The sequence below is a fragment of the Dromiciops gliroides genome, chromosome 2, assembly GCF_019393635.1.
Source record: "Dromiciops gliroides isolate mDroGli1 chromosome 2, mDroGli1.pri, whole genome shotgun sequence".
Classification (NCBI taxonomy): Eukaryota; Metazoa; Chordata; class Mammalia; order Microbiotheria; family Microbiotheriidae; genus Dromiciops; species Dromiciops gliroides.
The window spans coordinates 674,545,591-674,671,313 of NC_057862.1; the positions used below are offsets into that span (position 1 = coordinate 674,545,591).

At 47.0% G+C, this 125,723-nt stretch overlaps 1 protein-coding gene across 4 annotated transcripts; it reads right to left on the reverse strand.

The window, feature by feature from the left end:
* Window positions 1-14,541: 14,541 nt before the first annotated feature.
* SMOX (spermine oxidase) lies at window positions 14,542-75,201 on the reverse strand. 4 transcript variants are annotated; one of them, XM_043986709.1, is made up of 7 exons: window positions 75,045-75,195; window positions 32,250-32,484; window positions 25,424-25,650; window positions 21,270-21,443; window positions 19,391-20,150; window positions 16,398-16,558; window positions 14,542-15,040 (listed from the first exon to the last, which is right to left on the reverse strand). In XM_043986709.1, exons 2-7 carry the CDS (start codon window positions 32,455-32,457, stop codon window positions 14,903-14,905), a joined length of 1,668 nt encoding a protein of 555 aa, XP_043842644.1. In that variant the 5' UTR covers window positions 32,458-32,484; window positions 75,045-75,195; the 3' UTR covers window positions 14,542-14,902. The 4 variants fall into 4 exon arrangements, with proteins under 4 accessions (XP_043842644.1, XP_043842645.1, XP_043842646.1 ...); XM_043986710.1 differs by lacking the exon at window positions 75,045-75,195 and adding an exon at window positions 64,801-64,986; XM_043986711.1 differs by lacking the exon at window positions 21,270-21,443 and having other exon boundaries at window positions 75,045-75,197.
* Between the last annotated feature and the right edge of the window lie 50,522 nt (window positions 75,202-125,723).

A 125,723-nucleotide genomic window follows, 5' to 3' on the forward strand; every position in this document is an offset into this window, starting at 1 on the left:
ATGTGACACTGGGCAAGTCACTTAACCCTCATTGCCCCGCAAAAAAAAAAAAGAAAAAAAGAAAAAAAGAAAAGTTCAACTGAAAGGGCCTCTGGGGGCGGCTAGGTGGTACAGTGGATAAAGCACTGGCCCTGGATTCAGGAGGACCTGAGTTCAAATCTGGCCTCAGACACTTGACACTTACTAGCTGTGTGACCCTGGGCAAGTCACTTAACCTTCATTGCCCTACAAAAAAAAAAAAAAGAGTTACAACTGAAAGGGCCTCTAGAGATCACCTAATCTAAGCCTCATTTGTGGGTGGGGAAACTGAGTCCCAGAGAAGGGACTTCCCAAGACCACAGTGCTAGCTCATGGTAGAACTGATTTATTTACACACATCTCCCTGCCTGGAATCAATACATCAGAGTGGCTTCCCTGCTTTAGGCAAAATAATCCAGGGCCATTGACTCTGGAAGGCCCCTGGGAAATTGTCCATGTATTACTTAGGAATGGGAGGAAGAGCTTGGGGTATCTCTTACAGCTTTCTCCTGTTAGCAACTAGAACAGACAGGGCTAGTTTATCTGATGAGCTTATGGTCTGTGACCTTAAAGGAAAGAGGGGCAGCTAGGTGGCGCAGTGGATAGAGCACCAGCCCTGGATTCAGGAGGACCTGAGTTCAAATCTGACCTCAGATCTGTGACACTTACTAGCTGTGTGTCCCTGGGCAAGTCACTTAACCCCAATTGCCTCACCCAAAAAAAAGAAAGCAAAGGGAAAGGTTTTGAGATAAAGAGTGGGGTGGAAAGTATAGTCATTTAACTAGAGTGGGGGAGGGAGGAGAGGATGCAGAACAGAACTAGAGGCAAATTTCACCAACTTCGCCCTTCAGAAAAGTTTTCCTTGGAAGGCAGCACTATGACACCCATCTAGTGGCCAGTTTCTGAATTACACATGGTGAGAATCTGACTACAGAGAGCATCAGCCCGAAGAGGAAGACAAGTAATGACAATGATGATGATAGCCAGTATTATATTTATTTATATAGCACTTTAAAGGTTTCCAAAGTGCTTTGTATATGTTAATTCATTTGATTAAACTAAAGGAGAATCCTGGGAAGGGAATGATGAGCTCACAGCTTTGAAACTGGAAGAGACCTTAAAAATAATCTAGGGAGGCAGCTAGGTGGCGCAGTGGATAAAGCACTGGCCTTGGATTCAGGAAGACCTGAGTTCAAATCCAGCCTCAGACACTTGACACTTCACTAGCTGTGTGACCCTGGACAAGTCACTTAACCCTCATTGCCCTGCAAAAACAAAAACAAAAACAAACAAACAAACAAAAAAAAAGATAATCTAGCACTTTCCAGTTGAAGAAACTGTCAAGAGTTTCTTGACCTTAAAGAGAGAGACCTAAGATTGTGTCACGTGCTCAGCTATTGAACGCTGTTTCCAGGGACTCGGGCTACCCCTGCCCTGCTGCCCCCACCCCCCAAACCTAGGGTAGGTGCTAGACCAGCAGTGAAAGAGCACCCCTCAGTTCAGAGTCAGAGAACCTGACTAAATCCTAGCTCAACTAAATGGTGCAATGGATAGGTCACTGGACCTGGAGTCAAGAAGACCTAACATCTAATCCTGCCTCAAACACTCACTAGCTGTGTAACCCTGGGCTATCACTTTAACATTATCTGCCTCAGTTTCCTCATGTGTAAAATGGACATAATAATAACATCTACCTCCCAGGACAGGAAGAGTAAAATTAGATAATATTTATAAAGAGCTTTGAAATTTTTAAAGTGATATATAAATAAAACTAGGAGGTTGTAATAGTAATAACTGTTGTTCAGTCATTTTCAGTTGTCTCCAACTCTTTGTGATCCTTTTTTGGGGTGTTCTTAGCAAAGATACCAAAGTAGTTTGCCATTTCCTTTTCCAGCTCATTTTACAGATGAAGAAACAGACAAATAGGGTTAAAGTGACTTGCCCAGGGTTGCACATCTGGTGTCTGAGACTAGATTTGAATTCAGATCTTCCCAACTCCAGATCTTGTGCTCTACTGTACTACCTAGATACCCCCAGTATTAAAAGTATCTCTATAACTATGAACAAGTCATTTAATTTCTTTGGGCCAGTTTCATGTAAAATGATATGACTGAACTAAATGGTCTTTAACAAAGGTCCCTCTCCAAATATTAAAGTAGATTATTAAAATTCAAGCCCCTCAGCATTAAATCCTTGCCAAGGTCTCGCTGTCACATGGACCTTAAGTGACAGGAGGAAGAAGCTATGGTCAGTTTTGAATATCATAGGATGAGAGAAAGGGAGAGAGGCAGGGGAGAGAGACAGAGACAAAGATACAGAGAGAGTGAGAGGAGAGAAGAAAGGATGAAAGAGAAGGAGAGAAAAAGGGATAGACAGAAAAAAAGAAAAAGAGTAAGAGAGGAGAGAGGGAGAGATGGAGAGGAGAGACAGGAGAGAGAGGTGGAAGAAGAGGAGGAGAGATAAAGGAGACAGAGACAAAGAGAGGAGACAGACAGAGAGGCAGAGACACAGAGAGACAGACACAGAGAGAGACAGAGAGGTGGAAAGAATTCCAAAGGCAATCTAGGAGATCCCAACACCCACCTCACAAATCAGTAGTGGACTCCAATTGCCCACCTTAGTGAGATACTCATATTTGTGTAATGTTATTCAGTCAGCCAAGAATTTACTAAATGCCTAATAACATATTAAGCAGTGTGAGTGGGAAGAAAAATGACTGAATAAGCATTTCTTAAGTACCTACAATGTGCAAAGCACTAGGCTAAATGCTGGGGACACAAATAGCTGGTCCCTGTTCTCAAGGGGCTCATATTCTAACAGAGGAACCAACACATGTGGAAGCTTTCAGCTGCTAGTCAGAGGGAAAGGTCTCATGGACCTCAGGGTGCAAGAGGAAAAAAGATGTTAACGTTCCTTAAACATAGGAGTTTGTGATGTTGAACCATTTGGCCGTGCCAAGGACATTAGTGCAAGAATTTTCCTTTCTGGGTGTTCATTCAGGACTGTGACTGTAGCACCCGAAGGAGCAGTTGTCAGGCTCCGTCTCCACCAAGGTGATGACTGAGGTGACCGGGCTAGAATTAATGCTAATCCCAGAGCTCTTTCTTCAGGGTCCTGGGCTTTCTCCCTCAGGGTCTGAGGAGAAATAGTGGTCAAGATGGTGAGAGTCTGACTTGCCTGCCACAGGCTGCCTCCTGTCTCTCCCTCAGGGTCCCCCACTGCTTCCACATAGCTGCAAAGTACTAAAAACATAAGACAGAAATGAAATAGTCCCTCCCCTCTAAAGCTGCTACTCTCTCGGGAGAGATGATGTGGACACATAGAAAATGCAGGGCAGCTAGGTGGTGCAGTGGATAAAGCACTGGCCTTGGATTCAGAAGGACCTGAGTTCAAATCCAGCCTCAGACACTTGACACTTACTAGCTGTGTGACCCTGGGCAAGTCACTTAATCCTCTTTGCCCAAGAAAGAAAGAAAGAAAGAAAGAAAGAAAGAAAGAAAGAAAGAAAGAAAGAAAGAAAGAAAGAAAGAAAGAAAGAAAGAAAGAAAGAAAGAAAGAAAGAAAGAAAGAAAGAAAGAAAGAAAGAAAGAAAGAAAGAAAGAAAGAAAGAAAGAAAGAAAATGCATATAAGTGATTTGGGAAAGTGCTAGCCAGGGAACTAAGAAAGGCTTCAAGTATATGAGCTGAGCTCTGTAGGAACCACAACCACAGAAGATAGGCAGTGAAAGCATTTAATTAGTTAGTTAGTTAGTTAGTTAGTTAGTTAGTTAGTTAGTTAGTTAGTTAGTTATCTGCCTATCTATTTATTTGTTCACTCATCCATCTTTTTATTTTTGTTTATTTGTTCATTCATTCATTTAGTTACTCATTCATTTAGTTAGTTATTCATTAGTTGTTTATTCATTCATTCATTTACTGTCACTACTATTAGTACTACTACAGATGAGGAAACTGAGGCGTGACTAAGTCATTTGACTGGGGTCACACAGCTAGGGAGTGTCTGAGGTAGGATTTGAACACAGCTCTTCCAGCTACAAGTCTAGCACTCTTTCCACTACACCTTGGAGACCAGACTACCCTTTATGACTCATTAGGGATCTGGCCACCAGCAATTTCTCCAAACTCTTCCTGACCCTGTTCTGTTCCCAGCCTGTATGACCCCCTAAGGAGTTAGTTATATATGTCCTCCCCTCCTTGGAAGGAATGTCTGGGTTTGGGGTCCACCCCCCTTTATGTGGCTCCTGTGAATCTTAAAACCAGATGTTGGGCAGAGAACTGAATGGCCCCTTTGGCCCTCTCTGTTTGGAATCTCTCCTGTGAAACACAAAGTAAGTACTGCCCAATGATGGAACCAAGTGGTATTTGGGGCTCTAGATGTTCAGGAGACAAATACAGTGTGGGGGTGGGGAGGCTTCTCTTTTCTTCTTACGGATGTGAAGATATTGTCATTCCCTAACAACTGGTGGTGGGAACCCCAGGTGTTTGCTGCAATATGATGCAGTCGAGCAGGGCTTCTTAAACTTTTTCCACTGAGACCCCTTTTTGCCTGAGAAATTTTTACTCGACCCTGGGTCCATAGTAATGTAAAATGGGTATACATAACGTTTTACTGGTGCCACATTTTCTCGACCCCCACATTCAGTTACTTGACCCCATATGGGGTCAGATCCACAGTTTAAGGAGTCAGGCTATAGAGAATCCAGATGCGTTCTGAATCACAGGGGAGGGTGGAGAGAAGGGGGAGACAGGCCAGGGATTAGAAACAGTCCCAGGGGAGGGAAAGGGGCACTGAAAGGTAGTGTTTGTGTTAGAAGAAGAGCACACACCAAATAACAAAATGGGCCAGGTTGGTACTAGCCCTCCACACAGTGCCGAGATCCCATGGACTTGGAGATAATCAGGGAAACTGCTGGACACCAAATTTGGGATCAGGGCATCACTACATCCAATGTGCAACAAGTGGCTGTTTGTCTTCCAAGATCTGATTCCCCAAAGCTTGCCCTTTTTTTAAGGTCACTACTTACCTTCCTTGCCCACATGAGGACAAGTCTGCAAGGCTTTTCTTCTCTTGATTCAACTACCCTCAGTAGGCCACGAATTATTGCGTTATTCAGTATTCAATTAAAAAATTATTAAGTACCTACAACTAGGTGGCACAATGGATAGAGGATCAAGCTTGGAGTCAGGAAGACCTGAGTTCAAATCCTGCCTCCGACATTTATTAGCTGTGTGAACTTGGGCAAGTATCTTAACTCTGCTTGCCTCAGTTTCCTCATCTGTAAATGAGCTAGAGAAAGTAATGGCAAACTACTCCAGTATCTCTGTCAGAAAACCCCAACTGGGGTCAAGAAGGGTTGAAGCCTACTGAAACAACTCAACAACAACAACAACAAAACACTGAACCATGAGAGTAAGATAAAAAGACAAAGAGAAAACTATCCCTGTCCTCTACTGGACGGAGGCAGGGCGGGGGGGGGGGGGGGGGGGCGGGGGGGGCGGGATACAGTATGTGTAAGGGCAAGTGAATAAAGAATGTATACGGGGCGATACAAAGTAACTTCAAGGGGAACCTAGTGCTATGGACTGAGAGGAGTGAAAAAGGCTTCATCCAGCAGGTGGAGCCCAAGCTGTGCTTGGAAGAAATCTAGGATTCTAAAGGAATTAATAGCTCTAGGGAATCTAAGACAGAGGGGAGAAGGAAAGGTGCACGACAGGGGTGCCAAGTTGGGAGCAGCTAAAAATCTACTGCAACCAGTCCAGAGAGTACATGAAGGGGAGTGATCTGAAATCAGACCAGAAAGGAAAGTGGGAGGCAGATTTATTTCCCCGGTGAAGGGAAGGTGCCCAATGAGAGGTGAGCCAGGTAAGTCACTATGAAGGGGGGCAGCTAGGTGGCGCAGTGGATAGAGCACTGGCCCTGGATTCAGGAGTACCTGAGTTCAAATCCGGCCTCAGACACTTGATACTTACTAGCTGTGTGACCCTGGGCAAGTCACTTAACCCCAATTGCCTTACCAAAAAAAAAAAAAAAAGTCACTATGAAGGGAGTGGATGAGGCCAGAGACAAGTGCAGCTCACTTTGGGGTATCACAAACACGACTAGACTCTTGAAAAAAGGCCTGGAGGGCAACAGGAACAGCAGAGACCAACGTAGTTACTGTCCCTGTTATTGCAGTGGCTCTCAGACCAGGATAGTGACATGGACCTGGGACTCTGAGGTCCATGTGAGTCTGTCCTGAGATGCCATTAAGTCCTCCCAGCGCTGAAGCTCAAAGATTTGGGGGAAGGAAGGCCAACACCAGGAGGTGTAAGTCAGTGAAGGAACACAGGTGACCCACATCAAGACCAAATGGCGCCAACCATTCCCCGCAAAGCACATCATGGGGAAGAGCCTAACATAAAGACTCAATTCAGCAACTAAGACCAGAGGCATTAGTAAACCAAAGAAGACACTGACCACTATAAAGAATTATTGTAGGGGGCAGCTAGGTGGTACAGTGGATAAAGCACTGGCCCTGGATTCAGGAGGACCTGAGTTCAAATCTGACCTCAGACACTTGACACTTACTAGCTGTGTGACCCTGAGCAAGTCATTTAACCCCCATTGCCCTGAAAAAACAAAAAGCAAAACAAAGAATTATTGTAGATTCAAAGATACCCAAAAAGAAAGAACCGCCCTAGCAACTTCTAGCAGAGACTGTAAAGAAAAAATGGACTTTCCCAAGGACTAAATAAATATCTAGAAGAAATTAAACAAAGGATTTTTTTTAATGAAACAAAAAAGCTTTGGAGGAAAGAATTAGAAAGCAAACAAATAATTTAGAACAGAAAATGGGAAACCTTACCCAAGAAATGGAGTTCTTGAAAATTAGAATAGACCAAAGAGAAATCAATGATGCCATGAGACAGCAGGGAATATTAGAATAAAATCAAAATGTTGACAAAGTGGAAAGAAATATAAGGTATTGAATTGGACTGGATAGGACAGGATTGGATTAGAGTGAATTGGAGGAGAATGACTGGGAGTGAGGATGGAGGGATATGTAATATGTGCCCTTAATTTATGTGTACATAGTCTGATGTATGTATATACATGTGTATATTACCTGTGTGTGGTAGCACCAAAGTGAAGACCCTAGAAGAAGTCTTCATTCCCATCCTGCTGAATAAATGCAATGACTTCATGACAGGTCATTCAAAATTGACTCCCTTCAACCACACCAAAACAGCCTAAATTCCATATTCAGAAGCACTATTGTAGCCTGTTAGTTAGATCACATCACCCCTCTGATAAGGTCTCTCTTAATCCTTGTTGGAGAGATGTAATAATACAAGGGGACAGATTCAGAACTGATTAGATGATGAGACAGACATAACAATCCCCAATGGACTAATGTATGACTTGGAGAAAAATCTCTAATGAAGTGCCCTAGGGATCTGACTTTGGCCTTGCTATGTGCAAAATTATTTTCAATGACTTGAATGAAAGCAAAGATGCCACAAAGCTGGGAGAGGTGTCTAATATGCTAGGTGACCATCAGGATCCCAAAAATCTCTCAACAGGGTAGAGCAACGAGCCAATGTTAATTACGTGAAATGTAATAAAGTCTTAGGTTCAAAAAGCCAACTTCACAAAAAGATGGTCCTGCTGTAACTCCATATCAGTTTGTCCGATAAGTAAATGCTTGTTGGCTTATCTGAAAAAGATCTTGAGGTTTTAGTGGACCACGAGCTCAACACCTGTTCAGCTCAATACTATGCTCTACACACCCTTGTCTTACCACCATCATTCCCTACCAGACCCCGAGTCTGGATTGCTCCAATCATCCACTAAATGGTCCCATTAGAGTGCTACTTAAGAGAACTGGAAAACATCCTGAGGGTGTGCTGATTACAGATTGATGTCACATGATCTCAACTAAATTTTCACTCCTGCAAAGCAGTCCTTCTGCACCTCCCAAGTGATTTGCTATCCCACCTTCACACTGGCTTTTTCCGACCGTTTCATCCTTCCTTAAGCCTCCCGTGGCATCCTTCCCCTGCCCCTCTCAACTGAGAACCTCTCCTCATTTCACTGGAAAAGTTAAGACAATCTGCTGAGAGCTCCCTCTTCCCTCCTCTTCATGTTACCCAGATGTCTTCCAGCACTCTCTCCTCTTCCCCTCCTGTATTGTAGGAAGAGATGGCCAGTCCCTTTGCCAATACAAACACAAGTACATGTGGTTCCATTTATCCCATCTTTGCCAGTAGGTTATTCTCTCTACCATCTCCTCTTTCTCATTAATTTTCCATCTCTGCCTGGCTCCTGGCTGCTGGCTACATACATGTCCATGCCCTATAAACATCCTTCATCTTTCTCTCTCAATCTCTGTGTGTGTGTCTCTCTCTGTCTCTGTCTCTGTGTATGTGTCTCTCTCACACATACATACATACATACACACACACACACACACACGCACGCACACACACACACACACACACACACACACACACACACACGACCACTCAATCTAATCATACCCTTTGGGTCTCCTCCTATCTACCTCTCTTCCTCTTCATGCTAACCTCCTTAAGGAAGCTGTCCCTAACTGGTGCCTTCACTTCCATTCAGCTCATTCACTTCTAAACCCATTGCATTCTAGCTTCTGAACTTATCATTCAATTATAATTGCTATCTCCAAAGTTCACCAGAATCGATTCATTGCTGCATCTAATGGACTTTTCTCAGTCTTAGCCCCTTTGTAGCTCTTGACAGTGCCAATCCCCATCTACATTCTCTCTTCTCTCCAGGTTTTTTTGACTGCTATCTCCTCGTTCACCTCACCTTTCTGACCATTCCTCAGTTTCCTTTGTCCAGATCACAACCCCTAACCATGAGTGTCTACCAAGGGTCTATCCTGTGCTCTCTCGTCTTCTCTCTAGCTCTCTTAGTGATGCTATCAGCTCCCACAGATTCCATTATCATCAGTCTATGCAGATAATTCCCAAACCTATATTTTTGTTCCTGTTGTTCAGTCGTTTTTCAGTCATGTCTAACTCTTCACAACCCCATTTGGGGTTTTCTTGGCAGATACTGGAGCAGTTTGCCATTTCCTTCTCCTGCTCGTTTGACAGATGAGGAAACTGAGGCAAACAGGATTAAGTGACTTGCTCAGGGTCACACAGCTAGTTGGTGTCTGAGGCCAGATTTGAACTCAGGAAGATGAGTCTTCCTGACTGCAGATCTGGCACTATCCACTGTGCCACCTAGCTAAATATATACATATATACACAGCCCTAATCTCTCTCTTGTATCTCCCATCACCAATGGCCCTGTGGACATTTCCAGTTCAACATGTACATGAACCCAATTGTGCTACCGATAGTGACACAGGCCTCCTTGTTGTTCCTCAAACAGGCCACTCCGTCTCCTAACTCCAGATATTTTCAGTAGCTGTTCCCCATTCTTGGATCTCCTCATTTCCCACCTCCTAACTCCCCTTCAAGTCTCATTTAATGTTCCACCTTCTAGAAAATGCTTTCCCCAGTCCTCTTGAATCTTAGTGCCTTCTTCTGAGATTACATTTACACTGTATATCCCATGTCCCAAAAGTCTCATTGCAGTTTTATACTTGAATAACTTCAGAAGTACAGAAAGTGACATTTGAAAGGTGAATTATTTAACTTTTTTTTTTTTGGTGAGGCAATTGGGGTTAAGTGACTTGCCTAGGGTCACACAGCTAGTAAGTGTTAAGTGTCTGAGGTTGGATTTGAACTCAGGTCCTCCTGAATCCAGGGCCAGTGCTCTATCCACTGTGCCACCTAGCTGCCCCCAATTATTTAAATTTTTAAAAGATTAATGAGTTTCTTATGAAAAATTCAACAGAACCACTGCATCACTCTAGTAGATTTTCAAATTTTGTAAAAACTTTAATCAGCTGATGCTCAGTGACTGAAAGGATTGCATTTGTAATCCAGGCCTTAAGATCTTCTCAAGAATGAGGGCTTTTTTGATGCCTACATGACAGTTTCAACATGATCCCAACAAGAAAAAGTCTAACAGAGGTAGATCAGGTGAGTAAAGTAGCTGAACAAAAGTACCTTTTCTACTGATTCAAAGATCTGAGAAAGCCACATCCAGAAACTCTCATTTGTGCAAGGCACAATGCAGAACTTACACTTCTGAAGTTATTAAAGCTTAAAACTGTACTAAGACATTTGGGACACTGCACATCATATATGTTCATAATTATTTCCAATTGTCTCCCCCATTAGATTGTGAGCTCCTTGAGGGCAGGGACCATGTTTTTACCTTTCTTTGCCTTGACACATAACAAAGGCCCCCTAAATGCTTGTCAACTGACTGCCTTGACAGGAATCAACTGCATTATGTAGTAATGAAAAGAGATCATGAAATCAGGTTGCACTGAGACCTGTGGCATCCGAAATCATCACAGATTTGAAAGATCATAGATTTAAAGCTGAAAGGGACCTCTAGGATCATCTAGTCCAATGTCCTTATTTTACAGATGGGGGTGGGGAGCAGCTTGAGGCTCAGAGATGGGAATTATTTGCCAAGGTCACACACAGGTGTTAAGTGACAGAGCAGGATGTGATCATTTCATTGTATTCAGTCCTCATCAAATCCTATCTTCGCTGTTGTGTTCTGTTCTGGGTATCATAATTTAGGAAGGACAGTGATAAAAATGGAGAGTGTTCGAAGGATGGCAGCCTAGATGGTGAAGGACTTCGAGTCAGTACCATACAAGGATCAGCTGTAAGAACTGGGGGTTCTGGAGAAACCTAGAGAAGGGACAACATAAAGGAAAACCATAGCCAGGGTTAAGTCTGGAAGAGTTGTACTGGGGATTATTATTGTTATCATCGTCATCATCGTCATTATCATTATTATTTCAAATCCATCCTCAGAGACTAGCTATGTGGCAAGTCACTCAACTTCTGTTTGCCTCAGTTTCTTCATCTGTAAAATGGAAATAATAATAACACCTATCTCTTAGGGTTGCCATAAGGATCACATGAGTTAATACTTGTAAAGTGCTTATCACAGTGCCCTGGCACATAGTAAGTGCTATATAAATGCTAGCTGTTATTATTAATAATATTATATTTATAATACTAATTATTATTGAGTGTTGGTCATATCATTATTAACTATTAGTAATACAATATTAATACAATAGGTAATATAATAATTACTAAAACTATTAATGATTAGCATTATAGTTTTAATATTAGTAATAATTTGTCATTACAATCTTACTAATTAGTAGTAGTAATCAGTAATTGTATTATTACTCATTATTAGTGATACAATACTAATACAATATCTAATATGACATGATATGATAATAATGGGATTGCTAACATTAATTATTTGCATTATAGTTTTAATATTAGTAGTAATAATTAGTCGTTGCAATCTTACTAAGTATTAGTAATCTGTAATTGTATTATTACTCATTATTAGTAATAACCAATACATCCTTATTATTAATCATTTTTATTAATGTCATATTACCAATACATGTATTATTACTGATTATTAGTCATTAGTGGGAGTGCCCTGGTCCCTTACTACTATCATCATGATAATTAATATTAACAACAATAGCTAGCAATTCTACAGGGCTTTAAGGTTTGCAAAGTGCTTTCTTGATTCTCTCATTTGATCTTTGAAGCAAGCCTAGGATGTAGGAGTAGATGAACTCGGGTCTTCCTGACTGCAGGTGCAGAGCTCTGCCTACTGCGCCCCCTTGTGGCCTCTGTAGAGGAGCCGTGTTCTGTTGGCTCCAGGAGCAAAGGGTCTGAGTTCCAAAGAGACAGCTTTAGATAGAATGTCAGAGGGGAAATCCCCAGCGATCAGAGCCACCCAGAGGTGAAATGCGCTTCCTCTGGAGGCAGCAGGGATTGGCAGGCGTGCTGTCAAGCCGATTCTTGCTCACTTATTGCTGGTGCCTGAGGCCCCTTCCGATTCAGGTGATCTGTATTTCAGCGTCTCCTCTGATGTCCCATGAAAATTATAACTACCGGGGACAGCTAGATGGCGCAGTGGATAAAGCACCGGCCCTGGATTCAGGAGGACCTGAGTTCAAATTCGGCCTCAGACACTGGACACGTACTAGCTGTGTGACCCTGGGCAAGTCACTTAACCCCCATTGCCCCGCAAAAAAAAAAAAAATTTATAACGACATCTAGATTATGTCGTGTTTTAAGGGCTGCACAGCACTTTGTCCATTATTTCATCTGATCCTCGCAACAGTCCTGTAAAATAGATACCAGCGTTATCTTCGTTTTGCAGATGAGGAAATCGAGGCAAACCTGGGTGATGTGACTTGCCCAGGGTCACACGATTTGTGAGGCAGGGTTTGAACTGACGTCGTCTTCCTGACCCCAAGGCCATTGCTCTATCCCTACACCACCTAAGTGACAGAGAGGTTTGGGGCGCTGGCCCAGTAATGGACTATATGCTCATCATTCCACAGCCTGCCTGGCTAGATCAGAAAAGCCCGTCATCAGGTGAGCCACACCTGGGGTACCAGTCATCAGTCACCACCACACTCAAAGAGCCCCTCCCAAGTCAGAGAGAGGTTGGGCTCCACCTTGTGAGGAGGGGGCGGAGAGGGCTCAAGTGACATGCAAACGGATTAAATAGCTGGCAAATGGTCCGGCCGTCTGAGAGGGTGAGATCCTGAGAACGCCCCGAATGGCCTGTCTTCTTAAGGATGGTGCAGTGATGGGTGGTTACGGATAACGGCCAGCAGATGGCGCCCAGAGCCTTCATTCTGATTTAGAGCCACCTACAATGCGAGCACGAGGTTCCCTGGGACCAAGACTATCTATCTCCTTCTAAAGAATGTTTTCTTTTTTTGAAAGGCGGGGTCTGTCTCTTCCCACCCCCACCCCCAAAACCAGGGGCTCCCTGAAGGTCACGACTGTTTTTCCCTTTAAAATAATAGGTCATTTTTCTATAATGCTTCATAAAACCGGGGGAGGCAAGTAGTTCTTATTATTATTATTATTATTATTATTATTATTATTATTATTGAAATAATAACGATATCTAGCCTTTCTGTAGCATTTTAAGGTCTGCAAAGCACTTTACATATGTTCTCTCATTGATCCTCACAACCCTGGGAGGTAGGTGAGAATTTTGCAGATGAAGAACCGGAGGCTAGGAGACTTGCCCAGGGTCACACAGCTATAGATGTGAATCAGGATCTGAACTCAGTTCCTCCAAACACCGAATCCACCACCCTATGCCCCTCTCCACCTAGCTGCCCATTATGATGCCCGTTTTGCAGATGACGAAGCTAAAGTTCGGAGAGCTAAGCAAGTTGTCCAAGGGCATGCAGCTTCTGTTTTATCTTTCCTATGAGACTAGGGGTTCCCTAAGGGCAGGGTAGTGTCTTCTCCTTCAGGTCCCCCCAATCCTGGCCTCTGGCCCCCAGTACCCAGTCCAGAATTCTGCCTACCGCATTCTTAGGACAGAGAGAGTTGTTTGTCCTCACTCTCTCTGGTGTTTTGAAAACCCACGGCATCTTCCATAGAGGGAGAATTGAGGGAAGGGAACCATGCCTTTTGCTACAAGTCATCAGATCCTGCCCTGCTGTGGCTCTGCAAAGTGACCGCTCCCTCAGGGAGCTCCCCTCCAGAATCTCCGGTTCCCACGTACCCCGGGGTAGCCCAGCACGGTCCAGTGGGAAAGGCTGAAGGCTCCTCATTTGAGGGTGGGATGATGTCAGCCCTGCCTCTGGAAGTGGAATCCCATCACTTGACCCTGCACCACTGGGGAGGCTAAGTGACCCGTTTCACTTTCATCCAGTGATGATGGGGCCCCTGCTGCTCCAGAGTGTGATCCTATCAGCCAATTCGTGGAGGTGGAGCCTGGCCTTTCCTCACTGTGGATAGCGTCTGAGGAGCCAGAAGGTACTACCGACTAGGACAAGGACACATCAAATCTGGATCTAAGTCTCAGGCTCTACTTCACCCTAAGAAGACTGACCCCTAATCCAACCACTGGCTCATCTCCAAACAAGGTCACAGACTGGCCTCTAACCCCAGCAAGAGGCTGAGTTTTAACCTGACAAGTCTTTTATCTCTAATCTTGGTCACCCACTGGCCCCTACCCCCAACCACCAACTGCCCTCAGCCACAGGCTGACCCCTGACCCAGGGTCTCCTTAGATTATCAGCACTTTGGGGTCACCCAGGCCCTGCCTCCCACCCCAGGGAGCTAAACATGATTTTTTTTTTGGGTGAGGCAATTGGGGTTAAGTGACTTGCCCAGGGTCACACAGCTAGTAAGTGTCAAGTGTTTGAGGTAGGATTTGAACTCAGGTCCTCCTGACTCCAGGGTCAGTGCTCTATCCACTTTGCCACCTAGCTGCCCCTTAAACATGATTTTTTAAAAAAGGAGAACCTGATGACCAAAAAGAACAAGGTATAGACAAAAAGATGTAAGAATTTAATTAACTGTGGCTTTAGGGATGAGTGAATTAAGGAATGAATGAATGGACGGACTGAGAAAGGGTCAGACACCTTTTATTCCAAAAGTATCGAAGGCACTTACAATACAGAGCAGGGAGAAAGGAGGGGAAAACTGAGAGGCACCGAGAAGTCCAATCAGAAGGGTGCACAAAGAGCAAGTGCAAGGGGTTAGAAGTGGATCCCTACCCCGGCCCTGTTAGAAGGTACAGTACAGTATGTAAGGAAGCTACAGGGGAGGCCCTGGGTAAAATCAGCTGAGGCTTCTGCATGTTAAAAAAAAAAAAAGATAAAAAATTAATTCTTCTCAGGATCAGGATAAACAACCCCATGGGCCTTGCAGAATGAGAGGCCCCGGGGAAAGGGTCCTGAGGCTCCGGCTCTCTGGGCCCAGACGCCTCTCAGGTCTCACGCTGGAAAAGGTCTTGGTACATCTCGATGAGGCGGGCTGCCTCACGCTGGCCGGAGAGCAGGGCGCCATGGGTGGTGGAATAGTATTTTCGGTGAGTGGCCTCCCCTGAAAACAGGACCTGCATGGGCTGGAATCAGAGAGAAACAAAGGTGAGACAGCTGAAAGCCTTCCAGGAGGGGGGAGCAAGGTAGGTGGCGCAGTGGATAAAGCACTGGCCCTGGATTCAGGAGGACCTGAGTTCAAATCCGACCTCAGACACTTGACACTTACTAGCTGTGTGACCCTGGGCAAGTCACTTAACCCTCACTGAGAAAGAGAGAGGGAGAAGGAAGGAAGGAAGGAAGGAAGGAAGGAAGGAAGGAAGGAAGGAAGGAAGGAAGGAAGGAAGGAAGGAAGGAAGGAAGGAAGGAAGGAAGGAAGGAAGGAAGGAAGGAAGAAAGGAAGAAAGGAAGAAAGAAAGAAAGAAAGAAAGAAAGAAAGAAAGAAAGAAAGAAAGAAAGAAAGAAAGAAAGAAAGAAAGAAAGAAAGAAAGAAAGAAAGAAAGAAAGAAAGAAAGAAAGAAAGAAAGAAAGAAAGAAAGAAAGAAAGAAAGCAGGCCTTCTGGGGTAATATGGGGGGGTGAGGTCTGCCTACCCAGGACCCCCCTCTGGTCTCAAATTGCTACTAAGCTGGTACTGAGGCCTTAGGCACCACCTCCCCTCCCCAACTCCTATCCCATAAGCCCATGCCTCCCCAAAAGGCCAGATTCTCAGCACTGGAAAGGGCGTCAACAGCCATCACGTCCAGCCTGGGCGGGACAAGAACCCTCACTATGACATAAGCGATAAGAAGCCATCCATCTTGTGCTGGACACTCATGATTTCCCAAGGCAGCCCAAAATGCAGAACGAGACTCATCTTTCATGCAAACATCAGCCCTTCAAGGAGGAAGCGCGTCTCCTGCCAAGGGCCTTCTCTTATCTGGGCCAAACAACCCCAGGCTTTGGAAAGGATCCTCAAATGTCGCGCGTGACCTCCTTGGTACCCTCCGCCATTCCAGTCGGCCTTCCCCGCACACCGTCCAGCTCTCCCCCACTTCCCAAGATCCTTCCCAACCTTTGGAGCTAGAAGTGAACACCACGTTCCCACTGATCCCCTCCTTATTCCCAGACACCCAGCCTCTTTCCTCCTGTGCTCTGGCTTCAGGGCTTGACCCTATGGACATACACATCGTCTCCTCATTAGAAGGGAAGCTCCCTGGGGGCAGGAACTGTCTTTGCCTTTCTCTGTGTCCCCAGAGTCTAGCCCTGTGCCATGCTTCTTGATTGATCGATAGTCCTGGGTTCTTCCCCGGGGGGGTTGCCCATGAATACTGAGGGAGCTTAGCTGAGTCTCCAGCTGGATGGGGACTGATCTCACGCTTTTCCCCACAGCATGGCTGAGTCCAGGGCCGGTCCTGGGTGTCCCCCTTCCTCCCTCCCACACCCAGGAGGGTCCCCCACTCACTGCTGTCTTAGAGCTCTCTGTGTAAGGCAGCGGCTTGGCCAGTCTCTCCACGTCAGCCCCACTCGAGCCCACTTGGGTGTAGGAGTAGGAGCCCCGGAAGTGAGGGTTGCTGCCCCAGGAGGAGCGGAGGATCCGGCGAGGCTTCGGAATGTCCGGGTTCCCTGTTAGGGATCCACACAAGAGGAGGGGGTGAGAAGGAGACCGGGGAGGATGCAGAGCCCCCTAAGGGCCTGAAAGCTGAGGAAATTCCCTGACCCACAGGTGAGACAGAGCCAGCGGCCACCTCAGGGATGGGGAGGAAAGAGGCAAGGGGGAGGGAGGGTTGGGAAGAAAGTCACACCGGATGAGAGGCAGTGTGGTGCAGTGGGAAGGGAGCTGGCGAGTCAGGAAGGCCTACGTTGTAATCTCAGCTCTACCACTTACTTCCTGGCGACTGTGGGCATCGGCATCTCTGAGACTTGGCTTCTCATCTCCAAAAAACCCAGAAATTTGTATTCGATGACCCCCAACGACCCCTGCAGCCCCAAATCTAAGCTTGGCCAAAGAGACGCCGAGTCTTCGAGTCAGAAGGACCTGGCTTCAACTCCGGACTCAGCCATCTGTTACCCACGTGACTTTGGGCAAGTCCTTTAACTGCTCTTGGCCAGTCACAGCTCCAAAATGGGGGGAGGGAGTCGAGAAAAGTCCATCTTCTTTCCTTCAAGACTCAGGTGAAGGGAGGGCCACCTTCTACGGGAGGCCTCTTCTGACCCACCCTGCCCTCACCAACACACCCTTGCCCACCCTCGGCCCTCGGGTATAATTCTGTGTCTGTTCTGTATGCCAAGATCCGGATCTGACTAGACTGTCAGCTCCTTGAGGGCAGGAACTCGCTCTCACTTTCTATCTTGGTAGCCCCAACATCTAGCACGGTGCCCAGCACACAGGAGATGCTTAATAAATGCCAACTGATTGATTTACTCTCGAGAACCTTCTGGCTCTAAATCTAAGATCCTAGGGCAGCTAGGTGGCGCAGTGGATAGAGCACCAGCCCTGGATTCAGGAGGACCTGAGTTCAAATCCGACCTCAGACACTTAACACTTACTAGCTGTGTGACCCTGGGCAAGTCACTTGACCCCAAATGCCTCATAAAAAAAAAAAAAAGATCCTATCGGCCTATCACTACTCCTAAGTCACTGAGATTCTGTGGGCTTCTTTTTCCTCATCTGGGAAATAGGGGCCAATAACATACCTCCTGGGGGCAGCTAGGTGGCGCAGTGGATAAAGCACCGGCCCTAGATTCAGGAGGAACTGAGTTCAAATCCAGCCTCAGACACTTGACACTTACTAGCTGTGTGACCCTGGGCAAGTCACTTAACCCTCATTGCCCCACAAAAACCAACAAAATTTTAAAAAATAAATAAATAACATACGTACTCCCTGATCCCCAGAGGTGAAGCCCTACTGGGATAATAGACTGGATATATAAACACAAGTGGTGGGATCCAAGAAAGAGCTCAGCCCTGATTGGGCTAAGCATGCTCTTTGTGATAGACACAGAAGGAAATGGAGTGGCAAGCACGGGCTCCGGTACTCGACAGGAGAAGGCTTGTGTCCTCTTCTCTTTCTGAACCAATTCAGCTCTCCTACAACCTTCTCTAGTCTCACCCTGGTCTGTCTGGGTCCTTGCAGGCCACGCCATCCTAAACCACGCTCTGCCCTGGCCTCCCTATCTGGAAAGTCTCTACGGATGGGCCCAAATGGGCCACGACTCCGCCATCCAATGACCGGGCTAGCTAAGTTTGGAGAAGCTCGGCCCCAGGTTGGCCAGAAACCCTCAAGGACCAGCTGTTAAGTTTCAGGGGAGCTGTAACTACAGTGATGAAGGGAAGACTCACCCGGGGAAATCGCAGCTGCTAAAAGCATTTTTTCACTCAACCTCATTTTTAAAATGGAAAAAAAAGGAGGCCCAGCAAGGAAGAACGTGTACTCATTTAAACCAAGAGCCTTGGAAATGAAAGGATAAGCACAAACATCTAGAGCTAAAACACCTGGATTTCAGCACCAGCTCTCCTGAGTACTAGCCCGGAGTCATCGGACCTCTGTGATTTGGCTTCCCCAAGTGCGCAATGGGGACAAAAATAGCCTGTGCCAGCCGGAGTTCTTTTCAGCATTTGTAAGAGCCTGGCACAACGTAGGAGTTACTGTTATGATGATGACAGCCATTATCAGTATCAGGAGGAATGCACTGGCCTGGCTCCTGTGATCAGGTAACTAACTGTTCATCCCTGGTCATCTCAGTTCTATAGCTTAGTCATATACACGGTGTCTCCTCATTAGAGTGAGAACTTCTTGGGGCAGCTAGGTGGCGCAGTGGATAGAGCACCAGCCCTGGAGTCAGGAGGACCTGAGTTCAAATCCGACCTCAGACGCTTAACACTTACTAGCTGTGTGACACTGGGCAAGTCACTTAACCCCAATTGCCTCACTTAAAAAAAAAAAAAAGAGTGAGAACTTCTTGAGGTTAGGGACAATTTCTCCCTAACTTTCTCTGTATCCCCAGCACTTGGTACAGCGCCGGCATGGGGTCAATACATGCTTATTGACCACTAGCGGCTGATTATTACGGTGAGGAGCATCGGGTGGGGCTCGCGGAGCCCCCCGGCCGCTAGAGAGCAGCCCCGAGAGAAGGTGCTACAGGGGGATCACAGCATCATAGATTAGGAGCTGAAAGGGGCTTTCAAAGCCAACTAATGTTATAAGGGAAGGAGCTGCCACCCAGGGAGGTGAGGTGATTTTCTCCCCAGTCACCGACGGTAAGCATGAGAGGCGCTATTTGCACTCGGGCCCTTCGACTCTAAGGCCGGTGATCTTTCCATTAGCATCTGCCTCTCAGGCCCGTTTCCCTGCCCCTCCTGTCTTAGCCCATCTGCTCCTCAAATGACAGATGACAAGGCACAGGTGACCGCTGGGGGAGGCTGCGGGAGGACAGATGCCCCCACCCGCCGCCCACCTGTGAACTTCCGGAGCATGTCGGTGCAGATCTCAGCCACGGCCTCGTCGTCACACTTCTCCATGACCAGGGCCTCCTCCCCGCAGATCCAGCCACTGAGCACATGGCCGTAGCGCTCCGGGGGGTAGAGCACGTCGAAGCCGCAGATCTTGCGGTACCAGAGCTCCTCGGGGTAGGTGAGGCTCCGGCTCTCGGCCTCGTCCTCCCACACGAACTGGAGGCTGTTGCATTCGGCCCCCCAGAAGGGCTCTTCGAACTCCAGGAAGATCTTGTCCGTGGTGCCGATGCCCAGGCGGCGGATGGCTCCCGCCTTCTCGGAGGGAAGCCCGGGCCGGAAGAGGGTGGGATGGTGCTTCTTCAGGACGCCCAGGGACACGGTCACGATCACGTGGTCGGCCGGGATCACCTCGCAGTCCTCGCACTCCACGGCCACCGGCCACTGGCTCCCTTCCTCTTCCCCCACTTCGCTCCTGTCGTCGCCGGGGTCCTCCCCGCCTTCGTCAGAGGTGTCGTTGTTGTGGTCGGCCAACTGCTCGATCTCGGGGCCGCCCCGTCGGGCCGCTGCCCGGTCCCAGTGCACGCAGCGGACCGCCTTGCCCAGCTGGATGACGCGGTCTGGGATGTCCTGGGCCAGCAGCTCCACGATGCGCATGAAGCCACAGGGGATGACGTGGTGGGCTCCGGGAATCTCCGTCCACTCTCCGAAGGCACTGAGGGACACCTCGTCCATGCTATGGGAGCTGCTCTCACAGCTCTCCACCTGATGAAGGGAGCAGAAACAAAGGGGGACAGAGAATGAGGAAGAGATAGCGAGGGCTTCTAAGTGACGAGAGTCAGAGGCCCCCCCAAAAAAAGAACAGAACCTCCCACACAGTCACCCTTCTGTGTCTTCCATAAGAGTGGGGGGCACCCAAAGTCCGGGATGAGGGGGGCAGCTAGGTGGCACAGTGGTTAGAGCACGGGCCCTAGATTCAGGAGGACCTGAGTTCAAATCCAGCCTCAGACACTTGACACTTACTAGCTGTGTGACCCTGGGCAAGTCACTTGACCCTCATTGCCCCACAAAAAAAAAAAAAGTCCGGGATGGTTTCCAACATGAACCCAGGAGCTCCCAAGGTCAGCCCCGTGTCTTTTATTGGTAAATGGTCCCAGTGCCTCCCATAGGGTCCTGCATACAGAGCAGAGACTTGAGAGCCGTTCCTTCGATCAATCAGTGAACAGATGAATGAGGGTCAGCCAACGTCCGAGACTCAATGTAACGTTACTCCCAGGCCTTGCAAGCAGCTGAGATGTGATAAATGTTTGCTCAGTTCATTCATGAATGAGTTAATGGTGGGATCCATGGGTGGGGGGCAGCTTGAGGCAGCGGAAAGAACACTCCACTGGCCAAGGACCCTGATTCCCATCTCAGCCCACCTGCTTACTGCGTGTACTAGCTACTGGGCGTGCCAGCAGTTCCCCTCTTTGGGCCTCAGTTTCCTTCTCCATAAAATCAGGGTGTCAGACTCAGCGGCCTCTGGATCCCTCCAGTTCTCAGCCTGTCTGACTGGGAGATACCCTCTCGCCCCATTAGACCAAAGGGCCTCTTAGGGCTTGGGAGGACCACGTCTTTCCCCCAAATCAGGCAGAAGACTCCCTGAGAACAGGAACTGTCTCCCCCATTAGGTCAGGGGCCCCACGGCGCAAGGGATGTGTCCCCTTCCTCTACTTCTCCCCTCACTGTCCAGCCCCCAGAGACCAGGGAATCATGGATCCCCAGAGATAATCTAGATCACCCCCCTTCATCTGCCAGGGAGGAAAGAGGCCCCCCAAGGGTCAGAGCCTCGGCCCGGGCTCCGCCCCACCCCAGGCCTGCCCCGCCCCGAGGCTGCCGCCCCACCTTCAGATACTGCTGGATCATGGCAAGCTTCAGGCATTTGGTGGCGTCGGAGTCATCCGGGTCGGCTTTGATGCGGTTTCGCACCTCTTCTCGGGTGAAGACACCCACGCTGTTCTGACTCTCAGCATTGACTGGTTTACCTCGCTGGAAGAACTCCTGGGTCAGGTTATAGACCTGGGGGGAGGAAGAGACCGGCTGAAAGGCTTTCCCGAGGCCATCCAGTGAGTGCTACAGCGAGAAGGCCCTCTCCTCTTCCAAAGGAGGAAACTGAGTCAGCTAAGACGGACCGAGTGACTTAGCCACGGAAATAGGAAGCAGGGTCACAGAAGCACCGATCTTGAGTGGGAAAGAACCAAGAGGCCGACCACTTCCACGGCCTCATTTTACAGATGAGGAAACAGAATAAGCAAGCTGCCCACGGCCACACAAGGAGCAAGGCACAGGAATCTAACCAGGACTTCTGGCTCTACGTCTAGTACCCCACCCACTACCTCAATTGTAACCCACATTCCAACTCCAGCCTCCCTCCAGGTACCAACTCCAAGTCACCTCCTCCAGGGAGCCATCCTTGATTAGTCTCCCTAGACACTGTGCCCGTTCTTTTATGCCCCTTAGCACTTGCCTACTTCATTCCACTAGACCAACTTTTCTTAGTTTGTTTTTTTAATGCTCTTTTCTTAATGATCTCATGTGTGTGTTGTCTCCTCCATAAAACCAGGAGGTCCCTGACAGATGCAAGATCCGACAGAAGTCTCCTTAAGGGGTCCCCCGCCCCCAGACCAGAGGCTTACTGAAGACAGAAAGACGTCAGCCTGATGACTCCAGGAGGTTGGGGTGGGGGTACCACATCCCATAATCACAGGAGTGGCGAGGACATCGCTGGCCAGCCAGACCAACCAGTGCCTCAGAAGGAAGGCCCTCGTGAAATACCTGGCAAGGGGTCACCCAGCGCCTGTTTGAAGGCCTCCTGGGAGGCAAAGCCGGCCCCTCTCCCCAGGGCAGCCCATCTCACTGACACCAGAGAGCCCTCACTGCTTCTTGATATCCTGGTCCCTGATGAACCCCAAGAGGAAGGAGAATTTTCCTGGGTCCTAACCGGGCTCGGTTTCTAATGGAAATTCCCTGCGTGACCTTGAAGCTATGAATGAACCTCGATGACCCCGTTTCCTCCGTCAAATGAACAGGCCCCTCCAGCTCTAACAGGGTGTCTCCAAGACTTTAGTGAGAAAAAGAAATCCCCCTCCCTGGTGGCTTGGCACTCCAGGGCTGCGTGACTGACACTGGAGGGGACCGGGCCAGGCCCCACATGTGTCTGTGCACGTCTCTCTCTCCCACAGTCTGCTGTTCCCCACTGAGATCTCTGGTTCTATTGCAAGGATGTGTGTTAGAGCCCTGGAGGACAGGCTGTCAGAGAAGGGGAGGCGAGGGGGAAAGAGTTCCTTAAAGAGACCTCACCCTTCCCTTAGCTATCAAGCAATGCCACGGAGACCCAGCTGGTCTGGTTTAATGAAACAACCACCACCACCTCAGGGCCACGTCGGAAAGGGCAGTGCCACTGTACTGTGGATCGAGCACTGGAAGAGTCAGGAAGACCTGGATTCAAACTACCTCAACTCCTTACCAGCTGTATGACTCCAGGCAAATTCCTTAACCTCTCAAGGACTGTTTCTTCATGTGTAGAGTTAGGGGGCAGAACTCAGTGGCTGCTCTAGATCGATGAACCTAAGTCATTTAACCTCTCTGGGCCTCAGTTTCCCCATCTTCTAAAGTCCCTTCTAGCTCTAAAGATACGGGGCAAGGGGGTGAGGATGGGGCAGGTGACAGAGAAGGCTCACATAAGGAACCCCCAGGTGGGGGCCTCTGAGAAACACAGTGTGGATACCCAAGCCTTTCCAATTCCCCACGTCTGAGGTCCGCCACACGACGTTTTCCTGTCTCTGGATGAGGACCTGCTTCTGGAGTCAATCTCACAGCTTTCTAATCAGGAGCTCCTGTGACCCCCCCCCCGCCCCCCAAGAATCCCCTCACCAGGCTCCCTGACTTCTTTGCCAGACTCGGTGCCAACTCAGGGCTCCGGCCTCCGAGGCCACTTCTTAGAGTCTTCCCACCCGAGCCTCCGTCTCTAACCAGCTCGAGTCCAGGAGGTAGAAGCTGGTGCGCCACTCCTGGCTCTCTAATGCCTGGAATGCGTGAGTCATCTTTCTGGGGACCAGCATGGCCACCAGGTGACCTCCTGCGGTCTTCCTGAAGTACGATTTTCCTCCCTCCCCTTCCCCTCATGTGCTGTCTTCTACTAGAAGAGGAGGGGAAGGAGAGGGAGAGGGAAAGGGAGAGAAAGAAGGAAGGAAGAGAGGAAAGGAGAGAGGGAGGGAGAGGGAAAGGGAGAGGGGGAGGAGCATGCCTAGCATTTAGCACAGTGTTCCAGCACACAGTAAGCATTTAATAAATGCTTTATCTATCTGAGGATGAAGGTCTATGATCCTTTCATCTAAAGCTGGAAGAGATTAAGTGATTTATCCAAGGTCACACAGTTAATCAGCGGCAGAGGCAAGATTTTAACCCAGCCCCCCCTAAATCCAGGACCATTGCTCTTCTCCCCACTGGACCCTGAGATCTTCCACGTTTGAGGCCATTCAAAAGCAGCCCCATGGACCATAAAAACCAGCCCCCAAGGGGAGCCTGGGCATTGAGGCCGTTCTTTCAAGGACGGCCTTGGGCTGGCTCAGCTAGGCTCTCCTTAGGAACCACCACCACCCCCTGACTCCAGGGACAGGCAGGCCATGGGTCAGGGCTCTCTGGAGAGGGAAACGTGCACAGATACACATGAGCCCCTCTGGAGCAACCTAGTGGGTGTGAGGATAAGGACAATCCCACAGGGCCAGAGCTGGAGGTCACCTGGGAGGGGAATTTCTTTTCCCACAGAAGTCTCAGAGTCACAGTCTTAGGACTGATGCCCTAATTTGACAACAGAGGAAACAGTCCTAGAGCAGTTAAGTTACCCAAGGTCACACAGAGCTCAGTCCCAACTAAGAAGTCGATCAATTCCCCCTCCCCTTGAGATGAGTCTCATAGGGGATGGGTAACATCAAGAAAAACTTCCTATTCTGACTGGAGCAAGGCTGTCTTCTTAATAACTGATCCACACAAGGTATCAGAATACCAATTATAGCTCCTTTCCCAATCTGGTTACCTTTCTACAAGGCAAGTGAGAGATAAGAGAAACACAAAATAGGAGAGTAGGGTGGGACTTTGGGGGCCACCTAGCCAACCAGCAATCACCTCCGTAAAATCCCTGACAAAAAGTGACCTTGAAAGTGACCACCTTTCAAGGCTTCAATTATTTCCTTATAATAAACCGAAATCTGGAGCCAAGCAACACAAGCCTAATCCCCATTGCAGGTGATGATCCTTCCAGGATAAACATCCCCATTTCTTTCAACTAAATGGTAAGTTACAAAGAGTAACTCAGATATTAATGACTTGAGAAGTATTCATAAAAACCGTAAGGCAGAATGGCGGAAAGGATAGAGGATTGGCCTTGGAGTTGGGAAGCCTTGAGTTCAAATCCCCCCTCTGACACACACTAGCTCTGGAACCTACCCCAGTCCCTTCAGGTCTCAGTGGCCCCGGGGCCATTCTCAAAGACTCTAAGTTACCAAGGAGCAGTCAATTTTCCTCTTGGAGGGCCCCTCCCGGTCACTGAGCATTTCCCACACCAATAAGATCAAGACAACCAAGCGGTGGGGTGGACGGAGCAGTAGCTATGGAAAGGGAAAGATCCAAATTCAAATCTTGCTTAATAACTTCATGGCCCTCAACAAATCACTTAGCTTCTATTTCTCTCATCTGTGAAATGGGTTTGAAAATAGCAGCTCCTTCTTTCCAAGATTGTTGTGAGGATCCAATGAGATAACACTTGTACTGCTGTTGGTCAGCACTGTCCAACTCTCTGTCACCTGTTTTCCTGGTATGACCAATTCCTTCTCCAGCTCATTTGACGGACGAGGAAACCGAGGCAAACTAGGTCGAGTGGCTTGCCCAGGGTCACTGAGGCTGGATTTGAACTTAGGAATAGGAGTGTTCTCACACCACCTCCCAGCCTTGGGGAGCGCCTCTCCTCACCTCCCCCCACCCACGACGGCCCCGTCACCCACCTCGTTGTATAAATCGCTGAATTCCTCAACCACGTCCTTAGGGATTCTTTGGCCGCGATTGGTGAGGTAGTAGGCCACGCCATTCTTGGAGTAGAGGCTGATGCGGCCCACACTGCGCTCCCCATCAGTGGTCTCTTCCAGCAAGCCATTCTCTTCTGCTAGATGATAGACGGGGTTTCCATGGGAACCATGGATCCAGGTCGCTCCCAGTTCAAAGGTGGCGTGTTCTGATAAAGAAGACAGCCAGCGTCGTCAGCCCTCCCATTGGCACAAAGCTCCTTAGAGCCGCCAAGAACGAGAAGAGGCCCGGGCCCCCGAGTCAGACCTCCTGATCTCACGGAGGCCGTGACTCGGCCAGCCCCGCACCGTGGGGGTCCTATGGGCAGGGGTCAGAGCCAGAAGGCACCTCCGAGGCCATGGAAATTTAGAAATAGGAAGGAATTCCGAGGCCTTCAGCCCAGTCCTCTTCAATTTACAGAAGAGGAAACCGAGGCCCAGAAAGGAGAAGTGACTCGCCTGAGGCCACGCAGCTCCTCGCTTTCCCACCTTCACCCTGTGATTAGGCAGGGAGCAGAGGAAGGTAACCCACAGACAGCAATAACGGGCCTCCACTGGCTTGGAAGCCAAAGGGCCTGGGTTAAAATTCTGCCTTGGTCTTTTACTGTGTGACTTGGGGAAAGTCAAATCACCTCTCTGGGCCTTAGCTTCCTGAGCTGTAAAGTGAAGAGGACGGGGCGAGGTGGCCTCTGAATTCCTTCCTGTTTTTAAATTTCTCATCTTCAATGCAGCAGAGCCAAGCGGATCATGTCCACTGGACCTGGAGGCACAAAGTTTGAATCCAGCCTCAGACACTCACTAGCTGTGTGGTCCTGGGAAAGTCACTTAACCCATGTCAGCTTCAGTTTCCTTACCTGTAAGACGGGGATAATAATACCATACACCTCACAGGATTGTTGATAGAACCAAATGAGATAATATACATAAGGTGTTTTACAAACCTTGAAGCCCTATATATAAATCATCACCTCCACCACCACCACCACCACCACCACCATCATCCAATGACCAGCCTACTTTAAGGAAAATGCACTGAAAGACTTCAGAGCTCTGAGCAGCGCAGTGCCCAGACTGCCAGGAAGGCAGGACTCCTTCCTCTTGGCTGAGAGGTGGTGGTCTACCGGTGCTGAATGGCACATCTATGACACTGAGGCACTGTCATATTTTTTTGTTTGTTTTAAAAACATGTTGGAGTAACAGAAACATGATGCAATGATCAACTGTGATAGATTTAGCTCCTCTCAGCAATGCAACGATCCAAGACAATTCTAAAGGACTCATGATGGAAAAATGCTCTCCGCATCCAGATAAAAGAACTGTGGAATCTGAATGCAGATTGAACCATACTATTTCTATTATTTGGGGCTTTTTTTTCTTTCTTGAGGTTTTCCCTTTTGTTCTGATTCTTCTTTCACAACATGACTCATGCAGAAATAGGTTTAATGTGATTATACATATATATAACCTATATTAGATTGCTTTCTGTCTTGGGGAGAGGGAAGGGAGAAAAATTTGGAACTCAAAAGCTTATAAAAACAAATATTTAAAACTATCTTTACATGTAACTGGAAAAAATAAAACTATTAAGATTGAAAAAAATGTGTTGGGGATGGTGGGGTTTTTTGCTTAATTGTCTTTCAGCGTCTTTACCCCCTCCCCCTCCTCAATAAACGGCAATGGCTCCCTATTGTCTCTAGATGGAATTCAAAATGCCCCGTTGGACATCTGGCCCTTGCTTTCCACCCTGTAGCTCAATGTCTTGGATGCAGTCTCTCTTCCAGCTGGACTGTCAGCCCCATGACGGTCAGGACCTTCATTCAACAAGAGCTCCTGAGAACCATATTGGTCCATGGCTGGGACAGATCAATGTCAATGTCACGAAGGAAGGACACGTCCCCACTAATTGGGGCCAGTGCTCAGCCCTCATCCCAGGGTAACCCGGGTCTCTCAGACTGCGTCTATCCTTTAGTGAAATAAAAGGGATGGACCGGGACCCGGAGAACCACATGCTCCATTAGCTACTCACTCACTGTACCGACCCCCTTGGGCAGGTGATCTCCCCACCCCCAACCTCAGGTTCTGGAGTCTCCATCTATAAAAGAAGGACAAGAGCAGGGGAGGGGGGAGGAAGGAAGGATGAGAAGAAGACTGGATGAGAGGGTCGGCCCCTCCCACCCGCTCTGTCACTCTATGAGTCATTTCCTCTTGCTCCATCCTGGGCAGACAGAGGTCAACCAGGATCCTGCTTTGGGAATTCCCCTTCCTCCCGACAGTGTTTCAAGCCATATCAAGGACCATAACTCCCATTTCCAGAGCCCTGTAAGGTCACAGAGGGCTCACTTTGCAACAACCTGGTAATGCATAGGTCATCATCCCCACCCTACAGGTGAGGTCACTGACATCTAAGGAGGCCAAGTGACTCACCCAAGGTGATTCAGGTGGTCGGAGTCAGCTCCAGGTTTTTCTGACTCCGGGGTCAACCCTCTTTCCACTACAACAATATGTTCATCCCTCTTTCCCAGAGAATAGAGCCTGAGACTGTACCTGTGACTTCCTTGGTATCAAGAAACACCCTCCGGGGAAGCTAGGTGGCGCAGTGGATAGAGCACCGGCCCTGGAGTCAGGAGCACCTGAGTTCAAATCCGGCCTCAGACACTTAACACTTACTAGCTGTGTGACCCTGGGCAAGTCACTTAACCCCAATTGCCCCACAAAAAAAAAAAAAAAAAACACAGACACACAAAAAAAGAAACACCCTTCACCAGTACAGGTTGGCACCTCTCTCTGTAAATAACTTATAGTCCCAGAGGTTTCCTAGGCCACCCATGGGAAGGGAAGTGACCTGCCTAGGGCCTGGCAGCCAGGATGTATCAGAGGCAGGATTTGAACCCAGGTCATCCCGTCTCTGAGGCCAGGCTTCTGTCTACCACAGTCTGAATACCTCCCTTCCCCGAGCACGTCCTATGAGGCACCAGGCAGCCTGTGAAGGGACCTTACAAACTGGTGGGGGACCATTGAGGGTCTCTAGGACCAGAGCTCCAAAGCCTAGAGGAACCTCAGAGGCCATCAGAGACCCCCCCCCTTCATTTTACAGATGAGACACTGAGGCCCAGGGTGGGGAAACTGAGGCCCAAGGTCACATGTTTAGAGACAGGCCTAAAGTCTGGTCTGACAAGAGGAGGAGGAAGAGAGGAAGAGAGGAGGAAGAGGAAGAGAGGAGGAAGAGGAAGAGAGGAGGAAGAGGAAGAGGGGAGGAAGAGGAAGAGGGGAAAAGGAGGAGAGGAGAAGGAGGAGGACGCATTTATATAGCACTTTGGTGCTTACAAATCACCCTTCTCCGTGGCCTCCTCTCTCCAGACCTCAGTCTCATCCTCTGTTCACTCATTCGTTCTGCTCCTTCTGATTCCATCAATACTGAGAACTCCCAGTATGCAAATGCTTCCACCAATGCAGATCAGAGAATCCTTGAGTTTAGGAGCTGGATGGGCCCTCAGCAGTGACTCAGCCCAAAGAGTCTGTAGCTCATCCATCCCTGAGAATCTTAGACTTGCCCACAGCACCCAGAGGCTTCATAATAATAATAATAATCCCCATGACCATTGGGGGTTTGCAGCCAGGTCTAGGGGGTGGCAAGAACCCAGCCCCACGGGGAGGGGCAGCTTCTCCTGCAGGGAGGTGGGGCAGGCTGGGAGAAAGAAGAAAGAAGCAAGCTGTTTCCTCTCCTCCCCAGGCAGCATCTCATTATTGGAGCTGCAGCTAAAAATAGGAGGCCGGCTCCCCAGAATGTGTCTGAGCTCACAGCAGAGCGTGCCGTTATTTCCAGGTGTTGCTGAAGTGAGCAAGCAGACAGGTCCAGGAAGCGGGGAGGACGGCTCGGGGCCCTGGCTGTGAATGCTAGGTATCCAAGACCACTGGCCAGATAAATAATACTAATTAATCTGACAACTTTCTATTTTTTCAAGCACGTTACTATCTGTTGGGCCTCCACAATAGCCCCTTGGCTATAAAAAAAGGGAGCTGGGCTGGAAGGGGCATGCTTACCCTTGTTTGGGGGATAGACCCCTTGGGCAGCCAATCTGGCAATGCCCACCAGCCCTTTCTCAGAATCCTGGTTTTAAATCCATCAAGGAGATTACAGAAGGAACCAATTCTATTGAAATATAATGGTCAAAATTATATATATATTTTAAGTTCATGGATCCCAGGTTAAAAACTCCAAGCATTAACATTCTGTGAGTCTTTGATTCTTTGAGTCACATCTCTCTGGGCCTCAATTTCTTCATCTATAAATAAAATGAGAAGCTTTCTGGCGAAGAGCTTCCCCAAACGAATGCAGGTTATTACAATGTAATCCTAGTTCTAGAACCTAGAACCCATGAGAACCTCCCTAGTTCTAGAACCTAGACCAAATGAGGACCTCCTCATTCTAGAACCTATAGTCTATGAGTGCTTTGTTTGTTCTAGAACCTAAAGCCTATGAGAACCTTCTTTATTCTGGAACCTATGAGAAGCTTCCTAGTTCTAGAACCTAAACCCATGAGAACCTCCTTAGTTCTAGAACCTAGACCCTATGCAGACCTCCTCATTCTAGAACCTCCCTCATTTCTAGACCCTAGAATCTATGACTGCTTCCCTTGTTCTAGAGCCTAAAACCTATGGGAACTTTCTTCATTCTAGAACCTATGAGAAGCTTCCTAGTTCTAGAACCTATGAGAACCTTCCTAGTTCTAACTATTTATAAGTAGGCAGGGCAGTTGGCATTAGATAGATCGAGGTAGGTAGAGAGCTGGGCCTGGAGTTGTTAGAGCTGAGTTCAAATCCAGTCCCAGACACTTAACTAGCTCTGTAACCTTGGCCAAGTCACACTCAACCTCTGTTTGTTCCAGTTTCCTCATCTGTAAAATTGAGATAATAATATCACCTGCCTCCTCGGGTGGTTGTGAGGCTCAAATGAGCCAATAATTGCAAAGTACTCGGCAGTACTTGTAAAGCACTAGATAAATGTTAGTCGTCGTTGTTGTTGTTGTTGTTATTAATTATTGTTATTATGTGGTATAATGGACTAAGTTCCAGTGAGTCAGGAAGACTTGAGTTCAGATCCCAGCTCCCATGCTTACTTTATCTATAATCCTGGACAAGTCACTTCATCACAGCCTCAGTTTGACCTCTGTAACATGGGAATAATAATAGCGCCAACCTCACAGGGTTGTTGTGAAAATCAAAAGAGATCACACACCTGAAATGTTTATATGAACTTAGCTACTTCTTCATTTTGACAGATGAATGAAGGGAGGGAAGGAAAATTAAAGGGGTTTGTCCAAGAACACAGCGAGTTAGTGATTAGATTAGATCAGGTTAGATCAGATTAGTGACCAGGATTAGAACCCAGGCTTCATGGTTCATGGAATCACCAAATGGAGAACATCGCCTCCAAGGTCCCTCCCAATTCTCCAATCTGGTGAATATTCAAGCTGGAAGGGGTCTTAGGTGGCATCCTCTCAAGTCTCCTCAGAGGGGCACCTGGAGGATCATCCGGTCCAGTCCAAAGAGAAGGACAACGCCACCGAAGAGAACTAAGTCCCACACAGGAAAAGCCGGGCTTGCCGCCTCCCTCCTGATCCCTGGCGCTGTGTGACCCTGGGGGAGTGACTTTCCTATTGAGTGAACTGGAGCAAATCCACTGGCTCGGCTCATAGAAAACAGTCGATGGAAACAGCTTGACCTAAGGGGCAGCCATTATCCTTCCTTCACTTCACAAATCACTGACCCTCAGAACTTCAGAGTTGGCAGGGACCTCAGAGGTCATCGAAGCCAAGCTCTGCCCAAAAGGAAGCCCTGATAAACCAACCCTGACTAATGGTTATCAAGCCTCCAAGGAGGGGAACCCACCACCCCTCCAGGCAGCCCATCGATTTTGGGGTGGGCTCTAATTCTGAGCCATTTTTTGCTGACTTCTAGGCAGGAAAGTGGCTCAGTGGATAGTGTGCTAGAGTCAGAAATACCTGAACTCGTTTTTTTTTTTTTTTTTTAGTGAGGCAATTGGGGTTAAGTGACTTGCCCAGGGTCACACAGCTAGTAAGTGTCAAGTGTCTGAGGCCGGATTTGAACTCAGGTCCTCCTGACTCCAGGGCTGGTGCTCTATCCACTGTGCCACCTAGCTGCCCAGAACAGCAACATTTCTATAGCACCTATGTGGCAGGCATAGTGCAAAGCACTTTATGAGTATCTATGAGTGTCCACTGGGCACAGGGGATAGAGCACCAGGCCTGGAGTCAGGAAGACCTGAGTTCAAATCCAGCCTCAGATATTTACTAACTGTATGACGCTGGGCAAGTTGTTTAACCCTGTTTGCCTCAGTGTCCTCATCTGTAATATGAGCTGGAGAAGGAAAGGGCAAACCCCTCCAGTTCCTTTGAGTTGCTATTGCCCGAGATCATACGGTCAGTTACTGTCACGGCTGGGACTAGAACCTGGGCCTCCACTGAGCCCAGAACTCTCGCTGATAGACCATCGTGCCTTGCACAAATTAACCATAAGAAAGAGATAATAATCCCTGGCCCTGCCTCACAGGGTTACCATCAGGATACAAGGAGATAGTATTATCTGAAACATCCTTATTACTTTCAAAGAAGAGAATGCTACTCCAAAGGAATGAGCACCTAGTGGTGGGATGCCAAGGAACATGAGTCTAGTGAGACAGACTTCTGTCCAGGGGGGGAGAGGAGAAGGAGGAGGAGGGGGGAGAACAGGGCAGGGCAGGGCTCCTCACCGAGTTTCACGCTCTGCACTCGGCCTCCGATGCGGTCTGACGCCTCGAGCACTTTGACATCCGTGAAGCCGTGCTCCAGGAGAGCTTTGGCGGCGGCCAGACCGGCCAGGCCAGCGCCAATCACGACCACTCGAGGTTGTCTCCTTCTCCGCAAGCCGCGACTGAGAGGGTCATCCGCACTGTCACCAGAGGTTTCACAACTTTGCATACCGTCCGAGCTGGCTTTCTAAGGAACCTGCAGGCAGGGAAGGGGGTGCAAAGGAGGAAGACAAGGCTGAGCCCGCGAAGCCCGTCATCCTTCCCATCTATCCATCCTTCCATCTTTCCATCCTTCCATCCCTCCACCCATCCCTCCATCCATCCCTCCATCCATCCTTCTATCCATCCCTCCATCCATCCATCCCTCCCTCTCTTGCTCCATATTTCCTTCCATGCCTCTTTTCTTCCCTCCATCCACCCACCCCTCCCTTCCAAGGGTGAAATCCAAACACTGATCTTCCCCACCCAGGCCTCCCAGACACTCCCTGCCCTTCTCCCCATCCACCCCCACCCTCAGGAAAGATCCCAACACTAGTCCTTCTCTGCCCCCCCACCAAGGTCAGTGTACGACCCAGGCTCAGAGAGTCACAGCTGGAAGGAACCTCAGAGTTCATCTAGTGGGGCCCCTCATTTTACGGATGAGGAAACGATGACCCACGGGGGTACAATGACTTGGTCAGGGTCACGTAGGTAAGCAGTGATGGGAAGAGCTAAGATTCCAATCCAGTTCCTCCCCCTCCAAGGCGGGCCTTCTCCCTCAGCACACTTCTCCACAATCCACGTTCAGGGCCTCCTCCTAGGAGGGTCAGGAGGGTCACCTGTGCCTCTGTTCCTCATTCGTCACACCAGGGCTGGGCTAAACAACCCCTGAAGCCCCTTCCAATTCCAAATCCACAAGCCTGTGACTTTCCCTTTCCCAAAGGGGATTAGAACCAATGGGTTTTCATCCTCAAGGAAGGAAGGAATTAGGGAACAGGGGTCCCCCATTATGGCCCTGGAACCCCAGCAGGACAGCCAGCTCTGATCCCACCCCCAACCACTCCCTCATTAGCTAGTGAGGACCCAGTCTTTGCTCAGCCGGGGTCTCCCATGACCACTGACCCCGAGGCAGAAAAGGGAGGGAAAGAGAGGGCAGCAGAGGAGAGAAGGGGGCCCTGCTGGGGAGGGTGGCAGAGACCGCGGCAGGGCGGTGCTCTCAAAGAGGGTTCCCTGGCCTCCCCCATAAACAGCAACCCCTAGGCTTTCCAGCCAGCCCCTGCCCATTCACCTCCTTACGCCAGAAAGAGGCAGCTCAGAAGCAAAGGGAAGAAACCTCAGGAGCCCAAGATCAAGGCTGGGCCTGCTGACCCCTCAACCCAAGTGTCCCAATCAAGTTCAAAGAGAGCTCTTGAGGACAGCTGGGGACTGCCTCTTCTGGGTGCCGGCTTTTCTCCGGCTTACTCTCCTTTTCCTTCTCCCCCTCTCCAGTTCTCTGTCTCTGTCTTTCTCTCCCCCTCTCCCTCTCTCTCTCCCCCTTCCTCCCTCTCTCTTTCTCTCTCCCTTTCTCTCTCCTTCCTTCCCTCTCCCTCTCCCTCTCTCTCTCCTTTCCTCCTTCTCCCTCTCTCTCCCTCTCCCTTCTTCTCTCCCTTCCCCCCTCTCTCTCTCCTTCTCCCTCTCTCTCCTTCTCCCTTATTCTCTCTCTCTCTCTCTCTCTCTCTCTCTCTCTCTCTCTCTCTCTCTCTCCCTCCCTCCCTCCCCTTCCCTCTCTCTCTCTCCTTCTCTCTCTCTCCCCTTCTCTCTCTCCTTCTCTCTCTCTCTCTCTCTCTCTCTCTCTCTCTCTCTCTCTCTCTCTCTCTCTCTCTCTCTCTCTCACACACACACACATACACACACACACACACACAAGACCCAAGGCTGGTAATTTGGTGGGAAGAAGCCTGGTTCCCGCCCTTCCCCTGGAGAGTGCCACGAAGGCCTGAGCCTCTGATTGCAGGCCGTTCTGGGGCTGCTTTTCCCCTGCCTGTCTTCTCCAGTCACCGCAAAGCCTGCACTTTAGGCCTGGGAAATAGAGGGCTAGGTGCAATGAGCAGGGTGGTTGGAGGAGACGAGACAGCCAATTAAGTGTTAACCCAAGGCATGCTGGCCAGTCCCCTGCTCCTCCTCCTTCTCAGGGGTCACCCATGGGGTCAGAGTAAGCTGCCCTGTGGAGAGAGGGCACCTTCTGCTGAGGGGCAGCTCCTTGGACCCCCCAGACCCCACTGGGCCTCTCTGGGCTGAGCCTGCTGCAGACACGATTCAATCTCCAGTCTCCAGTCCCCAGTCCCCCAAATCTGGAACGCCCTCCCTTTTCATCTCCCCTTCCCGGATCCCCCCCAACCTATCTTTCCAACCTTACTCCTTGTTAGTGTTCTTTCCCTCCTCTCTGGCTGTTTCTCCACTACATTTCCCATCTCCACCCCCTTGCCTGCACCTTCTTAGAATCCCTTATTTCCCCTCAAAACTCAGCTCAAGAGCCACTGTCCACCTGAAGTTCCCCTGGTTTCCACCATCCTCCACCACAGCTGCTTATCTGGTCACTCTTGTATATATTTGGCCTTTGCCCCATAGAACCTCTGCTTCCCAGAGAGGCAGGACCATGTTCTGTTTTCAATACTGTATTCTCAGGGGCCTCTAGGTGGCGCAGTGGATAGAGCACCGGCCCTGGATTCAGGAGGACCTGAGTTCAAATCCAGCCTCAGACACTTGACACTTCCTAGCTGTGTGACCCTGGGCAAGTCATTTAGCTCTATTTGCCTCAGTTTCCTCATCTGTAAAGAAGTTGGAGAAGGAAATGAAAACCACTCCAGTATCTTTGCCAAGAAAACCCCAAATGGGGTCACAGAGATTCGGACGCAACTGAAACAACAACAAAAACTCTCAACATCTAGGGCAGTGCCTGGCGCACAGTAGGTGATTAATAAATGTTGTTGCTTAGTGGCTCAGTTCAAGCGCTTCTTCCAGCAGGAGGCCTTTCCAGATGCCTCTGGGATGTTAGCCCTCTGCCTCCTGAAATGACTTGGTAATCATTTTGTAATCCATCAACAAGCCTTTACCCAGCGACCACCGTTTGCCAGGTCTTTGGCCAAGCACACACGGTATTTCTAGAATGGAAGCAAAGTGGTTTCTCTGAGGAGGACCCAGCATCCAGAAGGTTTGGAGACCACTCCCCCCAAGTACTGATTCCCATGGGGCCATTCACCGTCTCAGGGGAGTCTGGGGATTTGGGATTTGGAACACGCCCCTGCCCTACCAGAGCAGTGTGAGGGAGGCTAACACTACCCCTTGGGATCTTATCAGACTTAGGATGGCAGAGCTTGGGGCTGAGCAGACCTGAAGGGGTTAAGAATGACCCTCTGGGCAGAGGAATGAATGCCTTCCACCTGAGAGTGCTCACCTGCCCAGCTCCTTCCTGCTGTCCCTAAGGCGAGGGAAGCCACATTTGAGCCTCCTGTGCCCCCGGGTAACAGCCGGGCCCTGGAGCCTCCTGGCCCAGTGACTCCCCAAGGCAAAGGCTTCGCTCCCTCAGTCAGACTGACGCCTCAGCAGACTGCCCCAAAGCTCAACACAGCAGGGTCTTAGCACTACCCAAGCAGAGGCCCGAGGCTTGGGGCCCAGCCCCGTCTGCAGAGGTCCCCACACTTCCACCCCAGTAACTCTGGCCTCTTGGAGCTGGGCTTAATCCTCAGGTGTCCCTGCTCCCAGGGCCTCCAAGCCCCCCAGAGAGTACGGTGCCTGACCCTGTACCTCTGACCCCATCTCTCTCTTCTCCCTCTCCCTTCTTCCTTTCCCACTCTTCTTTCTATCCCTCTGTCCCTCCCTCCCGATTCCATCTCCTTTCCTCCCCACAGTTTCCCTCTGTCTCCTTCCCTCCCTCCTCCTCCTCCTCCTTCTCTCCCCCCACTCTCCCCTTCTCTCTCTCCCATTATATCATACTCTCCCTCCCCCTCTCTCATTCCCCCTTCTATCTCTCCCTCCTTCTCTCCCTCATTGTCCTCTTTCTTCCCCCCTCCCCTTCTCTATCACTTCTCTCTCTCTCTTAGCCCCCTCCTTGCCCCCCAACAAAACACCCCCTGCTCCCCCCTCCTCCGGCATGCTATTCTTCTGTGACCAAGGCTTTTCTTCCTGCCTCCCAGGTACTAAATTTAGAGGAGAGGAGAGGATGTGGCCGGGAGGAGGAGATGACGAGGGGAGGGAGGGGGGTCAGGGAACAGTGCTGCCGCCCGGATATTTTGATGACTTGGGGAGGGAAAGGCCCTCATCCCAACACTTTCAAACCCCCCGGCTCCCGGCTCCCTGCCCCTCTGATGCAGCTGCCGGATGTAGCCCTGTCAGGTTTATAAACACTCACAGCGTGCCCAGGCAGGCACCATGCCAGCTGCTGAGCAGTCTGCTGACGTAACCAGGGCCACCGGAGCAGCAGAGGCGTCCGGCAACGTGGCGCTCACTTCCTGCCCCAACCCCAAACACATACACGTGGCCTGTCAGGAAACTACCCACCTCACCAGCTGCCAGCCTTCAGGAGAACCTCACAGGGACACTGGGGCAGCTAGGTGGCGCAGTGGATAGAGCACTGGCCCTGAAGCTGGGAGGACCCAAGTTCAAATCTCACCTCAGACACTAGCTATGTGACCCTGGGCAAGTCACATAACCCCAATTGCCTTAAAAAACACCCAGGGCCATCTCCAGTCATCCTGATCTATATCTTGCCACTGGACAGGAGGAAAGAGTGACCTTTCACAGTCCTCCTTCTCTTAATTCCAATTCACTGCAAGTTATGCCAAGTTATGTCAAGAACAAAGGACAAACAACAACAACAACAACACAGGGACACCGTTGGGCCTCCTACTACCTGCCCCAGAGCCCGCTCGGCTTGGGGTGACACGCACCATCTCGCCCTGGTTTGTACATGAGGGTCTTTCCCTTCTCCCCAGACAGGAGCAGAGACCAAAGCATTGACTCTGAAATCAGGGGGCCACGCTGCAAGTCACAAGACCTCCGTGAGCCTCAGTTTCCTCCTTTGTAAAATAAGGAAGTTAGAGCAGATGGCCTCCGGGGGGCCCTTCCAGACTCATGATCCCATGAAAACCTTCCTCCTCTACTGTTCCTGGCTAGCTTCCCTCCTCCCGGCCTCCACTCCCCACCTCTGCCCACAGAGCTGTTAATCGATCGATAAACACCTCTGAAGTGCCAACTATGTGCCAGGCACTGGGCCAAGTGCCGGAAATACGAAAAGACGCAGAAGACAGTCCCTGCCCTTAAGAAACTTACAGTCTAATTGGGGAGGGGGGGACAACATGCCAAAAAATGTATACAAAGAAGCTAAATACAGGATAAATAGGAGATCGCTAACAGAAGGAAGTCACTAGAATGAAGAGGGATTGGAAGAGACCTCCTGGGGAAGATGGAATTGTAGTTGGGACTTAAAAGGGAGCCAGAGAGAGAGAGCTCTGCAGGGGACAGGCTGAGCACGTGTCTGGAGCTGACAGATGGACCCATCTTGTTAGCCACTGGATGGAAGCGCAGACGTCAGGGAAGAAGGTGTTGCCGTCTGTCCTTCCTACTCGAAGAGGACCAATGACATCACTACGTTGGGGTCAAGATTCGTGTGTCTGACGCATCAGACCAACAGGAGCTCAGAAGGCTCTACCACAGGCCGGGCACGATAGCCCATGTGAATACTGGGAGCGGAGGTGGTCCTAAATTTGTGCATCTCACATTTCCTTTGAGCTCCTGGAATTCCGCTTCTTTGATGGGGGGCGGGGGGGGGGGGGGTGTTGGCGCCATGCTGGGCCGTCCTGCGCCAGCGTCTCCCATTTCTCACAACCAATCACAGAGTTCTCCAGGAGACCTTCAGCACGTCCCAGTATCGCTTCTTCTGACCGCCATGTTAGCCCTTGCCTCGTTCGAGCTCCATAACAGTCTTGGAGACAAACATAAGTTTGGCATCTGAATGGTGCGGCCGGCCCATCAGAGTTGGCTCCGTGCTGCCCAGTGAGATGCTTGGCTGTTCAGTGCCCGGTACCTTATGCTGCTAGCTGATCTCCAGAATCCTCCCAAGACAATTCCAATGGAAGCAGGTCAGTTTCCTGGCATGGCGCTGGTTAGACTGTCCAGGTCTCCCAGGCAAACAGCAATGAGGTCAGCACAATGGCTCTGCAGACCTTCAGTCTGGTAGGCAGTCTAATACCTCCTCTCTCCTCCATTTTTCTTTGGAGCCTCCGGGATGCCGAGCTAGCTCTGGCCACGCATGCACCGACCTCATCATCAACGTGGACATCCCTGGAAAGTAAGCTGCCGAGGTAAGTGAACTTAGCCACAGTATTCAGAACTTCTCCGCTGGCTGTAACCGGTGGTTCCCTACGTGGATGGTACGGTTCCGGCTGGCAGAAAACCCCTCTTTTCTTGGGCCAAAATTAGCACAAGCAGCAGATACTTGACCCAGACCCTGTTACATCTCGGCCTCAGAGGCTGCATGAAGGGCACACAGGGAGATAGCATTTGAACCCATGGCCTCTGACTCTACGCCACACAACAGAAAGCCTCACTTGGATTCCAGCTCTGGATGGTGAGTGCCAACGGGCCGCCTCTCCCCACCCCCAACCCCTAGCTTGGGGACACAAATAAATCAATCAATCCAAAGGAACATCCGCCCGGCCCTCTGATCTGTATGCATGCCCAAGACAGAACACTCTGTGCTGGCTTAGCAGATAAAAGAGAGGAGGAGGGAGGGGAGAGTGTGACGGCCCCCAGGGAAGGAGGAGTGGGGGCAGATGGGGGCCTCTCCTCCCCCTCACCTCCACCCGGACTGGGAGGGGTCACGCAGAGGCCATCACCTCATCTAGCCGCTGCCTCAACACCCACAGGAGATCAGGCTCCCCCTTCTCGTGCCTGTCCCCCCCTCCCCCCAGAGGACGGTCCCAGGACCCGGGGATTCAGACCCCTGGTGTTCCCTGCCCCCACCCCAGGAAATGCTCCACGAGGCTAGGGCCTCCCCAAGCAAGATTCAGGCGGGAGAACACACTCACATAGCACCCTCCTGACAATACACGAGTCCTCTGACCTAGAGCAACCAGAGCATGATTAGTCCTGCTTTCCAGATGGAGGAAAATGAGGCACAGAGAGGTTAGGTGACTTGCCCAGGGTCACAGCTCCTAAGGCAGAGCTGAGTGTCTCAGACTCAAGGAGAATTTCTCTGCCCCCCCACCCCCAAACCGAGGCACAGAAAGAGGGACCCTCTCTGGCTCAGCCAGGCTGGGAAAGCTGCGGCCAAGAGCCCGAGAGGGAGAAGGGAGGAAGGTGAGCTCAGGTGAGCCCGGGCAAGGTCTGCAAGCCTCCATCCCAGCCCTCCCCAAACACAGTTTCAACATCTTATCCTGTGAGATGACTCAGCCCTCCATCACATGAGGCTGCGGTTTCTAAGATGACCCAGTGACTTGCTGACATGGATGGGAACTGGGCTACGTGAACATCAGGGCTGGGCCCACTCAAGGCCAGCTTCCTCGCATGGACGGGGTACCCCACTGCTTGCGGTGACTCAGCTCAGGGAACAGGCCGCCCGCATCTATTCACACCCTCCTGCCTGCCCTGCTCCCATGCTTGGGAGACGGATAGCCAGTGGGCTTAGGGGTCAGCCTAGGGCCAGAGTTAGGGCCTAAGAGTCGGTCTACAGAAAAGGTTATGGTCAGAAGTCAGTCTGTGGCTATGGGTAAGGGTAAGGTGAGTAGCTCAGCAGTTAGTCTGTGACCAAGGTTAGGGGTCCCTCTTTAGCGAGTTAAGGTCAAAGGACAGTCTATAGCCAGGGTTAGGATAAGTGGTCCGTCTGTGGCCATGGGCAAGGTTAAGTGTGTGGCCAAGGCTAAGGCGTAATGGTCCATCTGTGGCCAAGATTAGGGGACAGCCTTTAATGAGTTAGGGTCAGGGGTCAGTCTGTGGCCATGGCCAAGGTTAAGCAACCAGGGCTAGGGTACCACCCATAGTCAAGGTTAAGGATCAATCTAAAACCAAAGTTATGGGTCAGTCTCATCTGAGTCCTGGCCTCCATTCAGCTCTGGCCAGAGTTAGGGCCAGGAGTCGATCCCACCTATGGGGCTGACAGGGAGTCAGGGTTAAGAATCGCTATGTTGTATACAGAGCGAGGAATCCATCTGAGGCCAAGGCAAGGGCTAAATGTTTGGCCAGTATTAGGGGTCTGGGCTGTGGCCAGGGACCTGGACAAGATGCTAATAGCCCAGTGAGGCTCACCCCTCTATCAGAGAGGCCACTCGGGGTTATCCTGCTGAAAGGGCCAGAGCACTCTATTTATTTCATGAAGGAGGCACATGCACAGTGATCTAAACATGATGGAATCTGGGGACCAGCCCATTCCCTACGCACAGACCTTGTCTCACACCTCTGGGGACCTTAGCATAGTCAATGATTCATAGGAGACAGTTAATAAATGGCCTGCAAACCCAGTCTGCATGGTAGACCAGCTGGCTCCATCTCTCCTCCTCCATGCAGGCACAACCCAACCTAAAGACAATGGCTCCACTTTCCAGATGGGAAGAATGAGGGACCAATGAATGACCTAAAGGTCAGGACTGACTCTAGTATACCTAGCTACCCATCTCCCCCTATGGGATTCAATTAATTAGTCAATCAACAAGCCTTTGGGAAGCACCTAATTTGTGACCAGCACCATGTTAGACACTGAAGATACAAGTACACGGAACGAGACAATTTCCACTGGCAATGAGCTTACATATTAGTGAGGGAGACAATGAGTACGAGTAAAATATATATACATCAAACTGTAACATTAATACAAGCCCATACACACATGTGTACACGTGCTCTGCCAACCCCCAAATGCTAGCAGATGTTCGCTCTTGTTGTGATTTCCTTTCTCGAGCATCCAGGAGAATGATGAAGTTCCTCCGCTCAGAGGATGAGGCTCCGTCTCCCATCTCTAGGGTTTTCCAGAGGATGCCACACCTCGGAGGCTTGGAAGGCTGAGACTCAGGCTTGGGGTTAAACGTCCCGGTGCCCCAAGAGGCAGCCAGAGAGCGCCGCTGCGTGCCCGACCCCAGCTGGGCCCTTGTGGGGAAGGGTTTGGTGTCCGTGTGACTCCAAGCACAATGTCATTATTCTTCAGATTTTCAAAACAGCCAGAAATCCTAGCCTGCCTGCCTCCTGCATTGGCCAGAGGGGTCCAGAGGCAGCAGACAATGGGCCCGCTGTGTTTGGAGGAACAAGGAGCCCTCCCCAGGGAGGCGCTGAGTCAGCAATGAACTCTGGGGTCCCACTGGCCCTGCCTGACACCCACGGCCAAAATCAGCCTCCTGACTGGTAGAATGAGGCAAGGCCTGGGGGGAGAGGAGGAATGGAGATGAAGAGGGGGGAGAGGACAGAAGGGGAGGGGACAGAGAGGAAGAGAAACGCATTAAAAAATGAAAGGAGGGCAGCTAGATGGCACAGTGGATAGAGCACCGGTCCCGGATTCAGGAGGACCTGAGTTCAAATCCAGTCTCAAGACACTTGACACTTACTAGCTGTGTGACCCTGGGCAAGTCACTTAACCCCAATTGCCTCACCAAAAAAAAAGAAAGAAAGAAAGAAAAGAAAAGAAAAGAAAAGAAGACAAAAAAATGAAATGGGGGCAGCTAGGTGGCACAGTAGATAAAGCACTGGCCTTAGATTCAGGAGGACCTGAGTTCAAATCCAGCCTTAGATACTTGACACTTAACTAGCTGTGTGACCCTGGACAAGTCACTTAACCCTCACTGCCCTGAAAAAAAATGAAAGGGAGAGAAAGGGAAAGGAGGGGAAGAAGGGGGGAAGGAAGAAAGAACGGCATAGTGGGAAGAATACTGTCTCAAGTCCAAAGGTCTAGGTTCAAATCCTACTTCTGAAGCTTAGCACCATGTGACCTTGAATGAAGCGTTTAATGACCCTGGGCCTTAGTTTCCACCGTTAGAAAACGAGGGGTCAGAGGTCTCCCGGGTCTCGGCCGGTTCTTGAGCTGTGATCCAATGAGGAAGAGAGACACAGAGAGAGGGAGAACATGCAGGAGAGGGTTGGTTGGTTGGATGGTTGGTGTCATCACGAGTCAGGGTCAAGGTACAACGTGTCTGATTGTGGATAATCAGACCCACCTGAGCTCAGAAGGCTCAGTGTCCCCTTCCGTAAAATGGGAGGATGGAACTATCAGTCTGGAAGGTTCATTTCAGCTCTAAGGGCCTCTCGCACCGTCCCAGCACCCCGTCCACACTTGCTGTCATTAGCTCATCCATCCCCTGTACTCAATGCTCAGCTGGTAATCAGTCAAAAGCTGACCCCCAAACCAGGTCAGCAGGATGGTGAGATAGAGACTCGAGAAGATGCCCACCTGGGGCTCCGTCTGCTCCCTGGCTGGGTGACTCTGGACTGTGGTTCTCCCTCTCTGGTCTCCCCAAGTAGAAAAGGAGGGGCTTGGGGTGGGTGATCTCTAAGATTCCTTCCAAGTTCTTTATCTATGATCCTCTGGCTCTCTTTAAACCAGGAGTGTTTAACCTGGGGTCCATGGACACACACCTTCCCCATGCCCCCTGGATAGATTCCAAGGGATTCCTGAACTACGATGGGGGAGGGGGACGCAGAATGACATCGTTATTTCAATATTTCCTTTGCATTCTCCATTTAAAAACACAATTCTAAGAAGAGGTCCCTAGGCTGCAGCAGACTGATGGTTAATGGTTAAGAGCTCCTGCTCTAGACGGAGCGTCAGAGAGGGAAGTGACTTGTCCAAGGTGATACAACCAATCAGGGGATCCCTAACTCAGTGTGTGGCCTGCTCGCTCTCCTCTGACTCCCTTCCTTTCCTCTTACATTCCTCCTTTCACTTCTTTTTCCTCCCTGCCTCAGCACCATCAACCCACCCCTTGCCCTCCTGCCCCCAGTACCCTCTGACACCAGCCCACTCCTCCTCTTCTCCACTGACCTCAGGGTTGGAGGCCGGGAGGCAAGTCCTATGAAACTCAACATCCCCCCCATTGAAATCCAGAGACTCCCCAGGGAGCCCAAGCAGCTCCAGGGTGGCCTGGAGCCTCTAGCTCTGCCCATCTGGGGAGACTGAGTCTGCTCATTCTTTGCCTTCCTCGCGCCATGCCCGGCCCTGGCATTTCTTTTTTTTTTATGTATAAGGTATTTTATTTTTTCCGTTACATGTAAAGATAGTTCTCAACTTTTGTTTATACAAGCTTTACAATTTCAGATTTTTCTCCCTCCCTCCCCTCCCTCCCCCCTCCCCTAGACAGCAGGTAATCTGATATAGGTTATATCTATATATCTATATACATATACATATAGATGTATATATATATATATACACACACACACATATATATATACACATAATAACATTAATCCTGTTACAAGAGAAAAAATCAGAGCAGTGATGCAAAACCTCAAAATAGAAAAAAAAAACAACAGCACCAAAACCAAAGGAAATAGTATGGTTCAATCAGCATCTATACTCCACAGTTCTTTCTTTCTTTTTCTTGGATTTGGAGAGCCTCTTCTATCATGAGTTCCCTGGAACTCTTCTGTACATTGCATTGGTGAGAAGAAATATAGTCCATCACAGTAGGTCAACACTCAATGTTGATGATACTGTGTACAATGTTCTCCTGGTTCTGCTCATCTCACTCATCATCAGCTCACGTAAGACCCTCCAGGTTTCTCTGAACTCCTCCTGCTCATTGTTTCTTACAGCACAATAGTATTCCATTGTATTCATATACCACAACTTGTCCAGCCGTTCACCAATTGATGCGGCCCTGGCATTTCTAAAGTGATTCTAAGTCTGCCAAGTGCCTTACATACCCTGGCTCACAGGGGCCTCACTACTTCCTTGGAGGGTTGGCAGGTGACTTGCCCACCATCAAACAGCTTGTAAAAGGTAAGCCTCCTGACTCTCAGCCCAGTGCTAGACCCAGGGCACAACCCAGGGGAAGTCTCACATCCGAGGACTGAAAGTCAGAGGGTCAGAGGACCAGAGCCTGGGGCCTAGCCCCCGCTGACCCTGCTGACCTAGAACAAGACAGGCCCTCTCTGGGCCTTAGCTTCCTTCTCTGTAAGAGGGATGAAAATGCCAGTTGGGCCTGAGGTGATTTCCATCCCTGGGAGCCTTCAACAACCCCCAATACCTGCCTGCCCACGGGCTGTCGACCCCCGGACCAGCTGGCCCTGCCTCGGCCTCCCAGATGGACCAGAGGGCCTCCACTCCCCAAACCAGACAGGACCCAGCTCAGTCTCCGGCTCACCTTCCCCTGGGGACAGACAGGCAGCCACCCCACACTCAGGTCTCCCTGCCTGGGCACCTGCCCTCCCTCCCCCACCCACCCCTGCATGGAATGACCTCCCCAGACGCAACCAAGTCTGACCCTACCCAACCTGCAGGCCCCTCTAAGGCACCGATGGCCGTGGAGGGGAGGTGGAGCCTCAGCCCTCCTTGCCGAGGGAAAAGCTCCAACCAGGTTTGGGGAAGGGCACGACAAGAGGAAAAGGAGAGTCAGTGCGAGACCATCTCCCAAGGAAAGGGGCTGGTCCCCAATAGCCCCTGGAAAACCAAGAGCAACAAAACCACCATTACTGCCGGTCCATGACAGGCCTCCACAAACATGCCAAGTGACACTCTCAGACGCTGCTCTAGGGCCATCTCTGCCCTCATCAAAACTCTTCTTCTATGGTTCCCTACAGCCTGAAGGAAGGGGCAGCCAGGTGGAGAAGTAGATGGGGTGTTGGAGCCAGGAGGATCAGAGTTCTTTTTTTTTTGGCTGGGGCAATGAAGGTTAAGTGACTTACCCAGGGTCACACAGCTAGTAAGTGTCAAGTGTCTGAGGCTGGATTTGAACTCAGGACCTCCTAAATCCAGGGCCAGTGCTTTATCTAATCCTGCCTCTGACACTTCCTGGTGGTGTGACCTTGGGCAGGTCACTTAACCACCCTCAGCCTCGGTTTCCTCATCTACAAAATGAGGCTAAGAGTAGCGCCTGCCTCTCAGGAGGTCACTGAGAGAGGTATTTGCCAAGCACTTTGCACCCTTTAATACCAAATGCTAGCTGTCATTATTGATCCCATAGAACAAAATGCCGACTCGTTAGGTGCGTGAAGCCCTTCCCGTCTGACTCCAGTCTCTCTTCCCAGACTGTTTTCATCTTACTCCCCCTTACTCCATTCCAGCCAGACTGGGCCGACCTGCTGTTCTCTATCTGCGAGTGACGTTCCGCTGCCCACCTCCATCTTTGCACCGCCAGGCGGGCCCTCCCCCAGGGCCTGAAATGCCCACGCTTCTACATTAAGGCCCAGCTCAAGGGACACCCTCTCCATCAGGCCTTACTCTCCCCAGTGGTTAGCGCTCACCCTCCCCAAAAAATGATGGTGGATACGTTTGGCGGTTACTTATCTGCACTTGTGTTCTATCCACCCTTGGCAGACTGGCAGCTCCTATGATCTATGACCTTAAAGGAAAGGGGCTGCTTGCCAGGTTGTCCTTGTATGCCCTGGCACAGCATCTGACGTACAGGCTGGCACCGGACCATCAGAATAAAGGAGCGTCCAATGAGGAAACGCTCTCTGCCAACATAGCCCTACCTCGCCTCTTTCCCCCAAGGGCTCTGCAATTCGTGGTCTTAGAAAACTGCCTGAGGGGAGCTCACTAGCCCAGAGTCACACAGTCAGACTGTTTCTGAGCTTAGGCATGACCTAGGCATTCCCCACGCCAAGGCAGGCTCTCTACCCATCAAAGCTACAATGCCTCCCGGCTGGCAAGGAATTAAGTGTTTCAGGCTTGTTGATCTCCATGCCACCATCGCATTTCATTCTCCCCGTGGGCAAGGCAGGAAAGGGATCAGACCCATTGTACAGATGGGGAAACTGAGGTTCAGAAAGGTTATAGTAAACCACAAAAGTTATACTAATACAATGTTATCATAAAACCACAACTCACTCATTTCAGACAAGTTTGTACACATCCACAGCCTGATGAGAATCTACTAGAAGCAGCTCAGTATGGTAGATGGGGTGCTGGACATGGAGTCGGGAGGACCTCGTTCAAGCTACCCAGACCTGCCTGAGAACCTGAGCAAGTCACTTAACTTCTGTTTACCTCAGTTTTCTCAACTGTTGGGTTAATAAGAGTTCCTATTAGGGGCAGCTAGGTGGCGCAGTGGATAGAGCACTGGCCTTGGATTCAGGAGAACCTGAGTTCAAATCCAGCCTCAGACACTTAACACTTACTAACTGTGTGACCCTGGGTAAGTCACTTAACCCCCATTGCCTCACCAATAATAATAATAATAATAATAATAGTTCCTATTTCATAGGGTAGTCATAGGGATCAAATGAAATTTTGGGGAGGGGAAGGGAAGACCTTAGTCACACATAACTTCATGTTATCCTTTTAAACTGAGTTTTTGAAGACCTCAAGCCTGAAGGAGCTCTCATTTCTTCTCCCTATCACTACTCCTCCTCCCCAATCTGAATCCTTCCTGTCTCTCTGTTTTTCCTGATGTCTAACCTGAATCCCTGGGAGTAGACAGTTCAAGTGCCAATATTTTCTTTGTTCTGTCTGCAGAGCCACCTCCTGCGGCTGGAAGATTGTTATTCAAAGGCCTTCCCAGCCTTCCCCTCCCCATCTTCCAGAGATCCCAGGCCAATGGCTCCGGGCTAGCTTCGAAAGGGTCAGGAAAAACAAGCCACTCAGCATTTTCCACCAAACCTTTCATAATCACTTAACAAGAATTTTTGCTTATGAAAAAACACAGTCAGAGTATCCAGTTCCCTTTTTGTCTGCCCCCTTCCCTCCTGACTCCAGCAGAAAGCGTCTACTCTGGTGGAAAAGCCACCAGCCAGAAAGGATGGATCCCCCAAACCATCCTCATGATGGTAGCATTGATGGTCCCCGGTTCATCTAGACAAGTCCTACCCACCCAACTACTTCCTGTCGTGATTCTGGACCAGAGGCCTCAGCTCCATGGGCCTTGGTCTTTTCATTTATAAAATGGGGAGTTGGGACTAGATGGTCTGTGGATCCATGATCCCATAATCATGGCTCTTGGGGGCAGCTAGGTGGCGCAGTGGATAAAACAGCGGCCCTGGATTCAGGAGGAACTAGGTTCAAATCCAGCCTCAGACACTTGACACTTACTAGCTGTGTGACCCTGGGCAAATCACTTAACCCTCACTGCCCCACCACCACCCCCCAAAAAAATCATGGCTCTTTCCAGCCCCAATTCTCTGGAAGTCTAAACTCCCGAGACCCAGAATCACAGACCTGGAAACTATCTCAGAAGCTTCTAGTCCGGTCTTTAATTGACCAAGAATCCCTTTCCAACGTTCCTATTTTATTTTTTTATTTTATTTTATTTTATTTTATTTTATTTTTAGGTAATCAGGGTTAAGTGACTTGCCCAGGATCATTCAGCTAGTAAGTATCTGAGTTTAGATTTGGACTCAGGTTCTCAGTTTTCACGACTTTCTTGTCTGCCAAGGCGCCCAGACAGGTAGACCAAGGGGACGGACTTTGTAGATATTGATTCCCTCTGTTTTTAGCAAAGCATTTGACAAAGGAGGGGTCTCAAAAGCCCTCTGACCCCCTCAGAAGGCTGTGATCTTACCAAGCAGTATTAATAACATGAGAGACAGCTCAGCTAAAAAGTAGTTTGGGTTTGACTCAGAAATGAAGTCTGACTAATGCAGAAATATGTTTGATGTGAATGTACACATATGTACAATGTATATATAACCGACATCAGATTGCTTGCCATCTTGGGGAGGGAGGAGGGAGAAAAATTTGGAACTAGAAATCTTATAAAAACAAATGTTGAAAACTATCTCTCCATGTAACTAGAAAATAATAAAATACTTTTATGATAAAGAAATGAAGTCTGAAACCAGAGGCCCCTAGACGCAGCCACCATCTTCTCTCCTCACCCAGTCCCTGGCCCCCTCTCCTGCCTGGCTAAAGAGTAGAGTTGTGCTACCTTCCTCTGCTCTCCCAACAATCAAGAATCAGCTTTTTGGGGCAGCTAGGTGGCGCAGTGGATAAAGCACCGTCCCTGGATTCAGGAGGACCTGAGTTCAAATTCGCCCTCAGACACTTAACACTTACTAGCTGTGTGACCCTGGGCAAGTCACTTAACCTCAATTGCTTCACCAAATAAATAAATAAATAAACTTCATGCAAGATACATCACTTTTCTTTAAAAAAAAAAAAAAAGAATCAGCTTTTGGGGAGAGGAGAGGGACAAGCACCAGAGGCCTTCAAGAATAGCCTTTCCAACAGCCCTGAGCTACTTCGCTGGGATTGAGGATTGAGACCATAAGAGATATCTGTCCCCCTGCCTTGTGCCCGCTCCATCAAAGCTGTGCTGGGGGCAACCCAATGCATATCATGACTTCTCTGTTCCTCAGTTTCCCTATTTATAAAATAGCCACAAAGAGAAAGGAGGAAAAATTTGGCTATGAAGTCAACACAAAAGATACCCAGATGGACATTGAAATAAAAAATTAATTCAATGGCTTCCCGTTGACTCTAGGATAAAATGTAAACTTCTGGTTTACAGTGAATTACACTTAAGCCTTTCAATATCCTGGCTCCCACCTACCCTTCCAGCCTTCATCTTACTGCTCTTCACACCTTCTCCATTTTGGCCGAGCTGACCCACTGGCTCTTTCCAATACTCAACATCTCACCTCTCCCCACCAAGCACAAGTCTTGGATGTTTACAGACCACCTTGTCGACCTGTCTAACTCTCAGAATTGTCTCTCCATCTGTCAGTTTCTCGGTCTCAATCCATCCCTCTCATTCTTGCAATCTCTCTGTCTCTCAAACTCTTGTCTTTCTCGTTCTCTGACTCAATCTTTCTCGTTCTCTCCATCAGTCTCTATCACTTAATCTGTCTCTCTCAATCTCTCTTATTTTCTCTGTCTCAGACTGTCTCCCAATCTATCTTTCATTCTCTCTTTCAATCTGTTTTGTATTCTTTCAATCTCTCTCAATCTCTGATTCTTATTTTTTCTCTCAATTTCTCTGCCTCTCTCAATCTTTGATTTAGCCTCAGTCTCTCTCAGTCTCATTTTCTCAATCTCTCTGCCAATCTCTCAGTCTCTCAATTTCTTTCTCTCAATCTTTGATTCAGCCTGTCTCATTTTCTCAATCTCTCTGTCAATCTCTGTCTCTCATTTCTCTCTTTCAATCTGTTTATCAATATGTATCAAATTCTTACTCTCTCGTATTTTCTTTCAATTTCCTTCTGAATCTCTCTGTCTCTCACTCTCTTAATCTGTCTCTCACTCTTTCTCCCAATCTCTGATCCTCATTCTCTCAATTTTTCTGTCTCTCTCATTCTATCGATCTTTGTCCCATTGAAAATCTCACGCACAATTATTCACTTTTTTTCCCTCTTGAAATAACCTTTTTTACACTTATGCTGTTAATACCCACTTGTGTACATGGCTACTCCTTATAAAAGGAAACTGTAAGCCTATGGAGGGCAGGATGACTTTTGTCTTTCTGTGCCTCCCCAGCACCTAGCAGAGTGTACATAAGAAGTAGGAGCTTAGTTGTTCCACTGAATTGACGCACTAAAGTCTTGACCTTTCCTGGCAGAACTCCTCCCCTTCCCCCCCCCACGGGTTCCTCACGAGGGTGGTTATTAGTTTTAACCACCTTCTCTCCAGTCTCTTTCCCAACAAACACTCTCACCTGCTCCTGAATAAAAAGCAAGCGCCCCAAGGCAGAGACCCACCTGGACTGAGGTTTTGAAAGATTATCAAGAAAGTAGGAGCCATTCACACCTCTCACACACTTACCCCCTAGTTCAAAGAGAACTGAAAAAAGCAAACGCCGAGTTAAGAAAGAACAATAGACTTCACCGAAGCCAGTTGCCAAGGAGTTCAAAAGTTAATAACTCACCAGGTGGGAGAGGAACAAAAGGTCCTTCGTGAATTGAATTCCATTTCCTTCTCTTAGCTTAGCTACCTAACTCTGGAGCAAGTCACAATTTACCTAAACCTCCATTTTTTCGTCTGTAAAATAGAGATAATCACTTCCACAGGGGTGAGGTTAACCTCTGGCACAAGGCTGTGGCGAGGGTTGGAGGAAATAAGTGGAAGCAAAGCACTTTGCAAAGCTTTGTTAAAAAAATAAATAAATAAAATTTTTTTAATTTTAAAAAAGCTTTATTAAAGCCAGAGATAAACAGCCGTTCTCACCATTATTGCCTTTGTTCTGCCCTGGACTGAGCTGTTTTACTGAGCAAATTAATTCATTTATATATTGATCCATGTTTGCTCATTTAATAACAGTCCCTTGATGCAGCAGGTGGCACAGTGGAGACAGCTGGGTTGGAACTCAGCTTGGCCACTGTCAAAAGTGACTGGACAAGTCCACTAACCTAGCTAGGCCTCAGTACCCTCATCCATATAATAGGGTTCCTGAACCAAATTACTCCACAGTTGTTTCCAGCCCTAATGCTCTTCTCTGAGGATCACTTTTATATATATATATATTTTTTTTTTTTGCTTTTATATATATATATATACACACACATACACATGTGTATGTATATCTATATATGTATGTGTATATGTGTATGTGTGTGCGTATATTATATATAATATATAATCACATTATATATTCTATATGTTTATATGTGTATGTATGTATATATTTTAAATTCGGAGGGTTAATTTCAACATAAGGCAGAAAACAAGATTGTTTACTGGCTAAAAGACAGAATGAGAAGTTTTGCCGGTTGTAGCCATATGCTTGGTGAAGTCAGGACTGTGACTAAGTGGATAGAGAGCAAAGACTTGCTCTCTTAACTCACCTTTTGATTGCACTCAGCTTTATTTGCGTAATAGCCAAAGAGGATCTTGGGAATGTCTACACCCAAACCAAATGTTCTCTCCCCCCCCTCCCCCCACAACATAGTGATGGAAAAGAAATGACTTGATCTTCACCTGGAAGCACTCTGCTGGGCTTCCTTTAACCAATGCCTAATATGCGATTATCCTACCCTCATGAGGAAGGGGTTCTAGCCCCTCTATCCAAGCAGGCTTGGAGCAGATGGCCTTGAAGAGAAGAGACCAGAAGCTGACAAGGAGTCATGCCTAGCAGAGATAACTACACCCGGCAGTCATTGAGGACTGATACAGTATGTTAGTGAGGCACCTGCTCCAATATCTGGAATTCTTCCTCATTCTAGCTAACTCTATTTGTTGTTGCTGTTGTTTCAGTGATGTCAACTCTTCATGACCCCATTTGGTGTTTTCTTGGCAGAGATACTGAAGACACGAGAGGTAAGTCATCCCTCCATAAATGAGTCCTGGCCAATACATGTTCCTTACATCTGTGCCTGCTGTTCCCACTGTATGTATTTATGAGAAAGTGTGCCCCAGGTTTATATGGAGAATGTTCTATGGCATTTTTTTTCTTCCTAAACTATTTCTTTAAATGCTTTTTGCTTTGAGCTAACTATAGCCTCTGGCTAACTAGAGAAAATGTAAACACATCAGTGGGGGCCCAAGAATTATGTCTTTCTGTGGATGTGAATCTACAGAGCATAGTAAACCTAAGACAGCTATTCCGGGGACTCCACACGAGAAAGGTCCTATAACATCGTTTAAACTTAGTATTAATCCAATAATCTCAAAAACATACCAAGTATGTATTAACTCAACATGAGTATGATGGTTTGTCTTTCTAAATTTATGTCCACATTTGTGAGCCTTTTCTGTGCTTGACCTGTGTGAGGTTTTGAACATCTATCCATTCCTTTTCTGTTGCCCGTATTTCACAAGATTTTCTCAAAATGGATGGTGTGCTGTCTCTGGGCCTTGGGGAGCTGAAATGCTAATAGATGACATTTCTAAAACACTTTAATATTTGCAAAATATTTTACATACATTACTTCATTTGATCCTCACAATAACCCAGTGAGGTAACTGCTAAGATAAGCTCTATTTCACAAATGAGGAAAGTGGGAACCACACAACATCTTCTCAAGACTAGGGAGAAGCGTCTTGAGCAGAATGGACAAAATGGTGGAAGGCCCCAAGTCCATGTTATATGAAGACCAGCTGAAGACTTTCCCCAAGGCCGACACTTGTCTAGTCTCAAAAGGTAGTGTCCATGGTGCTGATTTTTTTAACTTCCCATTTAACTATTTTCCTGATACAAAGGTATAGATTGTACTGAAACATGAGATTGGCTTCTACAACATACAAATCATACTTTAAGCTCTAGCACAAGACCATTATGGTCCCGAATCCGGAAGGTATCAGTCTGGTTCACATAGAATAATTCAGGGATTTTTTTTTCCTTTGTTTAAAGGGAGTGAGCAGTCTTCTTTCCCTGAGAAAAGATACTCAGAAGGGGAAAGTGGTCCTACTAAGTGGCTGGGCATGGGGGAATAGAATTTCCGTTGTTGTTGTTGTTGTTGTTGTTGTTCAGTGAGGTCCAACTCTTCCTGACCCCATGGAGCATAGTACACCAGGCCCTTCTGTTCTCTACAACCTCCCAAATCCATCCAAGCCCATCTTCATTGCTTCCATGACACTAGACAGAATTCTCTACATAACAACAATTCGTCTAGACCTGGGCTTGGATCGGCTTAGACTGGCTCTGAACTAGATCAGTTCTTTAACCTCTCTGGGTAGAAGTTGAAAAGGGGCCAATTTACAGACGTCAAGAAAAAGGCCCTAACAATCAGAACTAGCCACAAGAGGAAAGAGCACAGACGCAATGGTTTCTCTTTCCTTGGAAGTCTTGAGGCAGAGTGGCTAACTACTTTTAGGTGGAGGGATTTCTTTCATGATAGATCAGAGGGCTGCCAAGGCCCCATCCAATTCTCAAATTTTCTGAAGCTCTGAATGGTCAAATGAATGGCCCAGGGTCATATAGCCATCGCCAATTAAGTATATATCTCAATCAATCAATCAATCAATCAAAAGACCTTAGACTAAATGTGAAGTCTTTGAAAGCCAAGGCAGTAAGCGAAATGTGTTTAGGCAAAAAGTCTATATTGGCTAAATGATTCTTAATGCTCTCTAAATCTTGTATCTAAGCATAGAGTTTGCTAACATAGATAGGGTGGTACAGGGGATAGCACACCAGGCCTGGAGTCAGGTAGATTCATCTTCCTGAGTTCAAATCTAGCTTGAGGAGACACTTACTAGCTATGTGACCCTGAGCAAGTCACTTCACCCTGTTTGACTCAGTTTCCTCATCTGTTAAATGAGGTGGAGAAGAAAATAGAAAAACACTTCAGTATCTCTGCCAAGAAAACACCAAATGGGGTCATGAAGAGTTGACATCACTGAAACAACAGCAACAACAAATAGAGTTAGCTAGAATGAGGAAGAATTCCAGATATTGGAGCAGGTGCCTCACTAACATATCTCTGAGGAGCAAAGGGCAGACTGATCTAGGGCAGAGATATGGAGGAGGTATTTCTTAGTAGAAGACCCAGGGTGGGGGCATCCCAAGGAAAGGTCTGTTCTTTCTCCATCTTCCCCTCCCAATGCCCATCTGTCCACAGACAATAAAACATCATCTATTGCTTCATTACCCACACGTTTCCAGTAAAATGAATTTGGCCTCCAACCCAAAGAGGGCAGGAGTTAACTAGAGATAGACAGAAATATAAAGGGAGACAGAGAAGACAATCTTTGCTAAATGTCAGGAATTTTCCTAACTGGGAGCTACGAGAGGGTTTGACTGAACTAATAACTCCTTGTCTAAAATAAACTCCCTACAGCAAAGAGGAGGGGACCACCCAGATCTTAGGTGCCGATACATTTCTCCCTAGGTTTAAGATGAGCTGGCAATTGCAAACAAATATTACTGGTATCAAGGACAGCTAGATGGCCCAGTGGAGAGAGCACCAGGCCTGGAGCCAGGAAGATGTGAGTTCAAATCCAGCCCTGGTCACTTACTATGTGACCCTAGGTAAGTCACTTAACCCTGTTTGCCCCAGTTTCCTCATCTGTCAAATGAGCTGGAGAAGAAAATAAACAACCCCTCTAGTATCTTTGCCAAATTCAAACCAAAGTCTCTCCTGATAACAAATCTGCTGCTTCTACTCTTCCATGCTGGCTAGCCCATTGAGCCGAGGATTGTACAAAGAATTCTAGCCTCCTAAATTGGGCATCAAGGACAACTGCTGAGGACCCAGATCTCCTGTCTCCTCCCGCCGCCCCCCCCCCCAGGGAGAACCTTCAGTACACAGGCTAAACCCTATTCCCATAAGAAGACTATGACTCCCTAACTCTTCACCTTTTTCTCTCAACACATTCCATCTGTCTTATAGTTAAAGAAGGTGATTTATTTACAAAAGCAAAGCAGAAATTCAGAAATAATCCCCAGGATTACCAAGAATTTGATGCAATAAGAGTAACAGAACCAGAGATGATCTGACCAACTCAAAGGTTTGTCAAATCCATAAACGAGATTTGCAAAAACACTTTCCCTAGGAGACATAAGTGCAAGGCATGCTGGGTGTGGTATCACAACAAACTAATTTTGACCTAACAACAACAATAATGATAATGACAACAACAACAATCAATAACATTTATGGAGTGCTTTAAGGTATACAAAGCCAAAGTGTTTTATAAATGTTATCTCAAGAACCCTGGGAAAGATAGGTTGCTATATTATCGCCATTTTATAGAACAAGTGACTTGACCAGGGTCACACCGCTAGTCTGTCTGAGGCTGTAGTTGAACTCAGGTCTCCCTGTCTCCAGGCCCAGCACTCTATCCGCTAACCACCTAGCTGGAAGGTGCTATTATTATCTCCATATTATAGATCAAGTGACTTGATCAGGGTGAATGCCTCCAGTAAACATGTGAGGCAGGATTTGAACTCAAGTCTAGCACTCTCACCATTGGACCACCTGGGACTTAACCGTGAGCCATGAGGTCAAAGGCAAATACCAGCCTCTCTCGCCCTGCGTTTTCTCTTCTGTAAAAAACAGACAATATCCATCAAAATCATTCCTTGCTAAACTGCAATTAGAAAGTCTAAGTAGTATTAAGTGAGGGAGGGCTGTGCAAGGTCACCAACCTCACTCTCTCCTCCAGAGCCATCTGGGTCCGGTGACGAGATATACAGGTTTTAAGTATACGGTTCACAAACTTTGAAGAAACAAATAAATGTTAGCTGTAGGAGTAGTTATCATAGCAGCAGCAACAACAGGCACTAGCATGTGTGTGGATATCTGCCTGAGGCTTTACAAAGCGCTTTACAAAGATTATCTCACTGGATTCCCACAACAACCCTGGGAGGTGGGTGCTATTACTACCCCCATTACAGATGGGTAAACTGAGGCAGAGGCTAAGCAGCCAGGAAGTGACTACGGTCAGATCTGAATTCAGCTCTCCAAGCCCAGGGCTCTAGCCACTGAACCACCCATCAACTCGTCCTGAGCACTAGAAGGTATTTGTGATAGCAGGACTGGAAAGCACAAACCCTTCCAAAGTCTACCTGTGCTACTTTGTGGTTGTATAAATTACCCTCTCTGGGCTTCAGCTGGCTCCCTAGGACTCATCTACTACCTCCAAGGGATCTGGGGGAGGGAGTTCCCAGGACTGTTGAAATGGCTGATCTTTATCTTCTTCTGGTATTACCAGTGCCCAGAACCAGGGTAGGGAAGAAAGCACATAGCTCAGCAACTCTGAGTCTCAGTGGCTGGCCCAGGGAGGCAGCACTCAAACCCAGGTCTCGTGGGCCATCTCTGCCTAAAATACTATCCACAACATCCCTTTGAAGAAGGAACTGTTGTCGTTGGGTTGTGTCCAACTTTTCATGACCCCATTTGGGGTGGTTTGCCATTTCCTCATCCAGATCATTTGACAGATGAGAAAACTGAATCAAACAAGGTTAAGTGACTTGCCCAGGGTCACACAGCCAAGAGGTGTCAAGCCTCTGAGGCTTTAAATCTCTCTCTACTAAGGCAATGCTTAGCACACAGTAGGTGCTTAATGAATGTTTTATTGACACTGCCTCTAGACCAAAGGATCATAACCATTCCCATACTGTGAGCCCCTCGAGCAGTCTGGTGATGTTTTTAAATGCATAAAAAAAAATACATGAGATGACAAAGGAAATCAATTATATTGAAACAAAGATTTAAGTTTGTGGGGTTTTATCCAACCTAATTCACGAACCCCTCTTCAGTTGATCTGTGGATGCCCAGGTTGAGAATCCCCTATTCTACACCAATAACTAACCCACTAAGTTACTAAGCCCCTTGGCTTGACCTGGTAGTCTACACTGCAGTCTACACTGCCAAACTCAATTGTGTGTCAGCAACACTAACTCCTAGAACCAATTTGGTTCTAGGAATGGGCCAGTGAGGAAGGGGTTTCTTCCCAAACTGTTTCCACATCTCTAGCTCTGAATCCTACCCCAGAACTCCTATCATCACCCCCACCCACTCAATAGATCTCAGCCAGGGTGTAGCCAGAGGGTAGAAAGCATCTGAAAAGAGTCAGTGGGAGGATCTCCTGTCCCTGGCAGAATTCCCCTTTCCTTTCTCTTCTTCAGGTTCGAAAGGCTCCTGGGCTTCCTGCCCATTTGGGGGGACAGATGGGGGGAAAGAAGGCAGAGAAAGTTAACAGAGCCTGAACACAATGGGTTGTGCCAGGAAACTTGGGGAAGAGAGGAGGAGAAATGTCTGGGATTTTTGGGTTGTTTCGTTTGTTTGTCTTTAGAGTCCCAATTAATGTCCTTCATTCACATTACCCTCCCAGGGGAGGAAGGGAGGAAGGAACCCTTGTGAAGAGCTAACGTCCAAGGCAGGCCAAAGTAGGTAGTAACTTACCAGGTATGATTTGAGGTTAATATATCTGAGGTAACTAGATGGCACAGTGGATAGAGCACTGGGCCTGGAGTCAGGAAGGTCTGAGTTCAGATCTATCCTCAGATACTTCCTAGCTGTGTGACCCTGGGTAAGTCATTTCACCCTGTTTGCCTCAGTTTCCTCACCTGTCAAATGATATGGAAAAGGGAATGGCAAAGCAGTCCAGTATCTCTGCCAAGAAAACCCCAGGTGGAATCAGGAAGAGTCAGTCGGACAAGACTGAGTAACAACCAAGATAGAAGAGCTCATGCCTCTTACAACCTTTAGCAAGTTACTTGCCCTCGCTGGGCAGCTTCACTTTGCTCATCTCTAAAATGGGGATGTTGCACTAGATCAATTCTGAGATCCGATGGTCCTATCAGAGATGCCAAAGTCGGTCCCACCTCCCTGACCAATCCCAACAAAGTGTCGTCTCCCACAGGCCCGAAATTCCAACCTCAGCACATCAATCCCTTGGCTGATTCCATTGGTTCTAAGCAATTCCCTAAGACACAAGTGGACAAGAGAAGGCCTTGATGGAGGCAGGACCCTCACCCCCTTACGATGGCCCAGCCCTGACATTTGGGGTGAGGGAGATTGTTGCCCACTCTCTAGAGGAGGAGGGGGAAGCGCTGGTGGCCAGTGAGAGAAGGGGGTTCAGGAAACTGGGAAAAGGGCAGCGGAAATAGACGTTGGTGGGGGAGAATGAGGAGGGCTGTGAGACCCAGCAGGTGAGAGCCCATGGGGAAAAACTGTGTCCTTCCTCCTCTCCAAGGGGACACCGCCTCCAGGAAGGCAATCAGGATTCCTGACCAGAGGATTCTAGGAGCCTGGCTCCAAGGCACCAAGAGAGCCTGGCCCCCATCCCCAGAGTGGTAGCTGCCCCGGGAGGAAACGCAAAGCAGTGACTTTGGGCAAACCATCGACCCCCCCTGGCCTGAACCTCCTCATCTGAAGAATGACAAGGATGCGCTGAGCGGCCCCCGAGGTCCCCCCAGCTCATCGTCCACAATCCTGGGGCCTCTTCTCTCTTCCCAAGCCCTCACCCTTGTCAGCCGATGCCTGCCTCCACTCTCCCCCTTCTAACCTACCCTGCACAAGCTGCCAGAGTAATCAGCCTAGAACCCTGATCATGCCCTCCCCTGCTCGAGAACCCTGACTGTTATCTTTTATCATCCTTTTCTTCTGTTATACTCCCCCTCGTACTCCCCACTCTGGCTAGAACGGATGCTCCTATGATCTATGATCCTCAAGGAAAGGGGCTGCATTCAAGGTCACCCTTGTAGAACAGCATCCCACATATGGGTTGGCACCCAACGTACTGGGTTGTGCAGGGAAACTTGGAGGGGAGAACAGTGCCTGCCTTCAAGGAGTTTAATGGAAGACAACCCATGTATGTATAACACACATACACACACACACACAGCCCTATGATCTGATTCTATATGCTCTCTTTAACATAAATTAAAGGTTCCCCATGATCTGATTGCCGCCCAACCTCCCCCACCACATGAACTTTCCATCAATCATACGTTCCGCACTGCCCCGCCATGCCATGCTGAGTCCCACCTCCAAGCCTTTGCTCACACTGTTCCCACCACCAGAATTGCCTCTACCTTCCCTCTGCTTATTCCAATTCTATTCATCCTTTGACTATTTAGTGTTCCTACTCAAAGGTACTTCCTGTTTCTTGTTCCCCTCCATGATCCGGTGGCATTAACCTCCTGTCTGTTCTTGGCAAATGACACATCTCCCAGTTCTGCCCATTTTCATGGGCAGAAGGCAGCACTTCAGCTGGGTTTGGGGGGAAACCAGGGAGTCGAAGGTAAAAGAGAAGAGGGAATGCACACCAGCCTGGGCAAAGGCATGGAGACAGGGATGAGGAATAGTAAGAAGGGGAGTCTGACCATGTCACTTACCTGCTCAAAACTATTCAATGGCTCCCTATTGACTGTAGGATAAATCAATCAATCAATCAACGTTAACTAAGCACTTCCTTTGTGTGAGGCACTGTGCTAAGACATAAACACCTTTGGGTGTCTTCTCCCATAAGAATGTAAACTCTTTGAGGGCAGGGACCATCTTTTTATCTCCATATATTTCTCTTTTTTGTTTGTTTTTGGGTTTTTTTTCATTTATTTTTTTTTGCAGGGCAATGAGGGTTAAGTAACTTGCTCAGGGTCACACAGCTAGTAATGTCAAGTGTCTGAGGCTGGATTTAAACTCAGGTCCTCCTAAATCCAGGGCCAGTGCTTTATCCACTGTGCCACCTAGATGCCCGTTCTCCATATATTTCTATTCCCTGTGTTTACTTAGCACAGTGCTTGACTCCTACCGTGTACCTAATAAATTCTGGTGACCCTAACTTGGCACCAGCTTCCCAGCTTTACGGCACATCATTTGCTGGTGGGCCAGCCAAACTGGACCATGTTGGCGGTTCCCCCAACATAACATCCTCTCTCCCCATTGCAGGCACCCTCCCAGGCTCCCAACCTCTCAGGTCTGACCAGGCTTGGAATGTGCTCCCTTCTGGCCCCTTACTCCCAACTTCTCAGAACGCAGAGGTCTTCGCTCCAGGGTTAGCACTAACGCCCCCTCTTCTCCAAGCCGGACCTCACAGAGTTTGGCTCTCTTCTTCCCCACTTAGATAGTTACGTCAGGTTCTAGGACTCTAGATCTGGAGGTGGAAGGGCCCTGACAGGTCATCTCGTCCAGTCCCCTCATTTTACAGAAAAGAGGAGGATAACTAGCCAGGGGTTACACAGATAGCACCCAGACAAATCTCTTCTCCCCCCGCAGAATGTAAACTCCTTAAGAAAGGGGACTCTCAGGGCAGCTAGATGGCGCAGTGGACAGAGCACCGGCCCTGGAGTCAGGAGGACCTGAGTTCAAATCCTGCCTCGGACACTTAACACTTACTAGCTGTGTGACCCTGGGCAAGTCACTTAACCCCCATTGCCTCACTAAAAAAGAAAAGGGGGGGGGACTCTCTGTTGTTCCTGTTCAGTCACGTCCTACTCTTCATGATCCCGTTTGGGGTTTTCTTGGCAGAGACACTGGGAGCAGTCTGACATCTCCTTCTCCAGCTCATTTTGCAGAGGAGGAAACTGAGTCCAACAGGGTGAAGTGACTTGTCCAGGGTCACACAGCTAGGCCAGATTGGAACTCAGGAAGGTAAGTCTTCCTTACTCTAGGCCCAGGGCTCTATCCACTGCAGCACCACCTAGCGATCCCTAACCCTAACCCTGCCTAATGGTATTAGCTAGTAGGGACTTAATGAATGCTTGTCAAATTGAATTGAAATTAATTGCACGTGCCCTTTCTCCAGGGGCTCTCTAGAGCCAAAGTCTATGACCGTCACCCAAGCCAGGACAGTACTGGTGCTGGCAAGAGAGACAAGCACTTGTGTAGTTCCTGGGAAGGCATGTGGGGCCGGGAGCCAGCCCGCTCACCCCTCACACAACTAGGAAAGACAAACCAGCCTCCGGACTCCCCTCCCCCATCTCTGGCAGGAGCTAGGAATTCCTGCCACTTCCTGATCGTCCCCACCCCTCCTGCCACTGTCTGTGAAACTTCCACCTGAAGCCGTCCCAGCCCAGTGAGCTCACAGCTGTTGCCAAAGACACCAAGAAGCCTGAAGAACAGGAGGCATGTGAGTGTAGGGAGCTACGTGGCAAGGACCATAAGTCAGCCGAGGACAGGCAGGCCCCAGGGATCGTGGGAGAAGGGAGACAGAAGGATGGAGACAGAGGCAGAAAGGGACAGACAGAGAGAAGAGGGGAGGGAGAAGGGGGAAGAGAGCCAAAAAGGGCAGCCCCACGGAAAGGGACAAGGATGTTGGGGAGAGGGGGGTGGTCTGAGGTCTGGGGAAAAAGCCAAGCTCTGTGGCTAAAAGAGGCCCCCAGCTCTTTCTAACCCTGCCTCCCCCATTTCACAGGCGAGGAAACCGAAGTAAATAGAAGTGTCTGAGGCTGGATTTGAATTCCAGTCTTCCTGATATATAGAGAAAGAGAGAGACTATACGGGGCAGCTAGGTGGCAAAACAGATAGAGCACCGGGCTTGGAATCAGGAAGACAATCTGCCTGAGTTCAAATCCAGCCTCAGACGCTTCCTAGCTGTGCGACCCTGGGCAAGTCACTTCACCCAGCTGGACTCAGTTTCCTCATGAGCAAAATGAGGTGGAGAAGGAAATGGCAAACCACTCTAGGATCTCCGCCAAGAAAACCCAGAGTTAGGAAGAGTCAGACACAATTCAACAACAACAAAAATAAACGTGTGTGGGGCGGCTAGGTGGTGCAGCGGATAGAGAACCGGCCATGGAGTCAGGAGGACCTGAGTTCAAATCCGGCCTCAGACACTTAACACTTACTAGCTGTGTGACCCTGGGCAAGTCACTTAACCCCAATTGCCTCACCAAAAAAACCCCCAAAAAAACAAAACGTGTGTGTATGTATATATACAAGTTATAGATAGAAAGGTGTAGACACAAGTCACATGTATGTGTGTGTGTCATATACACATACATATCTGCATATATGTGTGACTTTTATCTACCTATTTACAAGTCCCCCCCCCCATTAGTCTGGACTGTAAGCTCCCTGAAGGCAGGACTGTTTTCTGGCCTTCCTCTGTATCCCCAACAATTAATTCCTTACTCAATTCCTGCTGATTTGGTTTAACTGAAGCCTAAGCTCACACAAAGAACCAGAGACAAAGAGCTGCCTTCAGAGACCATCAGTTTTATAGGCAAAGAAGCCAAAGCTGAGAAAGATGAAAATTTCTTGAGGTCATACAACCATCAGAGGCCGGGTCTCCAGAGCCAGTGCAGGACGGGGATAGAAGCAGATAAACCGAAGGGGAGAAGCTGAGAAAAGACCAGTAGGAATGGAAAGGGGAGGGGGGAGGGGGAGGCAGGAAATAGAAAAGGCAGGATGGGGAGAGTGGGAGAGAAGGGAGAAGTGGAGAGAAAGAGGGCGATGGAGAGAGAGAAGGAAAGAGGGAAAGAAGAAGAGAGAGAGTTTGAAAACAGCACAGGGACTGCAAAATTATTTTTACATGAACTGATGGGGAGGAAAGGAAGGGGGTGGAGGGAAAGAGAGAGAGAGAGGAAGAAAGAGAGGATGAAAATAAGAGGAAGAGTTAAGAGTGGGGAGAAAGAGACTGGGAGACTGAAACGATAAGAGACAGCAAAAGAAATGGAGAGAAAGGGAGAAAGAATTAATGAACGAGTGAATGAATGACTATGTCAGGGACAAAACAGGAAAGAATAAAAGGGAGAAACTAAGAACAACCAAGGCAGACAGGCTGATGGGCAACTGGAAGTTTATGAGAAAGAATGTGCCCATGGCTTCCTGGGCTGGGATGACGTGCTGGGACTTGTAATTCACTCGGGCTTGGCCAGGGAACCAGCCACTCTAGGGTCATTCTGACAACGTCCAGCCCCAGGGGGTGTGGGGGGCCTGCCCCTCTCCCTCTCCCTCCTTCTCTCCCTCCCTTCCTCCCCCCCCCCTCTCTCTCTCTCACACACACACACACACACACACACACACCCCCTCTACTCTCCAGGCTTCTCACTGGCCAGGACATATTCAGGGGACTCCTGCAGGGGGGCTCCTGGAACCAACCTCAGTTTGCCTCCATTTTCCAGGTTTCTGGGATTTTTCATCATTTCTCTTGGACATTAATCACAAGGAATGTAGCCAGACTTCCCCTGGACAGGAGTCACCCAGGCCAAGGGGGATTTCCCTCTGGGGAAATAGGGCCCCATGGAAAGTAAACTGGAAGGGAGGGAAGGAATCCTGCCAGGGTTAAGATTCTTATAACACAACTAGGATAGGGTCACTCCTCCACTCCAGAACCCCAAGTGGTTCCCTGTTGTCTACTAGCAAGAAAAGAAGAATAGATCACATTGATATAGGCTTCACAGTCTGCCACACAGCTACAGAGGTACATATTTTTATATGTGTATATGCATGTATATATGTAAATGTGCATACACACACATATATACATACAGATACAGATATTACTTGATTATATTAAATCTCATTTGATTCCCCACAATAACCCTTTGGTTTGGTGTGGATCCTATCCCCATTTCACAAATGAGGAAACTGAGGCTGAGAGGTTACATGATCTGCCTGTGGTCAGACACAGAACAGGCAATGGAGCCCAAGGCCTCTGGCCCCCAATCCACTGCCTCCCACTGACTCTCTCCGACTTTCTGGACCGGACTCACTCCCGCAAACATTTCTTAAGCACCTACGGTTGACGTAAGCCAGGACCCGGAAGAAGGAAAGCCCGGGTCAGGCTCCTGCCTCCGAAGCCCACCAGCCCTCTGTGGTTAGATGGGAGTCAGAGACCCAGAGATAGAGACAGAGCCGGAAGAGGCCTCGGGGGCCGACACCTCACGTTAAGGGGGTCAGGGAAGGACCTAGAGCCCTAGCAATCAAAGGGCACATGGCAGGTTTCTTGGAGACTTGAGTCTAAGTCTTGCTTCTGTGAAGCCTCCGCTCTGTGGTCTCCATTTCTGCCAGGAATTTGGGGGAGCATGATAAATGTGCCTAGAATCTGGGGAAACCCGGTACCTTCCAGTGGCCCTGACATATGGCCAACTCTTAATTATCCATAATAGTATCGCCCACTGCCTCTTTCGAAGGTAAGCTCCCTGAGGCCAGGATTGTCCTTGCCGGGGCTTAATGCGGAGCCTGGGTATGCGACAGACGCTCAATTCAAGCTCAGTGACTGAGTGACTAATAGCAGTGGGGAGCTGAGCAATGTGTTAACCTCTCTAACTATGGATAAGCCAAGGAGAAAAAAAACACTGAAAAGATTTCCAGAAGCTTTGGAACAGTAACGAACGTGGGGTTCCCCTTCCCCTGCTGCAGATGAGCATTTCTGTTTCTGTCTGCTTCAGGAAATGATGCGTTGGACTTTCCCTCCAAAGTCGGGCCGGGTGACTGTACGGCCGGTGCCCAGCAAGCAGCCCACAGTCACTGCACATGCCTGTGGCCTTCTCTGACCACAGGCTCTCGTTCTCCATCCCCTGCCGACAGCCTGCTGACCAGAGATGGTGTCCCTGGGAGCCCCGAAGACACAAGCTCAGCCCAGGAGATGATGGCTGGTGAGCCTCCTTGCATCCCTAGTAGGGCGGAGGGGCCATACCCCACCGACCTTGTCTCCTAGAAGCTTCTTGGAACCCTGGAGCTGAAAGGAGTCATCTTCTCCATCCCCCTGCCTCCACACCAGGCAAAAGCAAACTGGAGAGTTTCAATAACTTCTCCACATCCCAGGCCATATGTATAGTTCTTAGAGCCAGAAGGAAGATCTAGGCCAACCCTCACATTTTATAGATGATGAACTGAGGCCTGAAGGCAGACTACAGCCCTCTTGTGCCTCTGGTGTGGACACTGGGGGAGTCTGGGGGCAATCAACTCAAGGGTCCCCACCTGCTTCTATCCCTTTGTGATCTTTCCCTGATAGAGCGGTAACATTCGAACCCAGCTCCTCTGCCTCTGGATCCACTGATCTTTCTGCTTCAGTCATAAAGGAAAATGCTAACTAAGTACCTACTGCTTAGATGGGACTAAGCCGAGAGAACAAGAGCTAACATTTATACGATACCTTCGAGTCTTCAAAGCACTTTCCAAATATCACCTCATCCGGTCCTCACAACCCTAGGAAGTGACTTGCCCAGGGTCACACAGCTAGTAGGTGTCCGAAGCTAGATTTGAATTCGGGTCCTCCTGATTCCAGGCCTGGTGCTCTATCCCCTGCCCCATCCAGCTTCCCCCAGTCCTTCTTGACCAAAACAAAACAACCAAACAAATCAGCATTTAATTTTGGGATGCTGTCTCACAGTTGTTAGCAGTCTCATCCCACCTCCAAGTCTTTGCTTATCTCCTCCACCACAAACTACCAGAGAAATGCTTTATCAGTTCCTTGACTAACTCAGGCTCTTCCTTCAGCGGGCGGAGACCGGCATCTGATCCCCAGGAAGTCCAACTTGTTATCTGGCCCTCACTGCTGGCTGGGGTGGCCTCACTATAAAAGAAATAAAGAGGGAAGCAGACCAGCGGCAGCCCAGAATAAAGGAAAAGCTCACCACGCTAAGATCCAGAAGGGAGTGTGGTGTAATGGGAAACTGGAAGTCGGACTTGCCTCTTCCTAGCTGTATGACCCTGGGCAAGTCATTGGCCAGGGCTTCAGTTTCCTCATCTGTAAAATGAAGGGGTTAGATCTGGTTAGGCTGTGAGTCCCTTAGGAACAAGCACTCTCTCGTGTGTGTGTGTGTGTGTGTGTGTGTGTGTGTGTGTGTGTGTGTGTGTGTGTGTGTGTGTGTGTGTGTGTGTGTGTGTGTGTCTCCCCAGTGCTTTAGCACAGTGCCCGGCACACAGCAAGTGCTTAATAAATGTTTCTGTCTTTTTTATGAGGCAGTTGAGGTTGACTTGCCCAGGGTCACACTTAATAAATGTTTTTGGACTATTAACTGACATGATTCCTGAGATCCTTCCACACCCTGATTTCTCTCTCTCTTTTTCTTCTTCTTCTTCTTCTTCTTCTTCTTCTTCTTCTTTTTTTTTTTTTTTTGCGGAGCAATGGGGGTTAAGTGACTTGCCCAGGGTCATACAGCTAGTAAGTGTCAAGTGTCTGAGGCCGCATTTGAACTCAGGTCCTCCTGAATCCAGGGCCGATGCTTTATCCACTGAGCCACCTAGCTGCCCCCCCCCCCCGATTTCTCATAATAATCAGTATTGCTATACATAATGCCTTCCACATCAAGACTTTCCCCATCCCAGTTTCTATATATATCCGGAGCTGGCATAAGAAATTAAATGGGAATTTGAGGGGAGTTTTGCGGAAACGGCAGATGACCCACAAAGGCCAGCGGATGACACAAAGCCTGTGACTGAATGCCTGACCCACATTTTACAGCGAGGTGCTGTAAACACCCCATGGAAGAAAAAGAAAACTTAGAAGCATCTTCTCTGGTACGAAGGGACAGCCAAAATCTTTTACAGGGATTTTCCAGATCTCGGGAGCGCTGTAGCCTTAACACCCTCCACTCTCCCACATCCTGGAATGTGGGAGGAATAATTGTACTTCAAAAGACATTTTCCCCAACCACGCTATGAAAAATGACTAGGTCCATTTTACAGGTGATGGATGACCTGCCCAAGGTCACACAGCTGGGGTCAGAACTGGAGTCTAGCCTCCTGTCTCCATTCTCCTACCTCCTGTTGCCTCTAGATCACTCAGCCTCCAGACCTGCATCTCTTCCTGACTTGCTGTGTGTTCTTGGACAAGTCTGCTACCTTCTCTGGGCCTGCATGGCCTCACCTTCCAAATGGTAGCTGCTGTGCCGGCTCCCTAGGGTATGCCAAGAAGCCAAGGAACTCTGTCTCCCAGTCTCAGACTGGGCGGCAAGGGACCTCACTGGCAGCCCCACCTCCCACTCCCAAGGCCTGCTAGAACAGGCCACCATCCAGCTGGAAGGCCTCTGGGCAGAGGGGACTCACTTCCTCCCAAGGCTGGCCCTTGTACTCCCAAAGGGCTGTTTGCACAGAAAACTGCAATTTCCACCCACTATTGTTCAGTTCTGAGCTCTAGGGCCAAGCAGAACAAAGCTAATCCCTCTTCCATAGAACCACCTGGGAAATTTTTGAAGATAGGTTATCATGGTGGATATGGAGAAGGGACCCATGGCCTTCTCTTCTCCAGAATAAACATCTCCAGATGCTTAAGAGAAGGAACTGTCTTTTACCTCTCTTGAATCTCTAGCACTTGGCACAATACCTGGCACATAGTAGGTATTTCATAAATGTTTGTTGACTGACTAACTAACCAAAGACCCTTTCCTCCCCCAAATCTTTGGCCTTTTTCAATTGTGGGCTTAGAATAATTTCTCAAACTTTAGGACTCTACCTTCGTAGCAAGCACAGTAGACTCCCACTGTGTGCTCGGACCTTCTCAAAGGCAGCGGTCCAGGTCTATCTCCGGGAAACCAGGCAATGAGGAGACTCCCCATTGGAGGCTGACTTCTGCAGCTCTTTCTCCCTAGGAATAACCCCACAGAACAGGAGGTCCACCCAAGGCAGGAGGAAGCATTTCCTTTGGCTGATTTATATTTTGTAGCCAACTCTCTCTATACCCTGAACTATAATCCAGGACACATCAAAAAGGAAGCCTGACACCCTGAGGAAAGTCGGGAGACCTAGGTTCTAATTCCAGCTCTGCATGACCTTGAACAAGTCACTTCATTTCTCTCCAGCTCCTCTGTCTCCTTTATAAAATAAGGCGGTTAAACTAGATGATTTGAGGTCCTCCCAGCTCTAAACACCGATTCTACCCATCCCTGTTGACAACAACTAGCTGTCTGATCTCGGCAAGTCTCTTTATGCTGAGTGTATATTTTCTCATCTGTAAAATACAAATAATATTTGTTCTGCCTAAGCCAGGGGCTTGTCATGATGACCAAACAAGATGCTGTATGTCAAAGGAAGGGAACTCTTCCAAGGCAGGGACTGTCTTTGTTTTTGTCTTTGAATCTAGAAAACAGTGGGCACTTAATGAGGGCTGAATAGTTAATAATAACATCCCCGGCCCCTCTTTCTCCCTTAACCCAGTGTCCCCAAGCTGCCCTGACCCTCTCCTGACAAGGTGGAAAACACCCTAAGTTTTCACACTGAGAAAAACAAGGGACTTACCCAAGGTCACACAGTAGTCAGGAGGCAGCTGAATTATACTGATAATTCCCGGGTGCAGCGAAGCGGTCTTAGCCTGAACCAGCCTCAGCCCCTCTCCTGCGCCCTTTCTCACTCTCTCTGCCGCACCCTCCGCACCTAGGCCCCTAACACTGACCCGGGTTCTTCTGCTCTAAAGGTGCAAAGTACCTGATGACCTATTCCTTCCTGCCTGGACTCCCTCCCTTCCACCTCATAGGATCATTAGCTCGATTCAGAGCCCTCACCAAGGACCTCCTCCCCCACCAGGCCCTGCTGATCTCCCCAGCTGGGGTGCTCTGCCTGCCCCCACCCCACCCCTCGCCCTCATCAGTTACTTTATTTTGGGTACATATTGGTTTTCCCCAGAATGCAATTTCTTTGAGGACAGGGATTGTTTCTTTCTCTCTTTTTTTGGTCACTGTACCCCGCCCCCATGTCTTTTACAGTGCCTAGCACACAGTAGGTATGTTTTTAAAATGCTTCTTGAATTTTACTGATATAAATAGGAAAGGGGAGAAAGAGGGAGGGAAAGAAGGAAGGAAAGGAAGGAGGGAGGGAGGAAGGAAGAAAACAAAGCATTAATTATGTGCCAAGCACTGTGCTAAGGGCTTAAGGAATATTCTCATTTGATCTTCTCAACTGTGGGAGGGAGGTGCTATTATCATTCCCATTTTACAGATAAGGAAACTGAGGCAGGCAGAGACTAAATGAATGACCCAGGATCATACAGCTAGTCTAAGTCAGAAGCAAGCCTTGAATGCAGGTCTTCCTGCCTGCTCTTCCTCCACCATGTCCCACGAACTTCCCCTAATAAAGACAGTAATTAATAAAATAAAGAACAAACTAGCTAGCTTTTATGGAGCACTTTAAAGTTGTAAAGTGCATTATAGTCACTCTACTCCTAATGACACTGAGGTAATCAGTACAGACAACTAAACACTGGAGACGCAGATATAAAGACAGAGACAGAGATGGGGGAGAGACAGAGAGACAGAATCCCTGCCTTCAAGAAATTTACAATCTAGGGGCAGCTAGGTGGCACAGTGGATAGAGCACGGGCCCTGGAGTCAGGAGTACCTGAGTTCAAATCCAGCCTCAGACACTTAACACTTAATAGCTGTGTGACCCTGGGCAAGTCACTTAGCCCCAATTACCTTACTAAAAAAAAAAAGAAAAGAAACTTACAATCTGAAGGGGGAAGACAATACCCAAAAGGCACCCCAGGAAGGGGCATGGGGGCAGGGGAGAAGTCAATCAGAGAAGTCCCAAGCTAGTTTACAACTCATTTCCTCAAGCGGGTTGCTTTGTTATTGGCCGTGCCAAGGACCCTCCAAAGCCTTGGACACTGGCATCTCCCCTGCCGTAATGGAAGGATGACCAGCCCTTACCATCTGCCCTGCAGTGGGACCCTCCTCTGTATGTTATTTCCCCCCAGTCTCCATTTCCTATTTTCAAGCACTTTGCAGAGTACAGAGTAAACCCTTAAGAAATGTTGTTTTAGCCACTGCTTGATGGTTCATGGACACACAGTTAGTTAGGACTCAGAGCTGAGATCTGAACCTGGGGTGTTCAGACTCAAAGTCCAGAGCTCTGACAACACTGGTACCATCGACCTTGTGGGATTGTTATAAGGGAGAGGCTTCATCAGACGGCAAGCACAAGAGAAGAGTTCTGGGGGTCGGTCATACCATGCTCAAAACACTTGGCCACAATATGACTCCTCTATCACCCTCGGCCCATTGAAGGCCAGCTGCAAAAATGGCCTCGCTTTTCAAGAGACACAGCCAATGAGTGTTGGCTGCATCTGCCATTCAAGGCTCCCCACAAATACTTTCCCCTTTCAGTCTTTCCAAATTACCCTCCCTTTCCCCAACACAATTGCTCTGTCCCCAGCAGGCTGGACTTCTCACTTTTCACAATCAGGAATATGTCCTGTCCTCCAAAGCCTTTGCAGACTGCATTAGAAGGAAAAAATCCACGCAATTAGGAGTCGGGGGAACTGCCTTGGCTATCTACTCGACACGCATCTAGTCAAGCAGCCTTCCCCTGGCCGGGCCTCTTTTCTCATCCGTAAAATGAGAGGATCCACTCGGAAGATTTCTAGACAGGCTTCTGGCTCGAAATCCGCTGCCTCTAAAGGATTCCTCCCTCCTTTCCCCTCATCCACGTCCCACAAAGATCCTCCAGCATCCCAGGAGGCCGAGCATTTGTAAACAGGTGACCTGGGCTCAGACGCTGCCTGTGTGACACTGAGCAAGTCACCACCATTCCGGGCCTCGGTTTCCTCGTCTGTTTGGATGAGGGGGATTGTATTGGAGGGCCCTTCTTCCTGTTCTAAATCTAGAATTCTCTGATCCCTCCTTCCTTCGTGAAGGATTCTGGGATTACTCCCTCTTTCTGTTCCCTGGCATCATCTGACCCTCACTTACTCCAACCCCACAGTTTTCCCTTTGTCGATACACTGCTGGACTCATAAATATCAGACATTATTCACAGGCAATGTCTTATCTCTCCCACTAGACTCTAAGCTCTGTGGGACAGTCCTCTTTCTTTCCCACCAGTCCTAGACAACACCTCACACAGTAGGCATTTTTCACTGAATTAAAGACTCATCATGTGTTGGGGCAGCTAGGTGGCACAGTGGATAAAGCACCGGCCCTGGATTCAGGAGTACCTGAGTTCAAATCTGGCCTCAGACACTTGACACTTACTAGCTGTGTGACCCTGGGCAAGTCACTTAACCCCCACTGCCCCCCCCAAAAAAAAAGAAAAAAAAAGACTCATCATGCGTTTACTGGAGTAAAGTCCCTTGAAGAGGGCCAGGGGCCTCTAACACAGGTGTATGCTCTAGGGAAAAGGATGTCTGACCATTCCACTCTGGCCTTCCAACCCTTCTCCATCCTTCAGTCCCATCCCTTCCCCTACTAATGGCGGGGGGGGGGGGCGCGGGAATTGTCCATCCTACAGTGAGAGAGACTGAGGCAGAGCTCCGAGCCAATGGCACCATTTCTAGCTGATGCATCCTTTTTTGGCCCTTGAAGCAGGACCTATCCACCAATGGGATTCTGTCCTTTGTATATGTTACCTCTTGAGAATGTTCAGGTATCAAAACTGGTATCGAACCTTAGAAAGCCAAGGCCCTGGAAGAAGGGGGTATCTCAGGTCATGAGGAAGACCTGGGGTCCATCTCATTAGACGGGACCATGGACCCTTTCATAAAGTGCCCTCGGCTCAGAGCTCTGCCTCAGTATCTCTTATTGTAGGATGGACCATTTTAATCCCCACACCAATGGAGTACCATGGAAAGGGAAATGGATTTGGAGTGAGGTCTGGAGTTCAAATCTCAGCTCTTCTACTTACCACCATTGTGGCCATGGACAAATCACCTTTGGCCTTTTCTGGACCTCAGTTCCCTCATCTCCAGAACAAGAGAGGTTAACCTAGAAGGCTTCTAAGGCCTTTCCACATTTTGGTTCCAGATCACCCACTATGATGCCTGCTGGCTGTGTGGTCACGAGCAAGCTGCTTACCCACTGCAGGCCTCAGTTTCCCCTTATGTAAAATGAGAAGAATAATCTGCCCTGTGTCCTACACAATCCTGGTGGAAGGAATGCCTTCCATAAACCTGAAAGCACTAGGGTTAGAAATGGGAGTTGTGTGGCTATTTTCCCCAAGCCTTACCTTTGTCCCTCTTCCAAAGCCTCAGCAAAGAGCATGGGTTGCTTGGAGTGGAAGAATGTTTAAAGACCAGTGACTCTCATGACCCCACTGGGCTTTCATTACGGAGAACAATGGAACTCCAAGGCCAACAGCCTCCCACAGCACTCCCCTCAGCCTTCAGACTTTCTGCTGGTCATCCAAATGGCCACTGGGAGCCCCAACTCCACTGTTTACAATTCTCCACCCATGCCCTTAAAACTGCTCAGCTCTTCACAATCTGTCATCATTCCTTTTCCCCTTTAAGAAAGCAGAAAACCAAAAAAAAAAAAAAAGAAGTAACCCCCAGCTTGCTGAGGGTCCCTTACAGGGTCCTTCAGTAAGGAGCCTGCTTCTGCTCAGCCCTCCAGCTAGTTCCCTTCTTTGGGGGACACCAAAGGTCAGACAAGTATTAGAGGAAGCGGTGTGGGAGCAGTGCTCTGTCCAAGGCTGCCTCCGACTCCAACACCCACCACGGCCCCCAGGAGAAGGGGACAGGGGACTCCTAAGGTGAAGCCTTCTGTCCAAAAACATCTAGTACCAAGCAAGTAGAATCTTAGCCCTCCAGCTAGAAGGGACCTTAGAGATCATCAAGAAAGTCAGAGGCGACCACTCATTGGGTGCATTATAATGAGGATTCCCTTGGCATGGCCTTAGGTAATAGCAAGGGTCCTCTCCCACTTTTTTTTTTTTGGTAGGACAATGAGGGTTAAGTGACTTGCCCAGGGTCACACAGCTAGTAAGTATCAAGTGTCTGAGGCCGGATTTGAACTCAGGTCCTCCTGAATCCAGGGCTGGTGCTTCATCCACTGTGTCACCTAGCTGCCCCCCCCCACTCTTAAATCCCATGATTCTGGGATTGGACAAGGAGACAATGAAATACAGTGGGGAAAGGACCTGGGTTCAAATCCTGCCTTTGATACTTACCATCTGTATGACTTTGGCCAAGATAATTAATCTCCCTGAGCCCCAATTTCCTCTTCTGTAAAAGAAGAGGGTACTAGATGACCTTCCAGTTCTCAGTCTATGATGGTCACTAGGGTCCCTTCCAGCTGGAAATCTATGACCCTCCACAGAGGCCCATAAGCTCACTGAGGGTAGAGATTCCTCTGGGTTTTGTGTTTATATTCCCTTGTACAGGTTCCAGACACTTCCATCCATAAAGGGAAGTTCCATTGTGTAAAATTCTCCCACTAATACAGGTCAGGAGTGGGATTTGTCCTTTGCCTTTGTATTCCCAGCTCTTAGCACAGTGACAATGACACAGTAGGTGCTTAATAATTGCTGATTACCCCCATGATTGCCCTGAGAGGTCAAGAGACTTGTTGGGGGCCAACCAGCCTGTATGTGTCAGGGGCAGCACAAGGACCCAGGTCTCCTTGACTCCAAAGGTGGCACTCTCTTCTCTACAATTTGTAAATAAGTGAACAGAATGGCTCACGCACAGAGACTTGCAGAAGTGGAAGAAACCCTAGAGAAAATCTAACCAGACCCCTTCATTTGGGAGAGGAGGAAACAGACTCGGGGAAGAAGAGTGACTGGCCCAAGGTCATACAGCTTAGGTAGCAGCCGAGGCAAGATTCAAACCCAAGTCATCTGATTCCATATTCAGGGTTCTTCCTACTGTATCTGGTAAGATGTTCTGTACCACCCACACATACCCACCTAGCAGAACCTGCACCTGTCCCCGCCCCCACTCATAGCATACTACACATATGCACACCCTGGAACATACACGTATTACAATGCATGCACACATGTATGTGTACACACACACACACAGACCACAACCTATGGACCCATCACCCAATGAGCTACAACAGAAAAATAGGACAACATAGGAAGGTGAATGAACGTGCCATATTTCCACTCAGGTCACTTAATATTTTATAATGCCTACTATGTGCCAGACCCTTTGGTTCTTCTGCCCCTCAGTGAGGAGACCCGATAATAGTAAGGAAAACTGGCTTGGGAGGCTCAAACCCCCAGGGAATCACTTCTGCCTTAGCCTCAGTTTCCTCAACTGTAAAGTTAGGAACTTGAACTGGAATGACTCCTGAGTTCCCTTCTATTTCTAAACCCTATGAGGCCATGACTTGTCCAACAGCTGATGACAACACACACGTCTGAACAAGTCCACCTGAGGCTACACCCTAACAAATACACACACCACACAGTCTGTGAATGTGCTACACGTAGGTTACGATCCCGGCCAACGCACACAAAAACACAGACACACACTAAGAGGCAGTGTGGACTTCCCACCTACATGGCCCCGAGCCAGTGACTAAACCTTTCTAGCCTCAGTTTCCCTAAAAGTGAAGTGAAGGGGTTTTTGACTTCTGGGGTCTTCCAAACTCCATCAAAATCTGTGATGATTTTACATGCGTGTTACAAAAGTCATTGTGCAGAAACAAGTCTCTCTGCACCCTTCATCCCCAAGAGCTTCACCTGAACCCCCTGGTGGAGGAAGAAATGGGAAGTTGAGGAGACACCAGGCTCCACCCACCCCCCTGGGACAAAGACGCCCACATATAAGCCGGGAATCCTAATCATCACATGCCCACACCGGGGCACACACACACACAGACACACACACACCATCCGTCTCTGTCTGTCACACACAGGCACGCACACACACCAGCTCTCTGTTTGGTTTGCTCACTGACTCGGGGCCTCTTCCTGCCTGTCTGCGTAAGGAGGGGGAGCCCCTTGTGGGGGTGTGAGTGAGACAGGTTGTGCTTTCAAAGCAAAGACAGAGCCCTGGGAAACTGGGAAATCCGTCTCTGCCCGGGGTTCCCTCGGGTGCCCCCCAGTGCCAGGGTCACACACACTGCCACTACAGCAGACAGACACACAGCCGCGGCAGCCACACAAAGAGCCTCCGACCACACAAAGGCACGAACACACTAGTGCACACAGGCAGAGATACACTTGCCCCCCCCCATCTCCCCATCCCCCCAGGCCCCCATCCCCAGGGCCAAGGCTAGCAGAGAAAGGCTCGGAGCCTTTCTGAGGGGGAGTGGGGGCAGAGGGGCCGGAGTGGGGGCAGGCTTTGTCCGGCCAGCCGAGCCCCGGACCCTTGTGTGTGTGCTCGCACATACACGCACACACACACACACACACACACACACACACACGTCTACACACGCGCGCGCACACGCACACACGCACGAGCGGTGTGGACACTCCCCCGCCCCCCCCACTCCCCCGCAGGATTCCCCCTTTCGGATCTCCGCAGCTGCAGCGAGGAGAGATCGCGTCGTGCCCGGAGCTGCGGGCAGGGGCATTGGGGGGCAGTCTCGGAAGGGGCTTCCCGCACCCCTGTTGTTAACAGGCACCCACGGGAAGGGGCTGCCTGGGGTCAGCGCTCCGCATGGCCCCCCGCGCTGGGGGATCCTCGCGGGGCCGGGCTGGGAAGGGGAGATGGGGAGCAGTCCGTGGTACCTTTCCCTGCCGAGCCCGGGGAAGTGAATCTCGGCTGTGCGGAGCTCCAGCCTCCTGCCCGGCAGCCGCCGCCTCCTCCTTCTCTCCTCCTCCTCCTCCTTCTCTCCTCCTCCTCCTCCTCTTCCTCCTGCTCCTCCTCCTCCTCCTCCTGCTCCTCCTCCTCCTCCTCCTGCAGCCGCCGCCGCCGCCGGGACTGTAGGGGCCGGCCCGGCCACCGCGGCCTGTTTATCCTCCGGGCTCCGCCTCGCTTTCCCCGTCTCGGGCCCCCTCCCCTCCACTCCCCGGCGGCCCCGCCTCCCCGGAGGCTGCCCCCGGCTCCGCGCCCCGCCCTCCTCCGCCCTGGGGCTCTTGTCCGCAACCCGCCGCTGGGAGGAGGGGGGCAATCCCGAAGAGTTGGGAGCCCCAGCCCTACCCCCACACACTGATCTGAACAGCCCCCTAACACCCCCCCCCCTCCACACACACACTTTAAGCCCAAATCCACCCCTCCGAGCCTTTAGCTTTGAAACTTCTCCCAAGTAGAGTCGGGTCTGTTAGCTTTAGCGAGTTATGTCCCGCTGTGGGCCTCAGTTTCCCCTTTGGCCGAGTGAGGGGATTGGACCAACCAGGCTCTCCCTGTGGGACAGGCAGGGCAGAGGTTTTTGAGTGGGCCCTTAGCCAGCGCCAGAGTGCAGGTCTCTGGGATTTCCAGCCCTCTCCCTCTAAGCCTTGCCCCAGTCTGGAAGGGAGAGATTCCTTGCCTTCACCCCTACTCCTCCTACTACTTCTCTATTCCCTAAATCACAGATTTCGAACTGGAAGGGATTTGAGAGGGCATCAAGTCCAGGCCTCGCTTTTTACAGGTGGAGAAACTGAGTCACGGAGACGTTAAGTGATTTGCCCAAGGTCACACAGCTAGTTAAGTATCTGAAACAAATTCATTCCCCTCCCTGCCATGCTAGTCTACCTCCTAAGAAACACCAAGAATAATATGGTCTGCAATATCATCTCTACTAAAAAAAAAATCCCTCTCCCAATTTCTGGCTCACCCTACACAGTAAGCCTTGTTCCCTCAAAGGACTATAAGACCCACCCCACAAACCCAAAGCACGCCATACCCCAGCCCTAAAATTCACCTCCGCCTCCATAAAGCAGAATGCATCCCCTGTGATATATTCAAGCTAAATCCAGGAATCTTAAATTGAGGGCGAGTCCCAGTGATTTTGTGGGCCTTAGTTTCCTCATCGGAAAGATGGGAAAATTAGGCTTAAACTCCCACCCTTGTTACTTCCTTCCTCCTGCAAGCCCACACAGTGGTGCAGATCGCAATCCATCCATACCTCCTCATACCGGAATATGCCTGTCCATGTGTCCCACAAATCCCCCACAGGGGCCTTCCTTCTTGACATGAGCACCATTGGCACACACAATCCAGCCATCAGTCATCCCTCTTTCTTTTTTCATCCTTCCTTTTCTCTATCTGACCACACCACCTCCTTTCCTTCTTGCATGTCTTTTGCATGCAACATGACTGTTGGACCCTCCTCCCATGTAGCCCCTAGGCCTGATCCTACGATAAATTTTCAGCCAATCATCCAAGGGTCAGAGGAGACCCAGCACTGTACCATCCTCTCCCCTCCCCCATCATGGGATTACAGATTTTAAACTGGAAGAAAGTTTAAAGCCCATGAAGGCCAAGAGGAAAAGAAAGCTAAATAAGTTAAGTGACTTGCCCAGGGTCACACAGCTAGTAAGTGTTAAGTGTCTGAGGCCGAATTTGAACTCAGGTCCTTCTGAATCCAGGGCCAGTGCTCTATCCACTGTGCCACCTAGCTGCCCCTAGGCTATATATTTTTGTAGCTTATGTATGGCAGTATTTTGTGGTTTTAAGTTAGAGTTGCTTTTTTGTTTGTTCATTTTCATCTTCTTAGGGGAAAGGATTTAAAAACTAGCTTCCCTCTTAACACCCAGCATGCGTCTGAGCAGTCATCCATCCATCAGTCGGTGTGTTTAGAAATGCCCTTAAGGACCTATTTGTACAAAAATATTTATAGCAGCTGTTTTTGTGGTGGCTAAGGATTGGAAATGGAGAAGATGCCCATCAATTGAGGAATGGTTAAACAAGCTGTGGTATATGATTGTGATGGAATATTATTGTGCTATCAGAAATGACAAGCAGAAAAACCTAGAAAAATTTACATGAACTGATGCAAAGTAAAATGAGCAGAATCAGAAGAACGTTGTACATAGTAATAGCAATATTGTACGATAAAAAACTGTGAATGACTTAGCTATTCTCAGCAATACAATGATACAAGACAATCCCAAAGGAATCATGAGAAAGCAAGCTATCCGCCTCCAGAGAAAGAACTGAAACTGTCTGAACACAGACTGAAGCACGCTATTTTTCACTTTCTTTATTTTATTCAAGTCTTCCTGTACAAAGTGACTAATGTGGAAGTGTTTTGCATGATTGCACATGTATAACCTATATCAGAGTGCTTGCTGTCTGAAGGGGCGAGGGAGGAAAGGAGGGATAGAATTTGAAACTCAAAATTTTTTTAATGTTAAAATTGTTTTTAACATGTAATTGAGGGAAATATTATATAAAAAGGAAAATGTCCTTCAAAATTTGTATTCTCCATCCAAAAAAATGTCATTTAGAGAGTTCTTCAATGCTCCAAAAGACCCAGGGTTTAATTAGTATAAAAGAACTCGTTACAGGGGTGGGGGGGTGGGGTTCAGGTTCATATGTCTATGCTCTATCAGACCAACAGCTTGTTAAAAACAAAGGTCGGGGCAGCTAGGTGGCGTTGGGGCAGCTAGGTGGCACAGTGGATAGAACACTGGCCCTGGAGTCAGGAGGACCTGAGTTCAAGTCCGGCCTCAGACGCTTGACACTTACTAGCTGTGTGACCTTGGGCAAGTCACTTGACCCCAATTGCCTCACTAAAAAAAAAAAAAAAACAAAGGTCAAAACAATCCCAAGTTAGAAGAAAGGATAAAGATGAAAAAACAATATGATTTGTAATCATAAGAGCTCAAACCTGACCTATTTGAGTGAATTCTTGGCCTTGAAAAATGGAAACAGAACAAAGAAAAGCCATCAAAAGGATCCATGTCCTATGAAAGTTTGACCTATGTAAAACAATCACCACAGCATTAAGGTCAAAGGAGCTCATAAACGGCCTCAGGCAACAAACACCTAATATTTTTGCCAAGCAGTGAACCAAGGCAATATTGGCTTAGAATTTAAACTCCTGAGCAAACCCTTGATAGAAGTCTAAAGCAGTATACAATGAAAAGTAATAGAGGGGATATTGAGTTCACAGGGAGCTTGGCAAGAGATCAAATTCAACCAAATCATCCCAAGGGCATTAAAGTTGAAGCTGGAAGAACAAATAGATTAAAAATGGAACAGATTTGTCATCATTATTTTCTTCATCAATGACAGTGGAACCAACACATTCGGAATTTCATCTCTCAGTCCCCAGTGAGGCACAAAATGAGACAAAAACAGGAAAGTGGTCGGACCAGACCAAATTTATACAAAGGAAATCTGTGCTGGATGCAGCAGTTTGGAGGGTGTTAAAAGGACTGGTTGTTAGGGTCAATTAAAGGAGGAAATACTAAACAATGGAGCGGGGGGGGGGGGATCTAGTCAGCTTCACAACAGGAAAAGAAAATGATCATGGAGATATCAGTCACTAATGATCAATACTTTCTAATACTTTCGATAAAAGCTTCATGAAAATGACGTGTACATGTATTGGGACTCAGCCCTTGATGAAGTTCTAAGGAGAGAACACACTGGCTTTCCTAAATGACTTTCTATCCCCAGACCACATAAGATCATAGCTTTAAGAACCATTAGGAAGCATAGAGGCTATGAGTCCAAAGTCTACCATTTTAGAGATGAGTCCAGGGCTTAGGTGACTTGCCTGAAGTCATCCAGGTGAGCTGAGATTTTAATTCAGGTTCTTTTAGACAAAAAGCAGCACCCTCTCCCCGGTACCATGGTGCCTCTTATATAGAGTCAGCTAATGGATAGAGTGCTGCTGGACTTGGGCTCCGGATGACCTGAGTTTGAATCCTACCTGGGGGACTATGGACGAGCCACTTGGACTCTATTATTATCCCTATTTTGTTGTTGTTTAGTCATTTTCAGTTGTATCTGACTCTTTGTAACCCCATTTAGGGTTTTCTTGGCAAAGACACTGGAGTGCTTTGCCATTTCCTTTTCTAGCTCATTTGACAGATGAAGAACTGAGGCAAACGGGGTTAAGTGACTTGCCCAGGGTCACACAGTTAGCGAGTATCTGAGACCATATTTGAATTCAAAAAGATGAGTCTTCCTGATTCCAAGCCCAGAACTCTATCCATAGCACCATCCAGCTACCCTATTTTACAGAGGATGAAACTGAGGCAAACAACAGTTAAGTGACTTGCCCAGGGTCACATAGCTAAAAGGTGTCAGAAGTAAGATTTTAACTCAGATCTCATTGATTCAAGGTCCAGCATTCTATCCACTATGATACTTGGCTGCCTAATGGACTAAAAGGCACAGAAAATATAAGAGCTTAACTATGTTTACTTTGTGTTGGTTATTTTGGGGGGGGTCTTTTTTGTGGGGCAATGAGGGTTAAGTGACTTGCCCAGGGTTACACAGCTAGTAACTGTCAAGTGTCTGAGGCTGGAGTTGAACTCAGGTCCTCCTGAATCCAGGTTCCGTGCTCTATCCACTGCACCACCTAGCTGCCCACCTTGTGTTGGTTATTTAAATCATTCAATGAGTCTCTCTGAGGTATCTTTTTATATCTCTATTCCTGCAGTGATTGTGGGTGGCTCTGAGATATGGAATGTATTGAAAGACCAGAAGGCGGATATGACCCAGCCATCCAAAGAGAGGCTAATGGTGGACGGGGATAGGCTATAAGACACAACAGACAAAGTTATAGGGGAGAAAGCAGCATAAATGATGTCATCAAAGAAAAGAATGATCAAAAGAAGGAGAACGCATCATGTAAGGAAAATGACGGATGAGTAACTTGGCAAGCCAACCTTCACGTTCCATTAGCATCTCCAAGATGGCAGGAGAACTCGAAGAAGGTCTCCAATACATTAGCTAGACTCCTCATGGCAAACTTATTGGACAGAATGGACAAGAGTTGCCGGTGGATCAGGAATGATCTCCACTGTTGCAGAAGACTTCCAAATTGATGAGATCTCCCGTCCATTGGAGTATGGGTCGCAATCTGCACCATTGGAGGAGACACCCTCATGCATGGCTTACATTTAACTTCACTTCCTTGTAGATTCTACTTTTCCATATCTCATAGTTATATGAAATCTTTGGAAGAAGAGCCTTGAGACAGGAAATAGTCTCCAATAATTCAATCAACCTACTTGAGTATTTATCATCAAAGAGTGTCCCCACCCCCCAAAAAAGTCAAAGCTAGAAGAAAAAAAGTCCACAAAAAGTCAAAACTTGGAGATCATAATTTTATAGGTGGGGAAACTGAAGTCCAGAAAGAAGAAATTGCTTGTTAAAGCATATTCCTCTTTGGATTCCCCTCAGTGCCAGGCATAGCACGTGCTCAGTAAAATGTAAGGAGACTGCTCTGATTCAGGGAGACAGCAGACAACATGTAAGAGAAAGTTCGGTTGTAGGGTAGATGTGAAGACCCCAAAGTGCTACAGGTGTAACAGTGGGGGAGATGGCAAGGCCTGGAGGTTATATGATAGTGACAGGAGGCTCGGGGAATGCAAACAAGACAGAAGAGAAGACCCCGTGATCCTCCATCTTATTGGAAAGTATTGGAAGGATTAGCGTTATGGATTCCCATAGCCATCCGAACCTGTGAGCAGTTAAGCGGCCACTCCAAGGGGGCAGAGAAGAGCAAAGGCACTGGGTGATGAGCTGAATTGTTTATCCACTGCTAAAAGACTATAAATTCTGCAACTGCTGTTTAAATTTCAGCACCCTGGGACAAAGTTTATGTCCCACCCTTGCCGTGCCTTTGCCCAGGTCAATCTACATTTCACCCAGTCTCTTGAATCTGCTCCATTTCTATATCCATCCCTTAGCCATTCAGTTCAGCTCCATGCTAGGCACTGGGCAAGGAGCTGGGGGTCAGGGGTGGAGTTTACATGTCAACAACACTCAGATGAACTTACCACATCCCTTGCAGCCTGGGCTGGTTGTATCCGCAAGACACTCTTTTCCAGGCCCCTGCCTGACAAAGCCTCGCCGTGTCCTCAGATCTCCTTATCTCCCCACGGGTCATCCTGACCCCAACTACGTCTGGCTGCCTCTGGATCCTGGTTCATCCCCAGCCCCCAGGGGAGAGCAGCACAGCCCACCAGCCGCTGCCCACTCTGTCATCCACAAGTAAACATGATGGAGTCAGCGCTGTCCTGGTAACCAGCTGGAATCAGCTTCCTAACCGGAAAACACAGAGGCTTAGACCGTGGCTGCCTTTGCAGTTCTTGGGGAGAGAGAGTGTTTGGGGGCCAGGGGCGGGGGCAGGATAGAAGAAGGAAAGAGAGTGAGAAAAAAGAGCTGAGAGCCAGAGGCTTAAAGGGAGGAGTGAAAGAGAAGAAAAGGTAAGAAAGTGAAGAGAAGATGAGAGAAGAGGAAGGAGAAGAGAGGAAAGGAGGAAGGAGGGAGGGAAGGAGAAAGGAAAAGGGAGGAGAGAAGGGAGACAAGAGGAAGGAAGGAGGGAGGGAAGGCAAGAAAACAGGAAGGAAGGCAGGAAGGAAGGCAGGAAGGAAGGAAGGCAGGAAGGAAGGCAGGAAGGCAGGAAGGCAGGAAGGCAGGAAGGCAGGAAGGCAGGAAGGCAGGAAGGCAGGAAGGCAGGAAGGCAGGAAGGAAGGAAGGCAGGAAGGCAGGAAGGAAGGAAGGAAGGAAGGAAGGAAGGAAGGAAGGAAGGAAGGAAGGAAGGAAGGAAAGAAGGAAGGAAGGAAGAAAGGCAAGAAGGCAGGAAGGAGGGAAGGAAGGAGGGAGGGAGGGAAGGAGGATGGGAAGATGGGAAGGAAGGAAGGAGGGAGGGAGGGAGGGAGGGAGGGAGGATGGAAAAAGGGAGAGAGAAATGGAGGGAAGGAGAAGGATGGAGGAGAGAAGGGATGCAAGAAGGAAGCAAGGAAAGAAGGAAGGAGGGAAGGAAGGAAGGAGGGAAGGAAGGAAGGAAGGAAGGAAGGAAGGAAGGAAGGAAGGAAGGAAGGAAGGAAGGAAGGAAGGAAGGAAGGAAGGAAGGAAGGAAGGAAGGAAGGAAGGAAGGAAGGAAGGAAGAATAATCATTCCATAGTGAGATGCCTTGAACTCAGTGGTCAGAACACCTTGAGGTTCTGGAGAGGAAAGGTAAGCATCTCTAGCAGACTTGGAATGAACAGATTGTGTTTCTGAGCTCTGCTCTCACCTGCCATCATAGTAATTACCCCCATCTAATTATTCATCTCCCAGAGGCACAGAGAGACGCTATGGTTTACTTAGAAGACTACTGGGCATTGTTCCCTTCTGGGGTCTGGGGTCAGGACTGGATCAATCAGTCAATCAATCAATGAGTATTTCTTAAGCACCTACTGTGTACCAGGCACTGTGCCTTCCAGGAGCTCGTACAAAGGCAAGAGATGAAATGCCCTATGTGGAGAGTAGCCAGCAGAGCGGCTTGTCTGGAGCATACAAGGGATGAAGGGAGAGTCATTGCCGTGTTCTTGGGAAGGACTTTAAATACTAAATCAGAAATTCATGTTTTATCTCAGGAGTAATAAGGAGCCACTGGGGCTTAGTGAGTGAGAGCATGACTGAGTTCAAGCTGGGGCAGCTCTGCAGGATGGAATAGAATCGGGAGAGACTTGATTCAGGGAGACCCATGGGGAGGCTTTGACAATAGTCCAAGGGAGGAGGTAGAAGGAGGACCTCTGATTAGAGCAGGGGCTATGTGAGTGAGGAGAGGGAAACACTTGGAAAAGATGTTGTGAAGGTAGACTCAACCAGACCTTACAACTAATTGGATATATGAGGTGAGAGAGAATTAGGAATCAAGAGTGATCCTGAGGTTACGAATCCAGGAAATTAAGAAGAGTTTGTTGTTGAGTCATGTCTGACTCTTCGTGACCCCATTTGGGGTTTTCTTGGCAAAGACATTGGAGTGGTTTGCCATTTCCTTCTCTAGCTCATTTTACAGTTGAGGAAACTGAAGCAAACAGGGTTAAGTGACTTGCCCAGAATCACACAGCTAGTAAGTATCTGAGGCTGAATTTGAACTCAGATCTTCCTGAGTCCAGGCCCAGTGCTCTGTGCACTATGGTGCCACCTAGCTGTCCTAATTAGAAAGATAGTAGTACCACAAATAGAAACAAGCAAGTTAGGCTGAGGGAGGGCCTGGCAGGGAGGGTTGGGAAGGGGAGGGGAAGAGAATGAATTATTCTGTTTTTTTAAAAATGATTTGAAATGCCTATGAGCCATCCAGTTGAAGATGCTAACTAGGCATTTTCTAGGATCTTCTATGCATCACAAGATGATGCAGCCTTGAGTTCAAGAGAGAAATTATAGTCATTCATCTGTGAGTCACCTGCATTTGTTAACAGTAGTAATCATAGGGGCGGCTAGGTGGCACAGTGGATAAAGCACCGGCCCTGGATTCAGGAGTACCTGAGTTCAAATCCGGCCTCAGACACTTGACACTTACTAGCTGTGTGACCCTGGGCAAGTCACTTAACCCCCATTGCCCCGCAAAAAAAAAAAAAAAAAAAAAAAATCCTGCCTCAAACAGTAGTAATCATAGCTAACATTTATTTGACACTTTAAGGTTTTCAAAGCACTTTACAAATATTACCTCGTTTGAGCTTCTCCATAACCCTGGGAGGTAGGTGCTATTATTATAGCCATTTAACAGCTGAGCAAACCGAGGCAAAGTGCACCCAAGTCAGGAAGAAGGACGTAGGAAACCTCATAGCTTTGTAACATGTCATCAGCCTTGGGACCCCACCTCATCAGCCACCATCCTCGGCCTCTCTGATGGGAGGGTGGGGCCATGAACACCACACCTCCATTGAAGGAGAGAGCTTATCCTTCACCTGGCTGCACTGCCTTCTCTGATTGGCTTTCCCACGCTCCCTTGCCCCTCCCTTTTCAGCTTCATTCGGTGTCTTCCCCCATTAGTTTATAACAGACAGCAGGGACTCTGTTTGCTTTGTCTTTTCTGTATCCTCAGAGCCTTGCACATAGTAGGTGCTCTAGAAAGGTTAGTATCTATTATTATAATGGGCGAACTCATGTGGCCAGAGGATGGTGAATCAGGCCAGGGCACAGCCAGGGTGGGGAGGAGGCACTCATTCATGTGGCCAGTCAGGAGGATACATGGGATTGCATCCAGTGCTCCAACTCTGTCTTCCCTGGGGGGACAAAATAACTGGGGGCCTCTGTTTGGCCACTATGAAAGCGGATGATTCAGATGATTTGGCTCCATGACCTCAGCAGACAGAATAGATCCAGGATTGAGATCCTGCCCCAAGGAGAGGGGTCAGGAGACAGTGGTTAATTGGTCTCTATTGTCACTCGAGTCCTCGGTTCACCTGCTCATAGAATCACAAGATTTAGAGATGGGGAGGGCCTAGAGACCCAGCAGAGAGAGACAGGGGAGAGCACAAAGGACCCTCGCTCAGCAGACACTGATGCTGCCCGTACAGTGAGCATCACCCATCTGGAGCCCTCCCCCACCCCTTCAAAATGAGGATCTCAGCATTTGCAGAAGTGAAATCACTTACCCAACATCAGACGATGAATTTGTGACAGAAATGGACTGCAATGGGGGTCGCCTAAGTCCCACAGTGGGAAAAGCTCAAAGGAGCTGGGTTCTAATTCTGCCCCTGATAAATACTTCCTGTGTGACCTCATCAAAATGACAGGGTTGGCCTGGATGGCTGTTACTCTATCTACCCAGGCCCCCTCCAAGATCAAAACAAGAAGTAGACTGAGGTTGGTCTTTACTAAGACTTCCCGATGAGGAAGGTTGTTAGGTATGTTCAAGTGTGACGTGGGAAGCACAGGGATACCAGGTCCAACAGAAGGGGCGAGACAGGGATGCACGAGAAAAACAAGGAGATACTTCCCCTAGCCATCTTCTATTCTAGCTGGACTGGCCAGCTCCCTATTCCCATCTCCTGCCTCCAGACCCTTGCTCAAGCGGCCCAACGCCCCTTGTGCCTGAAATGCTGCCTCTCCTCTCCCCTGCTTTTCAAACAGAGCTCAGGTGGCACCCAGTAGATGAGGCCTTTGGATTCCCTCCAGTTTGTAGTGTTTTCTTCCTCTTGAAATTACTCTCTATTATTTTAGAAGCGTATTTTGTTGTTGTCATGGATGAATTAAAAAGGCAGCAACACAAGATGGTGGAATGAATGTAGAGGTTAAGTACTTCACCTGGACCTCTTGATCTTGTCCTGGATTTACTGGCACGGCAAAAAGGGGCATTACTGGCATTGAAAAAAAAGCCTGGTAGCCCCCGCTTTCCCCAGCTCCTAAGTGGAGCCCACAAAATGTTTGGAAAGGACGCAAGATGACGAAGAAGGTGGGATTGAAAGTTGTTTTCTAACCCCAAATCAGATAGGATATTGCCATCACTTCTCTTGCTGGGTTGAGGTTTGTCTCACAAAAAATCTAAACGTAACCTCAATTAGTTCTCGAGCTAAAGAGCCAGGGGATCCCCCTCTCCAAGGAGGCAAGACCTGTTAGCTTGGGTTGTCTTTATAACCCCAGCACATGGTACAATGCCTTACACATGGAACTCAACACCCCAACGGATCTGTGATCTCATTGATACCCCTTCCAGGTTGCCTGCCCAGCCTGTGTAACTCTCACCTACATGCCCACATAATTCTACTACAGGGCATCCACCAATATACTAGAGGACTGACTCAATTTATTTTTCTTTTTTAATTTTATTTTTTTTTTAGTGAGGCAATTGGGGTTAAATGACTTGCCCAGGGTCACACAGCTAGTAAGTGTTAAGTGTCTGAGGTCGGATTTGAACTCACGTCCTCCTGACTCCAGGGCCAGTGCTCTATCCACTGCGCCACCTAGCTGCCCCTCAATTTCTTTTTTACCTAGTCATAGGCAACTAGGTGGCAAAGTGGTTAGAGCGCCAGGCCTGGAACCAGCAAGACTCCTCTTCCTGAGATCATACCTGCTCTCAGACACTTCCTAGCTGTGTGACCCTGGGCAAGTCTCTTCACCCTGCTTGCCTCAGTTTCCTCATCTGTCAAATGAGCTGGAGAAGGAAATGGCAAAACCACTCCGGTATCTTTGCCAAGAAAACCCCACAGACAGTATTGGTGTGCTATGGTCTGTGGGGTCATAAAAAGTCAGACACAACTGAACAACCACAACTGGCTGTCTCTTGTCTCTGGAATGATCTGACCCCTTTCCTCTCCCTCGGCTCCTCCGACTTCCTTCAAGATTGTCTTAAGCCAGGAGGACTAGAAAAAGGGAGGACTAGGACATCTTTCGCAGGCCCCTTGGGTGCTAATTTCTTCCCCTCTGGGTTTAACTTTCACATCTCCTCTGTACCTAGTTATTTACATATTATCTCCCTTACTAAGAATCTCTCTACATTTCTACCTAATAAATCCCTCTATTCTTCCTATCATACAACTCCTTGATGGTATTCTTTCAATCAGTAAGCATCTATTAAGCACCAAGTGTTAAACATCAGAGAAGGAAATGGCAAACCACACCAGTATCTTTACCAAGAAAACCCCATACGGGTTCACACAGAGCTGGACATGACTGAAACAAGTAAACGACATGTGCTGGACACCATGCTAAGCACTGGGGATAAATATACAAAGAATGAAAAAATCCTTACCCACAAGGAACTGACATTCTAATGGAAGAGACAGCAAAAACATATATAAGAATGAATATAAAGTAAATAAATACAAATATATTTGTTGTTGTTGTTCAGTCATTTTTCAGTCGTGTCTGACTCTTCGTGACCCCATTTGGAGTTTTCCTGGCAAAGATACTAGAATGGTTTGCTATTTCCTCTTCCAGTTGGTTTTACAGATGAGGAAACTGGGTCAAACAGGGTTAAATGCCCTGCTCAGGGTCACACAACTTTTAAGTGTCTGAGGCTGGATTTGAACTCACATCTTCCTGACTCTAGGCCCCACTGTGCCACCTATATACAAAATAGTTAAAGTACAAGGTAGCTTGGGAGGGAAGACAACAATATCTGGGGAAGGGGGATCAAGAAAAGTTTCATGTTGAACTGGAGGCTTTTTGGCCCAAGCACTTGTGTGTGTTGTTGTTTTTTAACAGTCCCTGGCTAAAAATAATTTTTACATTTTCAAATAGGAGAAAACTTTATTTTAAAATGTTAAAAAAAAAAAGCCTTATCTCTGTGGACCTTGGCCTGGGCCATTGACTTAGAAGATAGTGATTGAGCTGCATTTGAAGGAAGAGAAAGATTCTGTGAGCCAGAGGGAAGGAGGAAGTGCATTCCAGGCATGGGGTATAGCCTGTGCAAAGCCACGGAAGTGGGAAATGACACGTCTTGTCCAAGAAATTAAGAAAAAGGCAGCTTGGCTAGATGGTAGAGTGGAGGGGGAGGTGGGGGGAAAGTCTGATTGATTAGAAAGAACATTTATGAAGAGTTCTAAGAGCCAGAGAGGAAATTACATGGTGTCCTGGAGGCAATAGGTAACCACCAGAGGTGATTGAGCAAGGGAGTTATGTGGTCAGATCTGCGGTGAAGGAAAGTTACCTTGGCAGCAATGCAGAGGATGGGCTGAAGTGGGGAAAGACCAGTCCTTCCTTAGAATTCAGCCATGTTACAGCCTGAGAACACCCACCAGGCCACTTCCCCTTTGCTCCTTCTGTGTTAATCGTCTTTAATTCTTCAGAAGCAGGAAAATTTCAGGGTTCCCTGTCATGGAGCCAAATCTGGGGTTTGTGTGAACATCAAATGAGATGATACATGCAAAGAACTTTGAAAACATGTCAGTTATCATCATCATCGTCGTCACCACCACCACCACCATCATCTTAAATGTCTGCATAGGAGGTAGCATGGTTAGCTAGAAAGTGTGTTGATTCAAAGTTAAAGGATCTGGGTTCAAATCCTGCTTCTGCCATTTACTGCCTATGTGATCTTCGGCAAGTCATTCACTTCTCTAAGCCTCAGTTTCCTCATTTGGAAAATGAGGTTGGACTCAATGACTGATAAAGTAGCCTTTGGTTATAAATCTATAAACCCCAAACATCTTTTCCTCTTGTTCTTCAGAGTTCCTCATTGGTTATAATATTGTAGGCTGCTTACACCCTCTCCTATCTCTTCATTGCCGTCTGTATGATGGTTATTTTCAGTTCTTTGGAGACTGTTGGGGTCCACGTCTTATGGACATAGAACGAAATTGGCAGAACACTTTTCTTTTGTTTTGGGGGGGGTATTTCTTTGGTTGTGTGTGGTTTTTTTGTTTGTTTTGTTTTGGGGGGGGGGCAATGAGAGTTAAGTAACTTGCCCAGGGTCACACAGCTAGTAAGTGTCAAGTATCTGAGGCTGGATTTGAACTCAGGTCCTCCTGAATCCAGGGCCAGTGAACACTAAATACTTGTTATCTGTCCTATTAAAATGAAAGCTCATTTCAAGTTAGGATTGTGTCATTATTCATACTTTTATCTCCAATGTCTAACAGGCAATAGGCAGCAAGGTGGCCCAGTGGCTATAGAGAGAGCATCAGGCCATGGCATCAGGAAGACCTAAGTTCAAATTCTCCCTCAGATACTTCCTAGCTGTGACCTTGGGCAAGTTTCTTAACCTCTATCTGCCTTAATTTACTCATCTTAATTTACAACAACAGATACTTTCCAGAGTTGTTGTGAAGGATAAAATAAATATCTGTAGAGCACTTTGCAAACCTTAAAGCATTATAAAGAAATGCTAGCTGCTACTAGAAGTCATAGTTGTAATAAATGCTTAATAAATATTCATTGATTGGGGCAGCTAGGTGGTGCAGTGCATAAAGCACTGGCCCTAGATTCAGTGAGTTCAAATCCAGCTCTAGACACTTGACACTTACTAGCTGTGTGACCCTGGGCAAGTCACTTAACCCTCATTGCCACACCCAAAAAATAAAATAAATAAAAATAAATATTAATTGATTGATTGCCTCAGTTTCCTCATCTGTAGAATGGGGATGACAATAACAGCATCTACCTCTCAGGGGTTTTGGGGACACTCAAATGAGATAATAATTATAAAGTACTTAACACAATGCCTGGCCATAGTAAGTACGATATAAATGTAAATTATTGCTATTGTTGTTATAATAATAACATTGAGATTAAAAAGATAGACCTTGGTAAGTTTAAATCATTAAAGAAGTGTTGCAATTTCTTCCGACCCAGTTTCTTTCTCTGGTTTAATCCTGGGCCCAGCTCGGTGACTCCTTGCCCTTTCTATAGACATACATACTGGCAGACAAGTGATATAGGTTTCCCATCAAACTGCATATCATGATCGAGACAATAGACATTTTTCATCCATCCAGATTTGCCCGTGTGTATGGTTGGGCCAAATTCTTTCAAGTGGTTAAAGATCTCTTCTAGGTGGTTGTGAATGTGCTAGGGCTTGATGCACCAACCAGCACAATATCATCCATAGATAGGAATATCTGGAGGACCTCACCATTCAGAGAACCCCTGCTCAGCCTGGACTCTGTGATAGGTCTACTCCATCATAATGGCTAAGATCTTTGGCCAGTCTTCACCATCTTGTTGAACAAGATTATCTTTGATATTCCCTTTCAAGGACTCTTGAATGATTTTTGCGGGTGGATGGGAGATAGCTTCTTGGAAGAGAGACTTACTGCTTTGTTTCTCTCTGTCAAATCGGATGGTTTTTTCATAAGAAACAAACAATAAGAATAATGGGAACTTATATTCGCTCCATCTTTCAGTGAACTGTGTGATAATGAAGATGTGATCCATTGTAGAATATTATCTGCTAGAGCTTGCCTGTTCTCAACGAACACCTTCATTGAGTACTTTCTTGTTGCACATGCAGATGAGTCTCATAGTTTTGTACAGAAGGAAAGAAAACCAATAGTTTGGCAGCTATTGATGTTTATTCAGTTGCCTTTTTAATAATAACAGCTAGCATTTATATAGCACTTTAAGGTTTATAAACCGTTTTACATATATTATGTCATGTAATCCTTTTTCAGTATTTATAAGGTCCAGGATTTTTCCATACCTGTTGGAATATTCTACTCCTCCAAATATCTTATGCACTGATCGCCCCGCAATCTCACAATTGTGTTGCCTCTTGCATAGATGTTCTCTGTATACATTTGAGCCACCTTTCCTTCTTTTCCTATCTTTGTTCTCTTTACCATTTCTACCTCCTTTATAAGCACATTTGGGACTATGGTGTTAGAGACAGACTGTGAAGGCTCTACTATCTTTGATAGTGAAAGCAATTGTTAACAAAAATTGCAGATTTTTTCCATTTTTCTTCTATTTGTTGTCTTCCTTCCATTTTCATCCTTAAATGCCATCAGAACAGCTTTATTTAGTTGGGTCTTTTGCCAACACTTCTTTAAACTGATTTTACTCTATATTGTTTCTCTCTTCTTTACGAGAGATTGAATGGGTTTCTTGCCTGCCATACACTCATATTGTGCTTTCTATGCATTAAATCCCGTCCCCTTATCTTTTGCTTATTAATTTTTGTCTAGGTGATTCAGTCCAATGTTCAAACCTGTCAAAAGCTTTTGAATGTTGACCATTATTTTTCAGCTTTGGATCATTTTCAAATATGGTAGGCATAACATCTATACCTTTATCCAAGTCATTAATACAAATATTGAAGAGCAACAGGACCAAGCACAGATCCCTGGGGCATACCACTGAAAAGTCTCTTCCAAGTTGGCATCAAAACAATTTATTACTACTCTCTGTCTGACTACTCAATTAATACCAAATCCACCTTGTTTACTATTTAGCCTACAATTCCCCATCTTTTCTTTTTTTGTTGTTTTTTTTGTTGTTTTTTTGTTTTTAGTGAGGCAATTGGGGTTAAGTGACTTGCCCAAGGTCACACAGCTAGTAAGTGTCAAGTGTCTGAGGCCAGATTCGAACTTAGGTCCTCCTGATTCTGGGGCCGGTGCTCTATCCACTGCACCACCTAGCTGCCCCTCCCCATCTTTTCTAAAAGAACACGAGGTGCTTTTATCATATGCTTTGCTAAAAATCTAAATGAGAAATAGCTGAAAAAGCTATGACATTTGAATTCAATGGAACATCATGGTGCCATATTGCTTGGCACTGTGCTTGGCCCAGAGTAAGTGCTTAATAAATGTTTCTTTCCTTCCTTCTATTCTTCTTTCATCCTTTTCATAAAAATAATAAAAGTGATAGATTTCAAGAAACCTGCAGAGATTTCTATGAACTGATGCAGAGTGATATAAGTGGAATTCTTAAAAATTTACATAACAACCACAATACTATAATGAAAATTAGATTAAAATTTTTTAAACTCTGATCCATGCAGTGACCAACCACATCTCCAGAGGACTGTTGACCAGCATGCTATCCAGCTCCTAACAAGAGGTGATAGATCGGAGGTACAGAATTACTTAAACATATTCAGACCTGACCAATGTATGGATTTGTTTTGCTTGGCCATGACTATTTGTTACAAGGGAGATTTTTTAATTGGGAGGGGATTTGTGAAGAATAGTGATAGTGATGTCAAAAAAAAGAAAAAATGAGTCATTGAAGCCTTTTTACTATGAAGAGGATAACAGAAAGAAGACAAAAACAAGTAAGACAGCTTTGAAACTAGCATAATAAATATATCTTTTTAAAAAAACAGACTGTACAGGGGGCAGCTAGGTGGAGCAGTGAATAGAGTGCCAGCCCTGGAGTCAGGAGGACCTGAGTTCAAGTCCAGCCTCAGATACTTGACACTTACTAGCTATGTGACCCTGGGCAAGTCACTTAACCCCAATTGTCTCACACACACACACACAAAAACCAGACTGTACATAGTAGAAATTTGTGATCTCATTCACTATCCTCTTTTTCTGTTCTTCATACAGGGAAATGTTCAACTTTGTGAAGTTCGGAATGACAAAAAATAACAATTATTAGAGTGCAAAAAAAAAATCTAAGTAAGCAATATCTATTAACTTCCCAGTATCTACCAGTTAAGCAATCCTGTCAAAAAAGGAAATGAGATTAACCTGACATGACCTGTTCTTGAGGAAGCTGTGCTGGCCCTTTGTGATTACCACTTCCTTTTTTAGTTGTTCACCAACCATCCCCTTGGCTTCCAGCCAAATGGGTCATTTTCCTCTTCATAAACAAGTTGCAAAAGCCAAAACAAGGAAGGTGAATTCAAAGTTCCTTTTTGTTTTCCAGAAAGCACCACCCCTATTTCAACCTCTAGCCATCACACCCTTCTCTTTCCCCAGAGTAGCCTGAAATGCACTTCCATCCCCTTTGTGAGAACAATACAGGTGATCAAAGGAATCCTCTTCAATTCAACAAAAATGAGAGAGAAAAAATTACCACATTGATGAGGGATCATAAATGATGGTTGTGAGAGGATGTAGACCCAAAGAGTGCCTTAAGCTGGGATTGCTTTTCAGGGGACCCCTACATGCAAAAGGGGTGCCCCGGTTTCTACCCATAAAATGCATGAAAGGTAATAATGTGAAATAACATTGAGAAAATAAGTTGTAAGCCAGACTGTGAAAGATCTTAAATCTTAAACTACAGAAATTATATTTTAACCTAAATGCAATAGAAAACTCCTGAAAACTTTTAAGGAAAGAAGTTATGTGGTCAAACCTGTATCTTAGGAATTTTACTATGGCCATTCACAGTGTGTATAATGGTTGAAAGAAAGGAGAGAGTAGAAGAAGGAAGACCAATTAGGAGGCTATTGCAATAGTCTGAGTAAGAGGTCTGAGCAAGATCCTGAACTAGAGTGATTGCTTTGTGAATAGAAGTAAAAGTACAGATTATGTGGAGATTGAATTGGCAGGAATTGGCAACTGACTGGAAATAGGAGGTAAGAGAGAAGGGTCAGAGAAGGGTCAAATATGAGGCCAAAGGTATGAACCTCAGTGAAAAGGAAGATAGCGTTCTGAGAGCATCCAGATGCAAAATGAACTAATTTGATGACCATCCCTTGCCCATTTGTCCTAGACCAAAGGGAATCGGAAAAAAGTCTGAGACATTCCCCCCTCCATTCAAAGAGCTAATCTAAGTGACGAAACAAGGTGTTTCTTTATACATACAAAGATGTGCAACAAATATTAAGCCTTGGGTATGAAGTCTCAAACCACAAGGGTGAACACAGTAAGAGTTAGAAGAGGTCTCAGAATCATAGAGTTGGAACGGACCTAAGAAAAATGTCCTGTATAATATCCCTAAAGATTGAATGGATGGATGGATGAAAACATGTCCTAACTGCCAAATCTACACTAAGCACTGGTGTTGTGAACACCAAAAACAGAGACAGAGCCTGACCCCCGGGAGCTTACCTTCTAATGGGGAAGACCACACATAAAAGGAAGTTGAAAAATGGCGGTGGGGATTCCACAGGTGTACATAGTAGTAAAATCTGGTGAGTCAGAAGCAGAAGATGGCCAGCCTGAGCCTTCCCCAAAATGGGAGCACCTGAAAAAGCTCAGCAACGAGAGAAAAAGTGCCTGGAGGAGAAGGGAGGTTGCAAGGTGAGGCCACAAGGGAAGAGGGATATTCCTGAGTTGAGCACCTCGGTCACAGAAAGGACTTCCAGGATAAGAAGGCAGCTAGGTGTGGTAGCAAAGTTCAGAGAGTGCAAAGTGGAGTTGAGAGAGGAAAACGTGCCACTTGAGTCTTCTTTAGAGAAAACCTCCCTGGGCAGCTAGGTGGCACAGTGGATAGAGCACTGGCCCTGGATTCAGGAGGACCTGAGTTCAAATCTGGACTCAGACACTTAACACTTACTAGCTGTGTGACCCTGGGCAAGTCACTTAACCCTAATTGCCTCACAAAAAAAAACCAAAACCCTCTCTGGTTACTTCAACTGATCCTCATTGGCACATATTTGAGGCACTTCATCAGCCTAGTTGCCCACTCTCTTGCTTATCAATCTCCTGCCCAAACCATGGTGCCCAGAACTGAGCATGAAACTGTAGATGGTGTATGACCTGCTCAGAGTATCACCAGCCTAGTGCTGGTCTCCATGCCTTCCCTAATGAAGCTTAAGTTTGGGTTCTCTCTCTTGGCTTTCCATATCACACTCCGGACCCAAGGTGAGATTGTGGTGTGATAAAACCCCTGGATCTTTTTCAGACAACCTGCCATCTAATCACAATTCTGCCATCTCATACTTGTGATGCTGTTGGGTTTTTTAAAAAATCATTTACGACTTTACATTCATCCTTATGTTAAATGTCTCCTTATTTGATTTAGGAGAATTCATTTTGGGGCAGGGTATCAAGTTTTCCTGGAGAAATCAGAATTGACTTTGAAGGAAAAGAAGAATTTAAATAGGAATAGAAGGGAGGAAGAGTCACCCAGGTAGAAGAAATAGTATATTACTACACAGATCCTTCCTTGCATTTTCAATATTTGTGGGGGTATTTTACAGTGTAATAGAGCTATTATTTTCAGTTTCTGTTGTAATAAATAATATCTATGGGCTTTTTTGTATGGTTCTCCTCCCTCCCTAAAGGTCTCACAATGATGCCTCCTCCTGGCATGGAAATATCCCTGAGTGCTTGAAGTCTGAGCTAACAGAAGACACACTCTGGTAGGCCTTACAAGAAAGGCTTGGAGTGTGGGCCAAGAGACCAGCTCTATATGTTGACCCCACACCAGGCTAGCCAGATTCAGAAATGGGGTATCCATCAGGCCAAAGCAGCCTTCTTAGCTAGGCAGCTAGCTTTCCCTTTTCCAGTGATAGTGGACCAATGGGAGAAAGTGGGGAGGAAAGGGGAGATGGGGAAGGGTACCCAGAATCACACAATACTTTTTATCTACAAACTTTAATCCATTAGCATCTTTTGTGTCTATCATATTTCCTGGCACATAATAGTAGTAGTAGGCTTCCACCAGTCTCAGACAACCATGGATCAGGGCCTTGAAGAGCCACAGGCCACAGTGTGGCTGTGCAGTCCAATATGGGAGCCACAGCTCCTGCCGCAATGAGGACATTGGAAAACTGCGCTCTCTGTTGCCTGTCGGTTCCTGCGTCTCATTCGTTTTTCTTCCTCCCGAGCTTAAAGGCTCATCTCAGCTGCACACAAGCTGCTCTTGAGTACTGAACTCCATCGGCCTCGGTCCTTGGCCATCTCCTCCCAGCTGCCAATGTCCATTCCCAGAGCCCTCAAGTTTCGCTTGCATACATCTCTGTAGCGAAGCTGGGGGCGTCCAGCAGGTCTTTGGCCTGAGGCTAACTCGACATAGAGTAGGTCTTTAGGAATGCACACGTCTTGCATGTGGTGCACATGACCAAGCCAGGGGAGCCGTCCTTGTTTCAATAGCGATGCTCGGAAGTTGCGCGCATTGGAGCACTTCTGTGTTGGTGATCCTATCTGACCAAGATATGCCAAGGATGCGCCGAAGGCAGCGCATGTGGAAGCTGTTAAACTTCTTCTCTTGTCTAGTATACGTAGTCCATGTTTCGCTGCCATACAGTAAGGTACTCAGGACGCATACTCTATAGACAGCAAATTTGGTTTGTCTTGTCAGTTTACTGTTTTCCCAGACACACTTGGCAAGCTTAGCCATGGTTGAAGTAGCTTTCCCAATCCTCTGATTGATCTCAGAATCAAGTAACAAATTGTCACTGACAATAGAGCCAAGATACGAGAATTGGTTTATGACATCCAACTGGTAGCTACCGATGTGTATCAATGGAGGCGACATAGCACTCTGACACATGACTTTAGTTTTTTTAAGATTTAGGCAGAGGCAGCTAGGTGGCACAGTGGATAAAACACTGGCAATGGATTCAGAAGAACGTGAGTTCAAAGCCAGCCTCAGACACTTGACACTTACTAGCTGTGTGACCCTGGGCAAGTCACTTAACCCCAATTGCCTCACTAAAAAAAAAAAAAAAAAGATTTAGGCACATAATAATGGCTTAATAAATAATAGCTAAAATCAATGAATGAATGGAAAAGGCATTTTTAAGTACCTACTATATTCCAAGCACTCTAAGGTAAGTCCTGCCTTTGTGAAGTTCATATTCTTATGTATATAAGAGACTATAGGGGCGGCTAGGTGGTGCAGTGGATAAAGCACCAGCCCTGGATTCAGGAGTACCTGAGTTCAAATATGGCCTCAGACACTTAACACATACTAGCTGTGTGACCCTGGGCAAGTCACTTAACCCCAATTGCCTCACTTAAAAAAAACAAAAAAGAGACTATATACATTCTTGGTATAAGAATACATACTGGTAAATACTATATACAACCTTGGTATAGAAAACTTACTATAGTTGTATGACCCTGGGCAAGTCACTTCACCCTGCTTGCCTCAGTTTCCTCATCTGTTAAATGAACTGTAGAAGGAAATAGCAAAGCACTCCAGTATCTCTGCCAGGAAAACCCGAGATGGGGTCACAGAAAGTTGGACATGACTGAAAAACAACTGGACAACATAGAAAACTATACCAATGAAATAGCAGGTCCACACCCTATTCTATCAGAATATATAATTTCCACATTGTACACTGTAACAGCAACAACTGCGATAGACTTAGCTCTTCTCAGCAATACAATGAACCAAGACAATGCCAAAGGACTCATGATGGAAAATACTCTCCACATCCAGAAAAAAGAACTGTGGGATGTGGATGCAGATTGGACCATACCGTTTCTACTTTTTTTTTCTTTTTTGAAGTTTTTCCCTTTTGTTCTGCTTCTTCTTTCACAACATGACTAATGCAGAAATGTGTTTAATGTCATTGTACATATATAACCTATATCAGATTACTTTCTTCTTAGGGAGAGGGGAGGGAAGGGAGGGAGGGAGAAAAATTTGGAACTAAAAATCTTATGAAAACAAATGTTGAAAACTATCTTTATGTGTAACTGGAAAATAATAAAATACTTTTAAGATTAAAAAAAATAATATAATCACCATACGGGCAGGGATTATCTCTCTTTGTCCAACAGTTTAACACATAGTAGGTGCTTAACAAATGATTTTTTCATTCGCTTCAACAATTATTTAGTTAGTTAGTTAGTTTTTGGTGAGGCAATTGGGGTTAAGTGACTTGCCTAGGGTCACACAGCTAGTAATTGTTAAGTGTCTGAGGTCAGATTTGAACTCAGGTCCTCCTGAATCCAGGGCCAGTGCTTTATCCACTGAGCTACCTAGCTGCCCCTCAACAATTATTTATTAACCACTCACTCTGTGACAGGCACTATGTTAGACAGAGGCAATATACATTTTGCCTTTCTATGAGTTCAAGACATTGGTTGGAAAAAACATCTCTTTGAAAACACAGTTGAAGCCAGATATGGTAGCAGACACCCACAATTACAGTTACTGGAAAGTTTGGGCTGGTGAATCTGTTAAACTCAAGTGTCCTGAGCCGCAGGAAGCTAATCCAATTGGCGTCCCCAGTAAGACTGGCATCAATATAATGAGCCTTACCCTTTTTTTGTTTGTTTTGGCAGGGGGGAGGGGGAGGGGGGGCAATGAGGGTTAAGTGACTTGCCCAGGGTCACACAGCTAGTAAGTATCAAATGTCTGAGGCTGGATTTGAACTCAGGTCCTCCTGAATCCAGGGCCAGTGCTCTATCCACTGGACCACCTAGCTGCCCCCGAGCCTTACCCTTTGATCCAGCAATACCACTTCTAGGTTTATATCCCAAAGACATCACCCAAAAGAGAAAAAGACTTATTTGTACAAAAATATTTATAGCGGTTCTTTTTGTGGTGGCTAAGAATTGGAAATCAAAGCAGTGCCCATCAATTGGGGAATGGCTAAACAAGCTGTGGTAGATGATGGTAATGGAATATCATGGTGCTATAAGTAACAACAAGCAGGATGACTTCAGAAAGGCCTGGAAAGACTTGTATGAATTGATGTATAGTGAAGTGAGCAGAACCAAGAGAACATTGTGCACAGAGACAGCAATATTGTTTGATGAAGAACTGTGAATGACTTAAGTATTCTCAGCAATACAATGATCCAAGACAATCCCAAAGGACTATTGATGAAACATACTCTCCACCTCCAAAGAAAGAACTGATATCGATGGAACACGGACTGAAGCAGGCTTTATTTCACTTTCTTTCATTTTTTTTCTTTTAATCAAGTTTTCTGGTACAAAATAACAAATATGGTAATGTTTCACATAATCATACAGGTATAACCAATATGTGATTGTTTGCTGCCTCAGGGAGGGGGAAGGGGAGGGAGAGAAAGAGGGATAAAAACTGGGACCCAAAACTATAAATAAAAAATGTTTATTAAAAAAAAACACATAATGAGCCTTAAACAACTATGTTTAAGGAAGGTCAAATTGGGTCAGGTCAGAAATGGAGCAAGTCAAAGTTCCCATGCTGATCAGAAATGGGGTATGGTCCATGAGAGGAGGGGGGGAGGGGAGGGAGGGAGAGGGAGAGGGAGAGGGAGAGGAAGGAATATTGTTTTGGATAAAGAATGAGAGAGGTCAAGGGTCATAATCATTCAGTCAATCCACAAGCGTTATTAAGAGCCCAGCACTCTTGTGGGAGATGTGGATATACATACAAAGAATGAAATAATCCCTGTACTGTGTGATCTTGGGCCACCCTTCTTCCTGTACCTCTTGAACACTTTCTCAAAGAAGAGAATGGGGACAGTCAGATACAGCGAGCACCTGACAGCATCATAAAATGGAACAGGAAACAAGTGGCTAAGATGGAGGAAGTCATCTCAGGACCAGCCATGCTTGTGCAGTGAGACCACTGGATGGTTTAAAGAAAGGTCAAAACTTAGCATCAAATTAGTAGAAAGTTTAAAAAAGAGGAAACCGTATTTGAGGTCAGAGCAGGTACACCACAAACTGCATCAGCAATTGACACCAAAAATTGGCAAACAGATCAAAGTCAGTGGGAAGAAAAAAAGACTGGGAGCCCTTATTTGTCCAGGGCAATGTCCAGGATATTCCTATGGGCCCTGCCAGACCACACCGTCTGTCCCTGGCCTCAAGTCCCCACTGTGTATTGTCTATCCTATTCGAATGCACATTGCTTGAGGACACACACTTTTTTGTATTTGTATCTTCAGCATGTAGCGTTGTGCTTAGCACATGTGCTTAATAAAAGCCATCCATCCATCCATTTATTCAGGGGGTTAAGCAGCTCTGAGATCCCTCCCAAAGCTCAGATTCTGGGATCTAGAATCTAGACTGAGAATAATGACTTGAATTCTATTATCAGCTCTCACATCCACTGTACGGTTGTGGTCATGTTACAGAATAGTTAGTGGAATTTGGAGTCAGAGGCTCTAGATCCAAACCTTAGCTCAGCTACTTAATCACTGTGTGACCTTGGACAAGTCCTTTCTTCTCTCTGGGCCTCAGTTTCCTTTTCTGTAAAATGACAGGGTTGAACTAGAAGGCCCGGAAAGTCACTTCCAGGTCTGAATCTATGATCTTAGGAACCTCTTCCACCAAGGAGTCCCTCATCTCTGGGTTCAGAAATAGACAAGGTTAAGGGACTTTCTCATACTCTTTGACTTGTTATTCCCCTAACCACCTGAAATCTAAGGAAAATCACTTAAAGCTTAGGTTTGCCTAATGTCAAGTACTTCCCAAAAGGGATCAGATAGGTAATCAGTGTGCAGGGTATAGGTCAGGTAAAGGTCAGCTACTTAATTAATTACTTCTGGACCTCTCATAATTATGCATTGACAAAGACTTCAAACATGCTGTGCTGACCCATAACTCTTATTATAGCCTCCTGGGAGGTTGATACTTAAAATACCAAAGCAGGAGACATTCTGTAGGACTGCTGAACAGTCAGTCACCTTCACCTCCGCTCTGCACTGTCCAAACAACTTCCTCGAGGTTCATGTCTTCTGACAAGCCAGGGCATGGTTTGGGCTCTTTCTTCTGTCAGAGGACATCTTCTCCGGGATGGGTATGGGTGCATAAAACTCCTCTTGCCACCAGTCAGCACTGACTGGAGGTCCCAACAACTCCTGAAAACCCAAGGTAGCCACTCCTGAAAAATCCACCTTTCACTGTTTGGTCACCTATACAAGCGGAAGAGTTAGCCTTGAGAGCCACACTTGGGCTTAGGTAGCCAGCACACATGCTTGAAACCATATGGGAGCAGCCACCATAGCTAGCAAGGTCGGGGAGGGTAGGGGCATCCATTCTCCCCTCAGGGAACATCCAAGGTGAGCTGTTGCAGACTCACCAAATGTTTGTGGGACAGGAACAGTGTGAGAGGGGAAGGGTTGGCTCTCTCTTCAAATTCTAATGAGTGGGTGGCTCTTCCTGGCTCTGTAGTCTATTCTCTTTGGATGCATCCCCCCTCCCTGGCTGCTCTCATGGGCACCAAGGGATTTCTTCATCATCCCGACACATGAAGTCCTCTGGCACTAATCGAGAGGACATGTGGCTCACCAGAAGTGACCGGGATAGCCCAGTTCAGCTCCATCCATGTCCCGTGGTGCTTGTCCCCTGTTAAATAATCATCTCAGTCAATCAACTAGGATACATTTGGCACCATTGTCCATACCCCAGATTCTGGAAAGTTCCCTCGGGAGGTTCAGGCATTATCCTTTCCGCTGTTGTACCAAGGTATCTTGAGAAATTCCACATGGCACCATTCTTAATGATCTCCTAAATGCTATGTAAAAAGTGCCAAGTCAAGCGAGCCATTCTCCATATTTCTTAGACAATGCCCAAACTGAGTGTTTTGTTAGGGCCATTGTAAACTCTAGGAGATTAAAATCACCTCAAATACAAAGTTACAAAAATTCAATAAACAAAGAACATTTTGCAAAGTTTATCCCGGGTCACTGCCTGCCTAGTATTTATAAGGGCCTCCAACCTAAGCAACTAGAAAAACAGTAAGGGGGCAGCTAGATGGCGCAGTGGATAGAGCACCTGCCCTGGAGTCAGGAGTACCTGAGTTCAAATCCGGCCTCAGACACTTAACACTTACTAGCTGTGTGACCCTGGGCAAGTCACTTAACCCCTATTGCCTCACTAAAACAAAACAAAACAAAACAAAAAAAACATTAAGGACCTAACTCACACCCAAATAGGAGATATAAGAAGACACTCCTACTTCCTTGCAAAGGGGGGCATGGATGTGAAACACTATAGACCATGTCACACTTTTTCAATATTTTGGTTAGTTTTCAGAAACATTTTTTCTTCATTATAATGGGATAGTTCTCTGGGAAGGGGTGGGAAGATGATGAAATGAGCTAAAAGAAAAATGATCTTCCCTCTCACAAGGAAGCTCTTGTCCCTGATGAATTCTCAACATTTATTAGATGCCTACATAAGAGACTGGGGAAGCGTCCCATTCGAGGTCACTTGTCAAAGGCCAACATGAGGCTAAAGTGGCTTCTACGCTCCCTGTCATCGTAGGTCAGGCGGGGTCCTTTGAGCAACCCCTTGTATTCCTCAGTCTCCTACTTGTATGGATGGTTCCTCGATGGTGTTTCAATACTTTTCTAGCCATGATCTCATTTCATTGACTCATCAAGCTCAGAGAAGGACAAAACTTAAAGTCTGACTCAGACCCTACCCTCCCTTCTAGCAAAAAGGCATTATTATTGCCCTGTTGTAACATGAGGCAACTGGGGCCCTGAGAGGTTAAGTTGCTTGCCCCAAATTAAAGCAACTTAGTTGAAGGGCAGGGAGACAGTGACTAAAGCACAGCTGAATCACTTCTAAGGGCACTGTTGCTGCTACTAATACTATTACAACAAGAGGCCAGTAATGGCCCAAGGGGCTACAGGGTTCTCTTTCCCACTAAGGTACTCTTCAGCTGCGTGATCATGGAAAATAGGTCGAGACCTCGGAGATCCTACTCCCTAAAAAGGAGAGTCCATCCACTTTCTCACGTACTCCGGCTCTTTATGTCGCCACCCTAGAACCAGAGGGAAACTCACTCAAAGCTGAGGTCTGGCTCTTTTCTGGGGTCTCCCCAAAGGAGATCAGGATGTATAGAGTGGATTAGTCATATAATACATATTTATTTCCTCCACAAAAAAAGGACATCCCTTCTAAATTGTGTCCTGGTGCCTGAGAGCTATAAGACCCAAGTTACCAAATTGTGTCATTAAGAAACCCCATCGGGGGCAGCTAGGTGGTGCAGTGGATAGAGCACCGGCCCTGAATTCAGGAGGACCTGAGTTCAAATCCGACCTCAGACACTTTACACACTTACTAGCTGTGTGACCCTGGGCAAGTCACTTAACCCCAATTGCCTCACCAAAAAAAAAAAAAAAAAAGAAACCCCATCTTCCTCATCCTGAAAATGGTGATAATCTCCAAACCATCATAGGTTTCTGAGGATGACAGTGTAGCAGGGTTTCGTGGATAGAGCACCAGCTCTAGAGTAAGAAGTGCCTGAATTAAAATTCAACCTCAGATATTTAGTAGCTGTGTGACCCTGGCCAAGTCACTTGACCCTGTTTGCTTCACTTTCCTAATGTTTAAATGAGCTGGAGAAGGAAATAACAAACCACTCCAATGTCTTTGCCAAGAAAACCCCAAATGGGGTCACAGAGAGTCAGATGCTCCTAACAGACTTAACCACAGCATCCCGTGATTCATGAATGGAACTAAACTAAACTCCTCGGGTCACCTCTGGTGACCCATGATGGTGAGAGACACTGATCCCAAAAGAATGGCCCCTGAGTAGACTTTCAAAAGAGAGTCATCCCCTGGTGCTCTTGTTCTTCTCATCTGCCAAATGTGGGGGGCTCTGTGAGGGAGGAGAAGGGCTGCTCTCCTCTCTGGTGGCCATGGCAGCCGATGCAAATGTGTTGCCCAAGATAAGTCTGAGCCTCTGGTTGCGTCTTCTGCTTTATTTCATTCTCTGAACACAGGAAATTGAACCGTGATCATGAGAAATGGACTTTGGGGAAGCTGTTACCTCCATTAGTGCTAATTAGCAACAGGAAGGGTTTTCTGCAGCTATACCTTTCTTGGAGAAAATGACCACTGCCCAGCGAGAGCATGAGCTTAATCCCTGCACCGGCTTCCCAGAAGATCTGGTCCTCTTGGGTGTTGCTCAGAAAGGTCACCGCTGAAGTGAAATGACTGTGGAGCTGTCCCATAAAATTGACTTGCCTTGGTGATCATTTTGTGCCTCAAAGTGTGGAGAAATCCACAAAGGGAAATTCGATTCAGGATCTGAGTCTGACTAAGAGGAGGGAAGAACTTTTGACGGGTTGGAGGTGGGGGACTAGGGAGGAGAATGGTGGAAACTCTCAGGTGATGTAACCAATCCCTTTGACAGTATGACAGGGGCCAGGAAATTAGATTTAGGGAAAGCATATTTCAAAACCTCAAAAAATATATAGGTAGGATGTTGTGTACTAAAATGTTTCAGGAAAAGTGATCCCAGGAGGAATGAGAAATGCTTAAAAATGAAACTCTTAAGGAACAAGGGGAAATAATTCCAGTGATAAAGAAACAAAATGGGATTTGTCTGAAAAAAAATCAGCATAGATGCACAGAAGACTCACCAATTAACTTCAGTTTTAAAAAGAAAAATGCCCAAGAAGGAAGAAAGGCCAGATGACCAAGGATGACTATATGAGTTTGGCATCATCCTGTAAAAAAAATGGTATCAATTCTAAAGCTCAGAATGAACTGAGGCTGGCAAGGCGAGCAAAGAGCAACACAAAGAGGGTTTAGCTCTATTGGGAGAAAAAGGAGGATTGAAGAAAAGATGGGACCTCTTCTTGGGATCAATGGGACAATGAAAAGTGTCAACAGAGAAGGGAGAGCTATTTAATTAAGTCTCATGTTGCCTCTATTCCCTCCCAAAGAGAATGAACTTGGCACCGGAAATGAGAACAAAAAATGTCTAATGCCCGATCCCAGTCACAGACTGAGTGCTTGTGCTCACCAGAGACTGAGCCTTAATCCCAGCTCTAGAATGACTTTAACCCCAACCACAGACACATACTTAGCCCTAACCCTGACATCGGTAATGAACCTGGCCACAGTTTCAGCATCACCACCACCACCCACCCAACCCTAACCACAGCCAGTCCTCTAACTCTAGCTAGAGACCCGTCTCTAATCCTGGTCCTTCCTAGACTTCACAGATATTTTAAGGGGCTGAGAAAAGGTTTCTCTCCAGGCTTCCAAAGCAGCATCGCTGTAAAACTTGATTCAGGGGAAGGGATTGTGTAGACTTGAGAAAGAATCTGAAAACAGTAGTGGGACAGGTCCTGTGGGTTCCACCTTTGCCTCAAACCTGCTCGAACCTGACGCAGACTGAAAACTAATAATGTCTTTCTTCAGTGCCTGGTAGCCCAGATTTCTACCCTAGAATAGCCCCATCCAACCCATTAAACAGGCATTGACCCCTCAGTTCTGGCCTGACATTTTCACACAAGATGCAATTCTTCCAATGTGTGTTCCTGCCATGTTCCAAACAACCTATCTCTGATCAAGGATTCTTTAATTGGAGCTCACTGTTTCATAGTATTTTACAGGATTTGTTCCTCACCACAGTCCTGTGGGCAACTAGGTGGCACAGGGGATAGAGTGCCAAGCCTGGAATCAGGAAAACTCATCTTCCTGAGTTCAAATATAACCTCAGATACTTACTAGTTGTGTGACCCTGGGCGAGTCACTTCACCCTGTTTGCCTCAGTTTCCTCATCTGTAAAATGAACTGGAGAAGGAAATGGCAAACTGCTCCAGTATCTCTATCAAGAAAACCCCAAACAGGGTCACAAAGTGTCACCGAGGACACCCACTCATTAGAATTTGAAGAGAGAGCCAACCCTTCCCCTCTCACACTGTTCCTGTCCCACAAACATTTGGTGAGTCTGCAACAGCTCACCTTGGATGTTCCCTGAGGGGAGAATGGATGCCCCTACCCTCCCCGACCTTGCTAGCTATGGTGGCTGCTCCCATATGGTTTCAAGCATGTGTGCTGGCTACCTAAGCCCAAGTGTGGCTCTCAAGGCTAACTCTTCCGCTTGTATAGGTGACCAAACAGTGAAAGGTGGATTTTTCAGGAGTGGCTACCTTGGGTTTTCAGGAGTCTGAACAGCAACAGCATAATCCTGTGAGATCAGGGGAAATATTGTTATCTCCAGCTAAAAGATGAGGAAACTGAAATCTAGATAGATGCAGTACTTTGCTGGTGATTACTGAAGGGGAATAAGAAAGGAACAAACATGTTTCTCAGCTAAGCATGACACCTTTATGAAAAAATGAACATGTATTAGGGCATAAAAACTTTACAAGGAGCAGCTAGGTGGCGCAGTAGATAAAGCACCGGCCCTGGATTCAGGAGGACCTGAGTTCAAATCCGGCCTCGGACACTTGACACTTACTAGCTGTGTGACCCTGGGCAAGTCACTTAACCCCCATTGCCCCTGCAAAAACAAAACAAAACAAAGATTTAAAAAAAAAAACAATTAAACACCAACATATAAATCCTAAAAATCAAAGAAGAAATTAACAAACTGAGAATAAAAAAATGCATTAATAAAAGTAGGAGCTGATTTTTTAAGAACAATAAGAACAGATAAACTGTTAGCTAATTTGGTTTAAAAAAAAAAAGAAAAAAACCTCAAAATGCCAGTATTGAAAATGAAAAGGATATATTCACAACAGATGAAAAAGAAATAAAATAAATTATTAGAAACCACTTCACTCAATTATATGGCAATAAAAATGATGATCTAAGATGAAATGTATGAATATTTACAAAACACAAAATGAACAGAGAATAGATGACAACCCAATCTTAGGAGGAAAAATATTGAATAAGCCACAAATGAGCTTCCAAAGAAAAAAACCCTGGGAACAAATAGATTTATAAGTTAATTCTATCAGATTTCAAAGAAAACTTAATTCTAATTTTATATAAACTGAAAAACTAGGAAAAGAAGGGCTCCTGCCAAAGTCACATAAATATGATGGGGGGGCGGGGCAATGAGGGTTAAGTGACTTGCCCAGGGTCACACAGCTAGTGTCAAGTGTGTGAGGTCGGATTTGAACTCAGGCCCTCCTGAATCTAGGGCCAGTGCTTTATCCACTGTGCCACCTAGCTGCCCCCTAAATATGATTTTAATACCTAAACCAGGGAAAGGAAAAACATAAAAATAAAATTATAGATCTCCTTAATGAACATTGATGCGAAAATGTCAAATAAAATGTTAACAAGGAGACCAAAGCAATTTATCACAATTATTATACACTATTATCAGGTTGGATTTATATCAGGAAGACAGGATTAGTTCAATACTAGGAAAACTATCAACATAATAGACCATATTAATAACATGAAAATTAAAAGTACATGATTATGTCTATACAGGCAGAAAATCCTTCTGAAAAGATTTTTTGTTGAGTCATTTCAGACATGTTTAACTCTTTGTGACTCCACTTGGGACTTTCTTGGAAAAGATACTGGAATAGTTTGACATTTCCTTCTCCAGCTCATTTGACAGATGAGGAAACTGAGGCAAACAAGGTCAAGTGACTTGCCCAGAATGACACAGTTTATAAGTGTCTGAGGTGGGATTTGAATTCATGAGGATGTCTTCCCAATTCCAAACCCAGTGCTCCATCCACTGCTCCACTTATATGGTATCCATTACTGTTAAGGAAACAACTAGAAAATATAGGAATGGGGAGCAGCTAGGTGGTACAGTGGATAAAGCACCAACCTTGGATTTAGGAGGACCTGAGTTCAAATTTGACCTCAGACAGTTGACACTTACTAGTTGTGTGGCCCTGGTCAAGCCCTTCATTGCCCCACCAAAAGATAGACAGACAGACAGACAGACAGACAGACAGACAGACAGACAGACAGACAGATAGATAGATAGAGAGAGAGAGAGAGAGAGAGAGATAGATAGATAGATAGATAGATAGATAGATAGATGATAGACAGATAGACAGATGAATAAATAGAAAGTAAGTGCCTTGAAGTCAGGGTCTTTCCTTTTTATTTTTATTTTTTAATTATTTCTGTATCCCCAGCACCTGGGATGGTTAGCAGGTGCTTAATCAATGTTTGATGAATTTAATTGAGTTTCTTGCAAACAGCAGTGTGAAAACACAGAAAGCCCAGGTATTCGTGTCTTTAAGGACACACCACAGAATGAAGATGCAGATGGGCTACACTAGGCAGGGACTAGCTTTATGGGGCTGCAAGCCCAGTACTTCAGGAATTCCCAGACTGAGGAGTATTGGGTGTCAGGCCCAGTGGGCCAGAGTGCAGCACAATCCTGTTGTACAATGGACATGAATTCTCAAAGGGGCCTTCTACAGACACCCACTTCCCTTTATTGCCTAATTCAGGAGAGGAAATCTGATGGGGGGGAGGAGGGGGCACAGGGAAGAGCATTTCAGGTCACATAAAAGGCGGATCTGCTGGATTCATTCATGAGGAATTGACTGTTTCCCTTGGTGGAGGAAGGGAGAGGTATTTCCACCTTTAAAGAGTCCAAGGGGATTCATTGTCTCAGATACTAGCTGTGTGACCCTGGGCAAGCCTCAGTTTCTTCATCTGTAAAGTGAGCCACAGAAGGAAATAGCAAGCCACTTCAATATCTTTGCCAAGAAAAATGGGGTCACGGAAAGTTGGACACAACTGAACAATCACAATTCTAAGCTCACTTAACACTTTGTATGGACTCAGGCCCTTAAAAAGTATTATGTATACTAATATGTTAATATATGTTAATCATCTGTTTGGGTCAGTTTTCCTTTCTAGGATCATAAGCAGGCTAAACTGTGTATCTTACCCAGCATTTAACTCACAGCTCTACTTTCAGAGGGCATTGAATAAATACAGTCACACACTCTGGAAGGAACCTCAGAGGTCATGGGTCTGACCCTCTGTGTAGTGCGTCACCTTCACTTTACAGAGAACAAAAGAAGGGGAGTGACTTCTCTAAGGTCACACGCATATCTACATGGCAAAGCAGGATTTGGACTCCCTATCCAGCATTCTTCCATCGGCACCAGCTGTTCACTGAAAAGCATTGTTTGTCATTCTCCCCAGTCTGTCCAGGATCACTTTTCTCCGATCAAGTCCTCATGTCTTTCTGGCCTGAGGTGCCCAGCCTCTCTCTTCCAGGTCAGATCTCCGCATCTTGGAGAGTCATCTTCCAGAGGGCTGAGAGAAGAGGAAGAGGAGGAGGAGGAGAGGAAGGATGGTTGCCTCAGCAAAGTCCTGCACCCTTCCAACTCCATCCCTAAGGCTTCTCCTCAGCTTTTCAGAAAGGGCCTTTCTTTCTTGGCAGCCACTCCAACCCCTGCTTTGTACTCCTGATGGGAGGGGGCGGGACCAAGCACAGACTCTTCTTTGTCATTACCCAAGGCTCTCCATGGAACCGACCACGAGGACTGGCTTCTCTGGCCTCCAACAGTGGTCTGAGCTGACCCTGTGCTGGGCAGGACTTGGCACCATCGGGTGAAGAAGCCGAGAGACCCAGGTGAACTCCAGGGATGTCAAGGGTTATACTGGCTAGGTCCACCTTCAAGAACTCCAGACATCTCTCATTTTAACCAATCGATCCTCAAGAATTTATTGTGCCTCGGGCAGCTAGGTGGTGCAGTAGATAAAACACCAGACCTGGATTCAGGAGAACCTGAGTTCAAATCCAGCCTCAGACACTTGATACTTACTAGCTGTGTGACCTTGGGCAAGTCACTTAACCCTCATTGCCCCACCAAAAAAAAAAATTATTCTGCTTAGCATGGGACCCGCGATGTCAACACTAGAAGGAACTCCTGGGTAAGGATAACCTCTCTAACAATGCAGGTTGGCACCTTTTCTACAACTTATATTCCGAACTGTACCTAATTCAATGACTTGCCCAAGGTCACACAGTCATTACATATCAGAGGCAGAGGATCTCCCGAACCTAGGAGATCCCGTCTTGAGATCCAATCTCTATTCATTGTTCCAGGCAGAAGATACAAATTCAAAAAGGAAAGTCTCTGCCTTCAGAGAATTTATGTTCTGTCAGAAGGAAGCTGACAGAAGGTGGCCACGATGAAAGGCTATGCCTTCTCAATTTGCAGATTGAAATGAGTAAAACCAAAACCCACTCAATTTACAGATTAGGAAACTGAGGCACAGAGAGCCAAGTGACTTTTCCAGGGTCACATAACTAATATTTTAAGTAGCACAGGGTTTAAGGAATGGATATAGTTAGTCATGGATTTAGGAAGCAAGAACCTCTCGAGCCCTGTTTGCTCATTGGTCCAATGAGGAAGTTGCCTAAGGCCCCTTCTAGCTCCCATTCCTATCGTCCTACCATCCTCACTCCTGGCTCTGCTGCTCATTAGCTGGGTGACCTTGGAATAATCATTTGACCTAGGCCTCAGTTCCCTGCATTTTAGATTCTGTCAATCTAAAAACTTGAATATTCATGCTAAAGGCCATTGTATGTCAAACAGTGGCAGGACTGGGTTGTGGCAGGACAAGCTGGCCTGCCTCTGACTAGGCACCATAGATCTGTAATTGGAATAAAATGATATACCTGTAGCCCATCTTTGTTGTTGTTGTTCAGTGTTGTCTGATTCTCCATGACCCCTATTTGAGCAGAGATACTAGAGTGCGCTGCCATTCCCTTCTCCAGATCATTTTACAGATGAGGAAATTGAGGCAAACAAGGTAAAGTGACTCGCCCAAGGTCACACAGCTAGTAGGTATCTGTGGTTGGATTTGAACCCAGGTCTTCTATCCACTCTAGCACCCTCTAGCTGCCCTAGTCGATACTTAATTGTTAACAAAAGGAGGGTTTGCTAAGCCAAAGGAGGAGAAAGACAGCCAGAGCCAGGGAAGGATTTTCACTGAGGATACAACTAATTCTGCTGAGCAAAGCTGTCATGTGTGTGTTAGTCAGGCTGCTGGTCTGTGGCCTGTGGTTTGAAGTGTGAGGGAAGAGCTCCAGCCCCTGTGTCACAGGTCTGGCTACTTTTCGTACACAGGAAAGGGCAGTCATATCTCAAGCTTTAGTGTCCTAAGCCAATTATATCTCAAATAGAGTTTCAACACCTTTTAAGGAAAAGTGAACCCGATTGGGGCAGAACCTCAGGACCCTGCTCTTACCAGCTCAGGTAAATGTGGGGGGGTTGTTTGTTTTGCTTTTTTTTCGGGGCAATGAGGGTTAAGTGACTTGCCCAGGGTCACACAGCTAGTAAGTGTCAAGTGTCTGAGGCCAGATTTGAACTCAGGTCCTCCTGAATCCAGGGCCGGTGCTTTATCCATTGTACCACCTTGCTGCCCCCAGCTCAGGTAAATGTGGGGGGGGGGTTGTTTGTTTTGCTTTTTTTTCGGGGCAATGAGGGTTAAGTGACTTGCCCAGGGTCACACAGCTAGTAAGTGTCAAGTGTCTGAGGCCAGATTTGAACTCAGGTCCTCCTGAATCCAGGGCCAGTGCTCTATCCATTGTACCACTTGCTGCCCCCAGCTCAGGTAAATGTGATCATTCGACCATCCTATGGTCTGGTGGGGGCAGCCAGTGGTGCTGCAGCAGATAGAGAGCCTAAAGATGACCTGAGTTCAAATATGACCTCAGACACTTACTAGCTGTGTGACCCTGAGCAGGTCACTTAACCCTGTTTGCCTGAGTAACATGAGCCACAGAAGGAAATGTCAAACCACTCCAATATCTTTGCCAAGAAAACCCCAAATGGAGCCATAAGGAGCCTCACACAACTAAACAACAATAATAGCCCAGATAGTATCAGAAGGGGGATACCAACAATGTTCTTTCCATGGAGTCAAATGAGGCTCAGTTTCTCTTCCTTTATCCCTTCCCTTTCTTCGCTATTCTATCCCTACCCTAAACTCACTTTGGCAATGGCATTCCAAGGGTATGCTAAAACTGGCTCCCATCACTCTGGAAGGCCGGATGTTTAATTTTCAGTGTGAGTATTTATATCTTGTTACAAATTGAGGTTTGATTTATTGTTTTGTTGGTCATGTAGACCTAAGAAAATGATGGAGAAAATGTCAATAATGCAAATTAAACTTACAGGTGTGTCCATTTTTCCCTGGAAATCTGGTTGTTAAACATTTACCAGCACACCCCTGATCTCATCTCTCATATTATTCTCTGCAGTCTCCAAAGCATTTTCTCAACAGGAGCCATGAATCCAGCTCTAGAATCATAGAATTTCAGAATTGTAAGGCGTATTAAACTTCATCTCATCTAGCCCTTTCTGGGAATATCCAAGTCCTCCCACCGTCCTTTGGTCCAGAATAAAGCCATTCTTTCCCCCACCACATCAGGGACTTTTAAAAATCTTATTTTTATTGTTATGTAATAGTTAAGAAGGCTAAACCCCTACTATGTGCCTGGCACTATACTAGGCTAAACACCTACTGTGTGCCTGGCACTATGCTAGGCTAAACACCTACTGTGTGCCTGGCATTAAGCTAGGCTAAACACCTACTATGTGCTTGACACTATACTAGGCACTGGAAGGCACAAATACAAAAAAAAAGAGAGACAATCTTTAGTTACAAGGGATTTACATTCTTCAGCAATGGGACTCAGTGGATAGAGTATTAAATCTGGGATCAGGAAGACATGAGTTCAAATGCTACCACAGCTGCTTAATAGCTGATGACCATAGGAGAGTCACCTCTCTCACCCTTAGTTTCCTCAAAAATAAGATAATAATAGCACCTACCTGGTAAAGCTGTTGTGAGACTTAAATTAGGTTTCATATATAAAGCACTTTGCAACCAACCTTAATGCTCTCTAGAAATTCGATCAGAGGAAATGACAAAGACCCATATAAGCAGATGAAATAAATATAAGGAGAACAAATATATGACAGTTAGGGAGGGAGATGCTAGTAATTGGGGGGAATCAGAAAAGGATTTGCCCAAAGTGTCACGGCTCAGACCATTGTCTCATAAATTTACAGCTTAGCAGAAGCCCAGAAAGGGATGCTTGACTTCCGTTTTAATGGAACTAAGCGACCTGAGGAGAGGGAATGTTTCTGCATCAGTTGGGTTTTTTTTTTTGTCTTTGTGTGCCCAGCACCTAACACATAGTAGGTACTTAAAATATGTTTACTGAAGTGAACTGAAACCAGCAGGTGGAAGCAGAGAGTTGGCCCCCCAGGAGTCTCCTTTGCATGAGATGGAGGAAAGACTTTACACTCCCAGTACCCTGATAACTGCTGCTGAGCGCATGGGGATGAGCCACTGCATGCCTTCTCTTCTCCACTCTGGGGGCTCTATTTGCTCTAGACCCACACAGAGTTTTCAACTGAATCCATCCTAAGGAAGTTTGGCCTCCAAAGAGGAGAATTGGGCTCCCTTTTCTCACACCCTTCAGGTCACTATGTCCCACCCTGGTACCACAGGGACAAATTACTTAAAGATAAGGGATTGGGCCATGTCTAGGGTCTCCCCAAAGTGGTGAGTAGAACATTTCTTAATGTTCAGTGTAAATCAGGTAAAGGACAGCTATTTATTTCCTACCCACAAAAGAAATGTAAAAACACAGAAGACTCACAGCATACATTGAAAGAATGACTTAAAATAGGTTTGAGCAACTTAAGTTACAACTCTTGTTACACTCTCTTGCAAAGCTGATACTTAAACTTCATCAGAACTTGAAACAGTTTGCAAGATGAGGCATCTTACATTTCACCTCATCTCTGCACTATCTTCCTCAGTCTTTTAGCAAGCCAGGCCAGGGCTTGGCTCCATCCTCTTATTGGTGGTTTTCTTCTAAAAGGGGACTGAGTAGTCATCAAAGTCTCTACCCCAGGTTTCTAGTAAGCTCTGATAAAGTAGACCCAGGACTTCTCGCCCTCTCAGACTCACTAGGTTGCATCCATCCCAGATATGGTCATTGTTGGATAGATACTCATTTACCCAAAATTAGGAAAAAACAAAAAAAGAGGCAATCTAAAATTAGGCTAAGGCTCACCTAGGCAGGAGATGTGTTTTCTGTTTCATAGCAACCAGTCTGGGTGATAGGGCAAACCAAGAGTGTGGTGGTAAATGTTTAACAACTGGCTCACTGGAGGAGGTGGGGGGGGACGGGAATAGGTAGTACTCATGACACACTTCTAACTTTAATCTTCATTATTAACATTTTCTTCATTTGCTTAGGTTGGAATAGGATCTTTTAAGGCAAATGAAGAAAAAGAAAAAAATGAAAATTGGAATGCCACACAACCAGTGCCACCCTGATATCTCGGGAATTATCAATGAAATAGAATTTAGAGATAATCTAGTTATATCTTCTCATTCTAGGAATGGAGAAATGGAAACCCAGGTACTAAGGCTTCCCAGGCAGTCATTTGGAGAGCCTGAATTCCAATTCAAGGCTTCAATTAAAAGGAACTTGGAAGTAAGGGGTTTTCTGGAGCATTCATTAAGTGCTTACTCTGTGTAAGGTGCTAAGTGCTAGAAATACAAAGAAAGGCAAAAACACTTCCTGTGGTGAGGCAACAAGCAAAGATCTGGACATACAAGCTTTATTACAGGCACTCCTGAAGAAGGTCAGATTTGAACTGTCTGGAAGGAAGACAAGAAAGCTAAGAGGGAAAGGGGAAGAAGAACATTCCAGATATGGGGGCCAGTCAGTGAAAAGGTTTGGAATCAGGAAGATGAGAATTACACATAAGTAACAAAGAGGGGCAGCTAGGTGGCGCTGTAGTGGATACAGTGCCACACTGAGCCTGGAGTCAGGAAGACCTGAGTTCAAATCCAGCCTCAGACACTTACTATTAAGTTACTTCACCCTGTTTGTCTCAGTTTCCTCATCTGTAAAATGAGCTGGAGAAAGAAATGGAAAAATACTCCAGTATCTTTGCCAAGAAAATGTCATGGAGAGTCAGACATGACTGAAAATGACTGAACAACTACAACAACAATGAGTAGAAAGGCCATCAAGAACCTGAAGAGAATGCAGAGGACAGTAACCAGCCCAGTGGAGGTCCCTGGGCGCATGACAAAAGAGGAAATGAGAATGTTTAGCCTGGGGAAAGAAAAATTGAAGCCTATAGGATCACAGAACTATAGATGGAAGGGATCCCAGAGGCTACCTAGTCTCATCCCCTTATTTGTAAAATAAGGAAACTGAGGCCCAGAGAGAAGCGACTAAGCCCAAGGTCACATATTTATGTTAAAGGTGGGATTTGAACCCAGGTCCTCTGAGTGCAGAGTAAATGCCCCCCCCCAATCCTCTACAGGGGGAGATAGAAGGGAATGAGACAAAATAGCTCTAGCTGACTTCAGGTGCTCAAAGGGCTTTTATCCTTCTGTAGAAGAAGAATTTGTTTTCAGAAGTATAATGAGTGAGGGGCTCATGTCCAAGGGTACCAACCTTGGGGGGTGGGAAGCACGCTTCTGCCCCTCAGTGGCCCTTTGCTCCTCTGGCCCACACTGTGAAGTGTGACCCCCCTGACTCCCTTATGGGACTCCTGGATCACCTGTAGCCCCTTTCTCCCAGAGTCTTCCATCCGGACCCCCTATACCACCCCATCCTCTGAAGGAGGGGGATGGGAGTTAGGGGATGGGTACTTGTACCCTCTGGGGGCCATGTCCATCCACTGCCCAGTATCACTGCCCCTAGCCCAAGCAGACATTTTCTTCAGGTTTCCCTACCCCTTTCCACTGCTGGCTACTCCTCTGAATTTACCCCTTTGCCCTAGACGTGAGCATTCCTAGTTATAGCCCTGCTTTCTTGTCCTCAGCCCCAGAGAGGAGAAGCAGGGGTTGTGTGTGGAAGTAGCCTACAGTAACTCTAACCGGACTAGCCAGATCACAGACTCATAGATTTAGAACTGGAAAGAACCTCAAAGGTCATCTAGTCTGACCCACTCGTTTTATAGAAAACAAAACCAAGAACAGAGAGGTTAAGAGACTAGCCCAACGTCACACAGACATAGAAATCAAACCCAGGTCACCAGGACAGTTCTGTGCTTCCCCTCCCCTCCACCCAGCTTGGAGCTCCTAAAATTCCCTGAGGTACAAATATAAAAGCTTCCTCTTTACTTCATCACGAAGAGGAAGGACTCCCTCTAAAAGCCCCCAGAGGCTGTTAAAAAGGGGAGAGTGATTTCAACCCAAGCTCCCTCCCACTCACTTGAAGGACAATGAGGGAATTAATAAATGATTGCTGACTTTCTCTCAAATGCTGCTTGTACATTTCTGTGGTTCCGAACCACCCACGGATCCAGAAAAAAGTCAGGATATTTCTAGAGCAATCTTTGTCCAGGAAACTCCAACTGTCTCCCTAAAGCAAAATCTCATTCACCATCTCTCAGTGCAAACCCAGGGACAATCATGATGCTGGAAACCCCATTTCACCAACTCTGCAGTGACTCCTAAATTTGGAGCTGGGAGAAATCAGAGCGACCCATTGAGGTGTGACGGAAGAAGAGTGCCCGGCACATAGTAGGTGCTTAATAAATGATTACTGACTTGACACACCTGAAATGCTCAGCTTCTTCACCTTTGAGAATCATTCACTTCCTTCAAAAGTCAATTCAGGGACCACCTTTTATCTTTTAAAGGCCTTCATAATGGGACCTTTTCCTTCCTTTTTATTTTTTTTTTTCGGGGCAGTGAGGGTTAAGTGACTTGCCCAGGGTCACACAGCTAGTACGTGTCAAGTGTCTGAGGTCAAATTTGAACTCAGGTCCTCCTGAATCCAGTGCCAGTGCTTTATCCACTGCGCCACCTAGCTGCCCCTGGGGACCACCTTTTATTTTCCCAGCATGTTCTTCCTCCTGGACTCTGTACCCGGGCTCTCTACAACTCTCTGCTTCATTTCTGCCTTGTGCAGGCAGCCTCCAGGGTCCTGCCCCTTGCCCATCCCCTCCCTCTGACACTGCCTCCACTTATGGAGACAATGTCTCTGCTGTTCTTCCCACTATACTAGAAGCTCCCTGAAGACAAGACGAGCTTTTTTGTTTCTCTTTGTATTTCCCGGCTTGGCACAGCACGCGGCCCACAGTAAATGCTTCACCTGATGAGGTTGGGTTAATAACCGCTATCACTGCTGTGGCACTTTCACAAACATTATCTCATTTGATCCTCATAACAGCCCTGGACGTGATGTTACACTCCCCCATTTTACAGATGAGAAGACTGTACATACATTGTCTCCACCAAATGAAATGTAAACTCTTTGAGGGCAGGAACATTTTTATTGTAGTCTTTGTAGTCCCAGCAGTCCCTGACATACAGCAGGGGCCAAATAAATGCTTGTTGATCCACTGCTGTGGTTATCATTGTTACTGATGCTATTGTTCAGTATTTCATTCATCCAGCTTTTCCCACACGAGCAGAATAGCAATGGGTTAAGGCCCTGGGGCCTGGGTCAGCTGGCTTAGGGAGCTGAGTTAGCTGCCCCAGAGGTAGTGAAGAAGGTCCTCACCAGGGCCCTGGCCTCCACTCCCCCAGTTCTAGCCGCTCCTCCCCCGTCCCCTGGCCCTCTTCCGTCCCTGACAAAGCAGCCTCTGTCCCCTGATGTCTCGGAACTGGAGCCCTGAGCGAAGCACGGAATACCAAAAACTCAGACTCATTGTCATGTTTTAGTTTTATTTCCGCTTCTCCCTGCAGACCTCCCACTCCTCCCCACCATTCCCAGGCAGGAAACCCAAGAGTCCAGGGGCTCAGACACACTCTTTGCTCCCCTGCCTCAACATACAGAACCCAGTGGAGTTTCATACTCTATATCAGAAGGAAACATTTGACCACCCAGAACTTGGTCTTCCTCCTTAGCTGATTTCTCATGGGTAAATCTTATCTCCCAACTAGACTAGGAGATGCCTGGGGGCAGAGTCTCTGGGTTGTTTCACTCCTGTCTCCCCACATCCCCCCCCCACCATAGCTGAGCAAAGCTGTTCTTTTGTCACTATATCAAGGATTGACTGTGAGCTCCCAGTGTGGGAATTCCTTCTAACCTAAGCGGATCAAACCCCATATAGCTCACCATCCTGGAGAGCTGCCTGAGACTTGGGGAGGCCACGTAGCCGATGGGCCACATTACCCAGGACTGTCCAACTCCAAGCTCAGTACTCCATTCACTACCTATCACCTGTCTGAGGGAAAGGCCCCATCAGCAGGTCTGAACCTGCGATTCCACTGAATTAGGGACTCCCAGTGTAGACACTCCCTCCACCGATGCAGATCAGCCACTCTTGTATCATTTGGTCTTTTTCATCCTTCATTATCGAAGAGGACCAATGACAGCTGATGTCTTGACTTGAGAGAACTGGATGTAATCAAGGCAGAGTCACCGACCTCACTCTCTCCTCCTGAGTCATTGAAGTCCAGTGGCAGGACAAAAGTCAAGAAGACTGGAGATGGCCCTGGAATTGCTGGAACACTGAAAAGGGAGTGAATGTATAGAATGTACACATAAAACACTCTTAAATTTAGTTTGCTTTATAAAAAATTTTCTCTATTATTTAAGTCATGACATCACCCCAATGTCATGGTCCGCTTCAGGAATGAAGGACAAAGGGGCAGCTAGGTGTCACAGTGGATAAAGCACCGGCCCTGGATTCAGGAGGACCTGAGTTCAAATCCGATGTCAGACACTTGACACTTACTAGCTGCGTGACCCTGAGCAAGTCACTTAACCCTCATTGCCCCGCAAAAAAAAAAAGAAAGAAAGAAAGAAAAGAAATGAAGGACAAGCGAGACAATTCCAAAGAACTCATGAAGGAAAATGTTCTCCACATCCAGAAAAAAAGAACTGTGGATTGAACCATACTGTTTCTACTTTTGTTTTTTCTTTTTTGAGGTTTTTCCCTTTTGTTCTGATTCTTCTTGCACAACATGATCTCTCTTCTTTAAAAAACAGATACCTTAGAAGGTGGGATTTTTTCAACATCATAAAATATTCCCATGAAATAAATGATCTCGAAAAGACATCTGTGCCTGGTATGGCTTTTGACAAAATTCCCTTCCTCATTTCCCCCTGAAAGATGTGCAATTTGAGGAATGGACACAACAGATGGGACAGATAAGAGAAAGTCTTTTAAAGTACATTTTGGAAAGGCAGGAGCATTGCATTGTGTTTGGTTTTTCCTATGTCACAACAAACAAAATGCTTATTGCAAAAAGTTCTATTTTCCTCTCCTCCATTTCAGTCTAATGGAGATTTTAAAAAAAACACACACCTCTATTTCCTAATAATGAAAATAGCATTTTTATCACTTGAAGGTTCACAAAGCACTTTGCATCTGTTACCTCATTTGATCCTCACGACAATTCTGCGAGATAGTTGCTATAATTATCCCCATTTTATAGATGAGGAAACTGAGGCTGTGAGAGATTAAAGAACCTGAACAGGGTGACACAATTAGAAAATGTCTGAGGGAAGGTTTGAACTCAGGTCATCTAACCCCAAAGCCTTCACTCTATCCACTGCACCACCTGACTAGAATCAAATATTTTTTCCTTTTCTTGCAGATAATGATTTTGTAACCTGTCACCACTTTCTGAGAGTTGAAAGACCCAATGTTATATTTCTCCCTTCTCTGATGATGACGATGCTGACGGACCCCTGTGGTCCCTATAATGCAATAAGAGGCAGCTAAATGGCACCACTTTAGGATTTGGGGCCTGGAGTCAGGAAGACCTGAGTTCAAATCCAGATTCTGACACTTACTAGCTAGGTAACCCTAAACAAGTTGCTTCACCTCCACCTGTCTCAGCTGCCTGTTCTGTAAAATTGGGATAATAATGGCACCTCCCTCGAAGGTTGTTGTGAGGATCAAATGAGATCATATTTTTAAGGCACTCAGCACGGGGCTAGGCACATGGCAGGCAGGTAGTAAATGCTTGTTCCCTTCCCTCTTCATCCCTCCATCACACTGCCTAGTTCTGTATCCTGGCCAGACTATACTTAACACCAGCCCTGCCCTGCTTCTCCACCAGTGGCCTACAGAGTCTGGGGTGCCTTTCTTTCCATTTGTCTTGAGAGGGGCAGGATTTGTACCTCATTAGCCACTTTTCAGTCCTGTTCGACTCTTCAAGACCCCATTTAGGGGTTTCCAGATACTGGAGTGGTTTACCATCTCCTTCTCCAGCTCATTTGACAGATGAGGAAACTGAGGCAAACAGGGTGAAGTGACTTGTCCAGGGTCACCCAGCTAGTAAGTGTCTGAAGCCAGATTTGAACTCAGGAAGACGAGTCTTTCTGACTCCAAACCAGACACTCTGTCCACTGCACCACCTAGCTGCCCGTTTGTGCCTCACCAGACACAAGAAAAAATTAGTTTTTCTTCTGTTCACAGAAATAGTGATGACAGTAGTTGCCCCAGGTCCTAGTTTAGCGCTGGAGGGGTGGACTTCTAATAATGAAAATAGTAACAGCTGACATTTATAGCACTTTAATAATAACGATGACTAGCATTTATATAGTGGTTCAAGGATTACAAAGCACTTTACAAGCAGTATCTCATTTGATCCTCACAGCAACCCAGGGTCATAGGTGCTATTATCATCACCCCCATTTTACAAATGAAGAAACTGAGGCAAACAGAGGCTAGGTCGCTTGCCCAGGGTCATGAAGCTAAGAAATATCAGAAGCACTAATGTATAGTGAAGTGAGAAGAACCAAGAGAACACTGTGCACAGAGACAGCAATGTTGTTTGATGAAGAAATGTGAATGACAACTCCTCTCAGCAATACAATGATCCAAGACAACCCCAAAGGACTAATGATAAAGCATACTATCCACCTCCAAAGAAAGAACTGATATTGATGGAACAGAATGAAGCAAGCTATTTTTCCCTTTCTTTCATTTTTTTCTTTTTTTCAAGTTTTCTTATACAAAATGACTGATACGGTAAAGTTTTACATAATTGTACATGTAGGGGGCAGCTAGGTGGCTCAGTGGATAAAGCACTGGCTCTGGATTCAGGAGGACCTGAGTTCAAATCCGACCTCAGACACTTGACACTTACTAGCTGTGTGACCCTGGGCAAGTCACTTAACCCTCACTGCCCCGAAAAAAGAAAACAAAACAAAACATAATTGTACATGTAAAACCTATATCTGATTGCTTACCACCTCAAGGAGTGGGGAGGAGAAGGAGGGATAAAATTTAGAACTTAAAATAAAAATGTTTATTATTTTAAATAAATAGATGAATGAATGAATAAATGGATGAATAAATAAATAAATGACAAATGCTTAGATAGATATGGATGAATAAATAAATAAATGACAAATGCTTAGATAGATAGATAGATTAAAAAAGTATCAGAAGCTAGATTTGAACTCAGACCTTCCTCAGGTCAAACCCAATGAATGCACTATCCACTGAGCCATCTAGCTATCTCTGGTGCTAAGTATTGGAAATGCCAAATCCCTGCTAGGTGGAAGCTCTCAGTCTAATCCAGTGCTCTTGCCACTGGGCTATCATCACTTTATTATACCCAATTTACAGATGAGATAATTGAGACTCAAAGAACAGCTTGCTTAGTATCCCATAGTTATTAAGGTGTAGGCACATAATATTTTGTTAGTTAATTGATCTGGAAACTTCTAAGAGCCCCTTTGCTCATAATGCCAGGGTCAAATATAAGAAAATCAGGTCCCCCTGTCCCTTCAGGGAAGTTCTGGGGCAACCATAAATTCTAGAGCTCAAGACTTATGAGCAATCTAAGAGATCATTTGGTCTAAGATCCTGCCTGATAGATCCTCTCTAGAGAATCCATGAGACTTGCCTATCTAGTCACTGCTTAAACACTTCCAGAGATGGGGAACTCACTACATCAGAGGCAGTAAATTCCATTGTTGAACAATTCATGTTATTATAAGGTTCTTTTATGTATATTGAGCTGTAATCCACCTCCTTATTACATTTACCAGTTGGTCCTGGTTCTGACCTCTGAGGCCAAGCAAAATAAACCTAATCCCTCTTCAGATATTGGAAGAGAACCATCAACCCACCCCAATTGTCCTATTCCAAGCCCCTATTCTAGCAAATGTGACCTTGAATTCTCGAAATCTGTGCTAGCTAAACACAAGCCCTAGAAAATCCCACCAATTTAGAAAGATCTTTGAGTATAGAACAGACTGAAGCCCCTATACTGACAAAATTGGAAGAGTCTTCCCACCAAACAGGCCACAGGGCAATGAATTTTCCAACCATAAAAACCCTTTACCACTGTCTTCTGTGTCGTAGGGGGTCTAGGATCAGCATCAATGGACAGAGTAACTAACCATGCCAACAACTTCACAGATCCTTGTAGTATAATGTTCCCCAGATTATAGTATAATCTCCTCCAGATTATAGAACCTTGTAGTATAATGTTCCCCAGATTATAGTATAATCTCCTCCAGATTATAGATCCTTGTAGTATAATGTTCCCCAGATTATAGTATAATCTCCTCCAGATTATAGATCCCTATAGATCTTTAACTAAGTGAGATGGTCTCAGCCTCTAAGGAGCTGACTTTCTGCCAGGTTTTCAGGTCCTGTGTTGCTGAGTGGCCTCCCCCTTCCCGATCATTGTCCTCTAGACATACCCTAGGCTGTAGAGGTCCTCCCAAAGATGGCAGGGCTGGAAATGAAAAGGGGGAAAAGATTCAGGAGGACCTGAGTTCAAATCTTCCCTCAGACACTTGACACTTACTAGCTGTGTGACCCTGGGCAAGTCACTTAACCCCAATTGCCTGACCAAAAAAAAAGAAAAAAGAATAGTACGGGGGCAGCTAGGTGGCGCAATGGATAAAGCAGTAGCCCCAGATTCAGGAGGACCTGAGTTCAAATCTGACCTCAGACACTTGACACTTACTAGCTGTGTGACCCTATGCAAGTCACTCGATTTCTATTTGCCTCAGTTTTCTCATCCATAAAATAAGGATAATAACAGCCCCTACCTCCCAGGGTTGTTGTGAAGGTCAAATGAGATCATTATAAAATGATCAGCACAGTGCCTAGCACATAATAAGCACCATGTAAATGTTAGCTATTATTATGATTATTAACCTCTGTCTATCTCAGTTTCCTCAACTGTAAAAGGGGAATAATGGCAGCAAATGCCTCCAAAGGTTGTTGTAAGGACCAAATGAGATAATATTTGTAAAATGCTTAGGCACTATATAATTGCTTATTCCTCTCTCTCCCTTCCCTGGGCATACCATCTCTGTGCTGGACAACACATCTGAGTCATGTGGTTGCCAAGCCACTTTTCTACCATCTGCTAAACCTTTTTTGCTCTTTATGCCCATCAATAAGGGTGCAGTGACTTAAAAGCCTCTCTCTGACAGAGATAACTACAGCTCTTTTAGTACATAGCCAAAAGCAATAAAAACTGCCATACCCAGCCAATCAGGAGACAAGGATGGCTAGTCAATTCCTCCAGCTAAGCTTAAGAGGTGGCATCATTATTGTCCTGGGAGTCTAGAAGACCTAGGTTCAAGTCTTGCCTATAAAAGCCATTCAAGGGGCAGCTAGGTGGCGCAGTGGATAGAGCACCAGCCCTGGATTCAGGAGGACCTGAGTTCAAATCCGGCCTCAGACACTTAACACTTACTAGCTGTGTGACCCTGGGCAAGTCACTTAACCCCAATTGCCTCACCAAAAACAAAAACAAAAAGCCATTCAAATCCTGAATGCCCTAGGAAATTTTCTAAGACCAAAAGTTACCAAAGAACTGGAGAAACCTACATCTCTGAAGAGCATTCCCAACATGGATGCAATCACTCATTTGGATTTTTAAAAATTCTATTATTTTGGTTGCCTTAGGCTAATTCAAAATCCAAGGTCTCACACAACTATTTGACTTAAGGTTAGTAAATATCTTGTAACTTCCATTTAACATTGGATCACAAGACTCTCAAAACTTGTTTTGAGGAATCTGTCTATAAATCACCCACACTAGCTATGTGAAGGCAGGGTTGGTTACTCAAGCAAACCTTACTCCCAAGATCCTCTTTAATTAGCATGCAAATACAGTTGGGTAGAAACAAGAGGTTGAGGGAAAGCACAGTCCTGCCTTTATTACATTTGTCTCCCAGCAAGAAAACTGTTGACTTCTGCCCTGGTTTTGTTTTTGTTTTTTGTTTTTTGCGGGGCAATGAGGATTAAGTGACTTGCCCAGGGTCACACAGATAAGTAGGTGTCAAGTGTCTGAGGCCGGATTTCAACTCAGGTCCTCCTGACTCCAGGGCTGGTGCTCTATCCACTGTGCCACCTAGTTGCCCCCCTGCCCTGGGTTTTGAACACAAAACCTCATTGTTTCCCTACACTAATAATACAGACAAAAACTCCCATTGATGAGGGAGGACCTCCATCTGCAAGGGACCCCAAAGGTCATCTAGTTCAATCCCCATCATTTTACAGTAGAAGAAACCAGGACCCAGGGAAGTTAAGTCACCTGGCCAAGGACATCCAGGCAGAGAGCATCAGAGGCAAGATTTGAACCCAGCTCCTTGTAACTCCAGAGCCATCGAGCTTTACACTGTACCTGGCAGTTATACATTGCTTTAGAGTTTACAAAGCTCTTTCCTCCCAACTTTTTGTGGAGTCACTGTGGGCTAGGGCTAAAGGTAGGAAGCCTAAGGGAAAACAGGCAACAAGCCCAAATGAAGAAAGTATCAGAGATAATGTGAGGAGGGCTCTAGCAAACAAAATCTGCTACATAACATTTACACAGCTCTTTAAATTTTTTTTAAAAGCCCTTTTATCTCTTTTGAGCATAACATGTGGCCCTATGAGAACATCATTACGGATATCATTATGCTCATTTGACAGATGAGAAAACTGAGGGTCAGAGCAGTGAAGTCACACAGCTAGCAAGGGTCAGAGCCAGGATTTGGGTCTTCCTAGGACTTCCTGGACCTCCGAGGGTAGAGGTCGCCGATCCCTTACAACCCTGATGTTCTGTCAAGGCCAGGCTCACTGGTTGCTTCAGGGAGGTGGCCACTGGGCTGCCTGATCTTGGGACAAGAGAGAGAGAGAGCAAGAGGGGTCAGATACAGGGAGCCTGAGAGGGAGAAGGGTTCTGAGAAGGCAAGCAAGGCCAAAGCAAAGCTGGGGAGCCCGGGAGAGTCCCCCAAACCACTCAGTGGGAGGGACAATCCATGCCCAGATAGAATTCTCCTCTTTAAAAACTGGATACCCCCATCGGGCTCCTCAGAGGAAGGAAGCATTTAAGTGTTCATTGTCATAGCTCCAGAACAGAGGGATCTTAGAGGTCATCTAGTGTAGACCAACCCCCACATTGCCATGATGCCTGAGACCCAGAGAAGGGAATGACTTGCCCAAGGTCACATAGCTAGCTGCCAACACAGCCAAAGAGCTAGTGTTTATTTAGTTAACAAAGTAACCAACTCTTGTTGGGGGAGAGGGGGTGGAGAAAAATTAAAACAGAAAAGAATAGGATGTGTGTGTGTGCTCACATATGTGTGTGTGTGTAAGAGAGACAGAGAGACAGAGACAGAGAGAAGGGGGGTGGGGAGGGAGAGAGAGAAGACCAAGGCTAACTCCCTGCCTCTGACTCCCACTTCCTCTCTACTGCCTTTAATAATTTCCCGATGCAGGCTGAAAATCCCCAGAATAGTTCAGCGACAACAGGCTAAGTCACGAATCCCTCATAATTTAACTAAGCACTCACGGCTAAGCCAAAAGACCCTGGAAGCAGAGCCAGGAGGGACCTTGGAAGCCATCCCGTCCAACCCTCTCAATTTATAGTCAAGGAAATTGCAACTGAGAAAGAAGCACAGTGAGTAGCACAGAGCCTGGAACATAGTAGGCACTTGGTAAGTGTGTGTTGATTGACTCATTGACAGACCAAGTCAGGACTTGAACCTAGGTCTTTAGGGTGGGAGAGACATCATCACCACCACCTCTGTCATAGGCCCATAGCTCCGGAGCTGGAAAGAATGTCATTGGAGGCCACTGAGGAATTCAGGAACAGAGAGGTTAAACAACCTGTCCAGGGTCACACAGCTAATAAGTGTCTGAGTTGGCATTTGAACCCCGGTCTTCCTGATTCCAAGGCTAGAGTTCTCTCTACAATAACCTCCTCCTTCTCCATCTCTGCCCACCAGCACCACTGACATTTATGTTGCCCTTTCAGGCTGACCAAGTCCACTGCAGACATCCTGTCATTTGGCCCTCCCAACCCCTATTACCATCTCCATTTCCCAGGAGGTCCATCCATCCATCCATCATTTATTGAGCGCCTCCCTCCTATGTTCTAAGCGCCGGGGGTGCAAACACAGAAAAGAAACAATCCCTGTTGTCAAGGAGCTTACATTCTTTCAAGAAAAGACAACATATATAAGTATGTACAAAAGAAATTCTAGGGTTCTATTGGAGGGGAAGTACAAACATCATTGGAGCTGAGCTCTTTTTTTTGGGAGGGGGGGCAGGGCAATGGGAGTTAAGTGACTTGCCCAGGGTCACACAGCTAGTAAATGTCAAGTGTCTGAACCTGGATTTGAACTCAGGTCCTCCTGAATCCAGGGCCGGTGCTTTATCCACTGTGCCACCTAGC

Coding starts and splice junctions, on each gene's coding strand:
- SMOX (XM_043986709.1), bottom strand. CDS start 32,457: ATGCAAAGTTGTGAAACCTCTGGTGACAGTGCGGATGACCCTCTCAGT. Junction 21,444..25,423: donor TCAGCGATTTATACAACGAG/GTGGGTGACGGG, acceptor TCCTCCCCCCAG/GTCTATAACCTGACCCAGGA. Junction 16,559..19,390: donor CATGCTCCGGAAGTTCACAG/GTGGGCGGCGGG, acceptor GATCCCTAACAG/GGAACCCGGACATTCCGAAG.